Here is a 144179-nt window from a genome sequence, read left to right on the forward strand (position 1 = left end):
AATTACTTTTCCATATTTGTTACAGAACTATCTGATTATAAACAAAATAAATCAAATACTTGTGTCAACAAATGCTTTACACTCTCTCTGAACAAATTTATGTGACATTTAACCACACAGTTTTAAAGAATGAGAAGCCAAGTTATCCATTTGACTGCAATTCAAGGTTAACATCCAAATTATACTTTCAAAGAATGTGATAGCTAAACAAACTTAACATGAAAGTACCCGAGAATGGCAACAGACAGATTCCTACTGGACTAAGCAGAGGGAATGTTAAGTATTGGAAGAGGGAAAGCAAGGGAAGAATCCAGTGCTTTTAAGTACTACAGACTAATAAACCATAGGAAAGTCATTTGTGAGAGTTAGTGGAAGGACAAGGTGGCTTATCTTTCAAGTGTGCAGACTTACCTTTGGTGGTTTCCAGCCTTCTGATAGCAGAGATAGCCAAAGCCTATGTGTTGTTAGCTGTTATCAACAGAAATCATTGAGATGATTATTATCTATAGAAAGGGGAGGCAAAAAATGGACTAGATAATCTTTACACCTGTATAAATTATTTATGTGGAGACCTTTGAAATGTCACAGAATTTTTTTATCTCCCCCCACACAGCACTCAATCTGCATTATTTTTCCTTCCCCTTGGAAGTGACCTGGGTCCTCTGAAGGTTGCAGATCAAACTCTCTCAGCTAGTGTATTATGGCTTCTGCAGCCATTCCCAGAGTTTATGGCTTCTGGTCATTCTCATACGGGTTTGAAGTAAGGTCTCCTATTTGGGAGTATTTCTCCCCCAGAATACCTAAACATGGCATGACCAGAGATGCCACTCAATAACACACAGCTCTGGGCCCACCGCTGCTGCCTCTGCCACAGCATGCTAGACAAAAAGCCCCTTACCACGCTCTGTTATGTGATTTTCATAAACCAGGAAGTACAGGACTCCTGTAAATAAGACCAGGAGTCTTATTTTAAAGACTTTAAATAAGGGACTGAGCAAATGAAGGTGCTCCTTTTATCATGTGGTCCCTTGACATAAAACCACAAGTCCCACATTTCCAGGTTTGAGAAAACAGAGCATGATAAGGAATCAGATCAAGTATGTCTTACGTCTGCAATAGGCTGGAAGGAGGCAGCAGCAGATTTGTGGTGATTAACACCCCAAATCCACCACTCCCTTGCCCCCACCACATGCTATTAACACAAGCCACAACAGCCTGCTTCATAGCTGGGTCAGGCCCATGTATATTGTTTTAGCACTGGGATTGGAGCTTCAGAGCAAGTCCTGAAACAACTACCTTCCAGAACTTTTAGACTTCCAAGGGACATACCTTCTCCAACTATTCAAAGCTGCCTTCACTTTATGTAAATAGACTGCATGGATATTTCATTCCATGCTATTTTTTATGCACAGAGTTATCTGTCTTGAGTCCTTGATGATGTCTTGAGTCCTTGAGGCCCCAAAGGCGGATAGATGTGGCCATCTCTGCCCTAATATCAAGGAACAAGAGGAAGTGAAGAATCTCATTCTGCCATTGGAAACCTAGGAATGGAAAGGATGATGCGATCAGATAAGTGTGGTCAGTTGGAGAACAAGAAGTGCCCCAGGCAACCAGGAAGAAAAATGGTTGCAAACTATGTTTTGCTTTCAGGTTGCCAAGGTGTGCGCTGGCAAGTAGGATAGTAACATTTGAGGAAGATTAATACCTTTTGTTAATTCATTTGTAAGGCTGAGGGCCAGTAATAAGCAGTATGTAAATATTTTTAATAATAATGTAATATTCTCAGCAGTATATCAGGGAGATTTTTGTCTGAACAGTTCATTCCACTGCAGAATTTGCAGAGTCCATTTACTTCTGTGCAGAGGGAACCTCAATTCCCATTGCTTATAGCAACTTTTTAATAAAAGAAAGACTCTCTCCTTTCTGGTTTCAGATTCACAAAGGACCCGAACACAATTGTTCAACAAATCTTTCATGTGTTTTGAGGATTTTAGAACAAGAGGATTGCTTTCTTGCATTTTCCTTGAACTCCTGTCACACAGTTCCTCATAATTTAAGGCCCTGATTGCCAAGATTAAATTGGAACACTGTGTTTATATTCATATAGTGTGATGCTAAACAAAAAGCAAACTAGTAATGAGAGCACTTGGCTTCCAAACAGAAATAAAACAGGCCTGAGTCACTGCAGCATGCAGGAAACAGCTTTGAAAACTCAGCAACAGCACAGTTGCTTCAGTTTAACAAAATGCTCTTGGACAAGAGGAAAGTAGATATGCTACATATTTTTCTTGCAAGATGCCTGCTTTGCTAACCTTATTATAGTCAATACAGTGAGAGCTTCTTCTAGTTTGAAAGAGGTGACCTTCTTTTGTAGAAGTTGATACCTTTGGACCACCTTCTATTGGTGCCAGGGTACTGCACACTCAGAGACGGTTTACAGTCAGTAGAATTCAGGTGCTCAAATATCCCAGGACAACCCAGGGCTGTGGAGAGTGCATTCAGCTACCAGGATAAATTTGCTCCCCCAAATGGGTGATATGCCGATTTTGCCCTCCAGCAACTTGAAGAGGTCAGATAATTGATGTCTTCTAAGTCCAATTTGGAATAAGTAGCTGCAGGCTTACAGATTGGAATGTTGAGTGACTTAAGACGTGACACGTTTATGGGAGAGGGGGGAGGAGATACAACTCAAGAATCCAGTATCGCTATTCAACCCATTATTGGGCCATTGCAATAGACTGTGCTCCTGAACATTTAATGCTTGAAGTTGATTAGGAATGCTAAAATCTGTGGCCATGTACACTCCAAAAGTGATTGTGTGCTCCTGGGGGGCATAGTTGAGAAAGGGATCAATGCAGCTATTTGACTGAGAGCACCAGCAAAACATATTGAGATATGTGCACGAAATGGCAAGTGTCACTCACTTATGCCTCTGCTTTCCAAAGGTGTGGAGATGCAAAGGGTTAAGGTGAAACTGGCCCTCCTTTGTTGTCTTAATATATGGCAGATATTTGATATCCGGCCACTAGTATCAGCTGGTATTATTGAAAGGAACTTGGTTTCTCCAACAGACGCTCACCCAATAAAGGCTATCGCCTTACCCACTTTGTCCCTCTAAAAGCCAATACTGCTAGCAGCTATCAAATGTCCTTTCAAACATTTGGACAAACAGTGTGAGAGTCTTAAATGGAATGAAATATGTACATAGGCTCCTTAGAAAAACATACAGAAGCAGCTGAATAAAATGTGTTTTCAAGGCGTCTTTTGAGCAGCCCATATATTATGCTTGAGGAAAGGTTAAAACATTAAATACCACTTGGTGATGAATGGAAGCAACAGTAACAAAAGAGCAGGAACATGGCCCAGAATTTCAAATTTGAAACTGTAAAAGTATAACTGGTCTCTCTGATAAAACTTTACAGAAGACAATAATGTAGAAGAACAAATGGTAAAAACAAATGACTTGAAAGACAAATAATGTCTAGTTGAATACACTTGGGAGGAGAAAACATTAACAATTTATAGCGCAATCCCCAAACCATTAACTAGAAAGATGTCCCATTGGGGATATCTGATTGGGATTCCCTCTGCCTCTTTAAAACTCTGCTTACAACCTACATTTTTTCCTGTAAAGTCCTTCCTGGGCCAACATAGTGTCATCTTATTCTAACTGCAGCCACTTAGTCCCCTGCAACCATATTCACATTAACCAACTGCAAGAAGAACCAACCTCTCCCTTCAAACCTGGCCCATGCTGGGGGCACTCATGTAATTACTATAGTCTCTGAACAGGATGTTCTATCATATGTGATCCCCATAGTATGTATGCACACATGGATGTGCATGTGTGTATACACAGAGTTTTAGGCTCTGACTGGGGCCATGCCAGCCCACAAGACTAACCGGGGTGACTGTTCCACCAGCACAAATTGACCTTACAGTGAGACAAGAAAGATGAGGGAAGAGGAGATGGGATGCATGGTTTTAAATGACAAAGGCACAACTCGCTACTAGACAGTTTCTCACATGCCCCCTTGATAGGAATAGGAGCTATGAAAAAACACTACAGTGGCATAGCTACAGGGGGCGGTACAGTAAGTACTGCAGGTGCCACAACGCACTACGCACACAGCCCCTTCCACTCACTGTTGGAGGCATCCTGGGTGGTGACAGCAACACACAGAGGATACTGCCTGGTTCGGTGAGTGCTGTGCATGGCCATCACCACCCGGAATGGCTCCAATGGTGAGTGGGAGTGGCCGCTTACGCGGTGTGTTGCAGCACCTGCAGTACTTACCATGCTGACCCTGTGGCTACACCACTGCAACAAGTTCCCATATTTAAATGGGACTTACACAAAAAGCCAACTGGAGAATGGTACCAAGGTTAAGAACAAGCCTCAGAAACTGAGCATTTCAGAATTGTATTTATTTCATTCTAGTTAATATTCAGCCTTACCTCACTTCACTTTTTCAACAATTCTGTGAGCAAGTCCTTTGTGTCCATTGCTCCCTGATAGTGTTGCCAAATGATTGGAAAAAAATTGCACTGGTCTGCTCCTGTGCCAGCAATGGTTTGCTATGCAGGAATTTGCAGGCAAATTTTTTTCAAGGCATAGGGATAAGCATTATCACCTGTGCAGAGATAAGCGGCTGTTAAAAGGACAGAAGCAGGGAGTAGTAAAAAGTTGCCAACCCCAAGAATAAAAGTCTCTCTCTCTCTCTCTCTCTCTCTCTCTCTCTCTCTCTCTCTCTCTCTCTCTCTCATACACACACCTTTTCTAACCAACCGAATAATGTGCTCTTCCACTATAGAATTGCGCCCAGTCCATACCATAACTAAGCAGACCCTCTGAGTGAGATGACACTGTGGAAGAGTAAGTATCTGGGCCTACAATATGATACAACCACAGGTTCAGATGATTTGTGTGAAAAGTAAATACTGTAAATAAAGCATATGTGCCCCCTCTTTTGTTGTACCTTTCTTGTGTATATGTTTGAGAAGGAATGCAAGGCATATGAGCATATGCTCAGGTCACACATACTGCAGTATAAGAACATTCATGTTTCTGCACAGGTGGGTTAGTGAGATGTCTGTAAGAATCAGGTCTCAGAGATGACTAAAGTTAAAAGACAGCATACTGACTATAGGATTCTAAGCATATTTCTGTTCATTATTTAAAAGGGATAGTTATCTTACCCTAGACCAGTGTTACTCAAACTGTGAGTCGGGACCCACTAGGTGGGTAGCGAGCCAATTTCAGGTGGGTCGCCATTCATTTTAGCATTTTAGTTTTAATATATTAGACTTGGTGTGATGTGATGGTATGTGACTGCATTTGGGGAAATGTCACAAATTTCTACTTTTAACAGACTACTATGAAGATGCTTTAAACAATGATAGTAAGTGGAACTTACTCTTAAGTAAGTGTGGGAAGGATTACAGTCTACAATTGTTAAAAATTTTCCTGCTTGATGATGTCACTTCCAGTCATGACATCACTTCTGGTGGGTCCTGACAGATTCTCATTCTAAAAAGTGGATCCCGGTGCTAAAGGAGTGAGAACCACTGCACTAGACACAAAGTACATTTTTAAAAAGCACAAAATATGCAAGAGAGTTTTGGCAAAACTTTCCCTATTTCATTCAAAGTGCATTTTTCCTAGGGAAGGAGAGAATTATTTTGCTGGAATAAACCCCCCTTTTCTCAAAGGACCTTCCTGTGGCTGTATGACAATTTGAGTGGAAGTTAAAAAGAACCAAAAAATATCAGCCCAAATATTGAGCAACTATTCATGTTATACAAGGTTTAAACATCTGGAGCCACAAATTTCCTAGAATAGACAAGGCTGGGTAACAAATGCTAGAACAATGGTTTTCACTCAGCACTGATTTCATTCAGACTTCACTCAGCATACTCAAGCCTTTGGACACGTATCAAGTAGCTCTTGGAATCCACTAGTCTTAATGGTTCTCCGAATAAGTTTTGAAGGGCCAAATGACCACACAGGAAATCTAGGATTAGGGCTTCCCTCATGGGGAAGTGGCACGCTGGAAGGTGTTCAAACCTTTCTTCTCTTGCTTTGCCCTTTCTAGAAGCTGCTCTTGTCTTCACAGGGGGTAGAGGAGAGATAGCAGCTATGTGGGACACCAACAGTAAAAGAAAGAACAGTGGGAGATCCTAATCACAGATCTCCTGCATCACATCTGGCTTGACCAGTCTCCTCTGCTGTCTGTTAACTGAGTTTTGTTTGCTATGCACTTAGACGAGCAGTGTGCCCTCAATCAGCTCTAGCCCTCTAAAATCCCAGGGTAAAGTTTCCAGCTAGGTTTGAGCACCAGCTTACCCTTTAGAGCTTAAGTATAAAGAATTACATAGAAAACTTCGCTTTGAATAACTGCATATCTCTGTAGCAGTGGATTTTAAACTGTAATCTGGGGAGCCTTGGAATTCAGGCTATAGCTCAATGGCAGAACACACCCATTGTATGCAGAAGATTCCAGAATGGAATATTAATTAGGGCTGAGAATCCCCCCCCAACTGAAATCCTGAAGAGTTATTGCCAGTAATTGCAGACAATGCTGAGGTAGGTGGATCAGTGATCTTATTCAGTTAAAGGTAGCTTCATATGTTCACTTTATATGTTCTTCAGATAGTTATTGAGGGTTTGGTTTCTGGGTTACAAAATTATCAACAGCACCTTCAAAGAAGCTGGTCTGCGATTGCCATCTCTAGCACCATGCAGGTGCAGATGAGGGTTGGGAATGTTCTAGGTCAATGTTTCTAAACCAGTGGTACCTGTACCACCAGTGGTACCTGAGATAGTGTCCAGAGGTATTCATGGGACCCCCAAATCCCTACCACCTGGCAGCAAGACCAGCAACGCAATGCAACAAGCAGCAGTTCAGTGGACAGGGCTGCAGCATTTGCTTTCTGCGCACTCAAAAAAGCCTTCCCTGTCTGCCCTGAGCCTCTTACTGGTGTTTGCTGTGTTGCATTTGGCCTCCCAGTCTGGAAGTAACTGGCAATGACATCATCGTCAGTTACTTCCATTGGTACTTCAAATAGGTGGATGATGTGAAGTGTCACAGCAGGGGACAAATATTGAAAACTCTATTCTAGGTCACACTTTTGGTTATGTGGAGCAGAAGTGGCATCTATACAGGCCTGACCAGTGCCCTCTCTGAGCTAGATGCTCCAAAACAGTGGTTTTCAAGCTTTCTACCTTCAGAGAGAAAACTTCTTCACCTTGCCTGCCGCAGAACTACAAACAACTACAACAGAACTGTAACTCATTGGGGAGGATTTCTGGGATGCATTTTGAGGTTATACTAAGTTCACACAGGACACTGGCCAAGCTTGCTAGGTTTCAGACACCCTGTTTGAATTGAGACCACAGTCTAGAAAGGTCTTCAACCTTTTTCATGCCATGGTCTCCTAAAATAAATAAAGTATGAGACCAGAGACCCACTGCCAATCCCACCCCCCCCCCTTCCTGGTAGTCAATTCTTCCACCCCTGCCTCACCCACCTCATTTTCCCCTACCACTTGTGTCTTCACAACAACCATGTGAGACAGCAGCCTGAGCAGGGCTGGCCTTAGGAGTTGAGAAGGAAGACAGCAAGAAGAGGCTGTGCAGGATTATATCAAGAGCTCAGGTTTATAGTAAAAGAGAGCTTTTGATAAGGCAGAACCATTATTGGATTGGTTCCAAGCTCTCTTGCACAGGCTTTGAAAGGTTGCCATGATCCCCCAAATGAGGCTTTGTGACCCCGTTGGGGTTACAACCTACAGGTTGAAGAACACTGGCCTATAATATACCTAAGACACACCCTACACTGCAGCCTTGCAGGAGAAAGCAGTAGTAGTGATGGTCAAGCTGTTCTTCAGGAACAAGTCTGATGTCACTGACCTTCTCACAGCGGAACTACAATCTGTTTTTGCTAAAACTAAGTTTCATGTACATCTTTAAGAGCTGCACAGCAGGCTAAAATTAAAGCTAAACTTTTCTTCACACACAGATACATTGGTGGGAAATTCTGTTAAACATAGCATAGATGCACATCGGTTGATGGCTTACAAGTTTCAAATCATAGCCAGAAGGAAGCATCTGAAGTCCAGCCTCTGATGGTGGATCTTTAGTACCAATTCACACTACCATTTTTTCCCATTGTAAAGTTTACCAAAAGAAAAAAAGTTTTAATAAGCAGTTCTGAATGACAGAGCATTTCCACAAAGGCAGACATCCTCTCTCAAAGGCAGACTAGAAAGCTAGCTGGGTAAGTAGGCATAAAATTTAATTTAGAGACATTTAACAACAGTACAAGGTAGCAGGCTAGTTTACCTTATTGAGCTGTGCCTGACTGCAGTGAAGATAATACAAACTCATTTTTCTAAACTGCTTGGCAAGATAAAGGCATTTTAATAATTAGAAGCTAGAATAAATAGGAACAGAAATACTACCGATAGCATTCCAGCCAATAGAAGGCTATTTTGAAGACATGGGGTCCATTAACGTAATCAAAAGAATCAAATTGTAAAGCTGTTCCCGACTGTAAAATTTCAGGTTGCATGGGAGGGAGGCAGTCAATGTCTGAATACTTATTGTTTAAAAAAAAAAAAAAAGAAGTTCTCATTCATCCATTAAATTCACATTGATTGTGTTCCCCCATTCATTTGACAAAAGGAGAGTAGGAGGTTTACCACTGAGCAAGAGAGAATGGCAGGTTTTATTAAAACTTAAACATTTTAAGTGTAAGAAGAACATCAGCACACCTCCTGGTGGCTACCTGCAGACAGCTGCCATGCTTTGTCCTCATAATGCCCCAGAGCTATGTTGAGCATTGTGGGGAAAACATGGCAGCTGACTGAAGGCAGTCATTAGAAGACACTGCAGTGTTCCTTTTCACATTAAAAACTATGCAGAGAAAACAAAAGACGGCATACCACTCGCCCCCCTCAAAGGTAAACGCTCCAGCCCCTCCATCATGAAAAGGAGCGGGGCCTGAATGGATCAAATGGCCCAAGTGCCATTTGGCTCCTTTTAACCCTATAGGCATTCATTTTAGTAATTACTGAACAGTGGATCATTTATTGCTTTGAAAAATCCATAATGTCAAGACCCAAGAAAGAAAATGCTGGCACTGCAATTGCGTAAAAGGAGACCTCTTTTACCTATAGTGGATCTGCAAGCATGCCAAGAAATTCTGGTGGAAAGTAATACATCCACTGAATAAACTACTCTGTACACCACTACCATAAGACCCTAATATACACATAATATACACCAGCCTACTGAATGTTGTGAAATGCTTGCCACAAGAATATTGAGGTCTAGTTTTATATTTACTGACAGCACACATAATATTTACAAGATATTGGAAGTATAGTAAGGCTCCTCCTGGTACAATCCAGCTCCTCAGAAGTTGGGTAATGATTAAGGTTGCAGTCCTAAATATGCTTACCTGGGAATAAGTTCCACTGACCTCAATGGGGCTTGCTTCTGAGTAGACATGCCAAGGACTGAGCTGTAAATTCGTTAAATTGTCTGCTTTTTTTATAGTCAAATGAAAACTTAGAAATAACTTGTACTAGATGAAACCAGTTCTAAATTATTTCACTACTAAGAATGAAACTACAGGAGCTTGTAAGCATGCACTCTAGAAACATGCTTCCAATCAGAAACCACTCCTTTTTTCTTTAAAACAGCTGTGTTACATGTTATGTGATTTATTTATTACTCACCTGTTGTTAGAGCAAGAGTAACTCCATTTTGAATTGTCAGCCATGTTGAATTATGGATGGTTATGTAAGTGGGTTATGTAAGGTCATCTTACTGGTTGCCTAATTAAGCTGGTTAGAACTGGCTGAAATTGGCCTGAGATAAACACCTGGACTCAATGAAAGAATGCAGTAAACAGGCCATATAAGGAGAGAGGAGGGGAAGCCATTGAAGCTATAAAAGTCTAGGCATTTGAGGGGGGGGGGGGTTCCCTGGTGATTTTTGTACCTGTTGTTATTCAAGCTAATAAAGTTACTTCAGAACTTGCTGGCATTGATCTGGTTGACCTAGCAGTCGGAAAACAAACTCAAGACAGCCCCCTTGAAGTCTGTACAGGGTAGGCTTCATATAACAGCTGCAAGGGCTGGTAATCCTGGGTTTGCGGAGGTTCATTCTCCCCTGCTTGCTTTTTATAATTAAATAAAAAGAAATTGAATCAATTAGGCCCAATCTGGTTCTATTTTTGATTTGCAATGAAACAAACGCATACTCTTGGAGTCAACCTCAAAAAAAGTTCACAGATCACAAGCAGCAATTTTTGTGTGGAAAGAAAATATTCATGATTTACAAAAGTTTTGCATTGCTAAAATCTGTCCTCTTATTCTCTCACAGAGCAGGAAATTCAGTATCTTCTCCCAGGCAATAAACACATAGTCTGTTATACAGTGGCCAATAAGCTAATCACAGGAAATGCTGATGTGCCTTTTATTTCTGCTCATTTCAGCTCTTGCTCAACTTACTGCAAAATACCCTAGTGCCTGACCCTGCAAAACACCCTAGTGCCATATTACTAAACGTGTAACTATTTAAGCTATTTAGGACCCACTGTTTCAACTGCTAATGTGTCAATGTGAACTCACTGGGCTGAATTATCCAGGCACTCCCCAAGAAGGACACAAGATAGAGGCTTGGGATGATTGTAATTTATTGAATTAATAAAAATAACCTGCAGCAGGGAAAAATTAAGCTAGTAAAAACCCCAAGGCGTGCAGGCCACTGAGAGTTTGGGGGAAAACGGCACTAGCCGATTACCTCCTCCGAGACCCCATGGACGTGACATCCTGACTCCAGGCATTACCCCGTCAGAGACCGGGTTAGCCTATCCTAGCCAACCCCAAGGGGTCGAGGCAGCTGGTCAGCACTGACCCACACAGGTTAAGCCGTGAGCTGGACCTTGCTTAACCAGCCAGGAGGCTTGCCAGCCTGAACAAGTGTTGTCAGAGCGGTCCTGGCTCACCCCCTGACCTTGCTTACCTCAGCATACACGCCACCCCCATTACTGGCTATCCAGCCAGCATGCCACCTGCCACACGGGGTGGTTAGCCTAGTGCTTAACCCCCACTACCCCACAAAAGCCAAAAAGGCTCCGCAGACCCTGCTGCAAGTCAAAAGAAAAATATATCAGCCCCAGCCATGAACAAAAATACTCTATCACCTCTGAACAGCAACAGTGAGGAGAACTTAATACTGGGTGTCCCACCAAGCTGAGACACAACCCGCCTCAGATATGCATTAATCTTCCACAAGGAGATGTCAGCCGCAAGGGGGGCTGACAGCTCCACCAAACCCTCCAGGGAAGCATGTCCAATCAGACAATTACTATCCCTGGCAACCAATTCTGAATCAGGGTGAGATCCCTACAGACTTGCTGCCTCAAGGACAATGATGTCCTCTGGCACAAGTCATTCTCACCCAGATGCACTACAGTTACCTGAGAAGGCGGCTTGATGTCAATGATTCTCTCAGCAATGGGAGCAGCTGGCCCCAGAGAATAACCCTCTTGGTAGCCCACCACACCCTTGCTATGTCTTCAAAACTGAGCTGTGTGCTGAAGTTCAAGGCTGCTGCTCTCTTCTGAGGAACGACCAGCAGCGACCTGAAAAACAAAAAGGGGATTCAGAAACCCCACCTAAACTAACATAAGCCAACAAATGGGGTTTGGGCTAGAGGCCCAAACAGCCCCCACACAATTGCCTACAATATCAGGCTAACACAGGGTTTACTTTTCAAACTGGAGCGTTGCAAAGCCCCAGCCTGCAGACCCTGGCACCTGCCCTCTTAAGGGGCGGGGGCAGCCTGGAGGCAGGGAGGAGGCAGCGGCGTGATCCCCAGGATCACACCGCTCAGGGGGGCTGCAGGGGATTGGGTACACGTACCCAATCCCCTGCAGCCTCCCAGGGGTGCGGGGAGCCCGGCGCAACCTGCAGCAGGGCTCCCCAAAGCAGTGAAAGTGGATGCGGAGCAATCGCACTCCACTTCCGTTTTAGCGGAGGCAGGGCGCGATCGCTCCCCATCCACTTTCACTGCTGCGGGGAGCCCTGCTGCAGGTCGTGTACCCAAGCCCCTGCAGCCCCCCTGAGCAGCGCAATCCTGGGGATCACGCCGCTGCTTTCCCCCGCCCCTGCTGCCTCCCCCCTCCTGCCCACACAAGAACTTAGTGGCTCTCAAACTCTCCCAGAGAGTTTGAGAACCACTGGGCTAACAGAACAAGGACCAACCAGGTCTAAACAACACCTGGGACCAGGCCGCAGCCAGGGGCCCGAATTGGGACACACTTCACTGTGCACCCAAGCCAAGGGGGCAAGGTCAGAGCTGACACCCCCAAATTGGGATACCGACAATGGGCACCCAAACCAAAGGGACAAGGCCAGAACCCACACCCCAACTGGGACACCCACAATTGGCACACAAACCAAGGAGGCAAGGCCAGAGCTGACACCCCCAATGGGCACCCAAACTAATACTTACCAATGTAGTATTTGTAGGCAGCCGACTGCCACTGTCTGATCTTGTGAATCTCCTCTGCCAACAACCCAATGCAGCTGCAACTGAAGCTGCCCCAATCCTGAAAAAAATGCAGCCTATATGCCTCTGGGGGCAGCTACTGCCAAGCAAATATGGACCAATAAAGGCCACCTTCACTTGCAAATGTAGCCCCATATAGGGTGCTGAATGCCTGCAAGCTACTGCTGGGCAAACATTGCCCAATAAAGTCCTACTTCATTTGCAACGTAGCCCCATAAAGAGTACTAATGCTTGCAGGCTACTGCAAAGCAACCAAGGGCCAATAAAGCTGACCACTTGCAAATGTAGCCCCATATAGGGTGCTGAATGCCTGCAAGCTACTGCTGGGCAAACATTGCCCAATAAAGGCCTACTTCATTTGCAGTCTAGTTCCATAAAGAGTACTAATGCTTGCAGGCTACTGCAAAGCAACCAAGGGCCAATAAAGCTGACCACTTGCAAATGTAGCCCCATATATGGGGTGCATATACACACCTCCCCGCATATTGACATACACTAACGTGTGTGCTTTAAAAATCCACACCTTTGTTATCTAACTATGCATAGCAACCTAAAATAAAGCCTTAGTTACCTAGTATATATGCCTAAGTTTGCACTTTAATTCAACTAGTATAATTGTATATCAATAAATTCTTGGATTCAGAGCAAACAGTGGAAGGTTAACTTCTGTGTCTACAATATGAACGCTTGCGCTGCAAAAGGTGGGGAAGCAGAGGAGACCCAACACTTTGCACTGAGAGAAGGGACAGAACTAACACAACGAGTGGGAAGCTTCCCAGCACAAGAACCAGTCTGTGATCAGGGCCCTCCCCAGGCACTGGGAGAAAGACCCAGAGGCTCTGCTTGAAAGGGAGGGAATGGAGTCACCCAGGACTTAAAATGGCTGCCATTCCCCTGAAGGGAAAGCAGGAAAGGCTATGGCAAAGGGGCTGCCATGAAGAACAAAGGGGGTGGAGTCCTTTCTGGCCCCAGCAAGAGCCATGCCATGCCCCAACTGATTCAGCAGCCAATCGGTTGCCTCAATTTTCCCGCCTCTACCCTGAGCCCATCAGAGGAGGCCGGGCAAACGGCCCCGGGGTTTAAAGTGCCCCAGTGCAATTCTACCTTAATGTAACCCTACCAGCTTTGATGGAATCAGCTGCCTTGAGTTGTGATATATCAGAGGCTGCAGGTGTACAAAATTATGTATAATAACCCTGGTAAAGAACTACTCAAAATATGTACATTATTTTTAAAAAAGAAAAAAGAAAAACATTTGTTGGATCATGCAATATACCTATATGAATTACTGTAACTCGAGGACTAAAAGTAGAACAAGATTTGATGAATAATTGCAAAACAAAAATGTGCTGAGTTCCTCTGTTTAATTTCTGCCAGATGCAAAGAATGAAATTGTTTTCTGACAAAGACATTTTCTTTTGAGTTGCATGATAATGGGTTGAACTTGTATGAGCATTGGCAGGAATTCTTAAACAAAAAGCCATGCCTCACACTCTTAACTTTCAATTAAAGTTGAAACATCAGCCAACTTCAAAGAGTACATTTCTGCCAGCAATACACCGCATTTGCTCTACACCAAAATGCTGACATCTTAGCAAAGAAATGAAGACTGACTCATATTTGACTGCAGTTTGCTACCCCAGATACTATTGTTTCCTTTGCTCTCCAAACCTCATGAAATTCTTTACATCTCCCTTGCGAGAACTGCCAACATGTGTGCATTAGTTCTGTATTTGAGTGTAAATGATCTGTTATATTGTAAAATGTGATTTTTTGGGTTGAGCAGTGAGGTTGCAAAGACCAGAAATGATTGTGAGGAGCTCCAGAAGGATCTCTCCAGACTGGCAGAATGGGCAACAAAATGGCAGATGCGCTTCAATGTCAGTAAGTGTAAAGTCATGCACATTGGGGCAAGTGTAAAGTCACACATATTGGGGCAAAAAATCAAAACTTTTATAGGCTGATGGGTTCTGAGCTGTCTGTGACAGATCAGGAGAGAGATCTTGGGGTGGTGGTGGACAGGTCGATGAAAGTATCGACCCAATGTGCAGCGGCAGTGAAGAAGGCCAATTTTATGCTTGGGGTCATTAGGAAGGGTATTGAGAACAAAACGGCTAATATTATAATGCCATTGTACAAATCGATGGTAAGGCCACACCTGGAGTATTGTGTCCAGTTCTGGTCGCCACATCTCAAAAAAGACATAGTGGCAATGGAAAAGGTGCAAAAGAGAGCGACTAAGATGATTACAGGGCTGGGGCACCTTCCTTACAAGGAAAGGCTACCGCCTTTGGGCCTCTTCAGCCTAGAAAAGAGACGCGTGAGGGGGGACATGATTGAGACATACAAAATTATGCAGGGGATGGGCAGAGTGGATAGGGAGATGCTCTTTACACTCTCACATAACACCAGAACCAGGGGACATACACTAAAATTGAGCGTTGGGAGAATTAGAACAGACAAAAGAAAATATTTCTTTACTCAGCGTGTGGTTGGTCTGTGGAACTCTTTGCCACAGAATGTGGTGATGGTGACTGGCCTGGACGCCTTTAAAAGGGGATTGGACAAGTTTCTGGATGAAAAATCCATTACGGGGTACAAGCCATGATGTGTATGCGCAACCTCCTGATTTTAGAAATGGTTATGTCAGAATGCCAGATGCAAGGGAGGGCACCAGGATGAGGTCTCTTGTTATCTGGTGTGCTCCCTGGGGCATTTGGTGGGCCGCCGTGAGATACAGGAAGCTGGACTAGATGGGCCTATGGCCTGATCCAGCGGGGCTGTTCTTATGTTCTTATGTTCTTATGATTTCAAGAAAGTGTATGTGCACCAATGTATATCAGTCTTGTAAAAGCAACTCGCCGAATCTCCTGTGGTAAGAATTGCCTGCAGGTGACAAAGACTGAGCAACATTTCTAAACAGTAGCATAGCTAGCGGGGGCAAAATGGAAAGTACTGCAGGCTCCACAATGTGCCATGTAAGCAGCCTCTTCTGCTCACTGTCGGAGCCATTCTGGGCAGTGACAGCAACACAAAGGAAATGCCATTTGGTTCGGCATGTGCTTGCCTGCTGCCTTCGCTGCCCAAAATGACTCCAGTGGCAAGCAGAAGGGACTACTTACACGGTAACACTTTGCCCCTCCCTCTAGTTATGCTACTGTTTCTAAACTGCAAGAGTTGATTCCACAGCAGAGTTGCCAACTTTGCAAAAAATACTGGCCCCCAGATTGAGAGGGGACTGCAGAGCTTGGATGTGGATGGAGCCTGGCAGAATGCAGAATTTACTTTTTTTTTCCATTCTCAGTATAAAGTACCTGATACCTTCCATGACACAAGGTTGCTACACCCACTGCTGCCCACCCGTTTTCTCTTGCAGAGAAGAACAAGGAAGTCCCTCCTCTGCTGATTTCCTTCCTTGTCCTCTAAATTAGCTGCTCTTACACCTGAAATCAAGGAAGGGAAATCACTGAGGCACTGGCTTCCTTGTTCTGTCTAGCAAGATAAAACAAGGCTGTCATGATGGCAAGTGGCAAACAGCAGTGACTCTCTCTCATTATTCAAACTCAAAGCATGGGGTAAAGTGAGGGCCAGAAGCTGTTGGAGATGCTTGTAAGTAACAGAAAGGGTAGCCCCCAAGTGTTCTGGGATGCCTCATCAGGTGGCTAATGTGTGAACAGTGCCTTAGAACGGCTTAATTCCACCCACGCTATTTTGATGACCAATACCAGCTAGCTACTGGTATATGAAGACCTATTAAGGCAAATGAGGTAGTTAAACATTTCTCCAAGGAACTTGTTTCTTGTTTCATGAATCTACAACTAAGAGCTCACTGCTAGTTGTGATCTGGGTGACTGTGTGCATGAGATGCTCTCCTCTCCAAAGGCTTGAACCAGAGAAATTCCTAGTTATGATGAATAACCAAATGACTTTAAGCCCCACTGGGGAACTCTGGCAAATGCTGGGAAGCTGAGCCACAGAAAAATGTGCCCCATGACTGGATCAGGCTGCTTTTATGAGTCACCTGACCTAAACATGAATGTCTGCCAAGACTGGATTATTTTTTAAACAAAACAGGGAGAAATGTGGCTTTATTGTTTCTCAGGTTTTACAATGCTGAGCTGCCATTCTAGAAAAGGACAATATTCCTAACAAACATCTTCCAGGGGATTGCCAGTGGCTCATTCTGGGTGCTGAGATAATGTGGCAGAATAAGCAGGGCACCCAGACAGCAACATCTACAGAGTTTTGTAACTAATCCTAAAAAATCACTTATTTTATCAAGCACAGCAATGTGGTTGAAACCAGAACAGATTAATCAATAACACTGTGCTAAATTATGACAGTAAAAATTCCACTGCTATCAGGGATTGGCTTTGCTCTGGCCCAGCAGGTTATTAGAGGCAATGTATCACTTGTGTTAATGGGACACTGTGCTATAGCACACCCTGGGAGTTTTCCGGAGCTGTTTGAATTATGGGAAGATGGGTTTGTCTTCCAGGAAAGAGACACATCAAGGCATGAACTGTCTATTGACACTGACTCAGGAACTCCTAATGTTAAACAGAGGTCAGGAGCCTTCCAGAAAACCTTCAAGTAGGGGTGGAGAGCATTAGCTAAAAAAGAGAGATAAACCCCTTGCTACAAGGGGAATACATATAACATAGTAACACTAGTCCTGTGTTATTAGAGAGACCCCATGTCCTGATCCAAAACTCATGATTTTTGAACTATCAGTAATTAGTGATGTCACTGAAATTATAAATACTAGAAACTGGGGTAATTGCAGAGACTTTCAGTTTCTGGTTCTCCCTCAAAGCTGCTGTCTGGAAATCCAGAAAGTTACCAAATGTATCTCATGTGACAGCAATACTCACTCTAGATTTTCTTGAAATTCTTTTCACACCAAATCATCTCAATTTGTACACTTACAACATTTTCTGTTAAGTGTTTTGAACCGAACCACATAGGTGTCAGGGGAGAGAGGTGCTTGCTCCCCCTTAAATTATTTACTGAAAATTCCATTTTTTCCCCCTAACATACATCCATTAAGAAGGCAAATCTAATTCAGATCAAATGCCTGGCATTCCAGAGCTGAGGCTGCAGATAGAGTCTATGTAAACATGTGAAATGTAACCTTGGGGCCATGGCTTGAATCTTGTCTGATTTCTGCCCTACTGGATGGTTGTCAAATAGACCAATCAAGGCTGATCCTTTCAGGCTAGTTTCAAAATATATAATCCTTCATAATGTAGTAAACCAGCAATACAGTCATGGTCCAGATCCTCAGACCCTTGTTTAGTAGCATGTAATAGTATGCGGGCAGGGATGTCAGTAGCATAAGATGGAAGTTTATGCATAGGATTGTGCTGATAGAAACTGCAAATGATGGGCAGCCAACAAGAATTCAAACTATAAAAGAAATCTGGTATGAAAAGTGATATTGTAGGATTAGCGGCCAATATGGTTTGGCAAGGGCAGAACAAGAAATCATTCTGGGAGGAGGAGGAAGTTTATTCCTTGTTAACTACATGTCACTGAACACCAAGCAAGGACATTAGAACAGCAGCCATTTTACATCAGCATAGTGGTCAGATTACAGCAAGTACTCAAAGTTGTCAGTAGGTTCTTGGAAACTGCAGCTTTAAGCAAAACAATTTATAACGAAATCATTTTTACCATAGGCAGGCTCAATAACACTCTCTCAAGTGGTGGGCTCACTGAATGCTTTCCTATCATGCCACAAAGCATTGTTGCACTCCAGAATGCCTCGTGGAGGCTACCAACAAGGCATTCTGGGGCATATCAAGGACAAAGAAGTGGGTCATGGGCCTGGCACAACCCAGATGTGGCTTCCAGTTGTCCTACAATGTGCAGCCACAGAGGACACAAGGGTCAGAAGATTGAGAACTGCTGACCAACTTTAAAATGAAACAATGTTGAATGAAACAACTTTATGTGAGGACTTGCTATACATAGGGTTTAAGTAGAATTTTATCTCACACACACACACACACACACACACACACACACACACACACCAGCCTAGTGTTAGCAACATGTATCCAGTTTTCAGCAGCAAATATTGCACAAACCGTTTAAAGGTTTTTCATGTGGAAGAAAGGTACTCCAATTTAACATGTGGGTTTTTATAACGGCCAACGAGAGCTTGGGATTTATCTCCACCTTTTAAAATAATTATTTTAACTATAGAGACCACTCTCCCCTAATATATTTACATACCATCTAATGGCATCTCCTTGTTCAATGATCACGTTTCTATTTTGTTCTTTGGCCTATGACTTTAGAAGCACGTCTGTGGATGACACAGCGAAAAACTGTTGCTTAATAATGCTCAGATTAAGCAAGCAATTCATGTTTCTTGTTTGAACAAGATAAGGTTTTGTGTGCTCTACACAGAGAGAGGCACGGCTACAATAACATACTCCCTCCTTATGTATCTTGCACAAACAATACAGCCAAATATCTGTTTAACACCAACTTTTTCAGATACCAAGAGAACTATCTTGCTCAGTCCTTGCAAAATTCATTTACAAGTAGGGACTGATTCACGCAACCAAAACCCCCACCCTTTGTACATAGTAACCTAAAGAGAATGCCATGTGCATTACACTTGACAATGCAGCAAAGCGGAATCTGATTACTTCATTACAAGTACTGACTGGAAGACCTCCCAACATAATCTAGAGTTCCACTCAGTTTTTCAGACATTCAGCAGACAGCTGAGAGATTCGTCAGAATATTTCAGATGATTCCAAGTCTGGAGCAGACTTGGATGGGTCAGCATTTGTCATGATGAGTCCAGGAGCCTTCTCCCTGGCTCCTTGAGCCTAGAACAGGGTGCCCAAACCCCGGCCCTGGAGCCACTTGCGGCTCTTGAGAACTCCCAATCCGACCCACGGGGAGCCCCCAATCTCCAATGAGCCTCAGGCAGTGGAAGGAGCCTTCGTCCCACAGCTCATGTAAGAGATAGAACAGTTGGCCATTACGCTAAGAGCAGTTGGGTCGGGCCAGCACAGGCTCCAGCAAGTCTCCAGAGAAGGTGCAGCAAGTGTTAAAGTGATAAAATGCAGCCTGCAAAATATAAATGGCCCATATCCATTTCCAGAGTCCATTTGTGTTTGTTTCTGGTTATTATTGGTCTTTTTTTTTTTCCTCAACATAAACCTTCCTCTTTAAAATACAGAAGTGAATTTGTGGTTGTGGGTGGTTCACGGTACATGTAATATCAAGAGAGAAACTGCCTGACCACTCAATTCACATGTGTTGTAACATGCGGTAAGATCAGCTGACTGGAAAGGCATTCTGAGGAAAGTAAGATATGCCCTTTAGTAAACCATTTTGTGAACCCCACCTCTCCAGAGTGACTTTCTTTGAAGAAGCTTCTGACAGTAGCTAATGACTCTGAACTGATTATCAAGGAGGATGTGGCACTGCTGCAATGTTACCAAATTAACAATATGAATCCTCATCTCAGAAACTTAAATTTCAGGTTTTGATCAGAACTCTCACAGTGGGAGGAGAAACTCTCAATGTGAGTCTCTCCTCTTGCAACCTCCCTCTTTCTCTCACATCAGACGGGTAAACCACTTTACCACAGGAAAATGCTTGGGACCAGGATAGCTGCCATTCTGAGATTCCCACCACTCACTTCAACCCCAGTCATATCCACTGTGCTTCACCGCATCTAGTTTGAAGGCATCTGGTGTTCTCTGCTTTTCTTTCTTCCACTTGCTCGCTTGCAAGTGAACCTCATCTTTCTAGCTCCAGTCCACTTTTCCAGTTACGCTGCTAGAAGAGACAACCCATAACCCACCAAGACACATTAAAAAGGAAGAATCCCCTCTGCTTGCTTAGGTGCTGCTGTGTGGAATGGCAGAGAATATGACGCCAAAACTCTCCTTTGAACATGAATCCACCACAGACTGAGCAGTAGCCCTGCGGTGCCAGGAAACGCTTATTACTTGAGAAATTCTGAGCTAATGTTAGGAGAGAGAGAGAGAGAGAGAGAGAGAGAGAGAGAGACTGGCTCCACATCTCCGTTTACAGAAGCTCCACCGTCAAGCCCACATAAGCCTGATCATACCAGGTCAGCGCAGTGTTCTAGAACTGAGCTGAGTCCTGGATCAGGTTGGTCTTATTGTTCAATGACCTGGCTTACAGCAGCAGCTGGACGCAGGGTCCCTGACAGGAATGCCATTAGCCTGAAGACTGGAGGGAGGGCCAGAAAGAGGAATAGTCTATCAATGATTAACCCTCCTTTCCATGGAATGGCTGGCCCAAATGCCACCACCATATCTCCCCCAGCCTGTCACTCTTGCAATGACACTGCCAAGCTCTGGAGCCCTTCCTGTTTGAAAAGCACATCCCCCCCACCAGCAGGTACCAACACCACCACCCCACAATAAGCCCACCCTTAAGAAAAAAAAAAAAAAAACCAAAGGAACCACCCATGCTGCGAATCTGCTCCCCAGACACCTAGCAACCAGACCCACCCAGCGGACCAACACAAGCCTAGCAATCCCAACACAACCCCCATCACCCACTAGCTGCCAGAAAGGGAAGAGGAAAAGGACCCATATGTGCTTGCAAAAAAATGGGCCAAATCAAAGTGACTAAACCGATTCTCTTATTTCCATAACATTAAACAAAACCACAACTTTTGCTTCATGTCCTGTAATGATCCTACCATGTAACATTTGCTGCTGCAGTTACCGTCTTATCTTTCCAGAACAATAACTGTTTGAAATTACAGTTGGCAATTTTTAACTTGCCCAAGAGTGGTTGCTAGGGATCATGCACATTGGCACAGAGCGGTGCGCTTGTACAATGCCAGCCTAGGCAATAATGGGTAAGGCTCTCTTTAGAGAAGTGCGTGTGCTGATAGGGCAGAACGGGTACAGCAAGTTGCCAACTTGCCATGATGAACTGTACAAAAGCACCCTGGAAAATCCCTCCCTCCTGGACACTGCTGACTACTGAGCAATCCATGCTGCGTGTGCTATTTGTTTTGTGCTCTTCTGGGCAGAGGAGCTCGCACACAGAAAGGAAATACGTGCACAGTTCAAGTTCCAATATTTAATCAATGATACTTTCAAACCCTGTCTTGTTATGTTTTCATGTGCTTTTTAAACCATTTGAAACAATTAAAATATGATTATATGCTACATAGTTAGAAGTACATCATGTGTAGAAAGCAACAAAGCACATAATCAGACAGAGAAGGAGCCAAAGGCACATGTGCTTGAAAACGGTTATTTATTTTACTCAAAAGTAAGCCCATTGTGTGCAGTACGACTTGGGCTGTAATCCTCTCTTATAGGAAAGAAACACCTCTAGGCATAGCAAATACCAGCCAAATGTCCACAAAAAGCTCTAAATGGACCAGTGGCCTGCAGCAAAACAACTGACTGGTTAGTCAAACCACTCAAAGAAAGTCCTATGCATGTCTGCTTAGAAGTAAGTTCAAAGGAGGTTATTTCCAGATAGCATGTCTAGGATTACAGCTTAAGTCTTCCTCTGGCTTCTTTTTTGGCCCTTGCCACTCACTCAGAATTGCAAGGTCATAATACTGCAGTGACAGAAGGAGTTACAATTGGCAGTACTGCCCAGTCAGGGTCTGAACTACTCACCCATTTTTTTTTTCTTTTCAAAGTACCACTTTTCTGAGTACAATTTTTGAAGATATCATTGCCTCCAGGGATGGCTGCTGGGGGGCTGAGCACACATAATAATTCCAGCATAGGGTTGCCCGCCCTCCAGGCCTGTCCTTTACAGGCACTTCCTGTGGTGGAAACCCTCGGCCCCCAAAGGGCCTTGCAAGCCAAAGACAATCTGAAAATGCTTCCAGAGGACTTGCTTCCTGGAGGCCCTTGTGGATGCAACCCATGGGGCAAGCCGATTGACTGCAGAGATAGGGGAGAAGGGTGTGCCTGCACAAGTAGATGTGCAGCAGGTCCCGGTGAGCAAGCCAGGGCAGCCAGCTGCAGCTCCTCTTGCAACCTCCAAGAGAGGGAGGGGATGGAACTACCTGCCTGTTCGCACACCCACAAGCAACACCAACCCTCATACATGGGTGAGCAGAAAGGGAGGAAAGCTGCACAGGGGAAGACGAGGAACCCACATGGGTAGGGGGAGAGGAAAGAGCCACACAAGTGTAAGGGGAAGTGGGAACCATGCGTGTGCCTGAAAGAGGGCCACAGGCATCAAGCAGCCAGAATCCAGCACAACCTAGCACCTGGAAACACACACAGGGCTTTATATCTTGATCATGTCACTTTTACTCAGCAGCATTTGATTGCTATAAACTTGGCTGTAAATATTCCATTCAGTTTTTCAAAAAGGAGATGATGAAAAGCTGCCCTAAATTCCCTGTAATCTGTCATTAAGATGCTGGATTCACACTGAAGTAATTAGCATGCAGCAAGCCATTGCAATCCAGACCCAAATGTACTGTAATTAGGTCAGTGCCAGGGTTCGTAATATAATTATCCCGCACCCATCAATTTGTTGTTATTATGATATAAAATTTTTGAGGAAATTTTTTTTCCACACAGCAATGTTAAATATCATTATGATAAAGTGGAGTTTAAAGCTTGGATTAAATCAATCGGATGGTGTAATCTGTGTCGGTCCACACATATATTTCATTGATATGATTGATAACTATTAGCTCTAGTTAACCTCCACCTGCTCAGATGTAGAAGGAGCTTGGCAATTTGAATGTAGCCAGCAGGGAAACAGACACCTGAGTTTTGCAGCTGACTGGCAAGAAGCGGCTTAGGGACTGCTGTTTGCTTTAAGCAAAACTGATGCTCATTTAAAGACTGATGCTCGTCTGCTTCTCCACATGCAACCGCTTTACATTTGTAAATAGATATTACTAAAACACAGTTAAGTCTGTAGCATTCTCTCTTCATGAGACAGGTAAAATGATGTCTCAGGACCTTCCCTGAACACCAAGGAGTAGCAAAACATTACACCCACAACAATTGTTTTCTGGGCTGTAATTGGGAAGCAGAAAGGACTCTCTCAGGCAGTGTCCTCATAATAACAGTACAATCCTATGCTGTGAGTTATAGCAGTTCAAAATGACCACCGCTGAATCCTGTGGTGCCACAGAAGCCACCAGAGTCTCCTCAGGGTAAGGGAACATTAGTTCCCTTACGCCAAGTAAAACTCTGCTGGCGCCAACTGGTCACCTTGGAGCTGCACTCGCTATTTAGTGGGCGCAGAACTGAGGAGGCCCATGTTGGGTGGCGCAGCTCTGGAGGGAGCACTGGATTAAGGGGCAGCCTCTGCTGCCATCCTGCCCCCATGCCGGGCCTGATCTTCTCACTGGCCTGCCCTCTCTATGCCGTTCTGCTCCCTCCCCACCTTCCCCACACCCAAAAAGCCTCCCCACCACCCAGTGGGAACTCCCGGCATTCCTCGAACATGCTGCTGGTTGGCAACCTTCAGTCTCGAAAGACTATGGTATAAGCCTACACCACCCAGTATTCCCTGGCAGTCTCCCATCCAAGTACTAACCAGGCCTGACCCTGCTTAGCTTCCGAGATCAGACGAGATCAGGCATGCATTCCTCGGCATTCTGTCTAGCAATGAGGCCCAGAGCCAAGTGGTACTGGCTTCTCTGCTTATGGTGGGTGTCTCCTGCTGGCAGTAGAGTGCCTTACGGCACTTTTACGACACCCACTGCTGGTGGTGGGGCTGGAGCACCGGTGGTGCACCAGATAGGATTGGGCCCTAAGAATGTTGTATGTTGATAACTTCTCCTCAAGTTTCAATGAATGACAGTATGAAAAATCTTGGAATAACAGATGTTAGAAGTCACACCCTAATAAAAGGTTATTTGGGTTTAATTGGGATTCAAATTGCCCTTTTATAGATTACTGGGAGTTACTGTAGTTCAGTTTTATAACAAGAAAGTGCTAGCTTGGTTATATGTCCTTTTATTTCAGAAAGAAATAATGAGGTGCAGCTGACAAAGTTGGGATAATCCAATAGAGCAGCAGGGCTTAAAACAACAATGCATTGAGCTCACAAACATGTGATATCTTTTGAAATCTCTTCAGGGACTTGTCAGTGTGTAATGTGCTGTTGTGGAATCCAGGGTTATCAGAAAATAAAAAGCATCGCTCTTTTCACCTCATGCTGATGTACAGCAGCATAAAAGTCTTTCACCGCTGTCATATGCATGATGGTAAAAATTTGACTTGCATAATGAGTAAAAACACTATGGATCCTCTCCTAGGCACACTGACATTAAGACAGAAAAGCAAGATGAAGATAACAGAAAGAACTCGCCCACCGTGTTTTCTACCTTCAGGGAAATCTTTCCACCTCAATCTCTTAGGAACCTTTTGTGCACTTGCCTCTGTATGTTGCAACGAACTGACCTAGGGTGCACTCCCTTCACACAGGGTGCTGTCACACCCTTGGACTTCACAATCCCTTTGGATGAACTGAGAGTACATCCTAGGCATAACAAATTTTTCTTTGCAGCTATACATGTCAGGAGATCAATTGTGGTGAGCAAGCAACTTTTCAAAGAAACTTGCCTTACTCATTAAGGAAATCCTGACCAGCTTCAAGAACTGTAAAGGTTCATGGATTATAGCTTATAGACCACCAAGGTAGTTCAAAACCTTGTTCACTACACTGTAAGCAAGTACTCCCTTAAAGGACATTGTTCACTGTGGTATTTGCGTCTTAGATGACTGGTTGGCAACCTTCAGTCTCGAAAGACTATGGTATAAGCCTACAGCACCTGGTATTCCCAGGCGGTCTCCCATCCAAGTACTAACCAGGCCTGACCCTGCTTAGCTTCCAAGATCAGACAAGATCAGGAATGTGCAATTTAGATGACTGTGTCCTGGTCAAATGCATCCTGGTCATTGGTGCCCTTGGACATTCACATCTTTTGTGTTTTTTTATCCCAGTAATTTGCATCCCACTACAACTAGGCAACAAACAAACTATAACTGGACAAACAAGCCCCATGTTATATATCCTAAGCCTCTTATCCCAGCCCTAACCCTAACCCTGCCCGATAGTAGATAACAGCCACTTCCATCACCCTTGCAAACACCAGTGTACATGGCGCAATCCATCTGGCAAAGACTAGGCCATCCTGGACTACATTCTGATCAACTCCCGTTTCCTATTGTTGTTTAAAGAAGTACGTGCAATGAGGGGGTCTGACTGTGGATCCGATCACTACCTTGTTCATGCTAAAGTACAGCTGCGACTATAACGGGCAAAATGGGCAAGGCACCCACACCAGTCAAACTGAACTGGGTATGTCTGAGAAAACTGGAACTCAGAGAAGAATTCCAAATCACCCTATCCAGCAAACTCATCATACTCAAACCATCAGATGATGGCAATGCAGAAGAAAAGCAACTTTTCTTCCCATCTGCCACTGAACACAGGCATGGATTTCAGACAAGTGCCTGGATCTGGTGGACAAACAGAAACAAATCAAACACATCAACTTCAAACAATACCAGAAACTGAACAAAGAGAAGATGAAGGTGGAACGAGCGGGAAGCCTACTGGAATAGTCTTGCCACTGTCCTGGAAGAGGCATTATCCAGGCACGAGTACTGGACTCTGTTTCAGACCCTCAGCAGACTGAATGGTAAAACCAAATCAACCAAGGACAATATCAAGAAAGCAGATGGCACCTTTGTGAACTTCCCTGGTGAATGCCTACAGCAGTGGAAAGAACAACCATATAACCACACCCTGCCCCAGGGACCACCACCAGAACCACCACCCATCGACCCACCTGAGAATTCATTCCTCAACAGTGAGCCAATGATTGACTGCAGTGGGCAGACAAAATTCCCCTTCAGCAGCAGTGCAAAGACCCTGCTAGCAGGAAGGTGCTGGCCAGTGTGCGCGTACCAACTGATGCATGCAGGCAAGGGAGGCCCCACAGACAGCTTTTCCCTGCAGTTCCCTAAATACCTGGTACCAACACTGGCCATCAGGATGAAATCTGCCATAGTGCATTTGTATTGGGGCCTAAGTGAATCTTCAGTTAGATTTCACTTAGTAGTTGGTTACATTCAATCTGCTCTGTTGTACCTGTTAGCTTTGTGTAAGGTGTTTCTTACTCAACAGAACTCACGTTATGAACCCAGCTTTGCATGTCTGTGCCCTTGGGTTGTGTGTAACATTTCCAGCAAATATCTTACAATGACCTTAGGCAAACCACTATCTTGTGGCTTCATCTGCAATAAGGAGACAATAATATTGATCCACCTTACATCACTGTTATAACAGGATCACTGAAATAAGATATGTGATGGCTGTTGGACCTTCTACAGCACTATACGAATGCCAAGCATAATTTGAAAGAGCTAGAAATCAGCTTGACGAAACCTTAGACTGTTACAGTGTACACACTGATCCCAGCAACAACAAAAATATCACACAATAAAGGTGACAAGTACAGAGTAGGCTTGAGTCACAATACAGTGCACGTTCTGCAAGTCAGAATTGGAACAAATCTCTACATTTTTTGTGGAGTATAGATGTGATCTTAGACAGGACTGTCTCAGATCCAGGATTTTCATTTGGAGGCATCCATAAGCATTCATGTTACAAAGTCATGGCAGCTCTATTCAGCTTGTGATATATGGATGGCGGTATACGCTGTCAAAGGAGCAGAAGAAAGCAAGCAGTGATGTTCCCTGTATTTTCCCTGTGTCTAGGCAGTGTCTAGGCATATCAGTTTAGCACCTTTCAAACTGCTAACTTCATATGAAGTCTGCCTTCATATGAGCTACAAGAAGCTCTTGACTCACGATCAAGCTGCTGAAAACTCACAGAATAAGCCCAGGGTTTTGTAGGCCCAAACCTTTTTCTTTCATTCTTCGTTTAAGCTTTCTAAGCTTCGTCTTCCAGAGCCCTTTAATCTGATGGCACGAACAGTTCCTACTCAGTAATTTTCAGAGTATTATTCAGAGCAACTTAATGTTTCAGTTGTTTTGTTTTTTTAAAATTATGCCTCTATTCAGGAAAAAAGAACTTGTGTAATCGGACTTGTGAACAATGTTCCCTAGCAATGGAGGAGTTTCTGAGGTAGAAAATTCTAATTTCTAAATTCTAGGAAGAATTTAGCAATGGAGGAATTTCTGAGGTAGAAAATTCTAAATTCTAGGAAGAATTTTTAGTTCTCCTCTTTCATACTAGGATGTACTTGGGTCACAAAGGAGAAACATGATTTCTCCCACCCTCCATTCTTCACAGAATTCAGAACATGGCAAACTGGGGACTTTCCAGACAGTCATACTGTCTAGAAAACTGTGGTGTTTAGAGCAATCAAATGCTGTTGATCAGTGACCAACCCATCATGGGAAGAAAATATTTTTTACCAGCAGTCATGGCTCTAGTCATATTTTCTAGCTATAGCAATTCATTACTATAGCAATATAGCACCTCCAACTAACTCAGTTGCTTCAGGCCCAAAAGCCATCTTAGAGGTCCAAAGAGACATGAACCACATCTAGCTTTTGAAGCCATAATTAAAATAAAAAAATAAGGCACCCCCCCCAAAAAAAGAGTGAGACATAGTTTAGTACCCCCTTTGAGCTTCAGGTCTAGGCCCAATGGCCTTCCTAGACCCAATGGCCCACACCCTGTTCTGATTAACCCTGTGTGGCCCTTTCATGTGAGGAAGGTATCTTGGCTAGTGTCATGGGTGGTTATGTGCTGCAAGCACCATGAATCTCACCCCCAAACACCCTCATCAGTTTATCATGTTACCCCCCACACATACACACAGAGCACAAAATGTTTCCATTTCTGCATCTTAAAAAAATTGTTTGAAGGCTGTGTGCTCTTATCTATGTGCTGCTGTTTGGTGCACATATCTCTGTAAAATAATTTTTTTAAGGCTATCCCCAGCAGCAAGGCAGCCTTAGGCTTTGCCCCATTGTCTAGCAATCCAACATATATGAACATATACCTTCTGGTGGAAGAGGAATGCTTCTTCAGTAGCTAGTACAAGAGCCAAAACAAGAAATATCCATGCAAATGAGAAAGGCCCTTCCATCTGCAAAAGCCCTAGGATACTATTTATCTGTTAGCAAATGTGTTTTGCTAGGCTAAAAACAGACGTAGTCTTGTCATCTGTCTTGTTCGAAATGTTCATGTTCTCTGCAAACTCATGGCAAATTTCCCATTTTCTTCTCACACGTTTGATGTACATGGAAGTGAGGAGAGGAGAAGAGAACTTCTAAATAATGCTCATGGCAGAACACAAATTATGGCCATTTATACCACCAAAAATAATGGCTCCTCAATATGTACCAGCTCCAAATTTCTGAAAAGCAATCACTTGTACTTAATTACAATGTATGTGCCTTGTTGGGGTTAGTCATTGGTAGCTGCTAGGCCAAATTCAGCTCTCTGACAGATGCAATCAGGTCCCACAGTTGCCAGCTATGTTGGCATCCTTCAGTCTTGGAAGACTATGGTATCGCGCTCTGAATGGTGGTTCTGGAACAGAGTGTCCTCTCCAGTGCACGAAGCCTGGGTAAAGCAGATATGGAGGATAGACTGTTTCCCATGCAGCAAATCCCCCCTCTCCACGTCGCTGAAATGGTCCAATGGAAAGGCAGAGGCCAATACGGTTGGTTCCAGTGACATCGCAGGAGTTGCCAGAACGTGACTGTGTTCAGCCATGAACTGCCTCAGGGATTCCGGCTCCGGATTTTGCTTCGAGCCTGACTCCTGAAGCCTTTTCCATAACTGGATGTAGCCACAAGGCAGTGGAGGTTTGGGATCAGAGTTTTCCTTCTCTCAGATGAGCTGCCTTCCCAGGCTAACACGTCCCATCAAAAATGGGGTGTGTGTGTATATTTCTGGGGCTCGATGGATTGAGCCCGTCATGCTGTTACTCCAGTGACTACATTGGCTGCCCATTCCATTCTGAGCCCAATTTAAGGTGTGGGTGATGACTTTTAAAGTCCTATATGGCATAGGACTACAATACCTCAAGGATCACCTTCCACCATATAATCCTGCACCTCTCCTCCTATCATTAGATAGGGTTCTGCTTAGGATACTGCCGCCATCTGAAGCCAGGGGAATGACAGCAAGGTGCAGGGCCTTTTCTACTGTGGCTCTACATCTGCAGAACCAACAACCAGAAAAATCTGAGGACAGCCCCCTCTTTATGTGATTTCTGGCAGCATTGAAAACAACTTATTTATTTTGCTTGGCATTTGAGGAGGAAACTTTTAGTACCTATAGGCCTTCTCTTGCTGTTTCTTATTGCTGTTTTTACTACTCCTATGTAATTTTTAATTGTTTTTGTTTTGTTTAAATGTTTTTATGAATGGTATTTTATCTTTTAACTTTTATTGCCGTATACTGTTCTGAGCCTAAGAAAAGCGGTATAGAAAGCTTTTAAATAAATATATGACCAGAAGTCACAGCAATGGGATTTGCCAATAGACCCTTCTAAGCGGTAAGCGGAAGACCCTAAGCCCACCATCTCTTACTCACTTTGCAAAGTGACCCTCCATCAAAACTAGCTGTTGATCAGGGGTTCGGATTCTAAGCTCATTCTAAAGCATATGTTCAAACTCAAACAAGTGCAACTGTTTAAGGGAACGTTACAGCACTTCATACAGCACTTCTGTTTCATCTGTCTCACTGTAATGAAAACATGAATGGTTTGGGCGCCAGCAAACATCCTGTGACTCTAAAGGAATAGCCACAGGCTCATGACATTCTCCAGAAGATTGTTTAAGAGCTACCTTGTGGTTGATCAGTGAAATCCTCCCAGCAACAGCTTGAAATCAAACACTAACACATAGCAACAGATTTCCATTAGTTAACCCCCTTTGTATTTCTTTTGTTGCATATTTCCTTACAAGGTACGAAATCTTAATTGACTGTGTATTCAAAAAGTCACTGAAGGCTGGATGCTATACTAGATAAATCTGTGCTGTTATGCACTTCATACTATTGGTGCAAGTGTCAGAGTCAAACCAGATAATGTTTTAAACACGTAATCGTTTCTCATTGAATTATTTTGTTTTGTTTCAAAAGAGAATTTGGAGGGGGCAATCCAGATTGGGACTATGGCACAAGAGAATTGGGACTTTTCACCTAAACCAGTTTTCTTCCAAAAATCATCCCCTGAAATTTTCCCCAAAGGTATCATTTGCTGCAATGGCACCTTTGGGAGCAACCAGCAGCTTCAGGGGACAATTTTCATACAGAAGGCAGTGCGGGGGGGGGGGGGGGAGAGATCAGACCTACACACCCACATGCATGCACAAACTGCAGTACTAATTTTGGTCAGTTTCCAGGCAGCTATTTCTAAACAAGCAAGTATAGGAAAAATAATTGCATGTTTAAGGCGTCATCTGGTTTGCCATTTTGGCTTCTTTCAAACTACTTGGGTACGAATGATGAGTTTGTGAAGAAGACACTGCAATCTGACCTACTGAAAATATATTGGCTCAACCCTTTAAACATAAGGATCATTATTCTGGGTCAGTCCAAAAGATCCATCTAGCTCAACTTCTGAACTCTGACAGCCACATGTCTCCATGAAGTTTGTAAGCAAAGCTTGCGGTACATCCCAGCTAGTACTCAAAGGGATCACTTTGTAAATCTGTAGTTTTGTCTAATGAATAAATTGTGTCATGTGCAGTTTATTTGGTTAGTAATTTCAGTAAAACTTTGGCACCACAGACCTTTTCGGAATTAGGGTCCTTGTTGATGAATGGAGCCTTGCAGGAATGTAATGTGAAAGGCTATAGTATAGCTGGGCTACGAATTCACTGATCAGCTAGATTAATTCCTATTTGGTTCTTTCATTTTAAGAGCATAAGAACAGCCCCACTGGATCAGGCCATAGGCCCATCTAGTGCAGCTTCCTGTATCTCCCAGCGGCCCACCAAATGCCCCAGGGAAATCTTGAAAAAGTCTCCCTTATGTATGAACGAATGAGCATGATCAAGAAACAGAAGCCATTGTAATGATATGCAGGTAAAGGGGAGGGCTCAATTCCTAGTGGGTCCCATTAAGTTCTAGTAAATAGGCTATCATTGGTGCAACTGTTTAAGGAGAACTGAAATGTGTTTCCTAGAATGAAATCACCATGGACTTCTGTTGATCATGTTACCAAAGTGGGAGCTCATTTCCCAGTTCTGAATGGTGTTTCTTGTTTAGATTAGACCAGGATCCAGTGGCATCCTTTTTTCATCATTTTGGGCATGACTAAGATCAAGCAAGTCTTATAGGTGTACCAGACCTTAAAATTTTAACATGTGTCTGTTTCCGTCTTTAAGATTATTTAAACAAAAACTTATTTAAATTATGAACTCCCAGGACTTATTTGACTTTGACATATTTAAAGACAATGAGCTAGAATTGAATTATAGAAGTAACCATTCATTCAAAACTCATGTGCTTCTTTTGTTTTAAACAAATTTGTTCTAATTTTACATGTGTTGCCCTTGGGTATTCAAAGGTTGCATCAACCATCCTCACAAGACAGCTGGTTTGACCTATATATGAAGTACTTCATGCTCAGTTAGGTAGAGTAAGATATGTCTGGTGTATTTTAGGCCTAAAATTGTTCTTGGCTCCCACGGGGCCAAAAACAAGAACCTGGTAATGGCAGACAGCTCCTAGCCCTTGCCAGAAGATTTGGACTTTGTACATTTATTTCTGAGAGTGAGCCTCATGGTTTTTTCCATCATGAGCAGCTCTCAGCTTGAATTTTTGATCTCTATCTTTGAGCAATAAATAGACGTTTGGAGAAGTTCAAACCATGACATGCTTATTCAGCCTTTCCCTTGGTTGGTATGAGGTAGTCGTAAGACTGGCCATGTTTGTCAGCATAATAGGGAGTAGAATAGAAAACTGCCTTGAACGCCAGGTTTTGTTAGGCTTTGCCTAGGGAAAGGCAGTATAGAAATTCCCAACTGTTCCTCTCTCTCTCTCTCTCTCTCTCTCTCTCTTTTTCTCTCTCTGCTGGATGCATACCTCCTGTCTTGAAGAAGGTGATGGTTCAGCATTTAATAAATAAATCTTCTGACCCCCCACTAACCTCAATAACTATATAACGTCTCAAATTTACCATATCAGTGATTGGATAACACCAGATATTCCTGAATGAAATACAATGATTCTTTTCAGAGAGTGTGGCCCTGTTGATTTTCCTTGACCTCTTTGCAGCTGTCAATGCCATCAATCATGATATTCCTTTGGATTACTTTTTCTGGTGGAGGTGGAGGTCAGAAATTTTTGGTAGTTCCATTCCTTTTTGGAGGGTAGTTCCAGGCTCCAGAAGGTGGTGCTAGGAAACTGTTGTTTCTTCCCCTGGGAATTATCACAAGGGTTGTCACAAGATTCTCTTTCTCTCTCTCTCTCTCTCTCTCTCTCTCTATTGATTAACATTGACAGTTAATCTCTCCCAGTGATTTCATAAGTGAAGATATAGTATCAGATGTAGTCAGTATGCTGATGACACCCCACTCTATTGTTCTTTTTCATCATATCCAGATGACTGTCATTTCCCTTAAGAGTGTATGGAATGAATAATGGGCTCAATGAGGATGAATATATTGGGGCTCAATCCTGACTAGTCAGAGCTGATGACCATAGGACTTTCCGATAATCAGCTAGTTGAGGAATCATTGGTTTTGTATGGGATCACATTCTCCTCTAAGTAGCAAGTTCATAGGTTGGGCATAATGTTCAACCTCATATTGCTGTTAGATTCTCAGGTAGCAGATGTAGTTGGAAGTGGCTTTTATCAGCTACAGTCACTACAGGAAGACAGACCTGGTTACTATCAATCATGCCTTGGTAAGCTCTAGTTTGGGTATTAGAGTGCAATGCACTTTGTCTGGGATTTACTTTGAACACGGTCTAGAAACTTAAAAGGATGCAGTGTCCTTTTGCCTGCCTGTTAACAAGTATGAACTGGTGAGTACACATCACACCAGTTCTGAAACATCTGCAGTGGTTGATACTAGGTTGTTTCCAAGCCCTTCTAAAAAGAGTACAATTTTGATCCTCAAAGCACCACATGGCCTGAACTCTGCCTACCTCAAGAAATGTCTTCTCCCATGTGAGCCCTGGGAGGCTCTAAGGTCTGCTGATGAGGCTTTGTTCCAAGTATCTTCTGTGAGTTGAGATTACCTTCTAGTTAGCAGAGCCTTTTCATTTGCAGCTTCAGAGCTGTGGAATACACTCCTTGAAGAGGCCTGTTGATGTTCTTTCATGGTGTAGTTTCAGAGACAAGTGAAAATACTGTTATTTCACCAGGAGTTTGGGGTTTAACAGGAAGTGTACATGTGTCTATTTTATTGCTGAATTGTTGTATTAAATTCTCTCATTTTATTTATGTATTATATATTAAGTCTTAAAATTGTCTTACCATATGAAACCATCTGGAGGGCCCAATCCTATCCAACTTTCTGCCACCAACACAGTAGCGATACAGTCCTGAGGTAAGAGAACAAATGTTCCCTTACCTTGAGAAGGCCTCCATGACTGCTCCATGACCCACTGCAGGATGCAACTCTCACCCTGTTGTTATGGCTACGTCAGTGCTGGAAAGTGGAACAGGATTGGGCCCTGTGTTTCATTTCTGTTAAAAGGAGGTATAGAAATGTGGTAAATATATTGAGGTCATTTTAACATAGGGAAAATGATTAAAGGGACAGCAATATGCATGCAAATATATTTAAAAGCCTTCATCAAAATCTTATTTCACTATACACTATAATACCCATGTTTTAATCACTTTCCCATTTCTTGTGGCCTTCAATGTGTATTTGAACCTAAAGGATGCACCATAATGAGTAATTTGCCCCAAAGTTCATGTCACACTGTAATACATCTGAACAAAGAGGAAACCATCAAATGAGGCAGACTGTCAAGCAACTTCATTAATTTGTTTTACCAGCAAATCATGCACATTAAATCCTGAAGGAATTGGTTGTTGTAGAAAGTGACCTTATCTGAAGGTCAGCTGAAGCCAATCTCATTGAGGCTGGATCTCCTACTCCACAAAGATATGAAGTGCTATAGTCAGACAGAAAAAAATTGTGATATCCACCTGTTGCTATTCCCAGTGAAAGGTCCATAAACCACTGGCAGATTTGACCTGTGGAACCTCTGAGAACTGGACTGGAACCACATCTCAGTCATCACTGTGGAAAACCATAAGCATCGTTGGGCACAAGTAGTTTTACTGGTGCTTTTCTTGCAATCTCCCTCCCCATGTGATTAATCATTGCCTCCTGTTGCTATATAACTTCCCTTAGTGGCCATGCCTGCTGCTGTTTTGTTTCCTGGTCCTGCTAGTTTTCTTCTTTCAATTCATGACTCCTACCTATGTTTGTTACATCATGTTCTTATCCCATCCTTCCTTCAGGGAACTCAGACCGACATAAAAGGTTCTTTTCTGCCTTTGCCTATTTTATCCTCACAACACTACTGTGAGGTAGGTTAGGCTTAGAGTTAGGCAACTGAAAGCCACCTAGTGAGCTTCATGGATGAAAAGGGATTTGGGCCCAGGTCTCCCTGGTTACAGTCCAAAATTGACCACTACACTGGCTCTCACTCTTTACACTCTCTCTTTTGACACCTACCTTTTGGTAATGACTTCAGTTTGCTCTTTTAATTTTGCCTGACCCTTCAGTTAAACACCTCAGGCAGACCATGTTATTGAAAAAGACCCAACACTCTGGAGAGTGAGGTTCTTCTGCTTCCTCTCTAAGAGAAACCGTCCCTACAGGTGGTTTCTACAGACAACCAGTATACTTTTTCTGGTTTGCCCTCTGGCTACCATGGCCAATGACAAATCTTTTTCACTACATGCAACCCAGATGAATTCATCTTAATAAATTTGCAACCATTAACACTTTAAATGTTTTTAAATTATTTAACTTTTATTACTGTTGCACCATTTATACAATTACATATAATTTCAATGCATCCATTGTACATTTTGCGTTTTTCATTTGTTTGTTTGTTTGTTTTCCAATGAGTGGTGTATTGGTGTCTGTGACACAGAATGGAAGAGAAACTGGAACTGCAATGAACGCAGACTTTTTTTTTCATTTTCACTGACCAATAAACAGAACTACAGGTGCACCCAACCACGGACATGCATTAAACTTGTCATGAGAAATCTAGGTAGGCTAAGTAGGATGAGAATGCTTTTTTTTTTTTTTAATTTTTTTAAACTCCCAAAAATATTTGGAGAGGAAGAATTGGAGGATTGGCATTGAGAAAAAATGTGGACAGCTACGTGAGTTTTGTCTGAGAGTTGCCATTCATCCACTGCATAAAAAATACAAAATAATAAAGGCTGTAAATTAAAAAAAAAAAAAACCCCACAGGAAATACTGCTTTCATAAAGATCTGATTGGTGTGGCACTGGCCCAGAGGGCAGAATCAATTACATCAACGCTCCCAAACCGCCAATAGAGAAAAAAGAAGTAAGGAAAAGATCAAATTCATTGGTGGAGTGCATTTATAGCAGTTCAGGTACAAAAAAGAGGTACTGCACTTTCAGACGGCTAGGTTGTCTTCTTGTTTTAACTACTGATTGAAATACAGGACTTTCTTTGTAAAGTTGGCAGAAAGTATATTAGATATTTTCCCCCACAAAAATACTATTTGGATCCCCCCCCAGCCACCACCCTTCCCTCCCTCTCCCGCCCCCTCAACGTAATGGGACAATCTGCTCTTTTATTTCTTTCCTTTTTTATTTTTTCCTGGGCAATACATATTTGTTATTTCAGATCTGAAACAAGTTAGTAGAGCTGAAAAAGTAAATTAAAAAAAAAAAAGAGAGAGAGAGACACAGGTTATTTTTTTTTTAAGTGGTTAAATTTTTTTTGTTTTGTTTCCCAAGAGGCTGTCCAATTTAATCTTTCACTGCTATGGTTTGATCCGAATTAGCTGCCGGGGCTTCAGATGGTTTCGCTTCCTCTGGAGGGGCCGCTGGCTCTGAGGCCTTAGGAGTAGAACTAGGTGCTTCTGTTGTTGCCGGGGTCTCCTTGGAAGAAGGTGCAGCCTCGCTGCTGCTAGGTTTTGAGTCTGAAGCTGGAGCCACTTCACTTTTAGTTTCTTGGGCTGCAGGTACTGCAGGAGCCTCAGTCTTTTTGGCTTCCCCTTCCTCTTTGCCTTTGTCATCCACTTTACTAGTAGCTGTGGCTTCTGAAGGCTGGGAAGCTTTTGCATCGCCACTGGGCTCAGAGGGTTTCGGCGCTTCGCTGCTGGCTGGAGGAGCAGTGGCTGAACTTGGCTCCTCCGGCTTGGGCTGATCATTGATCTTCGGAGGCTCTGCCTTGGCGTCGGCCACAGCCTCGGCCTTCTCTGCTTCTGGCTTCTTGGGTTCTTCCTGGCTCGCGGCTTTATCTTTCTCTCCTTCTTTGTCTTCTGTCTTGTTGGCAGCCACCTGAGCATCTTTCTCCCCCTTCTCCTCCTTGCTGTTCTCCTTCACTTCTGCAGTCTCTGTTGCGGCCTGCTGATCGTTCTCTTTTGGAGCCTCTCCTTCCTCAGCAGCTGCCCCCTCAGCCTTCTTGTCCTTGTCTTTTGCCTTTTCATCATTCACATTGTAGCCCTTCTTCTTCTTGCTCAGCTTGCCTCCCATGGTGGAGCTCTGGAAAAAAGAGAGAGGAAAGGGTTAGAGAAAGGCAGTCATGATGCCATGCCACTTGGAAGACAAAAACTTAAATGAGCTTCTTCTTCATATACAATACACAGACCAGTGCTGGGATTTGCCACAGTGATCTTGCTACTGAAGACCAAAGGCACAGCTACATTACAGATGTGGTTTTATACCTCATTTAGCTGCCATGACTTTCCTTAAAGAAGTTAATAGTTTAACAAGATAATTCTCTATCAGAGTCAGAGCTATGTTTCTCAGGGCTCCTTCACTAGAAGACAGGATCTTTGAGCCAACTGAAGTCTATAAAGTACAGATATCCTCAAAAATACCATTATTTATTTGAGAGACAAACATTTATTTATTTATTTCAGCCCCATGCTGTTCAAATCATTACATCATAAGGAGGAAGCTTACATTTCCTTCTAGGTACCAACATGAACAGTAGAGAAATTATTTTTTTTTCTTGGCATAAATATATACAATTACATTTTAACAGAGAAGTGTGACCTGTACTTCCCCTTCTCCAGAAAATTAAACCAATCTTATCAATCTTCTTTTTAACTTGCCTCAAAATTCCTACCAAAATTTCACTTTAGGAAAAATTGGGTAGCACTTCAATGCTAGAATCAAAAAGGCCTTGGAGTAGGAAGGTTTGTAACCTCTTCATCTGGCACTGCTAATACATGTTAATGTTAGAATCACTTAGGCCGCAATCTTAACCAACTTTCCAACACTGACATAAGGGCAGTGCAACTCCAAGGTAAGGGAACAAACCTTTCCTTACTTTGAGGAGGCCTCCATGACTGCCCCCTACTGCAGGATGCAACACATGCCCCACTGGCACAGCTATGCCAGTGCTGGAATGGAAAGTTGATTAGGATTGCATCCATACAATACCAATTATATCCCATTGGGAATGTTATGAATGGTAGTATCTTGGTGTATGGATGAATTAGGAGACAAGACAAATGATAATCTAAAATATAGTCACTTTTCTAATGCATTGTAAGGGGGGCAGAGTGTCAGCCTCTGTAATAAAGTCTCTATGTAGTTCTCATATACTTTATATTCCATATACTTCCATATACATTCCATATACTTAAAGATAGATGCAACAGAGTATCCCTTATTTTTCAAAACATTAAAAAAAATTTCCAAATGAAACTATGGGCAACATTTTTACATTACCATGATTAACATTTGGTAGGAATGTTGGGGGGGGGGCAGAGACAACCAATTTGCAGACCAGATTCAGAGAATGGGCCACCAATGGATTATTGTTGTTTGAGATAATTTAAGTTACAGATGATCTTATGTCCAAGGAGCTGAACTTGCCAAATCCAAAAGCCAGTTCAGAGGTGGCTCAGACTACAGTCGTACGTACGCTTCTCAGGGAGTAAGGCTGTACGTGTGTCTAGTCACTGAGTGCATAAGATTGTGCTGTTGGTTTCCCTGAAGCTGAATGAACATCTACATTCCAAAAAAAATGGTAACCAGTTGAAAATAAGTATGTAGTTCTATAAGCACTCCACTTTCAGCTCTATGACTAATGCTTGATTTGTCTAATTTTCATCCGATTGCATGTATTTGGTTTGTAATCCCCACCCCAAAAAATAAATATTTTCTCAAGTTAAATAGCTTTCATTGTATTCACTGTATACAAATACGTCACAAGCAAAAACGTTTGAAGCTACTTTGCAATCTAGACTGATTCAAAGCCAGTTTGAAGAACCAGTTACTGAACCACATTTCAAAGTTAGTGTCTGAACTGGAGAGTTAGCTACTGATGAGCCTGCATTTCACCAATGAAATCAAAACCAGTCTAACCCAGCTTTTTTTTAATGGTTTGATTGTTTATTGCTACACCTTATCATTTGATAGGACATAGTGGAAGTCCCTTATTTATGACATCATATCCTTCATCTTGAATGTCTGATCTAGCAAGCCTACTTGTGCACTGGAGTGCAGGACTGATTCATGCTTCAGCCATCTTTCTCACAACTTCTGTAACATGAGAGGAGAGTACCTTGTGGGTACTGCATTGCAACACCTGCAATGAGGTTTATGGGGCTCAGGTGACTTCAGGAACCCACAGTGGGTACAAGGATGCATATCACTTTATAAAGCAATCAAGATTTTAACCAACTGCCTGATGCAGCGATCTTCAACCCATTTAACACAACACAATAGTTCATAGGTGCAACCCCACCTTGGTAAGGAGCACAGTCACTGAAGCTTAACAATATTAGAGCCACCCCCAGTTCTCACAACTCATGCATGTAGGTCACCATGCATTGCTCTGACAATTTTGTATAAAGAGAGCACAATTTTCATGCCTATCCAGTCACATTGCACTTCAGAGCAGTTTTGCAAATCAGCAGGAACAAAGATTTAAACAATAGTGAGAGCTATATTTGCTTCCAGATAGCCAATCCCCAATTAAGCCTCTATTTGTTTGCTGGCAAAGCTTGGATAACACAAGCATGCTTTTGTTTGATGTGCTCCTTTCACTTTTCAAGTTTTTGCTTTTTACATGGCCAACAAAACGCTGTCATTATGACTGGGGGTGGGGGAGAGAAAGGCCAAATGAGCTGCCAGAGAAGGGGCTCTGCTTCCATACAAGGTCCCTGTCATTGGTGGCTGGCAAGTTGCCTAGTGCTAGGCGAGCAGGTTCTGCCACCTCTACAATGGTGTCCCCAACAGCAGCACCTGACTGTGATCCATCGGAGTGAACAGCAACTATGCAATGATTTGGGGCAAAATAAACAGGCCACTTAGGGGCCCGAAAAGAGCAGATGCGGAATTTGCCCCTGTTCTAGTGACCACAGTGATTAGGGTTCAGGTCAAGTTTTGTCCCCCATCTGAACTGGGTCTCCCGGTTGCAAAGTAGATAGTTATATCTGCTATATGCTGTGATTGTAAAATGTATATTCTTTCAGCTTGTTCACATGGTTAGCAGCAATTGCCCATTGCCATTACTGATTCAATTCAAAGGCTGTCACTAAAACATGGGAGAAAAATCAGGGATGGCACTGGACACAGAGGCAGAGCCCAGTTCTGTCCTCCAGACTTTTTTTTTTTTTTTTTTGCCTCTCCCTCCACCTCCAGCTTATCCTTCTGCACCCCATTTTCCTCTTCCCCTCACCCAGATTGCTCAGTTCTCTCCCCACCCCACCTGTCTTGGCCTTCCCATCTCCCCACATGGGGCAGCCACATTGCCGCACACAGTGTAAGCTTAGGATTGGGCTGTTTCTTTTTAGATTTTCTTAACTCTGTGTAGAAGTCATGTGTGGGTTGGCCTGCCCTCTGAAGTTCACACTTGAGAAAGTTAAAAGACTTCTATGTGTGAGAAAAGGGAACAAATCTATTGTAGTTTCACAGTGAAAGGGCCTGCCTGTATATGAATATATCGAAGCATACTATTGTTCAGTCCCAATAGCAAATGTTCTCACGGTGCAGCAGCTCTGTAAGGTCTCAAGCAGAGGAATGCGATAGCAGCCATGTGACAGATCAAATATGTCAGCTGACTGGCCAATTGGCTGCCTATTATTTGACAGCAGTCAAATATTCCATGAAGTCAGAAACATTCTTGTGTATATGAAAATCTACCATCTAACAGCAATGGCTGGTGGGCTCTAAAGACTCAGAAGAATCTGTGTAAGGGTTTCCTACTGCCCTCTCTGCCACCACAGCAATATGAGGAACATGAACAGGCATAGCAGGGCCAACAATTGTTGCTGGGTTGAGACAAGGATTGGTATCAAGGCTGGAGCAATCCCCGCCCCCCACTTGTAACTGTGAAAGTCCCATTAATTGCAAATGACTTGCACCAGAGATGTTCCCAGTAGGTTGTGCCCAAAGGACTTTAGATGAAACTGATTAAAACATCTGGAGATGAAGACCATGGAAAACAACACAAGGCATGGCTAACTCTGAATGGGCTTGATTTCATTATGCCCAGAGCAAAATTGCATTCATAATGACACAGGAGTGAATAAAATGAATTTGTCAAACATTCTCCTATTTCTGTGGCTTCAAGGATTTCTTTGGAAAATTGTTTTGTTTTTTAAACACAGGACTCTAAATATAAGGAATATTCAACATGCTCCCAGAAGTAGTTAATGAAGAGAGAACTAACACAAGAGATTCCTTAAATGATACTATGATCCCACAGCTATTAATTATAAGCCATGCCCAGGCATTGGGGGGGGGGATTCACCCAAGTCCAGAAATCCAGGCGGAAAACTGAAAACTGCCTAGGGACTTAAGTGCTAGTCCACCCTGCCACAAAATGCAGATGAATTATAATATTTTATATTATGCACATTTACCTGCCCCACAGGCTTCCTGCACCCTCTGGAGAGCATTTGCAGCCTTGGTAAGTCTAAAATTAGCCCCATTGTCCCCAGTGCCAGCACAATTGCAGGAGCGCCGGAGCCATCCCCTTCCCTCCCCCACAAGGACTTACAGCGAACCAAACTCTCCTGGAGAATTTGGGAACTGCTGGTTTACATGCTAATATAACTTTTATATTTAATTGCTGTATTTTTAATTCAATTTTTCAGTTTCTATACATTTGTTTTGAACTACTGCATCGGACTCCAGGAGTTTGGAATGAAATGCACTAAAATGAGATATACAGTGGTGCCTCGCAAGACGAAATTAATTTGTTCCGCAAGTCGTTTCGTACTGCGAAAATTTCGTCTTGCGAAGCGCGGTTTCCCATAGGAATGCATTGAAATTTAATTAATGCGTTCCTATGGGCAAAAAAAGTCAGAACAAAGTCAAATTTGGTTTACAAAGTGTTTATTAAGTGCTCTTTAAAGGCATACATACTGTACAGAGGATTTCAAAAATTTCAAGTACAAAACTTCAACTTTTTAATTTTAAAAATTTGTCTTGCGAAGCATGGCCATAGAAAAATTCATCTTGCGAAGCACGGCATAGAAAAATTCGTCTTGCGAGTCACCAGAAAAAATCGCAAAACGCTTTCGTCTTGCGAGTTTTTCGGTGTGCAAGGCATTCGTCTTGTGAGGCACCACTGTAATAAGTTTCAAAGTAGGAATAAGTGCCAGGAGAAGAAAATGGTCCAATGAAGAAATGTAAAGTTCATTTTGTTGTTGTGCTGTATAGTGTTAGTGGGGCATGGCAATAGGATGTGGCTATGGGCCGTGTCATGACAAATGCCTGTATTTCAAAATTTACTACTATACCACTGATCGCAAGAATTACAAGTTCGAGAGTTCCTTAGTCCCTTAGGCACTGACCATACAGTCAATGTACAGTCAGTACAGTGTCTACTATCTTCCCAGTAGCCCAATCCTGCCATCCACAATGTGTAACAATATTACATCATTACCCTATGTTATTATCTGGTGCACTCTAGGAAAAAAATGGCAGCTGGTAAGAGCTAGCCCCTGGGAAGACAGTAGGACTTCAAGTGTTACTGCCAGCTATCTGCAAATTCTACATTATCTACATTTTCAACTGTAAAGGATCAATTATAAAAAAGGATCAAATCTGCTGCTACCACTACTGATAAGACACCCCCAACCCCTCCCACCAAATTTGCAAAACGTCCCTGGGTTCCCCCCCCAAATTAGCATATTTTTGTCCCACTCCTAACCCCCACCTAAGCACTGTCAAAATTTGACAGAAGTGTTGGGTTAAAATATGTTTGTCACAGAACCATTAGGTACAGTGTACAGTTAAGAGAAACCAAACTGGGTGGTGTTACATGCTCCAACAATCTTATTAGCCTGCAGCAGCTGTACCACTGAACATATGACAAACTAGTCAACCCTCCTTACTGACACAAGGCCCTGAGTGTAAAATGTAAAACTCTACCAATGTCCTTAAAAACATTGCAGAATTTCTTTCAAATGATCAAGCATGTTTCTTCAAGTGGCCCCACACACAGCCACACACACAGGATAACATAATAGTAATAAGGCAGAGAAAGACAGGTTGTGCCCTATACCTCGGTCATATAGAAGTGGGAAGATTGGCAGGAAAATGCATGTAGTTTGTCATTCAAAGTAAGAGAAGCTGCCACTACAAAATTCTTTCTCCCTCATGCCTGAAGAAACACAAGCTCTGCTTTTCTTCACAATTGTTCAGCCTTTAAGGAAAGGCAGTCTAAAATGGTTTTATTTTGTCATGGTTGGCAGTGTTATCCTAAAAGGGGGAAGGGGGATGAAAGTGTTGTTATGTGTTTTTATTCCAGATTAATATTTTAAACAATTTCAAAGCATTTTTAGTATATATGTGTTTAATGCTTGTGGCTGTCAGCAGACATAGCCACAGGAATAAAAGAGGCATAAAACACATCTCTCTCTCTCTCTCTCTCTCTCTCTCTCTCTCTCTCTCACACACACACACACACACACACACACCTTCCGAATTTAACTTATAGGAGCCATTTAAGATTTGCATGCTACATGTATGAACAACTACAATGAACCTAAGGCTGCCAAACACAAACAAATTAAACATAGAGAAGATAGCAACCTGAAACAATAGAACTGAACATAGCATTGAATTGCTATGGAAACAAACTGGTTTTAAAGTGCAGGGGAAAAGGCACACACACATACACCAACATAGCAAGGAGCCATTAAACATTTGCTTACTCATGAGTAAACACAGCCATGTAGCTCAGTTTCACTTGCTAGAGTTCAATACATTTATCAGCTTGGAAAGAGGGACTTCCTTTTCAAATGTTTTTGAGGCTGTGTTCATCAAATCAGGACAATTCTGGTGGTGTTGCATACCTACTCATGAGTAAATGCACACTGTGGCTCAGTTTCACTCTCCACAGGGCTCCATGCAGTTTCCATGGCAGCTTCTGAGCAGAAGACTCTACAACCAGTTAAAGCAACAGAGCTCTGAGAGAGTTTGGGGCTTAGAGTTTTACCATTTTAATTGCCCCTCCTACAAGACAAAGCTGAAGTCTTCTTGGCAATTCAGATGTAATATGTTGCAGTTCAAATAAATTTATATCATTTGGTTTCTGAAATTGCATTCCCAGGCTCAGTGTTTTTTGAGCTATGTCCCACGGAAGCCTAGGGTGCCTCAGAAGCTCATCAGGGGCTCTTCAGTGAGACAATCAGTAATGGTAGACAAGCTTGCAGGAAAAAGAGCTTGCCCACCACTCTCTGTCCCCACCTGCGATAGCCACAGTGGAATTCAAGGTGTATTCTAGGTAATCCTCAGTTTTGCAGAGGAAAGGTGAAGACAAACAGGCCCACGTAAACAGTTCATAAAACATGCCCCAGAATTCTTCATTATGTTCCAGAATTCCACGGCAGACACACAAGGGTTCCTCAGTAGACTAGTCAATATGGAAAAGAGTCATGGAAGGTAGAAGTTTGAAAATGTTTCTCTATGTTCGTGTCCTTCAGGGAATCAATACAATGGTGGCTGCAAAAAGTATAATAGGGCGTTTTGCTTGATCTTAGCCAAAAGGCCGAGAAACAAGTACAGAGTGGGAGATTCCAAGAGGGAAGAGGATTTAAGTCCGTTTTGTATATTCTTACAACTATGCAGATAGAAACAAGGTTGTATTTCACATTTTGTACTCTAATCCAGACAAGGTGGGCGGTTCACAGCACCCTGACACACTGTCTGTGAGCTGAGATTCCAATTCCGCAAGCTTCTGCACGGTCCAAGAGGTAGGGGGCGATTTATTTGTCTCATGGTGGGCTTTGAAAACGCAGGCCTTTAAGAAGACACTTCTTAAGCACTCCTAGGTATTTCCCATTTTTACTTTGACACTCTTAACTACTACAACACAGTGGCTCTCAGTGTACCCAGAACCATGGCTGTTGTATTCAGGCAAATTCCAAGCCCTTTCCCTAACCCAGCTTTCATTCAAAAGCAAAAACTCTTCCTTTCTGTTGTTCCCTGAAACCTAAACACTTAAAGGAATACAAATATCCCTGAGAGAGTCCAGCCCCAACAGGCCCTCTCATGTCTGCAGCCTGAATACATTGGGAACAAACCTTTAAAAACCAAATTATTCATGTATAATCCTCTATTCTGTCAGCAGGCGTGCTTAACAAATGCCTTTTCGTGTACCCTGAAGTTGTTTTTCTCAAACTGTAAACCAGTCAGTCATTTCTTGCAAACAAATAACCTCTAGCTGTCCCACTACTAGGGCTGGGACTAATTGTAATGCTTCTACCATGTCAGGAAAGCCCTGATGTCAATCTAATCTATGAGAAGATTTACTCAACAGTAATGAATTGGTAGTGGGCATGGTTCTCTGCCCACTCTTTTCTACCCACTGCAACCCTAGCAATGCTGGACTAGTAAATGACAGAGACTAGAGTCAAATTAAGTTGAAAGCAGGGGTTGGCAATCTTTCTGGCAAAGAGACTGGATGTTCAGCAATGACATCATCTTGTCATTGCCAAATTTCTAGGTTGCTGAGCTTCCAGAAGCTGCTGCACAGAGCTTGGCTTGGGAGGTGAGCCTCCCACCCAATTTGCCACATGCCAGACAGGGAATGGCCAAACTGCCTGCCCAGGCTCACAGATTCCTTGTGCCACTGCACAGGGACTCTGCGAGCCTCAGTAGGCAGCTATGCCATTTCCTGTCCAGCATGTGGCAACTTGGGTGGGAAGCTTTACCTTCTAAGCCAAGCTCCATTCGAGCCAGATGACCTTGGATGGTGGGCCAGATCCAGCCCATGGGTCAGAAGTTGCTGACCCCTGTTTTAAAGGAATAGGAGCAAGAGTGGTGTAGTGGTTAGAGCATTAGATTAAAAATGGAGTGGCTACCACAGACACTCGCCTACAAGTCAATCTCACAGATAAGACAAGGACAGGTTTTCAGCCAAAATGGAATGTCCCATGACCCTTTGATAAGTCGGGGTAAAATTTAGGAAGTGATGCTTTTGTGGAGGAACTGCAGCTTGCCCTGGAGCCTGATTAAAAGGGGGGAAAGAATCTGAGCCACGTCACTGTTTTTCAAGATGTTAACAAGATGCTTATGTAGTACTGTGTGCCATTCCCCCTCCTTAAATCAACCAAAATTGCCCATTGCATTGAACTGCTAAAAAAAAAAAAAGAAAGAAAAAAAGTTTGAAAATGCAGAAAAGCATTTGTAGTTTTAAAAACTATCCAAAACAAATGCAGCATCAATATAAAGCAACATAGATAGCTGACCACAGCACAACACCCTGCTTTAGTTGCTGTCAGACAACTTTTTACACTGTTTACTGTCACTTTAAAAGACACTCCTGGGTTTGGAGTTAAGGAGCCTGCTCAGAAGACCCTACAATGGAGCTCCATCAAATGTAAACAAAGCTGCCTGTTTGTAAGCTATCTGCAATCACTCAAAATGTTCCTCTGACACTTCACAGACCCTCTGCAGGCACTATTAAAGCTTCGCCGGTCTTCTCCTGGCTGCCTAGACATGCCTGAACAACCCTGACCCCTGAGTGACTCGCAGATAAGACAAGGTGTCAATCTACACTTGACTTATTGGTAGAAATTTCTTGCCTTATAAGTAAGTATCTACAGTAGGTTCAAATCTCGGCTTAGCCATGAAGCTCACTGGTTGGTTGTGGGCTATCTCCCAGTCTAATCTGTCTCACTGAGTTGTGAAGATATAAATGTCACGCATAAACAATAAAAACAATTTCTGGTCAGGTCAAATTTATCCTACCATGACTGACACTTATCTGCTTTAAACTATCCCAGTGGTAGCTTCTCACATTACAGAACTACAGTGGGAGGATAAGGGAGCACAATGCTTTCAAAAGACTATTTGAGATCCCACCATAATATTTCAATGCATTTCAATGTAAGTAAGTGTAAAGTCATGAGAGTGGGTGTCAATGGGCAATTTTTCACAATGGAGAGAGGCGGAAAGTGGAGTGCCCCAAGGATCTGTCCTGGGACCTGTACTTTTCAACCCATTCATAAATGACCTGGAGACAGGGTTGAGCAGCAAGGTGGCCAAGTTTGCAGTTGACACCAAACTTTTCCAAGTGGTGAAGACCAGAAGAGATTGTGAAGAGCTCCAGAAGGATCTCTCAAAATTGGGAGACTGGGCAGCAAAATGGTAGATGTGACTCAATGTAAGTGTAAAGTCATGCACATTGGGGCAAAGAATCAAAACTTTACATTTAGGCTAATGGGTTCTGAGCTGTCTGAAATAGATCAGGAGAGAGATCTTGGGGTCCTTGAGGACAGCTCGATGAAAGTGTCAACCCAATGTGCGGCGGCAGTGAAGAGGGCTAATTCTATGCTTGGGATCATTAGGAAAGGCACTGAGATTAAGAAAGCTAATATTGTAATGTCGTTGTACAAATCGATGGTAAGGTCACACCTGGAGTATTGTGTCCAGTTCTGGTCGCTGCATCTCAAAAAGGATATAGTGAAAATGGAAAAGGTGCAAAAGAGAGCGACGAAGATGATTACTGGGCTGGGGCACCTTCCCTGTGAGGAAAGGCTACGGCATTTGGGCCTCTTCAGCCTAGAAAAGAGGTGCCTGAGGGGGGACATGATTCAGACATACAAAATTATGCACGGGAAGGATAAAGTGAATAGAGAGATCTTCTTTTCCCTCTCACATAACACCAGAACCAGGGGACATCCGCTAAAATTGAGTGTTGGGAGGGTTAGAACAGACAAAAGAAAATATTTTTTACTTAGCATGTGGTTGGTCTGTGGAACTCCTTGCTGCAGGATGTGGTGACGGCATCTGGCCTGGATGCCTTTAAAAGGGGATTGGACAAGTGGATTGGAAGAAAAATCCATTATGGGTTGCAAGCCATGATGTGTATATGCAACCTCCTGATTTTAGAAATGGGCTATGTCAGATGCAAGGGAGCGCACCAGGATGCAGGTCTCTTGTTGTCTGGTGTGCTCCCTGGGGCATTTGGTGGGCCGCTATGAGATACAGGAAGCTGGACTAGATGGGCCTATGGCCTGATCCAGTGGGGCTGTTCTTATGTTCTTAATATTAAGATATTTCAGTCCAATGACAAAGAAAGAGCTTCAGTGTTCAGCGAACAATTTGTTGTTTACCATGCAAATTCTAGTTGCATAATAAAGTGAAGACTACCAGCTAAGGAGCACTGGATAAGAAGGGTTTGACAAACGGTAATTATGGTTAAATTGACTTACAATAAGAGACTATTGGGCAATAAGCATACCAAACTTCTCAAACAATGAAAACCATTCCTTAATTACTGGAACAGAATTAAGAAGTATGAAAGAGTTAGACAGGAAAGACGGAAAATGTTATAATAGTTTCTCTCTCTTTGGTTTTATTAAGTCAGTGGTTCCCAACCTTCATTGGGACACAACACCCTTAAGGAGGGTAGCATCCCAATCAGGGACCTGTAGTGTTGTTAGTACAGCACTTCTGAGTTTTGCTGCCACCAAAAACAGGTAAGTTTTTAAAACCCTTTTTTACTTACCTGTATTTGGTGATGGTGGTGGGAGACAGTAAAACCTTGAAAAACTCACTAACAGCACTACGAGTCCCCAATCAGGTCCCCAAAAAATGCCTGCCGGGGGGGTCATGACTCCTAAATTGGGTACCACCATATTAGATAAATGTTCATTTCTCTTTTGCATTGTCAGTATATTGTATATCACTCTTCTTATTAATCATCTCAACAAATTAATTTTTTTAAAGGACATAGAGTCTTTTGAGTCAACTTGTAAAAGTTGCCCAATGCTTAGGATTCATTCTGAGTGGGGTACCCACCACTACTGTGCAAGTACAGCAATATTATGGCACATTTCTTTCTATAGGCACTGAATGAGATCAGCACAAATATTTAGGATTTCAGTACTTGTGTCAGGAGCTGTTGATATAAATTGTCCTGGGATGAGTTTAGGATTGGGACTATGGCAATTACAGGGCAACAGTCATAGCCTGATGGTGAGGGAGGGCAGCATTATAGGCGAAGGGGGTGCGGTCATAGCACATTTTCTCCACATCTGGTAAAATATCCGAAGGAAAAAACTTGCCAACAGAAAAGAGGCCAGAGATCCTTGCTGGGTGCTCAAGAAGTAAAGCCAGTAAAGCCTACAAGAAGAGCTCTGGCTCTTGAGTTTTCTGACAAGCTATTATGATCAAACTGGTGGAAAGAAAGAGCATAAAAGAGGTTGCAGCCTGCAATTGGTGTTTAAGGGTCATTTGACAACTTTTACTCTGTAGTTTCAGCTTGTGACGAAGCACTTGGATAGGGCATGGAAGATGACTCCACTGGCTTTGTGATGCAGAGGGCCTGATTGCTTGACATCTGGCAGCCAAAAGCGACAGGGGACAATAGTTTAAGTTGCTGGCCACAGGATTATACGAAAATAATGAATTGGTGAGAATGACAGATGTACTATGTCAGTAAAACAGAAGTGGCATCTAAACTTGTTGTCCACACTTGTCTGACACTTGTCTGACACTGGGAAATTAAGAAATAATTTAACCCCTCTGGCAGTTCTCAGACTTCCTTTTCCTTGTTCGCTTTTCTCATAGTGGCTCTATCAGACCATGTTCTACACGCATTCCACGTTCTACTTCAGCCTTCTTGGGTTCTTTTTGCTCATTTCCTTTCCAAAATAACCATAGTCACTCCATTCCTTGCCCTGAAACTTCCTCAGTTCTCATACTCCTCAGCATCTTTCCTTCACCTGGAAAAGATGCTCTCTGCTCTTCAAAAAAGAGTGCAAACTTCAAGTGCAGTTGCCAACATTTAATAATCCTGCAACATTTGACCAAGGAAAGTATCTTTGGTGTCATCTTAACTGAACCAGAGATTCACGAAGTGGTACTGAGGAAACTGTTTCCATAGTGTTAGTGGCATAGCCCACCAAAGACCAGTCAAAATACTAATTGTAAATCCCCGTTCAGCATAGTGGAGGGCCACTATGCAAAGCTGTGGGAGGGGGCAAAGGGCCCAATCTCCATAATGCCTGACAGCCAGGTCCCATAGCAACAGGTGCTGCTCATCATTGATGCTACTTTCTGACCCCTTGAAGATAGACCATGGTACATCACAACAGTTGTATACAGAAGGTACTTAAAATCAGTTCCTAGCATGACCTGGTATGACTGGGACAGACCCTTATATGAAATCCTGAACAGTCACTTCCAGTCGATGTTAAGGGTACTGAGCTAGATGGGCCAAGGCTCTAACTTGGTATAAGGTCGCTTCATATGTTAACTTACATCTTTATGACATGTATAGCCCACCTTTCTTGCCTTTTGGTCGCTTACAATTGATAGAAACACATCACAAGCTGCCACACAAGCTCCTCTGGCAAGAGCAACCTCCCTACTGGAGGGTTCAGCGAGCAGCACCAAAGAAAATGTAGCTCAAACACATTGAGGAAGATCTGAGGAACCAGCAATTGACCATTGATGAGGTGAGAGATATCACCAACATGAATGACACAAGGATCCCAGCAGCGCCTATACTGGTTGAGAGGACAACCTGCTCCCTGAGCACCAGCTAAGGATTGAAGAAGATATCACAAAAACAAAACAATAATGTAACAGAACACACACACACACACACACACAAATCAGTTCAAACAACCGTACTCCCAAGAAAATCTACAGCAACATCCTCCAACCATAACAACCCATGATCAACCACCACTGTCCCTAAGAAGTGGAACAAAAAAGCCAAGTCTTTACACAGCATCTGAAGGAGGAGAAGGTAGGGGGGCAATTGCATCTCTGTCAGGAGAACATCCCACAGGCTTGGGATCACTACTGAGAATGCCCTGCTCTGTGTAGATGCCTGATATACCCCACAAACCAACAACATTCAGAGCAAGTCCTGAGAAGATGACTGAAACGTATGGGAAGGCATATATATGAGTGAAGATGGCCCTTACTGTATCCCAGTACCAAACCATTTCACATTTTAAAGGTCACAACCAGCACCTGGAATCAGGGGCAGAGCCAAGGGGGGAGACGGACCGTGGGTGCATGGGCTCCCCAAACTGTCACGCCAGCAGGGAAGGGCACCTGCTGGGATGCGAAGCAAAGACAAGCAAAAGAGGAACACCCACTGGGTGGGGTGTCTGACAAACTGAGTTTGTTTGTCTACCCATCCAGCAAACCTTGACCACAGAGGCCAGTTCAGCAAAAAGCCCTGGTCTACCCAGCTGCTAGATCTGGGCTCCAAGTTCAGGTGGGAGCCCAGGTCTACCTTCCCAGAAAACCTCAGCCATGGAGACCACAAGTTCTACTGGGAGTCCAGATGTACCTGGCAGGTAGAACTGGGATTCAAATCCAGGTGGGAGCCCAGATCTACCTGCGTAGCAAACCTCAGCCATGAAGCTCACACATTCAATCGGGAGCCTTAGTCTTTCAGGCACATACATAGATCTGGGCTCCAAGTTCAGGCAGGAGTCCAGGTGTACCTGTCCAGGAAACAGCCACAGAGGTTGTTAAGTTCAAGGGGAGCTCAGATCTACCCACCTGGTTGACCTGGGCTCTGGAGTTCACATAGCCCTCATGGCCCCTCCCAACATAAGCACTGGATCCGCCCCTGCCTGGAATTGAACCCAACAACTGGCAGCCAATGCAACTTCTGCAAAATTGGGGTGATATGAGCATAGTGAAAAGCCCCAGTTAAAAGTCGTGCTGTTGCATTTTGCACCAGTTGGTTTCCCAATACATTTCATAAGCAACACTACGTAAAGCACATTGCATAAGTTCAAACCTGGAGCTGACTAAAGCATAGACGACTGCCTCTGGATTCAGACCTCTTCAAAAAAAATACATCAGCTGTCAAATCAGCTGAAGCAGATAAAAGGTGATCCTCATCACTGAGGCCACCTGAGCTTGCAAGAGAAGTCCTGGAACAAGGCACACCCCCAGACCTCAAACTTTCCTCTTGAAGGGAAGTAAAACAGTCAAGAATAGGCTGAATGCCATCCCCCAAATCAGAAGCAATCCCAACAAGCTTCTGTTTGCTCTCCCCCAACCAGTCTCCTACTATGCTTCAGGGTCTCCACTGCCTACTCAGCAATGCCAGTGCTAGGTTGAGGCAGAGTCCTGCAGTAGCCACCTTCTGGTGTTCAGAGCATTAACACTGCCAGGGGGTTCAAGGATTGGCCTAGCCAAGTGTGGGCACTTGGAAGCCAACCTGGCTGACTTCTGACACTGCTTCTGCTCCTTAGGATCACATGAAAATGTGAGTTCCAATTGGGTGTTCTCAGCATACTCAGTGGTTTCATGTAGTTTTTAAATAGCATAGGAGACAAGATGAAATGTAGTGGAACCTCCCAGGCCAAAGGGTAGAGCAGAAGCCCCCTACAATCAACTTCTGGACACTCCCCTCAAAGAATGGATACAGCCACCCCATATGCACTGTTACCACTTCCATCCCTGTCAGGCAGTGAACAATGATACCATAGCAGATGGTATTGAAAGCCACTTAGTCTAGGGTCCAATCCTATCCAACTTTCCAGTGCTGACGCAGCTGTGCGATTGGGGCATGCCCTGCATCCTGTGGGGGGGGGGGGAGTCACAGATGCCTCTTAAAAGTAAGGGAATGTTACTTCCCTTACCTCAGGCTGCATCATTGCTGCACTGGTGCAAGAAATTTGGGTGGGATTGGGTCCTAAGTTATTACATCACCAAGAAGAAACCTGGCAGGCAGAGCTGAGATACATATACTGCACCACACTCATCTGCACAGATCCGGTGATGCCAGCCAGGTTTATCCATATCCTTATTGTGCTTCTGAGGCCTCAGGGCAAGATGGATTTCCTAAGGTTGGAGAAGCCACACAGTCAGAATACCAGATGTGCCTGAGCACCAATACACCAGAGCATATTGCCTAAGACTGCAAATCCCATATGCGCCAACACTGTACACTTCCAGTCCAATCCTATCCATACTTTCCTGGGAGTAAGCCCCCACTGACTCCAATGGGACTTAATTCTGAGTAGACATGCATAGGATTGGGCTGTTAGGCACCATAAGTACAACATAGACATGAACCCAGCCACATAGGTCAATGAACAGGTACACTTTGTATCTTTGTCTAGTGCCACATTTAAATCAGGCCTAAACATTCTAGTGGGACTGGTGTTAATGGGTAACTTTTGCTGTGCAGAATAGCCCTTACACATTGGTTCCCTGGTCCATCAGAGCCATTCACATCACGTGGAGGTGGCACAAGCCTTTCCCCGCTGCACAGAACAACTGGTAAGAGCCAGCCACTCTACGTGGAAGCTTCTCCTAAGCAGAAATGTGAACAAGAGTTTCTTTAAAAACTTCTCCCTCCAGTATGGATAGCAAGCTTTGGCAGAAACGCCCCCCCCCCACTATGCTCTGCAGCTTTCCAGTCCTGTGCCCAAGCCAGGTGCAAAAGTGGAAGTGAGCAGCTCCAGAGTGCCTAATGGAAGGGGTTGTGTCAAAGCTTCTGTTGCCATTCACACTGGGCACAGAGAGTTAAAGAGGCTTTTGATTATCATGTGAGACAGAAGCAGTGGGTGAAGCCAGTGCCACTAATTCTTGTTCAGCTGAAAATATGGCCCGTTTTTTAAGAAGGGGGGGTTGCTGACCAGGGTTTGTGAGAGGGGGCTTTAGAGCATGAGCTCAATCAGGATGGTGCTGCAATGACTGAAAACCCAAGAGCCCTACAGTGCAAGATTGCTATATCTCCCACAAAGGTGGCAGGTTGTGAGATCCATCTGAAAGTTATCTGAAACTACCTTTGTACCTTTTACTGTATGCTGCAGAGTCTCTTCACCCTCCCACACTTCTATTATACCAGTATTTCCCTTTGGCCTTAGTTCAGGAAACATTGATTAAGCAGCTTGGCTGACTTCAGCAGAGTTATAGATTTTTCTGCTGCTATTCTGTTCACCTTTTGTCACACCTCAGCAAAAGTATTGCTGCTGTTTCAGATATGTGTAGTATGCTGAGAGTATACTATAAGTACAAGCGTCCACTGCTTAACAGCTTGCTTAATGACAGACAACATATATGACAATGGTCCAATCACAATAAAGATGCTCTTAATAAGGCAATCGTGTCTACCATAGCCTGAAGCAGTCTGTTTACACAACAGAGAGTCTCTTAATGTAAAGAAGAGGCAATCTATCTCCAGTAGTCTGTGCAGCCAGCTAGTGTCTGGCAGAGAGTGTCTGTTTACACAACAAAGGCAATAGATTGGACCGAATGTTCACTTAATGACCTAATTGCATAATGATGGGGATCCAAAAACGTATCCCTGTTGTTAAGTGGCACACACCTGTATGCTCTCTCTCTCTCATAAAAATTACTCATCCCACAAAGCAAACAATAAAATCTGACACACCAGGTTGCCAGTCAAGAATGAGAGGTAGAGAAAGGAAAGGGTAATCAAGCCACACGGCTTAAAGGATGATGCTTGCTCTCTTTCCCTCTCACCCTATATTTGCCATTTCTATAATGCAACCCTCAACAGGCTTGGTCCTACATCAAACAACAGGGTCTGTGCAGGGTTGTAGGATACAAAGACTATTTCCCATCCCCCACCATCTCCCTGTCACAAAGACCAGCTCTATTCAGACATTATGGCCCCCATGGAGAATGAGTGTGTGGTGGGGGCAGCAGAGATGAACCCACTAGCCCTGGCCCCAAGATGTGCTCACTAACCATTCCTCACTTCCAGCCTCTGAATGTTTGGCATTTGTCTGCAGGGGATAACACCAGGCATGGGGTGGGATTGCCATGCATTGTGGAACCCTGGTCAAGGAGCATGCTGGTATGGGGCATGTCTGCTTGCTCTCCTTTGCCTCCCTCCACACCTTCAGACAGAATGCTTTACCAGTTCAACATACTGGGAATCTAATTTTATACTGACTTATGACAATTAGCCAGTTATGTTGTGCTTGCTTTGGTGTACAGTGTTTCACGTTCTTGTTTGTTTGTTTTTTTTTGCTTCGATTTTCCAAAATGGTAATTTGTCTTTGTGAAAGAAATGCAAAAGCACTGGGGAAAGAATCTAAACTGGTCGTGAACAGCAATACAGTGGGCTGTCCATATCTGCAGCAGTTCGGTTCTGGAACCTCGTGCAGAGAACAAAATCCATGAATGTTCACGTCTGCAGATGTCATGCTGACAAAATGGTAAGAATTTGTGCAAATTCTTACATTGCCTGAACTTGCTTAAATTGCCTAAAACATATGTAAATTGTCTAAACATGTATAAATTGCCTAAACTTGCATAAATGGGCAGGCATGAAGCAAACATTGTGAAATGGCTGGATGTGAAGAAAACAAGGCTACAGCAGGGTGCATGAATGTTTTTTTTAGTACATTTTCAATCTGCAATTGATTAAATCTGTGGATGTGGAGCCTATGATATAGTGCAGTGGTTCTCAAGCTTTTAGCACCGGGAAGTTACGTCATGACCGGAAGTGACATCGTCAAGCAAGAAAATTCACACACACACACACACACACACACACCACTTCTATCTTAAGAAAAAAAATTTTAGCAATCCTAGGCTGCACTCCTACCCACACGTACCTAGGAGTAAGTGCCACTTACTATCATTGTTAAAAGAGTAGTCTGTTAAAAGTACAGTTCTGTAACATTTCCCCAATGCAGTCACATGCCATGGTAGCATCAAGTTTAATATATTAAAAATAAAATAATGAAATAAATGGGGACCCACCTGAACTCAGTTCACGATCCTCCTAGTGAGTCCCAACCCACAGTTTCACTGATATTATAGCAGGTTCACTGTATGACATTCTTTTTAAGAAGGAACCTATGTATCCTAGTCATGTTTAAGATTGGTTCATACATGCATCCATATCATTTGATTACTCATCATCGTAAGTCATGACTCATAGCTGACCTGATTCTAACAGTTCCTTGTCCACGACCTTCATGGCTCCAGTCCAGCTCTCCCACCTTCAGCCATCCAACTAAATGTTAAACTAAAAATAAGCTACACCTAAGTAAAAATAAACTGCACTTTGTTACATGATCAATATTTTATTTCTGTTTATTTCAAAACACGCAGGAGTCACACATTTAAAACACATACTTAGTGCCAGCCAGAAGAGCATGGTCCAGACCAATAACGTGGTTAGTTTCTGTACTGATGGCAAGAGGCCACAGAACCACAGGCCAGGAAGGCCATACTTTGATTGAACCATGTAATCACCTCCCTTTCCGTAACCGATCTATGGCGTTCAACGATCCACATTGAACAAAGACTTTACTCCTGAAATTCAAATGGCATTTTCACAACTCCAAAATTCAGATGGAGCCTACTGACTCCAAATCCTTTCAGGACAGGTGATTTGGTTGCCTTATGGCCGCAAGCGCCACCCAAGTTTACAAAGCAAAGGAAAGCTTTTGCATTGCCAATCCCATTATTAAGCTCAATTAATCAAAAAGACATGCTGACCAACCAACTGGCCCCCAAACTTCTCACCACACCCTTACCCGGGTGGGAGAACAAAGACAGAACCCAACAGGGATTCTCAACCAGCAATAGAGGACCCTGTGAATTAGTCATCCCCACGTAGAATCTCACAGGATTTTATGAGGCAAAAATTTATAAAAGCCCTGAACACTAGAGTCTTGTGTTTTTCAACCTACTATCTGTTACCCCACCTAGCTGACTGTGAATTGTTAACCTGCTGGTACCGCATTAAGTCGCACCTCCATTCCAGCTGCCATCCAAGGACCATTGTGCCACCTGGCTAACACCCCATAACCCTTTTCCTTTCTGACTTCTTTCCTCCTGTCTCCCTGAGTGCAACCAAAACTGTTGCACCAGCATGGCCTGGTCAGCTAACTTTTATGGGCCACCTCTCTGCAAGTGCCCTTCCCTCTGGGAAAGCAGCATTGCTCGCTTGCCTTGCTTCTCTCTATGATTAAGGCTACTGCTGAATAGCCCTTTCTGTTTGTGAGATCCCTCTTTAACTCAGAAAAGCTTGTGTGGCAGGCTCTCCTACTGCCCTGGCCCCTGCAATGCAATACTCTCACAGAATAAGAAATAGTAACCTTGGCCCATTCTAAAATAAATTCTTTTGTTGCACCTTTCACCCTTGCCTCCATTTTCCTTTCCCTGCCAAATTATACATCTGTGCCATTGGCCTCTACACACGATCCTGGCACATGATTGACTATCACATGTGTGAGCATGTTACATTACATTTTAAAAAGCACTGCTGTTAGCAACAAAGGTAACATTTCCTGGTACCTTTGCCTCTTTCACTATTTCTCTTCCCAAATGCCCCATTTCTCACATGTAGACTGTAGCTTGGAGGGGCACCAACTTGCATTTTTGATCGTGTTACTCCATAATGCATCAAGTACATTGATAGTTCTATGTATTTAAACACCAATAGTAACATCATGCATAAACCAGGGGACTACCTATAAACCTCGTAATTAACAAAAGTTAGTATTTGGTTTCCTTGCAGTCTCAGTCTAACAAAATTATTCTTCTAGAAAAAGTAACTGATGTTTTTTGAACACCACAGGCAAATGTACAGAGAAAAAAGGGGGAAAAAAATAACCCAATGCAGCTAGCACTTCTAAGTGTTATTGTAATAAAATTCATTGTTAGTATAGTAATGTTGGCATCCACGCTTCAAGTTAATGTCATTCAGGAGGAATTTGAAATAAAAGGGCCTTTTTACTGAACCAGTATGACTGTGCTATGCAGAAAACTACAATAAGACATTTTAGAAAAAAAGCATGGACTTTTAACACAGAAAGTGTACAATTACAGGATGTCCCCAGTGATCTCCTAATATGATAAGGTTTTGTTTCCCATAACTGCCTGGAACATGTGTTGCGTTTTATGATCTAGATGCTGAATTTAATACAGCTTTGCACCAATCAATGAACACTGCCATTTATGTGGCTACATTTCCTAGTAAACTGGTGTTTTGTTTTTGGGGACGTTTGGATGGAAATATGAGAGAAGCACAGATACAGTTCTTCTGTATAGCTGCATGGGTGGTCATGAATATACAGTATATTCAGCATTTTACAGAGTAACATTAGCAAAAAAAAAAAAAAATACAGGTCCTTGCCCCAAAGAACTTATCATCTAAATTTAGGCAATGTGAGAAAGGGATGAAGACAGGAGGGTAGTGAAAGAGAGGCAGGGATAGCAAAGTACAAATATGAGCAAAATGCTATCACACATACTAGGGCTTGTTTTCAGCTGTAGATGAAATCAGTGGGACCTAAGAATGCTGAACGTCAGCCATTTCATGCCCAAATCTAGAAAACACTGTAGGCAAAATATCTGGTATACAAAATGTTCAGGGTTATGAAAGTTCTGGATTAACTGTGGTCATGCTGGGTGTGATGTGATCATTTTCAGTCATCAGATCCCCACAACATTTCTTAATGCCTTATTTGCATTTGGAGAGCTAGAACACAAAGCATTTTACACCTAGCAATGTCACACCCAAACTCATGTTCCATCTGAGCAAGTACCAAGGCCAAATTTTGTCTTAATGATTCAGATACAGAAGCCAAAGAAAAAGAAAAGAAAAGAAAAAGCCCCATGTAGATGCACTAAAAGCTTTTTCTCATTTTGCTTGCAATAGGCATTATGCTATTGGAACCAATATCTACACTGTGAAATAAATTAAAACTGTCTTTACTGCAGTAATGTGAAAAGGAGCCCTATGTATTTCACCCCCGGGGTGTACATTTTTAGTAGGGCTGTCACCCAGTTAAATAAATCTTAGTGACTTAATCAGGTATGTTTTCATCACTTAAATCTGCAATGTATTTGCATACAATTATGACAGTAATTTTTAAAGGGGGGAAAAGTATACTCTCTATGTTGCTAAATGGTACCTGTATATGGTACAATCTTAGCAGATACCATTTTAGAAGAGGGATTTCTTCCTGTGTGAGAGTGAAAGGGGGAGTGCTTACTCTCAGGCGATACCTGTCACCTGCTTATAACTTATAACATGTTGATTATAACTTAAAACTGTCTTAAAATGTGTTCTAGTCTAGGAGGTTCCTTGCACAGCACAGCCTATGCATGTTTACTCTAAGTAAATCCACTTTTGTTGCTCAGTGTGCCTTACTCCCAGGAAAGTATGCATAGGATTGCAGCCTATGTCAAACAGGTTTTAAATCTATTGATTGACCAGTTAATTGATTTAATTTTGAGAGAACCTTTTCTTTTTGTAGTTCCTGAAAACTTGCTAGTCCAACAAACATATTTTTGTGTTTTTCCTTCAGCTTTAAGAGTAACTGAATTTTTATTGACATGTAGAATTCAGACTATTTACACACTTTCCTTGGTTTCCATTGATGCACTTGAAACTTCTCCCACCCAATGAAGAAAACTCTGTTTTGTGTGAAACTCAACACTAGGAAAAATGGAAACATAAGTACTAACTGAGACCTATGCTTAGGAAATGGCAGGAATCATGTAGACAAAAATGAATGAGCACCATCAAACCAAAGTTATCAGTCCCTTTGAAATTCCACTGATCTCAATGGAAGAATTACACATGCATTTAAATCACCACTAAAATCAAAAGGACTTTAAAGGGGTTCATTTTGACTGGATCCTGCCCAATGCTTGGAAATGACACATCCATAAAAGTTGGTTTCCTTAAGACTTCGGGTCTAAACTTTCAGTGTAGATATCCAACTGTGATGCAAGAATGTTTATACCTCGACAAAGCAAACACTATTTAAAAGACGCTTGTTTACAGAGAATATTTGAATAGGAGTGGTTGAGCAAGAGGAAGCTCCAACTGGTTTAAAGCAACCCACTGCTAGCATATTGTTACACAAGGTAGGGGATCCAGTGATACGGTTCCACCATAAATAGTAGTTTCTACATTGCATCTACACAGGGCCATCTCTTTCCTGGTTTGATCGGTGCTGGTAAGGGTGTGCCGAGAAAAAGTTTACACTTTGAAATCCAGAAGTTTTGTTTCAGCTTCACATTCTGTGTTCCTAGATCCTTAGTAGTTCAAAGTAATGCTGCTGTAAACATGCCATGGAGGATTTAGCTTTGTTTGAAGTTGCATTCCCTTCACAGCTGCAAAACAGCAGCCTCCCTTCTGCTCTGATAATATCCAGCTTCAAGCTGCATTGGCGATATCTGCACATGTACTTACACATACCACATAAGAAAATATCAAAGCTTAAAGAGTTCTGACTGGTTTTTCCGCAATTCAAGGGTCTATTGCTCTCTCGGTTTGGTCAGGAAATAGGGTGTTTATTTCATTAGTTCCCTACGACCCAGCTTCCTCAAATGCCTGGACTGGTTTTTAACGTCACAGTTGTGCTCCAAGGTTGTTGGATATCACAGCTGTAAGAATGAAATTCCAGAATTCTTGCTATGGGCATAGCCCAATCCTAACCAGGTTTTCTCAGAAGTAAGCCCTGCTGATTTCAAAGGGACTGACATACATGAAGTCCAACAGCACAATTTTCTTTTGACTCGCACATCTCCTAAATGGAATGGAATTGCTTCTAAACCCCCTTGCACCAGTGCTGCATGAGTCTTTGCTAACAGAAGATGAATTCAGCCAGCATAGCAACGTTCTTGGACTACTAGCTACTGCTAGTGTGAGCCATAAGCTGGCAAGACTCCACCATGGCAAAGAGGCAATCTGAGAGGACTACGGAGTATGGCAGGGAACAACTGAAAGTTTACAGAGAACCCATACACACTCAAGGTTGGCCCTGCACATTGCCCTGCACATTGCAAGCACAAAGTTACATCTGCAAGAGGTGTCGGGGAGGGGCCATGGCTTGGTCACAGAGCATATGCTTTGCATACAAAAGGTTCCTGGTATCTCCAACTAAGGTAGGGAGCCTTGCCCTCTGTTCCTACACCCACAATCAGTATAGTAATAATATCACTCACTTTGCATCCAACTCACTTTGCAGCCAATCACAGCAAACCACTATAAGTACTGTATGGAAAACTCAGCTGGAGAGACAAACTACACACATCAAGACATGCGGAACGGAGCAAGATCACCCTGTACCATTCCTGCACTCTTTCCCCGCCCCCCCCGCCCCCACAATATCTAGAGGAGTAGGAGCACACAAATGGGAACTTGGTGCTGAGAACTGTAGTAATAAAGCAATTTGCAAAAATGAGGTTAAGGTACAAAGGGAGCATTCGGCACAAACATCAAATACCTCACAGCCTGGTAGAACCAAAAAAAAAAAAAAGCAGCTTAATAATGCCTTCTCTAAATCCTTTGCCTTAGAATCAAGCACCAACAACCACCAAAACAGTTTCACAATGTGCAGTGAGGAGGTATCCATTGTTAATACATCCCATTGCCAATATGCTCCCACCTAAACTGGTGTTCAGAGTAGCCACCTCTGTCGGTGAAAATGTCACCTGGCGACACTGCTGGCTAAACACTCATGACTCACTTGCGATATAAGCCAGAGACACAAAGAGTCAGTGAGACCAAGTTCCGATGCGGTTCCAAGCAGTGTATGTGCGATTGCTATGGATGTTCACATATTAAGCTGTACTGGGGTAAACACTGGTGTCTCTAGGGTTTGTGTCACCAATGTGAGATGCCAGTGCTTTACCCCCATGATGGACCCCCTCCCATGCAGTGGGAGGGGGCAATGCCCTGGGTAGTCGGTGTGGTGATGCACTATCGACCCACCCCTGCTGGTTTTTTGGCTATAACTTTTGATAAACTGGAGGAATTCTATTTGTTTCATTGCATTCTGCACGAATTTATGCATCAAATGATATATAACATGATGGTATTATTCAAAAATACCAAGATTTCAAAAATTATGGCCAGCAGTGGTATCACCCGCCCCCCCCACCAGTAGTGGTGAGCATCACCCAGTGTGATCAGCACCCCCCTTGCGACACCACTGGCAGTAAATCTCTGGACGCTGCTACAAACATTGTTAATTTTTACATGGGTATTCACAAATATTGGGCTCCTTCAATATCAGGTTCATCTTATCTTGTTATTTGACTATGTCTCAAATGCAAATGTAGCTAGTTAAGTTCATCAGCTCGGCATTTTGCCAAATTCTTGCTGGTCCCTTAAGCTTGAAAGAAAGTGTTTTTCTCCAATTGACTACGTTCAGCACAGTAGCACAGAGCGGACTAATAATAATTTCAAGATCACACTTTTCAACCTTCCCTTTTAGGACATGCACAAGGACAGTTCCACGATTCTGCACAAGGACAGAATCAACGAGGAATTCAAATCCATAATATCCTCCTTAAGCCCTACTACTGTTCAAGAAATCAAGACTCATAGCCTAGTCCTATGCTCTGTTGGCACTGTGTGGTACAGCGGCACCAAAATGGCCACTGCTGTATCCTACAGGGCCAGTGAAGCAGCCAGAGGTGTCATCGAGGTAAGGGAACCAATGTTCCCTTACTCTGTGTAGAGCCCTGGCAGCCCTGATAGGTCTGCTTGGAGCTGCACCAGCTATTAAGCTGGCACAGAAGCAAGGAGACCCATGCAGGGCTTGGAGGCAAGAGACGAGATAGGATTCAGCGGCAGCTTCTGCTGCCCTCCCCACCCACCTCTTGGGCCTAAGCCACACTCCAGCCTGCCCTCCCCCTGCTCAGTTTCACCCTCTCCCCACCTTCCCCCTCCCTGAAACACCTTCCTGTCACTCAGCACAAGCTTTACCACCTAGCACTTGCTGCCAGTCATCCCCTTGCTGTAGCAGAGGTGCAACATTGACTGGCACTGGCCTCTCCACCAGCCGCCCAAGGTGGTCATGTGCAACCACCATTGCCAGGGCAGTGCAGGTTACTGGCCTGCACCGGCATTCGATTAGGTTGTCACTTAGGCAAATGACAATAAGAATTGGGTTGTATCCAACAAACATTAGTCATGGCTAACCCATTGAAATAAATGAAAATTCAATTCGATTCGATTCCAACAAGTTAGGCATGACTAACTTGTCTCATTGTAGCTCAGTGTTGCTTCATCTGGACTAATTTTTCTTGGTTACAACCTATGCACATCAGTGGATACAAGAAGTGCCTTTTTTTTTCTTTCCTCTGGTAAATGATGTGTGTTATTTTCTGCCAATGGGTTTCTGATTCATAACATAACATAACATTCATAACCCCTGCTAATTGGGTAAGAGGCACTTTTTCAAGTGGGTGCTCCTTTTTTTAGCAGGGGGAGAGTAACTGGCCCACCTCACCCCAGCACTGTCTGTTCTAGTGGCTGTCTGCTGGTATTCCTTTGCATCTTTTTAGATTGTGAGCCCTTTTGGGACAGGGAGCCATTTAGTTATTTGATTTTTCTCTGTAAACCGCTTTGTGAACTTTTAGTTGAAAAGCGGTATATAAATACTGTTTATATATATATATATATATATATATATATATATATATATATATATATATATATTTGTTTCTCACCATTCTCTACAAAGCAAATGAAGGGTGGCTTACAGCAATCCTAACTGAACAGTACAACAGCATATTATTGTGTAACAGCATTGGTCAAAGGAGCATAAATCAAGCATTAGTGGCTAGGAACCCATCTTTCACATAAAGCAAGAGAGAGCATGTAAGGACAGGATAAGCAGGTCAAACTTAACCAAGCAATCCTGACTTGATGGGAAGCAAGTTGTCAGTAGACTATCTAGGACAAGGGCTGCCTTCTCCCATATAGGGCTCCCAACCAAGTGGAATAATGGGACTGCAGCCAATTAGGATGTTGGAAATAGAGTAAGAAGGGATGGTTGTATTTCTTCATGCATCTGGCTGAGGAGCCAATGTCTCTGTCACAAAAGGTAGGGGGCTGGTAACCCCTTCCTTCCTATATAACACCAGATTCTTAAAACAAAGTGGATTTTGCTAAACCTGGGGCTACAGAAGTATATTATCAAAACTCTGTCATATCATTGGCTGAACATAGTTCACAACAATGTTCCCAACACTGAGGGCCTAATCGCATATTCACCTAGTGCCGGTGCTGAATCCTAGTACCAGCGCTGGGTGCCATGAACGTGCTATAAAGCATGTTTATGGCACCTGGAATGTAGGGAGCACAGGTGCTGGACCGGTGCTAGTCAGGCACTAGGCCCAGTGCCGGCAGGAAGAGGACGCGCCACTGCCAGGGGTAAGTGAAACCGGGCGGCATTGCAGCCTCTGGGGAGGCAGGGTGAGGGCAGAATGAGGGTGGGGCAGTGGGGAGGAACTGGAGCAGGAGCAGGTGAAACTGGCAGAGCCCTGATCCACTGGATCCTGAACTCTGTGTTGGGCTGAAGGCCCGACACGGAGGCTCTTGGGTCTATGCCAGCAAAAGAGCTGGTGCAGACACAAGGAGACCCATTGCCAGGGCTTTTCTCGGGGGAAGGGAATGAAAGTCCCCTTCTCCTGAGGAAACTTGAGGAGACTCCTGGTGGCTTCCTGGTGACCACTGGATATAGCAGTAGCCACTTTGTTGTCACTGCTCCAGCAGGCACCAGGAAGCATAGGACTGGGCTGTAAATTCTCCAAATGTACCACCTAGAAATTCCATATAATTCTTCAGTTTCCGCTGGCTCTCCGTTGAATTATTCAAGTTTCAGTAACATTCTTTCTTCACTTGATTATTGTGTGTCAAACTGGTTGAAGACCAGGAAACAGAGAGTGGGTGTCAATGGGCAATTTTTCACAATGGAGAGAGGTGGAAAGTGGAGTGCCCCAAGGATCAGTCCTGGGACCTGTACTTTTCAACCTCTTCATAAATGACCTGGAGACAGGGTTGAGCAGCAAGGTGGCCAAGTTTGCAGATGACACCAAACTTTTCCAAGTGGTGAAGACCAGAAGAGATTGTGAAGAGCTCCAGAAGGATCTCTCAAAATTGGGAGACTGGGCAGCAAAATGGCAGATGCGACTCAATGAAAGTGTAAAGTCATGCACATTGGGGCAAAGAATCAAAACTTTACATTTAGGCTAATGGGTTCTGAGCTGTCTGAAACAGATCAGGAGAGAGATCTTGGGGTCCTTGAGGACAGCTCGATGAAAGTGTCAACCCAATGTGCGGCGGCAGTGAAGAGGGCTAATTCCATGCTTGGGATCATTAGAAAAGGCACTGAGATTAAGACAGCTAATATTGTAATGTCATTGTACAAATCGATGGTAAGGCCACACCTGGAGTATTGTGTCCAGTTCTGGTCACTGCATCTCAAAAAGGATATAGTGAAGATGGAAAAGGTGCAAAAGAGAGCGATGAAGGTGATTACTGTGCTGGGGCACCTTCCCTATGAGGAAAGGCTACAGCATTTGGGCCTCTTCAGTCTAGAAAAGAGGAGGCTGAGGGAGGACATGATTCAGACATACAAAATCATGCAGGGGATGGACAGAGTGGATAGAGAGATGTTCTTTTTCCTCTCACATAACACCAGAACCAGGGGACATCCACGAAAGTTGAGTGTTGGGAGAGTTAGGACAGACAGAAGAAAATATTTCTTTACCCAGCATGTAATTCATTTGTGGAACTCCTTGCACAGGACATAGTGATGGCATCTTGCCTGGATGCCTTTCAGAGAGGATTGGACAAATTTCTGGAGGAAAAGTTCATTACGGGTTACAAGTCATAGTAGGTATGTGTAAGCTCTTGGTTTTAGAGGCAAGTTGGCTCTGATTGCCAGATGCAGGGGAAGGCACCAGGATGCAGGTTATGTCTGTTGTCTTGTGTGCTCCCTCGGGCATTTGGTGGGCCACTGTGAGATACAGAAAGCTGATGGGCCCTTGGCCTGATGTTCTTAAGCCACAATGGGGCCACTTTATTGGGACTGAAAAGCAGCATAAAAATACGTTTATATTTATTTAACATACAGTATTTCTATGCCACCTTTCTCTATGAGAGGTATTTGCGTAGTACACAAAATTACATTAAATTAATAATCCTTTTATGGAGTGGACACTACAGATTTGCTTGCAATGGTAGAAGTTACTCTTGCATTGAACTGCTGGAATGCGGACTGACACTAGGGATATTTTACTGGGGAAGTGTTCACTGCAAGGCTATTCTGGCAAGAGAAATTCCATTGCCAGATAAGCCCTGATTAGGAAAGCGTTATTGTGCTTGTTAAGAGCACCCAGATAACAGTACAATGAGGGAATGGATCTCCAGAAACTAAGTAGAAAAAAGAAGCATTGGTTAAGGCTCATCTGCCAAGGTGAACCATACACATTGGCTACCTGCCTATTGTAGAGCTAGGCTTATCAACTGCCTCTAGCTGATGTTTATCTGATAGCTCACACAGTGTGAGATCTTATACCACATCATACAGATCAAAGCACCCCCAGGGTAGAACTGATGATAAAAAGAGTTCCGCATTCCTGAAATCAGAACAATCACAACCACAAATTACTCTTGGAGACTGATGAGCCACTTTGATGAAAGGGTTGGCTTGTTGCAATATTTTTCTTAGCCAAGGCCTGAGTAGAGTGGTCTGGCCATTCCTCAGTGACTCACCACAGAAAGGAGATAAAATTTCTCATGTGCTGGAGTGTAAGTCACAATGACTTATGAGTGCCCCAGCAGCAGACTAATAGCTGGATCCTCAAGTTGCATCTGAACCAATCCTCTTATCTTATTTCACTATAGTCCTACTCTCTCTCTCTCTCTCTCTCTCTCTCTCTCTCTCTGTCTCTCTCTCTCTCATATGCATGCATTCCTCTTTACAAGATTTACACACTGGGTTTTGGTTGCTATTTTTCTTTAAACCCAAAAATGATGGATTAGTATCATTGCACTGGTGCACCTTCTTATGGATTTTATGCAGCTTGCTGAAAATGAAAAGGGTGACAGGAGCTAGATTGCCATGTGAAAGGCTTTCACACAATGCTGTAGTCTGGGGTTTGGCTTCAACCATCAGGGTGTTCAGCTAAATGGGAGGACAAGTTTCAAATGGGGGGGGGGGGTCACACAACACTACCACCCTAAAATAATGTTGATATTGGAAGAGAAATAGGAAGGTGGGCATCAAGAGACATTACTAAACATCAATTACATTAAAAAAAATTGCATCTCTTGATTGAGGTGCATTATTTGGGGCACAATTACATTATAAACATCAGTTTTATTGCTGTTTAGCTATCACAGTTTCTGACAAGGAACCCTGGAAACTAGCTTGGCGAAGGTGCAGGGAATTCTCAGAATCTCCAGCTCTCCACACGGATCCCACGGATCCCTGGGGAGAGGGCATTACTATTAAATCAGCTAAATTCTGCAGTATAGCTATGCACTTTGCAACAGAAAACAAGTGAATGGAGCTGAAATAGTGAGAGGCCATGGAATGCAGAGCAGGCCTTACTTACTCCTCACATTAATAGCAGCAGACTGCAGGAGAAAATGCTAGTACTGTGCAGAATGACTGCCCAATCCTATCCTCCACCATTATGAAAATGTAGCCATGCTGATGCAGTGCATTTGCACCCAATCTTGTTGGTGGTGGAAGATCAGGAGGCCTTCCAGAGGTAAGTAAAAATATTTTCTACTTTACCTTTGTGTAGGCTTCTTGTGGCCTATGGCTCTCCTCAGACCCATGTCAGCCATATAGCTGGTGTATGTCTGAGCAGCAAAATGGGGTGGGGTGGATTGGAAAAGAGGGAACAGGATCCTGGCACACACTGGTGCCACTGAGATCCACTTTGACAGGATTGTACTCCCATCCTGAACAATAGGAAGTAAGTTCCATTTATGTTACTGGACCTATTCATAGATAGTAGGTGTGATTGTGTAATGGAGGGGTGTCAAAATAACTCCAAGTCTCTGTGGATAATTGAGCTGGGTTGCAGGTTATCCCATATAAGCCCTTCAGGAAGAGAAATTGCTTATTTTGAAGCAGTGCCATTTACAACAATTAGAGATTCTTTACAGTGTCTCAAAACCAGCTGAAACAGATTCAAAATCCATTCTCCCATGCAACATAAAATTAAGAAGACTGTATAAGCAGACATAGAGTAGTGGGGTTTTTTTCACCTCCTACTAAAACTAACAGCAAAATCAATGTTTCAAATGATAGGAGAATCTCAAAAATAATCATTTTTAAAATTCTGACCATCTTTACTAAATCATCCCATTTTTTTTTAACAACTTCCTAACACTCCCCTCAGCTCCCATGACATAATACATTCACACATCAATATACTGTATAGCACAGTCCCTATTTTAAATTTTGAGGAGATTTTGAGGTTTCCTTTCTATAAATATGTTTGCATGAGTGGCTAACATTTATATTTATCATTCTTCTGGCGCAATCCTAACCCCCTATGTCTGTGCTTTCCAGCACGGACATAAGGGTAATGCAGCTCTGAGGTAAGGGAATAAACATTCCCTTACTTTGAGGAGGCCTCCGTGAGTGACACCCAACTGCAGGATGTAGTACATGCCCCATTGGCAGCGCTATGCCAGTGCTGGAAAGCACTGACGTAAGGGGTTAGGATTGCGCCCCTCAAGTTTCAGCCCCTTCTTCCATGTCTCTAGGTGCTAAATTCCTAGGTGTGAGTGGATATACGTGCCCATGCATTGAAATACAGAGGCATGACGCTAACAGTGCAATTCAAGTCATCTCTGCTCAAAAGTAGAGCAGAGAAATATCAGGCATAATTCCAGGTAAGTGTGCATAGTGTTGCAGCCTAACAGCCCAATCCTATCCACACTTTCCTGGGAGTAAGCCCCATGGACTCAAATGGGACTCACTTCTAAGTAGACATGCATAGGATTGGGCTGTAAGAACCCCAGGATTACAGTTTAAGTCTTACTGAATACAGTGGGCTTATTTCTGAGTAAGACAAATAGCACTGTTTTCAAGCACCTCTATGCTAAAAGCAGTAAAAGTAACTTGACTTGATAACTTGTTGCAGGTCAATTATGTCATAGTTTTTCCACTGTATCATTCTCAAAAGAACAAAACACCCTCTTTTTAAATCACCACACCAGAGGCTGCTCCAGAAAGAATGAGTACAACGTGCACACGTGCGTGCACGCGCGCGCGCGCGCGCGCGCACACACACACACACACACAATGAATGCAGACGAATAATCAGCAATGTACAACTTGTAAGACAGAGATGTTCAGGTGGTGAATCTTAGCATAAGAAGAGAAGAGGGTGTTACAAGTACACAAACGTACCCTTATTTGCACTTGTGAAGTGTTAGACTAAATGTTAGACTTCTTCAATTTCCCTATAGCAGCAATTTTCAACCAGTGAGCTTTGGCACACTGGTGTGCCGTGAATGGTCTGCAGGTGTGCCATGAGAGTTTGGGGGGTGGTCATTTATTAGTATAGGGCCATTGGGGAATGTGAGCTTCCCACCAGCCACAAAGTATGTGCCTTGTCAATTGTAAAAAAAAAAAAATACTGATGGTGCACATTGACAATTTTAGTGCCTCGTCAATGTGCCTTGAAATGACAAAAGTTGAAAATTGCTACTCTATAACCTGCTTCCCTAACAGATAGACACAACTTTTCTTTCTACTTTTATGTGGCAGCAGTATCTTGAGCAAGCAAGAGTGATGGCCTCAAGATTTTATATATATTGTATAGATAAACTAACCATTTCATCACACATGTGTATACAATATAAGATCAGGATGAGTAAAGGGAGTAGAGTAGTGGTTCTCAGACTTTTAGCACCAGGACTGACTTTTTAGAATGAGAATCTGTCAGGACCCACTGGAAGTGATGTCATGACCAGAAGTGACATCATCAAGCAGGAGAATTTTTAACATTCCTACCCACACATTCCCAGAGTAAGTTCCATTTACTATCATTGTTAAAAGCATATACAGAGTAGCCTGTTAAAAGTACAGGTCTGTAACATTTCCCCAGTGCAGTCACATGCCATGGTAGCATCAAGTCTAATATATTAAAAATAAAATATTGAAATGAATGGGGACCCACCTGAAATAGGCTCACATCTAGTGGGGCCCAACCCACAGTTTGAGAAACAGTGGAATAGAGAAAAGTCACGTTTGATATTTTCAGACAATGGCTATGTCTGACTCCATGCTCCAAACACATTTCAAGAGTCTTCCCCCTTTGGATATCACAGGGAAAGTGCAAAAAGAGGGCAAGCAGTTTACTTCCTCATTGCAACACCCCCACTCCTCATTCCTGTTCTTACATTGTACAGGCTTTTGATTGCTAACTGTTTTCACATGTTGGTTAGGAATGTACAACACATGAAAACAGTTCCCCAGCCTATTTTAATAACAGCAGCAAAATTGCATGAAAAGAAGGGTTATATTGATCATCTGGTCCCTGCAGGGCTTCACATATAATGTGTTTTCTTATCAGCAATAATTAAATTGGCCTGGCTGCCCTTCTGAGGCATTTTTTGGCAATAGGATTCTCCACCCTGGCATAGCTACAGCATCTACAACAATGAAACAGCATCAATAAACAGAAGAAAGAAGGTCAGAGGTACTTCAGGATGTTTCCTGAGATGCCCTCTCCACTGCTCCTGCCCTCTCTATCTACCTACACAGTAGCTTCCCATATGCTTTTTCTCTTAATCCTCCCAGTTTTAACTCTGTATCTACTCTGGTGTTAGTTTGGTTCTTGCCAATTCACACTACAATCTCTTGCCCCTTTTTCCTGCTCTCTTCCTGTTGCTTTAATTTTCTCTCTTCCTGTTCCCTTAATGTCTCCTTTCATCCACCTTGCAACCTTCTAACTCCCTTCTTTGGTCCCTTCATTCCTTTTTATGCTTGACCTGCTCCTAGAAAGAGTTTCCACGTTGCCTCACTGCCTAGTACCAAAAGAAACCTGTAGAAAGACAATGTTGTTCTACCATGCTTCAGCTCTGACCTGATCTTGTTAAGCATCATTCTCATCAACCTGTTGATGCTAGAGTGATTCTTAAACCCAAAGTCTAGTCTGAGGGCAAACAATGTTCTTATGCTGCAAGTAGATCTCAGCCTGGTTAGTGCCTTTTCAGTGGGAGATGCTTGGGAACCCCATGTAAGCCTTTGTGAAAGAGAAACTAGTTATTAGGGCAATGCATCAAGAACCAGATAAGTCGAGTGGACATTGACCCACATTCTCTTTCAGTTCTTAATCCTAGATTATGAGAATCAGTTTGTTAGGTAGGAATGGACAGAGAGAACATTGTGTGTAGTGAAGTTCGCACCTGCTAATTCTCAGTAGCTATATTACTATACAATTGAACAGCAATCATATTTGTTGCAACTTTCAGCAATGAACTAACATAGGAGCCAAGAATATATGCTTTATGAAAGCTGGCTGTGGCTGAAGTAAACCATTTTCTTGAATAGAGGGGACTGAGAAACAAGAGTTCCACACAGTCTTGGCAGGCTTTCTAATATTCCTATTTCAGGCCAAATATCTTTGGTGCAAGCTGGGTATTTTCCATGAGTTGAGTCCCTATGTGTGTAGGAGACCCACAACACTCTCAGTTTTCTTTTGTATTTAAGTTTTCAGTTATGCATGTTTTTCAATTACTATATAGCTCCAAAAGCCAGGTTTTCATCTGAGTTGTGACTGAAACCATTGCCTTTCGCTTACACCCACAACAGAAAAGAACAAGTTCCTATTAAGACTAGGGAACCTAGCCAGAATTTCATGCTTGTATTGAAACCAGGTAATTTTTGTTGTTGTTCATCTGCCATCACGAGAAGATCAAATTCCCTGATTCTATTCTTCCTTTCCACATTTGTGCATGTTAGATTACAGTTCTTAGTTATCAGCTGGCATGAACATTTCAGGCATTGGGCATTGAATATCAAGCATATCAAACTGCTTACAAACACACCTGGGCTGCAGAAGAGAGCTTGGGATACCTGGGAAAATGTACATGTCAAAGATTTTTAGACAGGGTTAAATGATATAACTACTTCTACTTTGGTTGCATTACTAAATGGTGCAGAAGGACTGTGGGTGGCAGCAGCAAAACAGTCATGTGGATGGCATACTCATCCCCTTAGCAACTACGTAGCAGCACAGTGCTGCTGTCTGAACAAAGTCCTTCCTCTCTTCCTTACAATCAAAACCAGGTTTGCTTCTCAACTCATTCCTGGGGTGGGACCATAACTCAGTAGCACACCACATGCTTGGTATGCAGAAGGTACTTCCCAGGTAGAGCTGGGAAAGACCCAAGAGACTGTACTCTTCTGGAGGAGTACCAGCTGCAGGGGAACAAAAGTTGGAGAGATGTGCAGCTTTCCATCTCCTGCTTGTGGGCTTTCCTAGAAGCACTGTGGGAAACAGAATGTTGGACTAAATACACATTCCATCGGATCCAGTAGCACTACTGTTACGCAAGATGAATGGTGAATCCATATCTAAGTACCCCCCCCTTTTTTTTTTTTTGCTCGATCACAGCAGTTTCATTATTATACCAGTCTCATCAGTTAGGGGACAATCCCAAGTTGTTCCTATGCAAACCGTACTGAAATGTATGGGAACTGTGCAAGTGAAAAGGGAAAAGGCCTCTGCTCAGCAGGGACTCAGGTGACACACCTGTCACCCCCCATGGCATGTCACCCCCCATGGCATGTCACCTGGGGCAGTCTGCCCAGCCACCCACTCCATATGCTACTGGCAGTCTCCAGTCCCAGGTAATCCAAGTTCCAGTATAGGGAGAGCCTGCAGGCATCTTAGTATCCCAAATACTCAAGAGCAGCTCTGCATGTAGGAGATTGTTTCTAATTTCTCATATAACTTTCTTTAGGAGAAACAGGCTCAAAATATAAAATTCAGCTAGGCATGCAGGCAATCCAGGAGTAATCTCAGCTAAAGAAAGCAGTGCATTGATTTCTGAGCACATCTGTTTTATCATTATTGACAGCAATAAATACATTAATTCATCCCTTGTCCTTTTAAAGAGGTTGTCCTATTAAGTTTAATGGTCACATGATTACATCAATTCAATGGAACAGAACAAGTATCAGATTATGGACAATCAGGAACACATTTCCTGTAAAGGTACACATACATTTGTTCATTCTGCTACTGGGAATGGTGTAACTAACACAGTTATGCCTCAGGACAGAGCGTATCAAAGGTATGAAACGGAATCTGAGTATTGAGTCTCCACTAGAAATTCAATATTATGCCTCTTTTGGATGACTTTTAAAAACTCAGCTATTGAATTAAATACATAGCGAGTTAATTTATCAGATGCAGCTCAGTGGCTATAGAATTTAGCCCAGAAGACATTTCTATTTTCATGTCACTCAAACCTAATTTACTCTTCTTTTCTTTCTGCTCCATTTTCAAATGGTATTTAGCAGCAGTTCATGAATCACAGATGTGCAAAATGTGAATGTCAATGAAAGAGGGATTTGTTGTTTTCTGCCTTTCACTGGTTCTTAAGGCCATATGAACCTGGATATGCTGGATGAATTAATTTCACTGGCCCTAGATAATTTTTATCAGAACCACAAAAGGGGGGAGGGGGAGAAAAAAGAATCAATATACATATCAATATACATACATATAGAACAGATTGAGATGATTGATTTTAAAAGACATGTATCCCGCCTCTTTCCTGGAAATCCCAAGTGCTTAATTTTCAAAATACAAAAACCAAGATCAAAACAATAAGACATTAAACATTTCAAAAATTACAGCACAATCACGCCATCACAAAAATGATTATTTTTTCAATCACCTTATGGTGAGATTCATTATGGGGGCCCACTAAATATATGTTCCGATCAGCAGCTGCAGAAAAAGTGTTAAAAACTGGATATGCTGCGCTGTGTTGGAACGGTGGTCTGTGCAATTCAACATCTGAAGGATTCCCTTAGATCGATACTATGAAGTGATCGAGAACAAGTGGAAAGGGTAATGGGGGAAAAATACAGTTGTATCAGTGAATGTGATACTCATTCAGAGGGTGCTCAGAGAATGTGAATTGAGTAAATTAGCAATCAAGTCCCTTCAGTAATTATGTGTGTGTTTGCACCTTATTTGGCCTAAATGTACAGAAATCTTTAGCAATGTTGTAAGCCAGTTGCAGTGTACAAACTATTAAAAAAGAAATAAAACAGAGAGAAAATGAGTACTACACAACATGTCTATTTTTCATCGAAAAGTAATATATGTAGACTATTTGGGAGATAGGCTTATTATAGAAGCTCTGGTCCAATTATTGATACTATTTAGGGATATTTCACACATCTCACGTCTATATCTAAAATGTCAGATGTGAATAAGGTGAGGACTAATGTATATTTGCAAACACATGCATCATATCCTTGTTAAGGAAGCCAGGATTGGCTTTAGCTCCCTGTCAAGCATAGTTTCAATGACAAAAGTAGGTTTCCCACTGTGTAATGTTTGAAAAGTTGACACGGTGAGCACCCACGTGAATGATCGATGTGTGAATTCATTTTAAAACAGAACATTTGCATTCAGACTGGACCTAAAAGTGAGGATTCCTAAGAGCTGACTGCCATCAATTTGACAGGTAAAGAGAAGAGTCATGGACAGTTCCAATGTTACTACCTCTAGCTAGAAAGCAGTGGGAAGCAATACTGGCCTCAAATGTTGCACTTTGATCTCCTCTTCCAATTTTTTTTCTTTGCCGATGGGTGAAAAATAACAAGCAACACCCAGATAAAAACAGGATTTATCTGCACCCAGAATCTCCCAGAACCTACTATCTATTCTTGACTTGAAAAAATAAGATGGATAGCAGGTTTAAGAAGATTCCAGGTATGGACAAGTCCAGTATTCAGCATGGTGGTGTGTTACTTTCTATCCATGGTGAGGGCATCAGAGACAGAGAGAGAGAGAGTGTGTGTGTGCGTGTATAGGCCAAACATGGGTGATTTCACCCTCCCCCTTAACTGAGTTGAGAAGGAATCATACAATCAAGCCCAACAAAGCTCTTCAGATGCTTTTCAGATCCCCCCTGAGATGTACTTGGGTAAGTTTCAATTATGCTCTTTTCCCAACCTTCAGAAACTTATTCAGAGCATTTTTCCTACATGAGGCTTAAATCACATAATGCAAAAGATCTCATGTCAGTCTCACATTTGCATTACAAACTGCCTGAAGCAAGAGCCACAGAAAGTCCTATGGCAATACAGACAAAAAAATTCTTAAGGTGCCATCAGAGTCTGCTTTTGCTACAAGGGACTAACATGGCTGATTGCAGTGACATCTGTTTTAAGCTCATGTGTGAAACCAACCTTAATGTGTTCGTGCATTCATTCACTATATCAGTCCATTTCAAGTTGGTTGAATATTATTTCAACCCAAATAGTATTTTCTTGCTGTTGTTTTTTTTTTCTACTCCTAAGTATAGGAAACTCATGACATTTGCCCATCTAGCGCCATATTGCCTACTCTTATTAGCTGTGATTTTTTTTCTAGATCTCAAGCAAAGGACCCTTCGTCATTCTTTCTACCTGAGATCTTTTACACTGTAGATACTGTACAAAGGACTGAACACGGATCCTTATGCACATACTATTTGTGCTTTTCTGTTGAGGCTTGGTTCAGTTGTTTCCTTTTGGATATTTTTTTCTATTCACCAAAGCAACCAAAGCAGGATTCAGAATCTATCCTGAGAAGTTTAACAGAAGAGCTCCCACTTTCTTTCCTTTCATTCTGACTCAAAAGAGAGAGCAACATAAAGAAATAGGCCAATCCAGTTCCCACTCCCTCTTCGCATTCCTACTCATTTGAGCTAGGCCAACCCTGTGCCCCAATCTGTCATGACCAGAAACCAGAAGAATGCCATTCCAATCATAGTGCTTCCCTTCTCACTTCCTTATCTGATTTTTGTGGGCTCAGTTTAATGTGTTCACTGCCATTTCTGAGAGGAAAAAATAAATCTTGTATTGGCATGAGTACAGTCTTTCTATGGCATGACTTTCAGTCCATAGTGGTCTCACAAGATTAGAAGGTTCATGCAGTCCTGTTGTTTTTAATAAGACTTCTGTGGAAAGAGGATTAACTTTAAATTTAGAAACTAGGCATAGATTTGGGTTTGAAGGGTGAAGTTGTCAAAAGGCCTGAATCTTTGGCCTGATTGTGCTGACAGAGAAGTACAATTCCTGCACTGACTTCAATGAAACCACATTTAATAAGAACATAGCACTGAAGAGATTTTTCACACCATTATTATTATTATTATTATTAATCTTTTCTAATGCACTTTCTACTTAGGGCGCAATCCGAACTGCACCCTATGCCAGCCCAAGTCCCTTGGGCCAGCTTGGGAGTTTTGTAAATGTGCCGAAAAGCACGTTTGTGCCTCCTCGAGGGGAAGCTGGGCTGGCGCTCCAAGAAGCGTTGGCCTGCGGAGGCTGACATAAGCCTCCACACTGGCTTCCTCCCAGGTCCTTGCGTCGGCTTGAGCCAACACAAGGACGGAAGGTAGGCATGGGGGAGGTGGGGAGGAGGAGGGGGGAGGCATTCCTGGGCGGGGGGAGGGTGGGAGGTGGGCAGGCCCAGGGGTGAGCAGGCAGGGAGCTGGGGTTGGGATATGGCAGTTATGCTGGATCCCAACCCATGTTCCCAGGGAGAAGAGAGCGGCTTCAAGCCACTCCGCTCTTCTCGAATTTGCGCCAACTCCATAGGTGGCACAAGTCCAAGGAGACCCATTGGGGCCAGCAGCCCTTACCCAGGGGTAAGGGGAAAAGTTTCCCCTTGCCTCTGGCTTAGCCGCTTCTGGCCACAATCCTGCGCTGGATATAGTGCAAGTCTCTTGGCGTGGCTGTTCCAGTGCATGATAGGATTGTGCTCTTAGAATCCTTATTTCATTCATTATAATAGGCCTATGAAGTAAGTCTTTAATGTAGCCATTTTACAGATGCAGAGAAACAAGGGTATGACCAAAACCACCTAGTGATTTCGGGATACAGTAGCCACTTTTAACCCAGCTGAGCTCTTGTGCTGTTCATTGCAATGTGACATAGGCTGCAATCCTAACCATTCTTTCCTGAGAATAAGCCCCATTGCACAAAATAGGACATACTTCTGAGTAGAACTGGTTAGGATTGTGCCCATAGAGAACTTTAGGGGGGTCACACTAGAGCTGGCCCACCAATGATGCACAGTGAAGTGGCTGCTTGAAGTAGCAGGCTGGGCATGGCAGCAGACTAGGGTGTCATGTGTCCATCCACCTCTGCCTCCCACTTACCCTGCCCCATTGGGCTCACCCTTTCTCTTGGCACATCTACTGCAAGCAGCAGCTCACTTGCGTCTACCCTAGCTGGTAGCTCCTGCCTTAGACAACTCTCACACTCAGCCAAGACTGGGCAGGAGGCAGGACACTTATGTAGCCTGCTGTTTTGGCAGGCCCAACCCGACTGAGAATGAGCAAGCAGCCCAGCAACTGCTGCTGCTGCTGCTGCCTCCTCTGGGCTGAGCCAAGGACTCCCCCCCCCGCCCCGCCTCATTCAGTCTGAGTGAAAGAGAACGTAGGGCAGGCCCAGCAGCCACTTCCATCGCTTCTTCCTTCCCAGTGGCATAGCAAGGGGAGGGCAGGGGTGGCCCACCCAAGGTGCCAGGCTGGAAGGGGGTGCCGCAAAGTGTGAATACACACGCTCAGGAAGCAACTACAGTGCAGGTGCATTTGCAGTGGCAATTTTCTAATGGGATCCTTCTCTTCATGTACACCAAACATGAAGAGGAACAGGCCGCCTCCTCTGAGAGAACTTGCAGAGTGACAAACAGCTGTACAGCAGCCTGTGGAACAATCCCTAAACACGAGCAACCTCCTGCTGCTGGTAAGGAGCAGGGCCTCCAAGAGGAACTCTATCAGGGAGTACAAAGTTTCTTTGGGGTCCCTTCCCAGAGAAGGAGGGGTGAAACAGAGGGGGGGCAGTGGGGGGGCAGCACTTCTGCAGCAGCTGTGTCCCTGAGCTCCCATCCACTCCTTCATGGTCAGCGGATCCACAAGCCAAAGAGCTCCTGGAGCAGGCCAGCTTCCTCCCAGATGTGACACTGTTAAGAAATGGATGCATTCCTGGGCTTGGTGCACGTGTTTTCTGGCAGTAGTTGCCGCTATGTGCATCCCATGCAAGCAGTGAGTCTGGGTAAGATTGGAAAATGTCAGATCCCAGGAACTTTCTGGGCCCCCTCCTTTGGCTCCTGGGTCCCCTTTCTGACCCTGGGCCTGGGTGCAAATTACCCCCTTTACCCTCCTCTCCTAGGCTCTGGTAAGGAGGCAAGTATCACCTGCGTTCCATACATTCTGATGCCATTGTATTAACTTGTAGCCAAATATTAAGTGACACAGTGGTGTAGCGACAGCCTTTGAAGATGTCCACCTTCAAGGAATTTGGGGTGAAAAAAATAAGACTAATAGGTGCAAAATGGAAATTATTGGCAAAACAGGAAGCCCTGCACATTCTGAGCTAGAATAAACTTTGCACAGAGAGCCTTTTACAGGAGTAGGGTGAGAGAGGGGTAGTGGTGAGTGTGTGCACTATTATTAGGGCCTGCTTTTGAACTAAATCTTCTGGTGAAGAGGTTATTCCTGGCTTGAAATGAGTTTGGTTTCCTCTTTTGTGAAAAAAAATTCCATTTTGCACATGCAGTTGGTGGCACCAACTTGCTGGGCTACCTGGGCACCAAAACAACCTCAACCACCCCATCTCCACAACCTCAATACTACCAGGTGATTCCAGCTAGTCACCATGTCTGTTCATCATATTGTCTTCCAGTCCTCACAGCTGTTCTACATCACTTGCTTAAAATCCCTTCTCAGAACCTGTTTGGGCCTTTTTCATAAACTACTTCAGAAGAGGCTAAAGAGGCAGCAAAACTTTTGTTCTCACATGAATATTGCTTGTTTTCAATCTTATTCTTTGAGAATGGCAGCAGTCAGCAGAATCCATTTCTAATGCTCATAGGAAGAATTTGGGACTGCTCAGAAAGCACTACATAAATGCGAAGCATTAGCATTTGTAAGGTACTTTCTAAGGGCGAGGAAAATGCTTCTCATGTGTTATCTTCATGGAATCTTTACAACAACTCTTCCAGGTAAGTATAATTATCCCCTTATTGTAGCTAGGAAGCTGAGAGCAACTGGGGATGGCTTTCCCAAGGCCACTTAAGGCTGCACACTTTCCCATGCACACTTTCCTAAGAGTAAGCCCCATTGAAGACAAGTGACTTACTTCTGAATAGAGAAAGCATAGTATTGTGATCTAAGTGAGGCCAATGGAAAAGGCAAAATTTTCAGGATTGCTTCACTAAGGGGGGTGCTTTGCACTTACTTTTTACAACGTAGGGCTTCGTGATCAAGGCAATTTATGTTCCCCATCTGCATTACAAACTGATTTACACCGAACATGATTTAAGCCTCTTGTATGAAAATGCCTTCTGAGTTAGGAGACAAAATGAAAAAGCAAAACAAAACAGATTACTATTTGGTTTTTTTCCCTCAGAATAAAATATTATTGAAACTATAAAGCAGAATTTGTTTTTAAAAAAACAGTTCACCCCACCCCATTTGAACATTTTTTGTTCTCCCCTCAGACCATGCCCATAATGGGAGACATACTTATGAGAAAAATTGATCATTTTAGGTTTATTGGTTCAGCAAGACAGGATGTCAGTAAACTAAAATTAGGCATTTGGAGTTTCTGCTACACAAATTGAAGGTAACCAAAATGTATCATAAGAAAATGCTGCTGAACTACATGTCTTTAAAAAAAAAAAAAGGAGGAAATAAAAATGAAAGTGTTTTCATAAAAGGAAATGTCACAAACCACTGAACAGACTGCCCACACATGTGCGCTAAGGCCCAGAGAGGGCAGTGCTTCCTGGATCAGTCACCTAATATGTAATTTCAGTTAACTGGGATCACATAGTGAACGGACAACATCTAAAGATCCTCTACACCTGTACACAGAAGTGGCTATGTGCTGACATCACTGTGAATAAGCAGCCAATTCACAGTGAGAGTAATACTTCCTGAAAAGATGATTCAGCTTGGTGGGTCACAAGCTGGACAGGCATGTTCTACAAATTTGGAAGCTAGTAGTTTGCATTGCAACATTTTACTTCAATAACAAATGCACTGTTGTATCTTGAGCTTTAGCATCAATCATTTCTTCCCCCCATGGCAAAGGATCATTCAACACAAAGGTAAGTTAATATTAAAACACACATTGATTTGGGGAAAAAAATAAATATACACAACTCAAGGTCCTGGCACACAAATGTACTTGGCAACCGTAATAACAGTCTGAGAGCTGCTGAAACACTTAAAAACACGTACAAGGCAATGACACAAAACAGATCCCCACTGTTTGGAATTCTGGGTTGTTTTGCTACTGAACGTGCAGAATGGGTCAGTGAACCACAGGAACAAAGTGAGCCACCAAACAACATGAAGTCACCAGAAAGTGTGAACAATATAGCCTAGCAAAAAGAAGTCAGATTATCCAGTTGGAATATTTATTTATTTACTGGATCCAATTATACTGTACTCTGCTTTTCTACACAGACATGCACACAAAGTGGTTTATGTTCCAGTAAAGTGAAAATGCACTTAAATAAACTGACAGAGTAAATGCATATACACAGCAGAATAAAAACACATGCAAGTAGGTCCACTTGAAAAGATATGGAAACCTCCCACCAAACACAGTTTTCAATGCCCTTTGGAAAGAGAACAGTAAGGAGAGACGAGATGTACCCAGTATCATCAAAGGAAGCAATCTTAAATCACTGGACTGTGGCTAATCTGCACATCTGTAAAATACCTGACAGAAGCAAACCTTACAAGATTACTTATAAAAAAAAGGGGACTCCTTTCCCACAAGGATGTTCTTCAGTGGAAGACCCACTGAAGGGAATGGGAACTGAATAGGTCAGGTAAGGAGATCATAGTTAAGACTGAGCCTTGGGGAGCATTACACGTTTTTGACAGTGGTGCCAACATGACCCTTAAATATGATTAACACTGGCAGGGAAAATTTGTAAGGGAAGGAAGGGGGTGGAAAGATATAGCCTGCAAACTAGCAACCCAGTTCATATCCTGTAACACACTGCTTAATGATCAGGACACATTACTGGGAGATAGGTGACTGGGAGAAAAGAGCCTTCATGGCTGAACTTAGGATACTGTGTACAGAAGAACTTTTCTGGGAATCTGGAGGTAAGAACATTATCTGCCTTCACTCCTTTATATGGTTTTATCAGAATACATCATTACAGTACAGTTCAATCCTAGGCATGTCTACTCGGAAGTCTTACTTATTTAAATGGTAAGTGTACATAGAATTGCTGCCTTATAAATGTTGCAATCTGATCAAAGTGGCCCTGCAATGCTTTTTTATACAGAAAAATTAGCACCAAAAAATGTCTGTTGTCAATGTCTGCATTGCTTCAGAACTGGTTGACAGAAAAAGCCAAGCAACCCAAATGCATCCAAGAGTTTTACAGAGGAAAAAAAAATGTCTTTATGCCCCTCTAATTGGGTAGACACATCAGCCCTTGTTAGAGCACCTCATTGAATCATTTGTTGTTTACCGAGGCATGTGCTGGAAGATTTCACTGGCATATTTCCAAGGGTCACTGAGGAACATTTTCCCATTGAAATTAAAAATCCAGTTGTCTTTAAAAGGCTTTTTGATAAGCGCCATTTGCGTCTAACCCATATTGGAATGCATGTTCTGTTGAGGGCTGAGTATGGGGTGTTTTATTATTCCTTCTAGAAAGCTGCTAAAGAATGTTCTTCGCATCTTTTGCAAGGAATTTAGCTATTAGATTTATATACTGACTTTTGACAGAAATTTATTACTGTATCTTTTTTTAAAAAGTTTACCAGCTGTTTTATTAGCCCCTATGCCTGTGCTCTAAACCACAGTTTCATCCACAAACATTAGCAGGCAACAGTGCTCATTTCCATGCTAAGAAACACTTCAACTGAGGATTCCTACATATCAAATTGTTGTTAAAGGCACAGGAGCAGCCTAAACCATTTCTCTGATCAGCTGGCAACCCTACCCCTGCCAACTGAGCAAAGAAGAATGTTTTACAGTAGTGTTCCTCTTATATTTAGCTATACACACATCCCTTTTTTTTCTATCCTGTGAAACAGACAATAAAAACAGATCCTGACCGAAACCCTCTTGAAACTTTCCACTGACACAAGTAGGTTTTAAACCAGAGGGCAGATCCATCAAAGATATTTAATTATTATGAATATTTATATACCACTTTTCAACAACAACAGTTCACACAGCGGTTTAGAGAGAAAATCAAATGGCTCGTTGTCCCAAAAGTGCTCACAACCTAAAAAGATGCAGAAGGACACCAGCAAACAGCCACTAGAAAAGACACTGTGCTGGAATGAAAAGGGACAGTTTTGTCCCCCTGCTAAATTTAAGAGGAGCACCACTTGAAAAAGTGCCTCTTTGGCCAGTTAAGCAGGGTACTTGTGGATTTATATATTTATATACATTTATATAAATATATTTATATATTTCACAGGGGGTCTGCGAGACCCTGAGGAGTGGTCCGCAAGGTCTCAGGAAAAAAAGATGATCACCTTCTATCACTTCCAGTGCCTCACCGAGCTCTCCCCCATGGACCACTGAAATATCGGCTGTGTCTGTGGGCGGTCCTCTGCCCTCTTTGGTAGTCCATAGGGATTGCTTGCTCAGGAGATGCTTTTCCACAGACCATCAGAAAAGGTGGAGAACGGGCCACCTGCAACCGCAGCTGGCACTTCCAGTGTCTCACTGTTTGCTCCCTCATAGACTACCAAATTTAGTTGGATTTTTAATGTGGTGGGGGTGGGGTTGCATATGGTCCACAATGATTCCAATTTTTGCCTCAGGGCAGTGGGCTTTTCCTGCCCTATCTTTTGGCAAATCTCCAAAGCTTGATAGACCTTTTGTCTTGAATCAACTGCCTTCACCCAGAAGAAGTACTTCCTGAGTTTGCCATGTCAATTACTGGCAATTGCTGAGAGATGAGCCATAAGGCAACTAGTAAAAACATGGTCCAGAGGGGGGGAGAGTACCTCAGAGCCTGGGATCAGATTCTGTGCACATAAAAGCCAGGCCAATAGCCATAGAGTGTTTGTTTTTTTTTTAAGTAAAGGTCATCACCAGAATTTCTTGTAGTGAAGGTGTCTGAGAGTATGTAGCCTACACTTGTGTACTAAGGAGCCCATATCACTGAGCTCAACCTCAGCACTGCCACAGACCCTCTGTGTGCAAAGTGCATGTGATTCCAGGAAGGTCTGCAGAGCTGAGAAATTTCCAAAGACCGAAAGAATAAGGATGGAGCAGGTACATATATCTGTAACTGCTCTCATGCTCACTTCTGTGTGCAGCTACCAGACCTGTGTCCAGACCCAAATAGCTCAGACTATTGTGTCTGTTATCGCTATCTTGGAAAGCAAAGAGAAAGCTTTTACTGTCAACTCTGCCAAAAAATATACTAAGCTCTTTCTCTCCTCTTGCCCATCACCCACCCAGCTACCAGAGTTTTTGAAATTAAAGTTGGAAATCTTAGTGTTTAAGGGCGCAATCCAAACACGCCCTTGCGCCAGCTGAGGACTATTGCAAATGTACCATAAAGCACATTTGCATTGACTTGTGAGTTGAGGAGGCTGGCGCAAGGATGCAGGCCAGCCTCCCCATGCCGATGCAGACCCTGGGCCCAGTACGTTTGCACCAGCCTTTCCAGCAACATGGGGAGGGCAGGGAGAAGGTGTTTCGGGGTGGGTAGCTGGGGCCAGGATGCAGCTCTTATGCCCTGGACAGCCCAGAGCACCTCCAGGCTGCTCAGATTTGTGTCACCTTTTCAGGTGGCACAGACCTGAGTAGGCCCAATGGGGCTGCTGCAGTGCAACACAGGGTAAGGGGAAATTTCCCCTTGCCTCGGGCCAAGCCACAACCAGCCTGAAACTTGCGCTGGATACAACGCAGGCTCAATCACCTGTCTGTTCCAGCGCAAGTTAGGATTGCGCTACCCGTGGCTGTAGTTCCCAGACCCTTATTCTGGGGTTTCTCTTTGGTTTCAAGCAAGAACCAACAATATGATGCCACAACTTTAATGGATTCTTTGTGAGCCAATGCAGTGGTGTTCTGCTGGAAAGGTTAAATTAGCAACTAGCACATGAAGGCTTTTCTATCAGATTCCTATTCCCAGCACCCTGATAAAAACATTGCCGCATATATCCAAGTTGTGCCGAAGGACTGGTTTTTGAGGCAGGGATGTTTGAATGCAAGACTCAAAGATCCATTGCAGTGAAAGTACTGCAACTGTCACTTTTAATACAGTAACTGAGGGCAAGAATGTTTTTTTCTGTAGCTTCTCCATTCTGCATATGATTAAATGCTTTGATCTTGGTAAGATGCAGTAGGTGACTATTTCTCCAGGACTAAGCTAAGCATCTTAAATAAGTAAGCAGTTGATGAAAAGCCTGACTCAGAGTCTTTCACACCAGATGTTTATGCAACAATCACAGCTGTGTTCTGTACATTCCTCCCTTTGGTGTCATTCAGTGTGAACTATGAATTAGATGTGCAAAAGCCAGGGCAGTTCAAAAATGTAAGTACAGTACCGCTTTTTTCACTGCAACAAAGTTGAATAAAACTGTATAGAATATGCCAGTCTCTGCAACTGTCTGTGCACCAAGGATCAAAATGGACTTGCACCAACGCCAGTTTGAGTTGACCTGTTGTGGCTACTGGGGCTTACCCTGAGGCAAGGGGACAAGTGTTCCCTTACCATGAGGAGACCTCCAGCAGCCAAAATTCTCCTGAGGGATGCATCATAAGAATTCACACTGGATTGGGCTGAAAATGAGACAAAATAAGGTTTCAAAAAGGGGATGATTCACACATCTACAATAAAATTGCTACTTTTTACCTGAAAATGAAAACCAGGACTATTCAGCACTGATGTCAAGCAGAAGTTATTACCCAAAGCCCACAAGTGCCAGGAGCCTGCCTGCTTCAAATTATCCAGTGGATGAGGCCAGAAGCCTGTAAAAGCTTCCTACCCTAAGAGCGCATTGCAAATTACCAATACCTACAGACAGGAAGTTTAAATAAATATCACATCTTCTTTAGGGACAAAAGGAATACAGGATAAGCTAGTTGTGCGATACTGTATATCCACAGAAAGGATTTATCTAAAACTGAGGAACTTGAACAGCTCACCTATCTGGAAAATGGACTAGCCAGCGTTGTTTACATTGTCAAATGTCCTGCCTATTCAAATACCTCAAGAGCGCAGAAGAGCAATTTCCTTCTTGCACCATGGTGGTCAGCCTCAAAGCAATTGTGACCACTATTAAGTCTGACCAGCCATGTGTTCCAAATGTTTGCATATAGCATAGTTTTTGAATAACTCTGTTCCCCCACCATCTTTTTGCTTGAGTACATATCTTCTCTTAGGAATAAGTACGAGATGTGCTATATGTGCTCGTATGTGCTATTGTTTCCATTTGAAATCACATTTTAAAAATGTATACTGGGTTGAACAATCAGGTTCAAATGATATTTTCTTCCAGCTGCAGCTTCAGCAATAATCGGTGAAGTTTAAGAAACTATGTTTTAGAAAACAAAACTTAATGCAGTCATATATGGAATTGGTAATGTTGAGTTTGAGGAACCTTCCCATGCCATCGTTTGTGAGGTGAATATTAGTAGGGGAAAGTACTTTGTCATTGCACACTTTGCTAAAATGATACAGTCTTACTACAAACATTTTATTTTTCTTGGTAAGATCTGGTGAATTTTTTGCCACAGTTATCCACGACTGAAACTATGATGGGAGATGGACGCCTATAGAGGGTGCAGGCAGTTGCTAAGGAAGATATGAGCTTCCAGTCCACATTTTGTGTTTTAGAAAACAGGACCAACTTTCTCTCCCTCTGAACATCAATGAAGTACATGTGGTTGTCCAACCTACATTTTGTTGAGACTATTCTTTTCACATGGGCTTTTTTTTTTCCCCTCTGGCATGAGACTTTCTAATATACTGGTACATTCATATGATAGCAGTCCCTGCCCTTTCATCTTGAATCTGCTAATCCCAGAGAATGAAATCTGGAATATTATTTTACATCTGACAAAGCCCTCACTCAGGGACTCTGCTACATCTTCACTTGGCAAGGCGTTGTACAAAATAGGCCTCAGGTGGAAAAGAAATTATGTCAGAGAATGGAATTTCAATTTTTTTCAAGTCACAACATGATATAAACACATGGAAATAGTGTGGTAGGTCATCCCATGAAGTCTTTACCACATTAAAAAAAATCGCTCAAAATTCCTGAATATCCAAATTTTCAAAATTCAACATGCACCATCAGCATTTTAGAATTCATTTCCCAACATACTGAACCAGCCTAAGCAGGTGAAGTACTGGACACCTGTACACCAGGAATGGGCAGAAGGTAAATCACAGTTCAGTGGTGGACCACAGGCAATTTCCAATAGATAATCTAGTGCAGGGGTGCTCAACAGGTGGATCGCGATCTACTGGTAGATCGCGAGGCAAAATGAGTAGATCGCGGAGTGCCGACCCCCCCTTCAGGTGCCTCTGGGAGGAAATGCCAGGAGTAAGGCCCATTGTACTCAATGGGGCTTACTCCCAGGTAAGTGTGGCTAGGATTGCAGCCTCACAGCCTAATCCTAGGCATGTCTACTCAGGAGTAAGTCCTGTTATACTCAGTGGGGCTCAAGGTACACCAACATACATTGTACACATAAATGTTATATGTTATGATGGCGTGAACATTGTAAAAAAAAACTCTGGTAGATCTCCAGGCCTTGCTGGGTTTCAAAGTAGCTCTCCAGCCAAAAAAGTGTGAGCACCCCTGATCTAGTGCCTTCTTGATAGGATCCATGTAAAGAGTGTTGGACTAGCAGGATCATGGTCTGATCCAGCAAGGCATTTCTTGTCTTCTTAAGCAATGGGGTATAGGGCTGTAGCTCAGTAGTAGAGTACATGTTTTGTATGCAGAACGTCCAAAGTTCAATATCTGATTTTTTCACTTAGGGCAAGAAAAGGCTTGTCTCTGAAACTCTTGAAGGCCACTGCCAGTAAATTACAGACAGTACTGAGCTGGTGGACCAATTATTTGACTTAGGGCGCAATCCTAACCCCCTATGTCAGTGCTTTCCTGCACTGACATAAGGGCAATGCAGCTCTGAGGTCAGGGAACAAACATTCCCTTATTTTGAGGAGGGCTCTGTGAGTGACACCCAACTGCAGGATGCAGCACATGTTCCATTGGTACCGCTATGCCAGTGCTGGAAAGCAATGACATAAGGGGTTAGGATTGTGCCCTTAATGTAAAGCAGGTTCATATTTCCACATGCAAGAGGAGTTAATAAAGATTAGTTAAGTTTTAACCATTAAGGGCCCAATCCTATGCAGTTTTCCAGTGCTGGTGTAGCTGTGCCAGTGGGACGTGCACTGCATCCTGTGGTGGGGAGGCAGTCACAGAGGCCACTTCAAGGTATGGGACCGTTTGTTTCCCTACCTCAGGGCTACATTATGGCTACACCAGTGCTGGAAAGTTGGATAGGATTGGGCCCTAAGACTTCCTGAACAGGCACTCTGGCTTTCTAAATTTAAAATAGATTTGTGAGTGTACAAATTGGGATTCTACTAAAATAAAATGGGGGGAAAGCCTACACAAGGGCTTGCACAGGATAACTTTTCAATGGTTGTGTCCTTTGCTCTCTTTAGTATATTTTCAAAACTGGTAGGTTTGAAATCCCAGCATTTCAGGTTAAGTTTACATGTGCTTCAGAAATCACATCATTTATGTTAATGATGCTGAATTGCCTTCCTTCAGTACAAGTATTTAGTGGATACTGAAGTCAGTGCTCTTTACAATAGCCAACATTCCCAGATGCTGAACCAATTCCTTCTTTGGGGAGCAATCCAACTGAAGCCAATATGATTATATGGTTTCCCTTACCTGGGGGCAAGATTTACCCTCCTTCCTTTGGTTTGTTTATTTCCATCTCTCAGAAGCAGAAGGGGGAAACATTACCGTAAAATGGTTATTACATTGTCGCCCTATCCAGTACAGAGGATATATTCTAATTGAACATGATAAAAGCTCCAAGCAGTTCACGAGAATGTGGAATAGGTGTGCTGCAGCCAGAATGCATGCTATTAAGATCCGAGCCAGCTAAGCATTAAGAAAAGGACTTCAATGAATGCTCAGTCTTGCAAAGCCACTGCTTGGCAAAGAGAGCCTCCTGACTTAAATGTGATGGCTGTTTCTGCTAGGCTGGCAATTTGGGAAGTGTTTTGACAGCCACTGTAGCATGGTTAATTTGCAATTGTTCTGTGATTGGTTGAGTATACTACACAAATTGCCCAGGTGTTCTTCTGTAATAGAACATGCCTGTCTCTGCAAGTGTCTGTGCGCCAAGGAGGGTGGGTCTACCCATTAAGTGAATTGGCCACTTGCTCTGAAAAGAAGAGCTCTACTCTCAAGCTCAGAGCAAATATGCATTACACCCAAAGGAAACCACATCCATGAGTCACATCTCTGAGTGCAACCACACATTCATCTTAATCCAAGGATTTATCTATGGAAAAAGTCACACTAGCCCCCCCTCGGGTGCTGTCAATCATTCTTCTGCTGGCTTCCACTGCCTGCATATATCCTAGCAGCAGTTGCTTGTCTGAAACAGCAGGAGTTTCCCCTGAGAGTTTGCCCTTCAGAGGTAGTAAACTTCCTGATCCCACAAACCCTCCCTTGGAGAAAGTCCTGTCTCACCTGCTCTAAGGATTCAAAATTCATGCTTATCAGACCATGACATTTCAACCATATGTTCAAATCCCATATGGAAGAGTCCAAAGTCACAGATTAAGAAGTGGAAAAAGGTAATTTTGTGGGGGAGGGGGAAATTCACAGATATGGAATATGGATTGTGCATCCAAATGTGTGCTACATCTATGGGAAATGCTGATTTTCATGTCAGTTTTGTTCTGGGCCTCAGACTCCAGCAACTGCAGTATACATATTTCCTTTTTAATTTATTGACACCTCTGTAGCCTGCCTTTAAGCTCAATGTTCTACAAGGTTGATAACAAATTTTGTCTCAATACCTTGCAAATTTTTATCAGGTCTCTTTTTTCATATGTCTATATCCCCTTGTCCTTCAAGAGTTTAGGGCAGCATCAACAGAACTTGACCGCATGATCTAAGAGTAACCCAAAAGTACAGAAACAAACAAACAAACAAAAAGAGATGCAAGATAGTAAAAGACTGCAGCAGCTATTCTACACCAGTCCTTCATTTCGACTGTGTCAACAATGCTGGCCTTGCGAGCAGCCTGGTCTGCAGTTTGGACTACTGAGGACCAACATAGGAATCGGTACAGTCCCTGTATGACTTAGTTGTGCTGGTTGAGCATACATCAGTGCTTCTGAAGTGTGGACCAGGGACCATTGCCAGTCCCTGACCCATAGTATAGCCCCTGCTGCTTCTGGCATCCCAGGCAGGTTGAGAGTGTCCACAGGGAATGGAGCCGTGAAGTCTCCCAAGGTTTGCCATGGAGCTAATGGGGAGATGGGACCAAGGCAAACCTGGAGGACTGAAGCTGTGGATGAGGGAAGGACAGAGTGGAAGAGGAAAGAGCAGAGAGGAGGACAGTGGGGCAAAAGATGAAGGGGAAAAAAGATGGAAGCAGGAGGCTTAAGAACAGCAGAGACACATGAACAAGGAGCAGGAGAAGATAACTTACAGGAAGAGGAGATGGGAGCAAACAGATTCAGGATATGAGAGGATGCAAGAGGTGGAGGCAAGGGAAGTGAGAGGATCAGGAGCAGGGCAAGAAAGGATGTAGAGGGTTATGTTGACAAGGGACACTGAGCCAGGAAGCATACAGGGGAACTGAGTCAGGAGGGATAAGGGGATCCTATGAGGAGAAGAAGCAGAAGATTAGAATAAGACAAGGTTGGCTGCAAGGGGAAAGTTGACATGCTATGTGTCTCTGCAAGGTATGTATGGTGTCAGTCCCTGGCACACTGGGAAAAAAAGTTGCCAGTCCACTACTGGAAAATAGTTTGAGAAGCACTGGTATACTGTATATGTTTCTGAAGAAATCCTTCTTTTGAAAGGGGCCTAACAGTGGGATGAGTTGCTCAATTTAAGTCTTAAGTCTTCTCATTTCCTTAAGGGCGCAATCCTAACCCCTTATGTCAGTGCTTTCCAGCATTGACATAAGGGCAATGCAGCTCTGAGGTAAGGGAACATTCCCTTACTTTGAGGAGACCTCCATGAGTGACACCCAACTGCAGGATGCAGCACACGCCCCATTGGCACCGCTATGCCAGTGCTGGAAAGAAGTGACATAAGGGGTTAGGATTGCGCCCTAAGTCTTCTTAAGGCACCAGAGTAAATTTTACCATCTAGGGGTCCCACTCACTTCAGATGGAAACAACAGCAGCAAGCAAAGCTACACCAGAGAAGCTATATCCTCTTTTGATTTAAAAGGGGCTGGGCTACAACCAATACAGACTTCAGCATTCTTAAATCTCCATGGAAAAATTAAGCTCATGCTTAGCTCTCATTCAGTAAAATCAAGTGAACTTAAAAGTGCCTACCTTTGCCTGATTTGTGCTTTCCTTGCATTATTATAAATAATTCAGGGGTGTTCACAAATGTCTTGCACGGTCAGCAAAAATATGCTTTACTGAACTGTTTAAAGTGCCCTTCGTGTTGTTGGCATCCTTCAGTCTCGGAAGACTATGGTAACGCGCTCTGAATAGTGCTCTGGAACAGAGTGTCCTCTCCAGTGCGCGAAGCCTGGGTAAAGTAGGTATGGAGGATAGGCTGTTACCCATGCAGCAAATCCCCCCTCTCCACGTTGCTGAAATGGTCCAATGGAAAGGCAGAGGCCAATACGGTTGGTTCCAGCGGCGTCGCAGGAGTTGCCAGAACGTGACTGTGTTCAGCCATGAACTGCCTCAGGGACTCCGGCTCCAGATTTTGCCTCGAGGTTGACTCCTGAAGCCTTTTCCATAACTGGATGTAGCCACAAGGCAGTGGAGGTTTGGGATCAGAGTTTTCCTTCTCTCAGATGAGCTGCCTTCCCAGGCTAACGAGTCCCATCTACCCGGTGGCTGTTTAGTCGCCTCTTACGACAAGTACAGCCAAACCGAGGGCCTATTCTTATCCCCAGTCCCCAGGGGAAAAGTGCCCTAGCAGTAGAACTTTAATACTGCAATGTTCTAAGGCAGGGGTGTCCAAACATTTTGGCAGGAGGGCCACATCATCTCTCTGACACTGTGTTGGGGGCCGGGAAAAAATGAATTAATTTGCATTTAAAATTTGAATAAATTTACATAAATGAATTTTTTAGAGATTGAATTTATATGAATGAATGAATGCAGGTCTTGCAGTAGCTCAAGGCCTATAAAAGGCCTCGCACAAAGCAAGGCTGGCCTTTCCTTCACTGCTGCTGCTGCATAACAGACGTAGGAGAGCAAGTAGTGGAGGGAGCCCTTATCCCACAGCTCAGGAGAGAAGTCGAACAGCTGTCCTCGCGCTGAGAGCAGTTGCGTCGGGCCAGCATGGGCTCCAGCAAATCTCCGGAGGGCCAGAGGCTCATTGGAGACTGGGAGATCCCCAAGGGCCGGATTGGGAGCCCCCGAGGGCCACAAGTGGCCCCCGGGCCGGGGTTTGGGCACCCCTGTTCTAAGGGTAGAAACAAGTGCTAGTTGATTAGCAAAGTCATCTAGCAGAAAGATTTTAAACTGTGAATTAAATCCATGATCTTAAACTGCAAGACTGGAAAACAGAAGTTTCACAAGATATTTTCATGCTGTGAAAAATCAGCTACATTGCTATCCCGTTGCAAGGCAGACTCTGTAATGTGCACTCCATAAACAGAAGGCAAGATGATAACTGAACTGCAAAGTTCATTCTGGAGTCATGCAAAGAAAACATGACCACTGCTATCTTGCCACATGTTTACAGAATATAGACAGCATAGTATCAGCCCTGGGCCAACTCTTAATGTCCCAGCTAGGGACTTATTCCAATCAGAGGTAGTCCAAGACATGCTGGTGCCTGGGGCAAAAAACCTCTAATAGTAGTCTGTCCCTGCATGGTGGTACAAATACTGTATAATAATAACTCATTACTTGCTGCTCTTTAAAAGGTACCCCCAAATCTGTCACCTGAAGCAATCCACTTACTCTGCATAATGGCAGGATTGGCCTTAACTTCAGTGGAATCAGTAGGCTGGATATTCAGTCCTCAGCTTCTTCATGTCTGGGGTGGGGTTAGAGGAATTTATCCCCAAGCATGAAGTAAAACTTATGCATCTAGAAATCCTAGTTGTGTAGGGAAGCTGAAGAAAAAGATAATATTAAGGTGTATTTCTCTTATCTGATTTTGTAAAAATAGTCAGATAAAAACAAATGCCAAGCAGAGCAAAATATTAACCGTAAAAGCCTGAATCCATTCAGGGTATGTTGGAACAGATCCCAAAGGGGCAGATTTATTGGAGAGGCAGATCTGACCAAAGACATACGATAAATGTATTTCTCCCTGTATTGCCATTTATCACATAGATATCCCCTCTCATACATGGCATTTATTACATTTTGACACCACTATAAAGCCAAAACTAAAAAATATCTAAGATGCATTTCTCTATAGTATAGCACAGTGTAAAGTAGCTCTTAAGATGAGTGACATAGAAATAGTAAAGTAGAAGACGAACATATACACACTTAAACTGATTCCATGTTTCTTTGAAAGGAGAAACAACCTTGGCCAGATCATGCCCATTGAACAGAGAGAAACTTGGGAGCAAAAGCATTTTAGCAAATGGTAAGCACATTTAAGGATCGTTTCCACAGAGAGTTTAGCTTGTGCTTATCTCTTTCCCATTCACATCAAAGGAACTTGAACGTGCTTGACTGAATCAGGCACCAGTATGGACATGATCCAACCTAAATTAAGCACTTTTGAATCCCACTTCTTTTCAATTGGGTTACTAAGATAATGTAAGTGCATTTTGACTGCTTAAAACTGACTCCATAAATCTGATTATAGGAGAATGGAAATCAATGGAAATTGAAAGTGAGTAATTTTGACTGGATTGTGCCATATACCATAAACCACTAACCTTCCAGTCATTAGAAATAACTCTGATGAACACAAGATGTTTTGTTTAAAATGAAACTTTCTCAGTTCCTATTTCAGGAGCATTCTGATTCTTTGCACAAACCAATTTGACTGCTAAATTGGTTCAGGAGGAGAAAATTGAGAACATTGTTATCAATTGCGGGCAGATTATGCTTGTACAGTTTGCCTGATGTAAGAGACCCTCTCTGGGATCCACATCAGTATGCTCTGAAGGCCATTCCCCTCCTTAGGGAACTGACTGTGGGCCAAATCCTATCTAATTTTCCAGTGCTGGTACAGTTGTGCCAATGGGGTGTGTACTGCATCCTGTGGTGGGGAGACAATCACAGAGGCCTCCTCAAGGTATGGGAACATTTGTTCCCTTACCTAAGGTCGGCATTGCAGCTGCACCGGTGCTGGAAACTTAGATAGGATTGGGCCCTGTGATGGCTAAGCCCTTCCCCACATCGCTACAACTTTTCTTAGCTTATTAACTGTACAGACCTTTAGAATAAAATGGCTTAAACTCCAACTGGTCATTTTATCAATTTCTAGGCCTGGTCACTTCATCATTTTTGGATGAAACAAACCACATCCTGGGTTGCTGTGGCTACTTCACCTTACCTCCTCCCCCATTGTTTACTTCTCCCATTTTTCATTTTATCCCTGCTTCTCTGAATCAAGTATCTGCTTTCATGGACGCTCTGGCTCCTTTGGTTTTCCAATACTGGTTCTTTTCTTCCTATGTCCAACACGCCCAATACAAAGTGCAATATGTTCTGTTCCAGAACCACCTTTCAGAGCGCGATACCATAGTCTTTCGAGACTGAAGGTTGCCAATGCACATGTTCACAAGGACCTTTTAGTCTCTCTCAAGGGCAGATCTCCTGGATTTGGCCCTCTGCCTTATCCTTGATCAACAGTTTGTTGTTTCAGAAGAGAAGAGGAGTAATGGGAGCTTAAGGACAAACTGTCTTCCTTCCTTCCTTCCCTTTCCCCCAGCTGTCCTACTGCTAAGTTGCACTGCCAGAGGTGCAACTCATTCACCTATCTTTTGCCTCCATGATTGCAAATTAGGATACCAGATGGATGGCCCTCCTCAAAGTGCCAGATTGCTCTACCCCTTCAGTCAGGCACTTCCTGATCTTCTATATCTCATCCTCATGTCCAAAACAACAAACCTCTATCAGAAATATTAAAGGCCTGCTCCCCCTAGCTCTTGTGATTGGTTGCCAAGTTCCTGAAGAGATTCCCCCACAGAATAAGTCCAGATCTGATGGTGATAACTGACACAGGCACATGAAGATATTAATAATACTGCAGATATTGCCAGAATAAATTACATCATATTGTAAACTGAAATGATCAAATGCTTGCAAACAAAGATTTATGTTCTCTTTTACCACTGGCCTGATATTGCCTTTTTCTCTCCCCCCCCCCTTTTTTAAAAGAGGCATCCCTTTAAAGCAAACAAACATTATGTCTCTTTTAGTTACATGATCACCCAAACACATTTGGTTTGTTGGCTGATATATCAACTTCGTATGTAACCAACTACAGAGGAGCAAACTTAGAGCCCAGTCCAGGGCTCAGCATGCTGGCTCACCTCTGGGCAAGCGCTGGTGGTATTCCAGCACTGGTCAGCACCAGGATACCAGCAAGCAAGTGTCCAAAAGCCACCACTCAGCAGTTGCACCGAGCAGAAGAAAGGTAAGCGGTAAGAGGTAAGCAGGAGGTGTGGGGGGAGGCGGGCAGAGGACGGGAGAGGCATTACCGGGAGATGGGAGGTGGGGAGAGGGCAGAGGAGGGAGTGGGGAGGGACGGAGACAGGACCAGTGGAGCAATGCTCCACCGGATCCAGAGCCTCCATGTTGGGCTCACCACCTTACATGGAGGCTCTTGACTCACCACCGACCTTTTGGTTGGTGGTGAATCATGTAGCCCCATTGCAAGGTTACTCTCTTTACCCAGGGGAAGGGAACAAAAGTCCCCTTCTCCCAAGGAGCCACCAGCAGGCAGCTGAAGTGCACAGGACACAGCAGCAGCAGCCATTTTCAGCGCCACATCCACACACCCGAGGCAGCTCAGAATTGGGCTGCTATTCAGGGTTGTTTCACACATTACAGCAGTTTTCACATTATCACCTCAAAAGTGTTCGGCTAGGAATGAGGACACATTCACTTAGAGACATTTGTGTGACCCAGCATCTCCTGTGCCTAGTGTATGCATGATCTTTATCTTTATATTTACAGTGCCTGGCCCAGCAGTGAACATAATTATAGCCCCACATACTTAAGGTTACCTGATACAAAGTGCAAGAGAATGCCTATACCTTTACCAATGTATGGAAGATGGAATTTTACAAGCACAGCTCAACAAGGAAGGGTTTAAAATGCTGCACATGCCAAAATTCCCTCTTCTATAAAATGGTTAAAGGCACAAACACTTTGTCCCACTTTTTATCTGGCAACCCTAGACAAACTCACCCCTTAGGCACTATGCTATGTGGGAAACAGTTCTCAAATTCAGAATGTAAATGCAACAAGAGCCACAAGTCTTCACCTCTATGCAGGTAAAGATTCTGCAGTTTGATTCTGCTTCAGAATTATTTGGACCTAGTTCTCCCAGGAAGTTCTTATGGAGCCTACATCAGGCAGAAGGCATCAGCATCCCCAGTTCTGTCAGCCAAAAGCACCAGATGGCTTTGTGTGGCAATGACACCTGGATAGAATATTTTTAGAAAAGAAGCTGACAGGAAGGAGTGCTAACACTGTGCAGTCAAATTCAAGCACTTGAAGACAATTGCCGCCAGCCACAGAGAATGGCCTTCAATGCAACCGCCCTGAGATATGACTGAGAGGACAGTACGCCTTAATGGACTCTGTCAATACAGCGCATTGTTTTGGCCAAGTCCTAAGTCGCCACAAGAAGCCCTGCAGTTCAGTTGCCATCACTATCAATAACTTGTTAAGAAATCAGTTTGTCAGGGAGACTGACTCATCAGAAGTACATGACAGCTGAACTCCTAGTGACCTGGTAATTATTCAAATGCCTGTGAAAAGCTACAGTGCCTCACATTTTTTGGAGGCTCACTGGAGTCTTTATTCAAGGTTCTATGAATAGAATTACCAAAGTACATTCCAGTGAACCACAGCTCATCACTGTCCCTGCCAGACACCACTGAATGTCGCTTCTCAGATCATATTATGCTCCGAGTGGAAGAGCTTTGGAAGCAAGGCAAGACTTTTCTTAAAGTCCTTTAATCCACTGATGTTCAGCAGTTGAGTTGGAACCCACAAAGGGTCATGTCTTCCCCAAGACATGGATCATACTAGTGGTGGCACTACCACCATTTTCTCTCTCTTGGGTTTTTAAAAGGTGGAAGGGAGAAAGACTGACATGATACAATCTTCATGGTAAAGGAGACAACCCCCCAAAACAATGAGTTTGCGTTTGTAGGTCTGGCAAGTCCTGTGTCTGAAATGCTTGAAGCTTCCTGTGTTGATTGGCTGAACTTTCAAGAGTGTCATTCATCAGCCTGAGGGCCAATTCACACAGTCATTTTGGTTTATCAGAATGTGCTTTTGGGCTTGCTATGCTGGCATTCCTGACTTTGCCTGTAGCAAAGCAGCTATCTTGCCAGGTGGAAAAGATCAGATAGCTCACTGAGTGGTGATCTAAGCTTGTTATAATGGATGATCCAGAATGGACCTTGGATATGAGTTACCACACAAGCCTAGCAACTCTCATGCTGACGTGCCAGAATGACTGTGTGAAATGACCCAGAAAGACTAGTCAGCTATTCTCTAGTCACAACATCTGTCTCAGGTGAGCCAATTACACATTTTCTATGCAGAGGAAATATTTTAGGGCAGTGCAGAATTGTCTTTTACAGGAGAGGAGAATGGGAACAGGAAGAAAGGCCAACACCTTTCAGTCCTTTCAACACCTCAAAGAAAAGGAAACAAATGTTTGCATTAAAAAAAAATATCTATGAAGTTATTCAAACTATTGTGATGGTACTGCCCAGCGTAATCTATTTTCAAAATAGAAATATGGCAGCAGGTCCCAAACTCCTGCAAGGGAGTTGGCTTGGCACCACTGTAAGTCTTGGCAGGAGTGGAAGAAAAGCAGGAGGAGGCCCCAACAGCACTACAGCAATCCGCCTGGAGCAATGGATTTGCCTCCTTACCTGGGGGGTCATGCTGGTCTCCAGGAGGTAGATTTGCAGAGATTTGCAGCCCCCTCTGTAGACCTCCCCAATGCTCACACATGATCCAATCAGTGATCAGAGCACACTTCTGGTTTTCGTATGAAGGTTTTGAGGAGGAATTTAAAGTGAAGTGATGTCCTTAACCACTAATCCTTTAAGGCTGCGGTTTGAAACCCACAGTAAGTCTTCGCGGGGGCAGGGGGGAGGTAGCAGGGGCAGGGGGGAGGCAGCGACGCAATCCCCAGGATCACATCGCTCAGGGGGCTGCAGGGACTTGGATGCACTCACCAGTCCCTGCAGCAATCGTCCCTGTGTGCGGGGAGCCCTGCATGAGCCTCTGCTCTGCCTCTGCAAAAGCGGAAGCAGAGCGCAATCGCCCCACTCTTCCTTTCCCTATCCTGGGGAGCCCTGCAGGCGCTCGCGCAGGGCTCCCCGCACACAGGGACAGCTGCTGCAGGGACTGGTGAGTGCACCCCAGTCCCTGCAGCCCCATCAGAAGGGAAAGTGGAGTGATCCTGCTCTGCTTCTGGTTTTGCGCAGCGGGGCGTGATCACTCCGCTTTAGCTTTTCCTGACATGGGGAGCTGCACCGAAGGTTGCGCAGGGCTCTCCGCACCCCTGGGAGGCTGCAGGAGGCTTGGGCAAGTGTACCCAAGTCCCTGCAGCCCCCCTGAGTGGCGCGACCCTGCAGATTGCGCCGCTGTCTTCCCGCTGTCTCCTGGCTGCCCCCGCTCCTTAAGGGGGCAGAGCCAGAACCCACAGGCTGGGGCATCGCAACACCCCAGTTTGAATACCACTAAGGCTTAAAGGATATAAAAGGGAAGTATGTTTAGGTACAGGTGGGTTCACAAGAGAAGGCAATGAAGTAAGAATGAAAAAAGGCAACAGATGTAATCAACAATTGAACATGGCAGTGCTCAAAAATTAGGAATTAGGGGAGCTAAGTGAGATGGTTGGAGGTTTAAGACAGATCTATACTGCACCCATATACAGATACTAGTTTTATAGCACTAGAACCATCATGGTTCCTCTTAAGGAATCTTGGGTGTTGTACTTTTCAGAGAATTCTCAGAGATCCCCAATCCAGTGTTCTTCAAACTTGGGGTTGGGACCCCAAAGGGGTCACAAAGCCTCTCTTGTGTGGCCATGGTAACTTTCAGGAATGAAACAAGTTGAAGACCACTTGACTAGAGCACCACTGAATAAAGGGGGAGGCATCTAGTGTACTCCTTCAGGTACCAGGAGGTTGTGTTCCAGTCTTGTTCAGGATCTTAGCAATTGTGCTAAAATGGCTTTCACTAGTGACAGGATCATGGTAACTTTTTCTGCTCTCTCTAATAATAATATTTGGTTACAACCAACAGTGCTGAGAGGGCAGAACAGAGGCAGGCATGGGTGGATAGGGTCCCGGGATGGGGTCACAAGTCACAACTGATGGTGGGTCTCCAGCCTCATACTTTATTTTCTTATTGGGGTTGTGGCACAAAAAAGGTTGAAGATCACTGCCCTATCTCATCTCTGAAATCTACATGAAAGCCATTCTCTCTCTGCCCAACCTCCTCCATCCAGAGCCATTATCAAGCCTTCCTTGCTAGCTGGGATAGGCAGTAATTGGCAGGAGGTTGCAAATAGCTGGGGAGAGCCATTGTGCTGCCACTACTGCCAGTCTAGCACTGCACTGCACAGCTGCAACTGCACTTCTCTCACCTAATCTTCCAGCTTCCATGATTTTAAAAAAGACAAAGGGGTGCATAAAATGTTGATGTGGAGATGGGTGAAGAAGATTAGACTGGGGGCCTAGAGCATCTCTTGGGATCACTATTCCCTCTAAGCTGTGTGTCTATGCAGCTAAAATTAGAGCCCCTTGCAGTTTCTGTCCAGAGCTTGACAATGATCATGACAGCATCACCAAGCCTTTGGTAAGCCATCAAAAATGGGATCGCTGCTGTAACCAGGAAGAGAAAAGACTAAAAGTGGGGTGCCCTTCCACATGGTATCTCCTGTCTGAAGCAGTCCCTACTGCCTGGTTTCTCTCAATGTGATCCAAGAAACCACCTAGCACAGCCAATCCCACTTCCTTAGCACTTCCCCTTTGCAGTGTTTGCCCCAATTGCCAAAATGCAAGAGGCAAATGCTCTTAGTTTTGGACAGAAAGAAACAGGAAAATAATTTGTAAAAAAGCAACAAGAGTTTACTTTAAAAAAAAAAGAAAAGACAAAAACAAAAAGGGAAATGGGCAAGGATTGAATAGGTAAAAACAGGAATTTGGGATTAGAGGCAAAATGAAAAACAATGAAACCTCACACAACCCAGCCCTGCGTAGGCATCACTTATGTAGTTGCAGTTTCCCTGCAAAGGAGCAGTCAGCACAGTATAGTATAGTATCCTCTGCAAGTGCTGGAACAGAATATAGGTTTGTTCAAACTAGTCAGTTCACAAGGTTTGGAGGGATCAAACTTTTATCCTAATGACTGGTTAATTTGAAGGAGAGAAGCTAGCCCAGAGTCAGTTCCTTAAATCTCCCTTTGACCATAGTCATGTAGATGGTCTTGATGAATAGACAGACAAGAGCAAGGTGCTGGTAGTTTGTGCCTGAGGCATTACTTCATCTAGGGTAGGGCCAGACTCTCTGCCATATCTCATGCCCATTCCATGTTAAGGATCTGCAGGTCAAAAGAATCAGAATGGAGGAGCCATAAACCAGACTCTCCAAGTCAGCACCATGTCACACATTCACAGAGATTTTATTCTAGAAGTCCTCTTTGTTACTTGTTACCTGTCTGTTACATGCCCAGCTAATTGGGCATGTTCTGGGGGGGGGCCCCACTGGCATGATCACATGACAACTATATGGGCAACCCGTTCTAGCTCTCCCTGGCTATACCACTTCAGAATGCAGATGGAAATTCATGACAGAAAGCCCCGAAGCATGCACACGTAGGTGTGTACAAACACGCACACACACACACACACACACACACAGAGAGAGAGAGAGAGAGAGAGAGAGAGAGAAATCACAGACCCTGGAAATGAGTTCTGGCTTAGCTTTCTCTGTGACATGTTAGTTTTCAATGTGAAAGACGGGGAGGGGGGCTTTCCATTACGCAAACCCCACCTTACAGTCAGAACCCATATGAATTTCATTTTAAACATACTGGGCACAATCAAATGTAAATTAGAACTGTTTTGTCCCAATCATTTCAATGGGAGAGAGCATGCCATTATCTATCCTGCTGAACTCTATGCAATTCAAATGAGTCTGGATTGTGTCTAGTCATAATAATTAACTCTGAATATCTCTGCAATTTTACCAAGATGCAAATTCTGATAATATCATACATGCTGGAAAAGGTCTGTCCTTGTATCAATTGATAATCTGTCATGAAAATGCTTTGTTTTTCCAACCATAGCAAAATTGCAAGATGAAACAAATCATTACAGTAACATACTGTCCAAATAGGAAAAGTTTCTCTTCTTTGTGTGTTTATTTCATTCACTCTGAAACAAAAAAACCAACCAAACAAAACTCCAACAGATACAATTTGCAGCTACTCAAATCACTTTTGAAATAAGATGTGTAGATGCTATCAGTATCTGGAACACAAGAAAGTTGTGGCATGTCAGATCTTAAAATGCTGCAGGGGAGAGATTAATTTTACAAGTGCTTTCCATCTTCTGTAGGCATTTTTTTTCCCTCTATCGTACTATATCTTGAAAGCCTTTCTTAATGCATTAAGCCTCCATTACATTGCATATGGTTTCTATTTTCAAATCTCTGATGCTTTCAGGAATTTGTTCCTTGACTTCATTCATTGTTGCCTGGTTGCAATTCACATTGATTGACAAGAAAAAGGCCAACCAGTTCTTTCTCCCTCACTCCATTCCCCAAATTTCCTATTTCCCAACTCAGCTCAACAACTTAATCCAAAACATTCATCCTTTGGAAGGGATTGTTGCCTGAGAGGAAGACATCTTCTCTAGACTCTTCCTGTCTTTCAGTTTTTTCTTCACAAAATGGAGACAAAACCAGAGAGAAGAAAAGGAAAATGCTAGGTATATGGAATATTTCTATCAAAAACATTTGTATTCCTTTTATATCTGGGGAAATTTAATCCTCTAATAGAGTGTAATATATGGTAAGTTTTCTTGTATATGACATTTAAAGATCTGCATTAATGTATGATTTTTCACAGGAAAAATGATTGCGTTCGAGAGATGGTGAAACTTCATTATTTCCAGGTGCTCTGCAGCAAATTCCTTATGCACAAGCAAATCAGGCAACCATTTCACTCCACATTCATACCTGATGTGTGAGAAAGCTACCTAGGGTAACAGTTCAAGTTTTCCACCTCCATTCTGTAACATCAGGATTTATGACACAGGGTGTATAGCTACCCCTGCCCCTTGTGTCTTCTGCCAAGGGGAAGTTCTAAATCGAAAAGGAGTGGGGTAGGACATGTCTGAGGTTTTTTTTATTCAAGGGACCACAATGCAACAGAAATCTGTTTCAGGAAGGGGTTTACTGCAACAAGGACAAACCAGGAACAACCCAAAACAGGTACAGTCCAACATTAACCTTCACCCTCTTGTTATCCATACCCTTGTTGCATCCAAGCTTCAAGAGTAACATCTCATCTAGAACCAGAACCAGTGACATTACCAGGGGTCCACAGCCAGGGCAGGTAGTACTGCAGATCAAGAAATTCCGTATTATATTCCTGGTACGTTACACAAACCTTTCCATTTACAAACACTTGCTTGATTTGCATAAAATATCCTGACTGAGGGCCCAATCCTATCCAACTTTCCAGTGCCAATGCAACCACAATACAGCCTCAAGGTAAAGGAACAAACATTTCCTTACCTTGAGGAAACATCAGGGACTGACCGCCCACTGCAGGATGCAGCACACACCCTGTTGGCATGGCTGCATCAGCCCTGGAAAGTTGGATAGGATTGGGCCCTGAATTAAGAATACGTATATACAAGTATGTATATACACACAAGAATATATTTCAAGTATTTTCTCAAGAATGGGAGAGGTAAATAGCAAGAAAGATGGGTATGAAAAGACCAAAGAAGCAAGGAAGTAAGATATAGTATCTAGGGAATACAGACGCTCCACCCACAGCTCTATTTAGTTTCTGGGCTTTCATGTGACATCATCTGCATGCGATACCTTGGGAACCAGGTGGACTATAAATGTGACCTCTGATAAAGCGAAACCCTATGCTTTCACCAAGTAAAATTTTGCAAATCAATATAACAATGTTTCTCAAACTGTGGGTCGGGACCCACTAGGTAGGTCGCAAGCCAATTTCCGGTGGGTCCCCATTCATTTCAGTATTTTTTTTTAATATATTGGACGATGCCACCATGGTATGTGACTGCATTTGGAGAAAATATTACAAACCTGTACTTTTAACAAGCTACTATGTATATTTTTTTAATAATGATAGTAAATGGGACTTACTCCTGGGTAAGTGTGAGTAGGATAGCAACCTAGGATTGTTAAGAATTTTCCTGCTTGATGATGTCACGTCCGGTCATGACATCACTTCCAGTGGGCCCCTGACAGATTCTCATTCTAAAAGGTGGGTCCTGGTGCTAAATGTGTGAGAACCACTGCAATGTAAGATCTATGGAATTAAAGATTTATTGGAACAAGACAGACTAGAAGCACAATTTTAATTTAATTTACTGGGAAGTAAATTCCATTGATTTCAATTAGATTTATGGGCAAATAAGGATGGCCTAGCCACATGTGCTTGAAAGCAACCCCCCTCCCCAGATTCAGTGGGATTTAGTTCTGAGTAAATACAGGTGGGTCCTCTTTATCAGTGAATTCAGAACCTGAGGATTTGACCCACTGCAGGTTCTGAATCAGCAGCTGGATGACCCACTGAGGACTTCCTGGATGCGACCAGAACCTCATTTTGGTCATATGCAGGTTTTCAGAGGCCCCCAGAAGCTTCAGAAGGGCACTTCTGATTTTCCCAAAACAAGGAAGTGCCCTTCCAACACTTCCGGAGGGCTTTCTGAGACCCACAGAGCAGTGTTTCTCAAACTGGTGGTTTGCAACTCACCAGTTCATGTAATGCTTCCCCTGTCCATCAAAGGGGCAGGGGAACAGGAGAGGCAGGGAAGCGATCCCCACGATCGTGACCCTAAAGGAGGCAAAGGGGGTGCTTTCACTTACTTGTCACAGTGAGGGCTGCTGGAGGCTACAGGAGGTGCAAACAAGAAGTGCTTTGCCATCACTCCATTTTAAGATTCCAAGCCTCGAGGAGCCCTGCAGAGGGCTGCGCAGGGCTCCACACACCTCCAGCAGCCCGCAATGGGACTCAAGAGAAAGTACCCCCCTTCGCCCCCCTTAGGGATGCAATCCTGGGGAACAATTCCCTGCCCTTTCCCCTCCCCCACAAAGCTTTACTTACTGAGGAAATAAAGCTCCCTCAAAGTTTGAGAACCACTGCAGAAGCCGTGGATGGCCTCTACAGGCATATGAATCACTGTGGCCATGACCAGAAGAAGGTTCTGGTTGCATCCAGAGGCCCAACTGGACCACACCCATGGATTTAATTATCTGCAGATTTTGGTTCCTGCAGGAGGGAGGGGCATCCAGGAACCAATCCCTTATGGATAGGTCCAGCCTGTATGCATAGGATCAGACTAGATTACCTCAACCCAAGTTGAATATAGGGCCCAGTCCTATCCAACTTTCCAGCATATATGCAGCTGCAATGTAGACCCAAGTAAGAGAACAAATGTTCTCTTACTTTGAGGAGGCCTCTGTGACTCCCACCACCACCACCGAATGCAGCGCATGTCCTGTTAGCACAGCTGCATCAGTGCTGGAATGTTTGATAGGATTGGGCCTTTCCCTAAGTAAATTAGCACTGATTCCAGCACTTACAGCTTCAATGCAGCCCTGAGGTAAGAGAACAAATGTTCCCTTACCTTGAGGAAGCCTCCATGACTGCCTCACCACCATAGGATGCAGTGCATGCCCCATTGGCACAGCTGAATCAGTTCTGGACAATTGGATAGGATTGCGGCCTTACAGCCCAATCCATACAACAACAACAACAAACCTTTATTAGGCATATAGTTTTACAACTAATATCTCCAGGCAGTCATGTATGAAGGTATATGTTAAAAGAGAGATAAACGTAAGGGTTAAAACACAACAATTTACTTACAGAGTTGCTCCAAGTTGCTTAGGACCAGCAGCTTAGCCCGCTTCAAGTTGCTCAAATATAAAAATTTAGCAACTGGAAGGGTCACTAATTCAGATTCACCCACCAGCAAAAGTTGTAAAGAGGTGATCTCAGAGAGACCTTTTTTGATTCCTGACAATGAGGGGAGATAATGGTCTCTGAGCACTTGATTGAAAGCACAGTGCAGAACAATGAGTGGAAGAGAGTCTGCCTCTCTGAGGCCACAATTGCAAAATCGTTCTTCCTTCGGGGCATTTCTAAACCTACCAAGTAGGTCTTTAGAAGGCAACATGTTGCAATGGTACAGCCCAATCCATTCCATTTCTACTCAGAAGTAAATCCCATTAAAATTCTGGCTGCAATCCTATCCACACTTTCCTGGCAGTAAGCCCCATTGACTAAAATGGGTCTGACTTCTGCATAGATATGCATAGAATTGGGCTCTGTGTTAGTTATAAAAATTTTAACATAGCAGCTTTGGTCAGCTTGCACCCCAATTCTAACTGCATCAGGATTTAAGCCTTATTGAATGAGCTATACTTTTGGTTGACATGATTAGGGCATTAGTGCCAGTCATGTACTCAAAAGCGACAGTGTAAACGAGAAGTGATTATTTGAGAGGGAGTTTCCATTTCTATAATATGAACTTCAACAAATATTACGTAAAAAAAAGACTTGTTTTTTATAGAATATTTTTTCAAGTACAACATATTATACAAAACGTTTAATAACAGGTCACAATATTAGCCGCAATAGGGGACTGTAAGAAAGAAAGGCAAATACAGGAAATCTTTAGAACATACATTTTATTTGAGGCTTCCAGTTGTAGTGAGTAATGTTGTCATTTACATGGACTGGCAATAAAGACAGAAAGTACATAGTCTTGGCAGAAATTGGATAGGGTTTTTTTCTAACTTAATTTCAACATTCTTTAATAAGAGTTAAAAGATTTCTGATTGTTGAATCTCTTTTTAAACACATCATATTGAAAGGTGGAAGGAGAAAAAGGAAAGCAGGCAAGAGTATCGAAACTATTTCAAGCAAATTAAGTTCTGTGGAGTGTTATACCATTGAAACAATATTTTACCAGGATGCAATTAGGGGACATATTTTCAGTTAAATCCATTTCACAAAGCAGTGTTGTGTGATGTGCTTCCCCAACAGTTATTTCACTAACAAATTTCCTGAGTTACCTAATCTGCTGTTTTGACATATTAACATGTACTAAACTGAGTGAAGAAGTGGAGAGAGGGGGGCAGATAGTAATTTCATGTTAGCAGTTTTGACTTGGAATATAGCTTTCTGCAGCAGAAACTAAAATGCTCAGCAAGTAAAGACACTATTCTGTAGTAAAACCTGGGAGGCCCATCACTATCAGGCAAAGGGATAAGCAGCAGGCAGGCAGGCAGGCAGGCAGGCAGGCAGGCAATAATAATAATAATAATAATAATAATAATAATAACCATTTATGCTCCTATTCTCTTTCCAAAACTCCAGTTTCTATTTTCACCCCCTATATCCAGATCAGAGGTACTGCTCAGGGAAGGTGGGGTCATCTCCCCTTCATGTTTCAGACCAGACTATAGGAGATTCTTTCTCATAAGAGCAACACTTCCGGTAAGCTCATTAGTGCAACCAGTGACTACTGGGTCTGTGTCACAGAGATTCCAAAAGCACTAAAAAAAAAAAAAAACTGTTTGACCAGTGCTGCTACACTTCCTTTAATTGTTAGGTGGTATAAAATGTAGCCACAACAAATGCTCTTAAAACTCATGGCATTTTTACAATCTGAATGCTGAATATATCCAGCAGTAGGCTGTTAAGTGTGCTGATCTGGCCCTGCCCTTATGTATAAAATTCCCCTCCCCCATACTGAAACCCAGCAGCTTTCAGTTATACATTTTGTCATGAGTTTGTTATGTCCTGTGGTCAAGGAAATATGCTGTTAGCTGACTGATTCTGAGGCCTGTGGCCACAGGTTACCCAATCAGCATGGCAAGAGGCAGTAAGAGAGAATCAGTGTGGTATAGTGATAACCGTGTTGGAACTAGGGCGGAAGAGAGCCAAGTTCAAACTCAGTCATGAAACTCACTAGGTGCATTTGGGGCAGTCACAGTCTCTCACCCGAACCTACCTCTGAGGTTTGTTGTGCGGATAAAAAGAAGCGGGAAGGAATCACATATTCTTCCTTGAGGTAAAAATGGGATTAAAATGCTATAATTTAAAAAAAGCAGACTTTTTGGTTGTCTCCATTGTTTAGTATTTCTTTGAATTAGACCTAGATGTGATTTTCTTTCTACAACTACAATCATTCCTCTCTTTTGGCCAATCTTTGACTAGCTATTCACCCCAGGTGAATCTGAAAACTCAAGTTCATTGCTTTTATTCTAGCATTAATACACCTAGACAGACTAACTACCTTGGGTGAGTATGGTCATCTGTTATCAGCACCCCATGTGGCAAGGAGAAATGTGCCACACACAGTGTGTGCAGAGGTAATAAAACTAGCATCAATATCCACCCAAGAAGCACACAATTTTTATAGCTCTCAAGCAGTTATAGCTAAGCAAACATTATTTAGTCAGATTCTTCCCAGATGGTTGAACAAGAATTTGTTCACTCTCAGAATCAACTATGATACCAACATTTTAATGAGAACCAAACTGTGAACCCACACAAAGCCACTCCAGTGTGTCATCTGTATCACTGAACCAAGTGGCAAGGAGAATTTTATCCAGCTTCAGCTGTAGATGTATGTTCAAATGCTCCTCTGTATCTATATCCTGCATCTTGGCAAATCAGCTCTCATAACAACAGTGAAGAGAAGAGAAGCTGTGAACTAGACATCAAGAGCATATGAGAGATGGGGGGTGAAGCATGACAGATTTCAAGTATCTCACCTTTTCTCCAACACCCTATAGGACAGAATCTCTCTCTAGGTGGAGAAATTTGGCCTTTGACAGCAGCACCTTCTTGACAGTACCATCAAACCTGCAATTTAATTGCACTAGTAAGCTGAAGCTGCCTAATTTCCTTTTTTCATGGGCTTGGTCTAGCGAAGTCTGCTCATCTGGGTTTGCAGACAAGATGGCCAGGCTAGTCAACCCCAGCACTGAGTGGCTGAGTGCAGTGAAATGGTCGCCCCTCTTCTCAGTATGGTTGCCTGAAAGCCATTTTGCAAGATACAAGGGAGTGAAAATCTGGCAGTGCTTACACCCACCTTATTCAGTCTGTTACCCTTTTTTCCGCTCAATTTCAATAGCACATGAGCAGCACTGTTGCCTTCCACCACAGTGTTGTACTGGTTAGCACATGAACCACTCTAGAATGAAAGCTCAATATTAAAGAAAATTGCATTCACATAGGGTTGCAAATTGGATGCTGAGGCTCACGTCTCTCCTCTTCCCCCCCCCCCCAAGAATGTTTGGAGCTTTTAACAATGAGCTTAAAGAAGATGGCTCTGCTGGCAGATGGATTTGCTGCCATGCTGTCCTCCTGATCTGGGATGATTATGATCTCAGGACGCCTCCTGCCTGCCTTTGTTCTGCCCATGATTCTGATCTGAGCCTGACTAACCATGGACCGACTTGCCTTCTTCCACACCCTGCTCTCCTACGCATGCGCCAGGCGAAGACAAAGGAATAGGTAATTACAGGAGAGTTTCATTCATTTCCCCTGCAGTACTGCAAACGAGAGGGGCTTTCTCGCCCTACCTCCCCGATACGGCAGGCAGCCCGGGGCGTGCGTGTGCATGCATTTAGGGGTGCACATCGGTGACAGCCCCCAGGGAGCATCCCTAAAGAGAAATGGTGGCATCTTGGGGTCTACACTGCTCAGACCGCTATCTTGAGCGCACGTTTTCTGTGCAGTGACCAGCCTGTGGCTACCCAGCGGGGGTGGGGGGGATGGGTGGAGGCTGGAGAGAAAAACTGCAGGATGCATGATGAACAAGGAGCTACACTGGCTTGGGGGTGGGGGAAGAGCTGGAGAGATGAGAGCAGGGCCCCGATCCAGAAAGAAGCCTGGAAATAAGAAGCCACCAAGATCTCTGCAATACGTGGAACTACTCAGGCTGCGATCCTGTACACACTTTCCTGGGAGGAAGCCCACGGAACAAAACAGCACTTACTTCCGAGTAGACGTGCATGGGCTAGTGCTCTAAGAAAGGCTGCTTGAGAAGATGCTATGGGTCTTTGCTCCCCCCCCATCTTAGCCTTGTAGCAATTGCCCAGAAATTGCTCACTTCCCCCCTCCCCCTATTTGCATGAATCCTGGTTAGTGCTCTAAGAAAGGCTGCTTGAGAAGATGCTATGGGTTTTTGCTTCCCCCTCCCCACATCTCAGCCTTGTAGCCTTAGCCCAGGAATTGCTCATCCCCCACCCAATTCGCATGCACACTGGAACGGGTTACTGCTCTAAGAAAGCATCTTCACGAGCAGCCTATGGGTCTTTGCTGCCCCCCCCATCTCAGCCTTGCAGCAATTGCCCAGGAATTGCTCACCTCCCCCCACCCCCACCCAATTTACATGCATCTTGGTACGAGGGATTAAAATTGTTGCAGCGATGCCTGTCATTTTCTTTTCTTTCTACCCCCTCCCCTTAAAGCAGACTCGTGACTGCTAATAAAGCTGTAAGCTCTTTTCTTGACGATCGCCTAAGCAGACACAGCCACCCAGTGACATGCCAATGGGGCTCAATCTGGCAGGCGTCCATTGACGAGGACCGCATCCCTGTCCTTTCATTATAAGGGGGGGGGGGCTTTTAAAAAAAATGTTTTAACTGTTGCCCCAACACACATACAGCTCTTTGGGAGTTTTCTGCCAAGCGCTCCACAGGTCACAGTGGTGGAAACCAGCCTTCCAAGCCCCCGATGAGACATGTTTGGTCCATGATATCTCGCCAGACGCTCCGCTCTCCCTCTTCCCCTCCCCCCTCTGCGTGATCTGAACATGGATGTAGTTCTCCCCCCCTCCCCACTCCATGTGTCTTCTTCAGATCGTGGACAGTGTTTTTTTTTGGCAAAAGGTGCATGCACATTTTTTTCCTTCTTGCAGAAAGAGAGTGGGTGGGGTGATTTCAAACACAAACCCCCCCCCCAATATATAACAGTCCCCCATCCCGATTTCTCCGTGCCCGTTTCCCATCACAGAACCTCCCCCTTCCACTGTCTCCCGGAATAGAGTGCAACAGACCCATCTCTGGACGCCCATCAATGCATCCCCCCTTTTGTTCCCCAGAGAAAGCCCCCCACAGGCGATCGAGAGAGAGGGGGGTGCCCAGATCTGCTTCTCCCACCACCGGGGCTCCATTGTTGCCTCCATCTATCAGAAATCTTCATGCACACAAAATGTCTCTGAGAGATAACAATGTGGTGCTGGAGTGATGGGGGCAGAAACGCCCCAGGCTGGGGCAGAAGGAGCAGCTCTTACCTTCCTTCTGGGCTCCTCGGTCCCCCTTTGTGTGGGTGTCCGTGCGGTCTGGGGTCACAAAGGCAGAGTCCCGGCTAGCCCTGTGCCCGATGAGTCTCCGGAGATCTCCCTGGCTGGCTGGCTGGCTGGCTGGGAGTGGAGTGGAGCGAGTGGCTGGAGCGGGCTGATTGGAGCAATGCCGGCGCCGCCGCTCCTGCTACTGCTGCCTCTGCATTTCTCTCCCTCCCTCCCGCTTCTCTCTGTGACAGTCTGTGGGCAGTTCAAAAGCCACACGTGCACGCGCAAGCGCGCACTTCACGGGTCTGCTTTAATCATCGCTGCTGCCTCCCCCAGTCCAGCTCTGCTGCTTGCAAGAGATGCAACCCTAGGGGGCGCCTTGAGCCAAGCTTTTCAATATATAAGCTTTGCCCTCTCCAAGAGGAGTCCCGTTTTGCAAGGTGCCTAAACCTGCCTTGCATTGCAAGCTTCTGAACCCCACCTGAAGGGATCCCGGGGAAGGATCTCTCCTGCTGGATCTCTCCTGACCCAGGGGATCTTTCCACCCTCCAGAGGAAATTGGGCACTTGTTTTCATCTTTTGGCTTTCTTCCCTTTTTCAACCTGCTTTTTTGGGGGTGCGTACTTCTGGTTGCTATCCTGCACCATCTGAATTGGATATGGGGGAAGAGAGAGCAACAAAGAGTTCCACACCCTCCTGGCTTTTTTGGAGGAGCGAGAGGTCGCCACCAAGACAACCACAGTGGATCGGAAGGGGTTAAAGACCTCCACCACCCCGGGGAGCTCAACGCAGCAGGCAATGAGAAGACTCGCCCGTTGGCAGCCCGCTGGGACGCCTGCTTTCCAATTCTCCATCGCCATATGGGCAATTAAGAAAGGTGTTCAGGTCTCCTTGCACGGAGGGGGCATCTTGGAGCCGATGGGGAGAGGGAGAAAGCCAACAGCACATCCATCTGCCTCTTAGAAAGCAGGGAGACAACTCTTTTCTGCTCGTGGAATGGTGGTCAGGGCTGGTGGGATTCTTTGCCATGCTCGAGGTCATGCCCAGGCTGCCTTGGAGTTCAGCGACCCCTTATGGACCTTCCCCCCACCCCATGGAGTGTACTGGATGTACTAAAATCCAGTACAGATTCCAGATATTGTACAAGCTGAGGATCCCATGCCACCCCAGCAAATAATGTTGTGGCAGTGACTTTGTTTTCCTGATGAAGCATGAGGTGCATGTGTGAGAGTTTTGGTGGATGGGATTTAGCTTTATTTGTAGTTGTGTGGCGCCCTCTGCTCCTTAACAGGATGTATAGCAGCACATGCTTTTTTTACGAATTAAAAGAAGTTAACATTGTTTTAATTAATAAACAGGTTGCTGCAGCATAGGGGGTCGAGCTATGGAAATCATGATGCAGAAGTGTGCCACCAGATGAAAGGGAAGGAATAGGACAATGCAAACATCTTGTGTTAACTTTTGGTGAAGAAACTTTGTCCTGAGAATTCAGTCAACAGTGCTTATTCCAGAGGCCTGGGAATACTACAGCTCCTTAAACTGTGACCCTAGACACACAAGGGGTGGTTTCACACATGACAGCAAAAATGTTTGCAATTCCACCCTCCATAAACATGAATTTAAAATTGGGTGGAATATAAATGCAACTTTTAATATGCTCTTCTTCTGCTTAGGGTCCTGCATTAAACAACCTCCACACGCATGCAAACAAATAAGAGGCTCAAAGTTTGCTCAGCATGTTTACTTGGGAGTAAATCCCATTTTGTTCAACAGGACTTACCCTTTAATACACATTTAACATTGCAAACTCACAAGCTGCAAATGTTTACTCAGAAGTAAAGATGCACTGTGTTCATAGGTCTTACTCCCAGGTAAGTACAGCCTCAATAACACACATGAAACACATGCTAAGAAATTCTGCTTAAATCGGTAGGACTTCCTTTCAATGGACTCAGATGAAAGTGTGCCATGGTACAAACAGATTAAGTATAAAGAATATAATAACCCAGTTATACCAATAAATACATACCAAAATTGGTATCAAATACTTTCTTATGTAACACCCAGTTCCAAAGAAACACACACAATCAGCTCACTAAATTGAAATATCCTCACTCAAACTCTTCATTCTGATTAATCTGCCTCTTTAATTTAGAATCCGTCAAGTCACATCAGTCCCCAAAATTCACACATATTAAGCAACTGGCTCTGTGCGCCGCATGGAGATAGTAAGCCCAGGAGACATCGTGATCGGAATATGGATCTGCTCATTGCTATGGAAACCCGAGACAAAGCCTACATCAGGATTAAGAAATGCAAATTCTCTTGAATGTGGTTTCTGCTCTCCCTTTACAAACTCCTGTATCAGCCATGAAAGCCATAATATGTTTATGTAACACTCAATGGTCAGTATGAATTGATGAAATGTTATCTTCCGCTTTCAAATTATTGTAAATCAGTGTTTGATGTCATTTATTGGTTTGTACGTGTCACCACTGTACAATTCACTTCCTTGTAAAGTGTCTTCTGAAGCATCCTAATCACAAACAGTAAATACACTTAACCCTTTATGTATGATTTTTGAGAAGGTTTTTCTGTAGCCATAACTAATGATTTCTACTGAGGAAGCACTCCTTTTTCCTCCAAAAGCTCACTGCACTCAGTCAGTACATTTCCTCTGTGCCAACTGTATCAGTTGAAACATTTACCTCAAGTGCTCTGGGAAGTACAGTCAAAAAAAGACAATTAAAATTCCATTTTATAGGGCTACAAGTAATTACGTGCCTCTGTTGTGCTGGTTATAACTGATATTCTTTATAGTTTGTTTTAATTTTATATACTGCACCACCTTAGTTGGCCACTAGAGGGACAATATATAAAACTTGTAAAAAAAATTCAAAAAACAAAATGCTTACTGTTTTGCCAAATTCCTGTTCTAAACTTGGCCTAGAGAACTTATGCCCATTTCATGCTAATTTGCCCTGCCCAGCACAGCTAGCTCTAGCAGCATAGAAACCTACTGCTGAACTCCAGAACTAGTAGGAAAGTGACTAGTAGGTGGCTTGCCGTAGGGCTGCAGAGTCCCTCCTCCCAGTTCTCCAAGCAGCAGTTCTCCAAGGTACAACAGCAGCAGCACCTCGGCTCTCCACCACTCAGCAGTCCCCGTTTGGTTAGTCCATTAGCTAGAGTGTCAGTTTGTCACCAGTTCATGAGTCAGTCTGTTAGTTCTTTAGTCAACTAGCCAGAAAGTCAGTCCAATAAGCTAGCAAGTCTCCCTCCTCCATTCTCTTTCCAACTACAACCAACAAACTCCTCCTTCTCAGGTGCTGCTTATATCCTCTAATGACCTGGCTGCCTCTAGTGGCTGCAGCTGTGCAGCACACTCACTGCTAGTTAGAGTCCTGGGGTTAACCCTAGGTTCCCTGGCTGATCTTGAGCAAGAGGCCACTGCTAGCACCACACTATCTCCTCGAAAATCCTCTGCGATTCCAATACACCTACCAAGCAGTGGGAATGTGCAGTTTATCAGCAAGTGGTTTTAATGGGGGCCATATTTAATTTCAAGTGAGCAAGGGCTAAAAGGCCTGCCACCTCCAACCGCTGATATCACCACATGTGAGCCGAGAAGCAGGTAAAGGACTTGTGGCCCATAAGCTCCACAGCCTTGCAAGGATCACTTGGCACCTCTGTCACCAAGTTGAGCCCACCCATCAGCCAGCATCTGTAGCAGCTGGAGAGGGTAGTGGCAGCATAAAAGAGAGTGGAGAGGGTAAGAGTGGTGAAGACAGACCTTGAGCTGGGGAAAGGACAGGACACAAGGAGACACGTAGGATATTTGTCCATGACCAGGTGGGGCCTCTACCTGAAGAGTATGCCAGGAAACCCACACCTTATCTTGCAAAGGGCAAGAACAATGCAGTAATCTGTTGCTTGTGCTTGAGCTCTTCCCCAGACAGACTGCATTCTTGTATTAAAACTGCTCTGCAAATGCTTGATAGCCTTTATTGCCTGAGACCACATCTTTTGCCCACCCAGAAGACATGAATTGCCCCCATGGGACATAGGGGCATGCAGAACAGGGCTCTAAGCCTCACTCCCTCGCATGTGAATAGCAACAAAAGCTTGGGCAGAGATCTCCCCTTTAAAGAGCATCTTAGCTACTCACTTGCATTTATATGCATGTCAGCTTGTGTGAGTTCGTAAAGCTGATGTAGAAAAGATAATACTGGACAGAGCCTGTTGCTGTCCACACTGAGAAGAGAGGTACATAAGAGAGCATGAGGTCCAAGGCTAAACTGAAGGATAGATTCTACCCCCCAAACCTCCAGGTGGCTATCCTGACTGGTTGTACTTGGTTGGAGTATGCAACACCTGGGTTTGAATCACTGCTCAGCCATGAAAATCACTGGGTAATTTTGATTAGTCTCTCTCTCAGCTACTACACAGAGTTATTGTGAAGTGGGCTGGCCAATCTTTTTTAAATGATTTTATGCACAAGATAATATATACATAAATGTGATTATGAATTTACCAGTTACCACCCTCCAATGAGTATATCAACAGGAAAATATTGAATAAATGTGTCTATTTGCTTCCTGTGCTTTAAAATGTTTTGTCAGAAATGGCCTCCAGATAGTTTCAAATATGACCATACGCAACTGATACCTATAAGCCATTTGCTCAAAGACTAATTAGCGCAAAAGATCATCCATCCATCAGACACAGTCAGTGGGCTACATTCCTTCCAATTAAGTAATGTCTTTTTGCCATGGAGAGGGCACGCAGAGCCCACTTTTGTTGATACACTGTTAATCTCCAAATTATAGGCAAATTGTTTAAAAATTATATAGATACCTGTAAAAATCACTTTCCCTGAAAGTGGGTGCAAAGCAATTCCTGTAAAATGGAAGTGCTTTGCACCCGCTTTCAGGGAACATTCCAAGCCTCCGGGAGCGCTGTGCAGGGCTCCCCGCACCTCCTGCAGCCCTGCCTTCACAAGCACAAGTAAGTCACAAGCACACCCCCTCACCCTCCTCCACAGACATGATCCTGGGGATTGCTTCCCTGCCTCTCCCCTTCCCCCGCCCCTTACAGGGACAAGGGAACCTTTACATGAACTGGTGGGTCACAACCCACCAGTTTGTGGACCACTGTGCTAGAGAAAACCTCAAGGGGGCGCAGTCTGTTGATGATACGTCTCAACATAGCATCCTGGCTGCTTCTGCTTTCCGAGGGAAAAGCATGGAGAGATTTTATTTATTTATTTAATACAGAACCATTAATCACATGGTGCTTTACAGACACAGTCCAGCCAAGGATCTAGAAAAGCAGAGAATTCATAATAGCTTTCTGACACTTTCCATTATTTCTGCACACATAAAAGGAACAGACAGAAGGAAAACATCTAGTGATATAAAATGGGCAGTGATACAGGGTACTGAACATGCAACCACAAATACAGTGGGAAGTAGCGTTGCCACCTTCTTTGCTGTTCCTGGGCTTGTGCATTTAAGAGCTGGCCCCTGGCAAGCAGCAATTGCAAATATAGCAAGCAAAAGGAAAGAGAGAAAGCAGCTGAGCAGAGTCTCTTTAGTTTGGGATGTTGGTCTGCAGCTAAGGAACAAGAGCAGATAAGTTGGAAATCCAGATTGTCACAGGACCTAGTTGAAACGGGAACTTTGCTAAAGATAGGCAGGTCTGTGCAGCCAAGCCAAAAGGCACTGGAAACAGCATGCGTATACTATCACAAGAAGTGAGCACATGCCACAGCTACTGCCTCTTCCTTACACACTAAGCTGCCAGGATGGGCCAGGAAGGTGCAGCACAACAGAGCCCCCCCCCCCATCACCTGGAGTTCTGGTGTCCACACATGCGCACTCCCCATTATCTGGAGCTCTGGTGTCACCTCCTTCAACTGCACCATCCTGTTTGAACAAACAAGCTGGGAGGGCATTCTAAGAGGAACAAGAGGAAATACTTAGCCTACAACTTTAAAGTGCTCTATATACTCATTACAAAGATCGCCTAAAAGGAAACAAAAAGGAATTGTTCCCATCACCCAATGACCCCAAGCACAGGATTAGGACAGCTACCTATCCCCTGGACACCAGACATATCTTTCAGTTTCTCAAGACAGAGAAAAAGACACAGGTGTCTGCTCCTGTCCATTCCTTCTACTGTCCTATTGTATGTTTTCCTCCCTAATATCCCAGAGATTTGCTACCAGCTTAGGTAAGGCATGACAGGGTTGGCATCACAGTTCAGCCAGGTTTACCTTATGCCTCTCAGGACACTCACCCAACTGGGCTGAACCTGTGGACTTTCAGAACTGGTGACTGGAGGCAGAAGTAGTGCCCAGTGCACCATCGGGGGCAGCCAGTGAGGAATGGGGTTTTGCTACAGGGCCCTCTGGATCCTAGCACCGGTGCTGGCAAAGTGGGGTGGCCAACAGAATGGAAGAATGAATGGGTGGAAGCTGCTGCAGCTGCCTTTCTCCTGTTGAAATGAGGGATTTGTGTCCATCCAGGTTAAGACAGGGAATCCTACAAAGATGAGCCTATTCTCCCCACCACACAGCTTCCCTAAGTTAAATGGCACAGATCCATATCTAATTTGTAGTGCAGAGCAAGCAGTTTTCTCTTCTATTAGTGAACAAATGATTATTTAACATTGATGAATAGTATTTTGAAGAATCGTGTCCAAATTCAACTTTTTGCATATGGGGGGGACCATATGATCAGTGCCTACATCTTCTGTTCTGCCAGAGTGTAGCTGACAAAGCTGGAGCATCTTCTCTACCCTTTAGTTCCTGCAGGAAAAATTAACAAAACTACTTGTAAGATTGGCTTTATGGTCCAGTCCCGTTTCTAACAATTGCCATGCTTTCTCTGTTACAATACAATCTAGATATTGTAGAGCATGGGTGTCAAACATGAGGCCCACGGGCTGCATTTGGCCCCTGGAAGCAATTTATCTGGTCCCCATTATAATTGGGCTCTCCCTCTCTCAGCCTAACAGCATGATAATTGGGCTGTCTTATATCTTGAAAATATGAACAAGATTTGCATGTTTTCTCTTGTCATTTGCAGCTAATGAGTTTCTATGTAAGAATGAAGTGCTTCTTTCTGGCCATCATCTGCTTAATGATGTCACTTCTGGTCCTCAGTGGGCATCATGAATGCTAACTTTGGCCCTCTGCATGAAGTGGGTTTAACACCTCTGTTGTAGAGGATACATACAATGCCTGCCTCTATGAAGGTCTTGAGTGCTTTTATACCAAGACTACAAAGGATCAAATTTGACATAATGGGGGGAAAAAGAGAAAGGAAGCATTCTGAGGTTAATTAACAAACATCAGACAACTTTAAAGCAATTTAATCTAAGCTTATCCAAGAACTTTAACTACTGGGAAGTACAGTATTTAAGAATCAGTACTATCCAAGATCCATATCGGAGTTTTTCTTTAATGAATTACTGTGAACTATTATAACAGCCATCTTCAACCACTGTGCCATGGCACATTGGTGTGCCATGAATGGTCCTCGGCTGTGCCACAGGAATTTGGGAGAGGGTCATTTATTAGTAGGGCTATTGGTGATGTGAGCCCCCCATTGGCAGCACAGTGTGCCTTGTCAGTTGTCAAAAAACTGATAGTGTGCCTTGAACAATTTAGGGCTTTGCCAATATACTGTGAGATAAAAAGGTTGAAAATCACTATAGTATAATGACTACAACAAGGTAATTAATGTAATTACTTACATTGCTTGCCATTCCTTCTGCCTCATCTGTTTGTGTGGGAGTGTGCTTTTTCCACGTGGTATTTGACCTGAAAGTGGAAAAAGAGTGATAGGACATTACAGGACTTGTTTGTCATGTAATCTTATGCATACTCAGAAATAAGCCCCATTGAGTTTAATGAGACAGGCAGTCCAATCCTGAGCGGCCCAACAGTTAGGGATGCAGCAGCACTGAAACAGCTGCTGCAGCATCATATGGCCACTGGGCAGCTGTCAGCAGCTCCTTGGGGGAAGGGGACTTTCATAAGGGAGGAAGCCCTGCAATGGGGCTACTCAACTCTGTGCCAGCTATGGAGCTGACAGAGCTCTGCTCCACCAGTCCCACTCCCTCCCTCCCGCCGCCTCACCTTCCCCCCATCCCCCACTCCAGAGCACCTCCACCCACCCCAACTTACCAGTCTGCCACCTGACACTTGCCTGGAGCTCCAGGCATTGGTCACCCATCCTCCACCTGAGCCAGCACCCATGTTGGCCCAGTGGAAAGGTGTCACAGGTGTGCTTTATGGCACATTTGTGACGCTCAGCAGACACTGATTGTTCTGGATCAGGCCCTTATTCCAGGTAAGCAAGCTTCACATTGCAGCCCTCATGTATTGATGGGAACAGGCCCTACAATAAGGAAGAATGGTAGAAAAAGAACAACTATCATTCACTTCTTCATGCAAATCTCATGGGAGTCTTCCCTTGGGAGTAGCTTATGAGAAGATATTGCCCACAAACATTTTGCTTTCCCCCATCCTGGCTCAATTTCTCTTCTACAAGAGAGAACCATTTCATTTGCTTTTTAAAAACGGCTATTCTGTCTTTTTGTTCAAGTTTTGTCAAGTCCACTCACAAACAACGGGCAACTCCAGCGGTTCCCAAAGGGCTGCTGCTGGATCCTAAGGGCACCAGACTAGCACCAGAAGTCTCCTTGGAGGAAGGGAATGTTTGCTCCCTTTCCCCAGGTAACACTGCCACACACCTATGGCCCTCCTTTGAGCAGGCAAAGAATCAAGGAGGCCAATGTCAGGCTGCTCAGCCCAGGGTGGTTGGCAACCTTCCGTCTCAAAAGACAATAGTATAAGCCTACAGCATGTGATATTCCCAGGTGGTCTCCCATCCAAGTACTAACCAGGCCTGACCCTGCTTAGCTTCCAAGATCAGACGAGATCAGGCTGTAGAGGCAGAGCCTGCTGTGAAGGTGGGGTTTGCTGCCATCTTGTGGCTGTGGGATTTTTTTTTATTACCTCCCAAAGCTTAATACACTCAACAGGGAAGACAGCTAATTGCCTGTCTCAGTAACTCACTCAAGCCTAACACACACACAGTGAGACAGAGAGCCCATTGCTTGTTTCAACATCCCAACCTAGCAGCCCCCACATTCATCTATACACCTTCAAGGCACACGCAAAACAGATACAACTCCATCCCCACTGAACCCCACCAATGCTGAGCATGCAGGTGAGAAGACACTGCCAACTTGCTTATTTAAGTTATTTGAGCAAATATCACCATTGAATACACATACAGGCTAATTCAAAGTAGAAGAAAAGTTTATTCATTATGGTAAAGCAAACCTCCTACAGGGAAACATCACTCCCATTGCCAAAAAGCAAGAGAGCTCTTCTAGGTGTTTTCAAGGAGTCGGCATACAAAGTACAAAGGAAACAGCTCTATCTGTTCCACTTTGAAGATTAAAACTAATCATCCAATTACCAGTGCTGGCAGATATCCATTTGAGCAGAGTGCTTCTCAGCAGTTGCCAAGTTGGTTGAAGAATCCTAAGGATTCTTCACAGGGTATAGATTCAAAGTCCTGGATCTGTCCTGAAAGTCCAAACTGACCTCTTTTTATAGCAAAACCTCCTTGATCCATAAGGGATCTAAACCAATCAGTTATACCTAATTCTGCTGAGTCAGCTAACACTGACGTTAACCAATCCAGTTTCATGTCACATACAAAGTGGCATCTGCTAGTTTTATATCATCACACCTGTGTGTCCTTTCTGCTTTCTACAGTTCTTATCTACCCACTCTTAAGGTCTCTACAGAGCCTGGCCGAATCTTTTACTCAGCATTTAAAGGCATATTAACCCCATACATGGAGGTGTTTATTATTTTCAGCAGATAACAGCACTCATTTCTCAATACTGCCATAGTCACATTATAAATTAAAGCCCAATTAAGTAACCACCTCTGTGACAGCTGCCTCCATCTCTACCCCCCTTTCTGGGCCCAATTCTCCCTTACCCCCACCCAGTTCTGCCCTCCTCCCCACCCTCCCCTACTCCAAAGCGCCTCGCTGCTGGGTGGCAGTGGAACATACCACTGGCTGCTCCTGCAGCATTGTCATCCAGCACTGGGCCTATCACTGACTGGCACGGGCCCAGCGCTGGTGTCCCTCCTCACTGGGTGCAGCAGGTGTGCCTTATGGAACGTTTGCCTTATGGACATCCAGAGCTGGCAGCATGGGCTTACCGCTGGCTCTGGGCCCTAAGATTCCCAAGTTCCAGTGAAGGAATTCCACAGCTTACCCCCCCCCCCAAGTTTTGATTGATCTTGGGACCATAGAAGAAAGGGTAATAATGAACAGGGAAATTGAGGACCCAATCCTATCCAACTTTCCAGCACTGGTGCAGCTGCAATGCAGCTCCAAGGTAAGGAAACAAACGTTCCCATACCTTGAGGACGTCTCTGAGACTGCCTTCCCATCACAAGAAGAAGTACATACCTCATTGGCACAGCAGCACCGGCACTGGAAAAAAGGGTAGGATTGGGCCCTGAGTTAAAAGCAATGGCAGAAGGCACATAGTGGAGAGGTGGTGTGCCATCTTTATGCAGTTGAGGAGCCTTGCCAAGATGGTGATGGAGTATCTCTTGTTAAAGAAAGATGAGGGCAGCTTGATAGGTGAGGTTATTCTGTAAAGAAACTTCCTGTTAAAAATCAGCCCCGTAGAAATGAACTGGAAATCAAATTACCCCTTTAACCCTTCTGACAACCTGTAGTAGTGCTTCTGTTATGCACCATTCCAAGTCTCAAACACCCCTTCTCAAATGAACAAGCTGGACTAATATACCCGTATATAATAGTTGGACTAAATCTGCAATCCTAACCACACTTTCCTGAGAGTAAACCCCATTGAACAAAATAGGACTTACATTTGAGTAGACCTGGTTAGGATTGTGCCCAAATATACTAATATGCCCTAGACCAGGGCTTTTCAAACTGGGGCGTCACGATGCCCCAGCCTGCAGGCCCTGGCCCCTGCCCCCTTAAGGGGCGGGGGCAGCCTGGAGGCAGGGAGGAAGCAGCGGCACAATCCCCAAGATTGCGCCGCTCAGGGGGGCTGCAGGAGCTTGAGTACAGGTACCCAAGCCCCTGCAGCCTCCCGGGGGTGCGGGGGCTCCCCGCAGCAGTGAAAGTACATGCGGAGCGATCGCGCCCCGCCTCCGCTTTATGGAGGCAGGGCACAATCGCTCCGCATCTACTTGCAATGCTGCGGGGAGCCCTGCTACAGGTCGCGCTGGGCTCCCCGCACCCCTGGGAGGCTGCAGGGGCTTGGGTATGTGTACCCAAGCCCCTGCAGCCCCCCTGAGCGGTGCGATCCTGGGGATCGAGTCACTGCCTTCCCACACCCCTGCTGCCTCCCCTTTCCCACCCATGCCAGAACTTAGTGGCTCTCAAACTCTCCCAGAGAGTTTGAGAACCACTGCCCTAGACCAGGGGTGCTCAAACTTTCAACTTTAGGGATGCTAGACCTTTAACAAGTGTATAGAAGAGAGAATTTCAGCAGGTGCAGCTTGTCATCTGTGGGATGACAAGTTGCACCTGCTGAAATTCTCTCTTCTATACACTTATTAAAGGTCCAGCATCCCTAAAGTTGAAAGTTTGAGCACCCCTGCCCTAGACTATCCAGTTACCTTACACTCTACCTGACTTTTTCAAAATGGTCCACTCTGGTCGAAAAAGTCAGGTAGTTGTTGCAGAGTGGACCATTTTGAAAAAGTGTGTGTGTGTGTGTGTGTGTGTGTGTGTGTGTGTGTGTGTGTGTGTGTGTGTGTGTTAATTTTTATTTTTTGGCCTGTCCCTGACTGGAAATTTCCAATCTTCTGCCTTCTATTGGTACACATCTAAGAAACCTGATGTAATGCCAGGCTGGTTGGAAGGGGAGTCAGGATATGGTGATGGCCTGCTCTGCCAGTCCTGCCCCCCTCTTGGGCCTGATCTTCCCTCATTCTGCCCTCCCCTCCACAAAAATGTCCCCTCCCTGCCTCAGAGCCACCCTCTCGCTACTTTGACCCCAACCCCCACACTGCCCCAAACAATCCTGTATCAGCTGATGCTGCTACTGGATGTGACACCAACAGACTGATGCATGTCTTTGTGCCAGTGCTGCTGGGTTCTGAATAACTGTTTGCGACACTCAAAGCTGCTGCAAGGAGGCTTGCTCCACCACAACAGGCAGTTAGGACTGGGCTATGAGTTGGGGGTCCCCTTGAAGGTGCCACCTCTAATGCACTTGTTCAAACAGGTCATTAACGGTCTCCTGTGGCATAGCTCAGGGCGGGGTGGGGGACAATTGTCCCAGATGCCAAGCTTGGGGGCGTGTCAGGAGGTTCCTTTCTGAGGCTCTGGAGGCCAGGCACAGCCTCCCCAAGCCCCAGAAGGCCTTACGAGGCCAGACGGCTATACTGGATAAGATGGTGGGATGCCTCATCAGAGATAGAATCTCAAAACACATAGACGAACAGGCCTTGCTGAGGGAGAATCAGCATGGCTTCTGTAAGGGTAAGTCTTGCTTCACGAACCTTATAGAATTCTTTGAAAAGATCAACAGGCATGTGGATGCAGGAGAACCCATAGACATTATATATCTGGACTTTCAGAAGGCATTTGACACGGTCTCTCACCAAAGGCTACTGAAAAAACTCCACAGTCAGGGAATTAGAGGACAGGTCCTCTCGTGGATTGAGAACTGGTTGAAGACCAGGAAGCAGAGAGTGAGTGTCAATGGGCAATTTTCACAATGGAGAGAGGTGAAAAGCGGTGTGCCCCAAGGATCTGTCCTGGGACCGCTGCTCTTCAACCTCTTCATAAATGACCTGGAGACAGGGTTGAGCAGTGAGGTGACAAAGTTTGGAGACGACACCAAACTTTTCCGAGTGGTGAAGACCAGAAGTGATTGTGAGGAGCTCCAGAAGGATCTCTCCAAACTGGCAGAATGGGCAGCAAAATGGCAGATGCGCTTCAATGTCAGTAAGCATAAGGTCATGCACATTGGGGCAAAAAATCAAAACTTTAGATATAGGCTGATGGGTTCTGAGCTGTCTGTGACAGATCAGGAGAGAGATCTTGGGGTGGTGGTGGACAGATCGATGAAAGTGTCGAACCAGTGTGCGGTGGCAGTGAAGAAGGCCAATTCTATGCTTGGGATCATTAGAAAAGGTATTGAGAACAAAACTGCTAATATTATACTGCCGATAATCGATGGTAAGGCCACACCTGGAGTATTGTGTCCAGTTCTGGTCGCCGCATCTCAAAAAAGACATAGTGGAAATGGAAAAGGTGCAAAAGAGAGCGACTAAGATGACTACGGGGCTGGGGCACCTTCCTTATGAGGAAAGGCTACGGCGTTTGGGCCTCTTCAGTCTAGAAAAGAGATGCCTGAGGGGGGACATGATTGAGACATACAAAATTATGCACAGGACGGATAAAGTGGATAGAGAGATGCTCTTTACACTCTCACATAACACCAGAACCAGGGGACATCCACTAAAATTGAGGGTTGGGAGAGTTAGAACAGACAAAAGAAAATATTTCTTTACTCAGCATGTGGTTGGTCTGTGGAACTCCTTGCCACAGGATGTGGTGATGTCATCTGGCCTGGATGCCTTGAAAAGTGGATTGGACAAGTTTCTGGAGGAAAAATCCATTACGGGTTACAAGCCATGATGCGTATGTGCAACCTCCTGATTTTAGAAATGGGCTATGTCAGAATGCCAGATGCAGGGGAGGGCACCAGGATGCAGGTCTCTTGTTATCTGGTGTGCTCCCTGGGGTATTTGATGGGCCGCTGTGAGATACAGGAAGCTGGACTAGATGGGCCTATGGCCTGATCCAGTGGGGCTGTTCTTATGTTCTTATGGCGGCCTTAGAAATGCACTACTGGTTTTCGCTAAAACAGGAAGAGCATTTTTAAGGCCTCCAGCAGGACTTCTAAGGTCCGGGAAGGCCATGTGCTACCTTCCTGACCCTCAGAAGGCCTCCCAGATGCTTTAGAAATGCACTTCTGGTTTTTGCTAAAACTGGAAGTGCTTCTGACGGAGTTTTGCTCTGGATGCCAGATGGCATAGCTATGCCATTGTCTGCCACCATTCACATTTGTAATGGTTGTACCTTTTTCCCCCTTTGTCCCGGTGGTGCCCTTTCGGGAAAGGTGTGCTCAACCTTTCAAGTTCACCTACTACCTTGGAAAAGAGTGTGGCAACTCTTTCCACCATCCCCTATCCATACAGGGAACATTGTGGAATCTCATACCCATGTAGAAAAGACTAAAGAATACTCACAATAGTTATAGGAGGAGGATAACAGTTACTGAAACTCACCATTATTCCCAATGTGGAGAGAGATAAACCCTGCTGAAACACTTTTTTTAGCCTCTTCAAATTATCTAATTATCCAAAGTTATCTAGATATTATCTAATTGATTAAACATTTATAAAATAAAGCCACCGGAGAAAATTCTGAATGCTTACTTTGCATAGTGTTTACTGATTAAATGTTTCTTCTGACAGAATCTTTACCTGAGAAAAATAAGGAAGGAAGGAGGGATCAATTTAAGATGGGTCCTCTTTATCCACGGGTTTGTGACCCACAAATTTGACTCACCCACCGAAGGTCCTGAACCTGAGGACCCATGGAATCTCCTAGACACAACTGGTACCTTGTTTCAGTTGTGTCTAGGAGCCTTTCTGAGGCCCATCGAGCTGCGAGCCTTCCTCCCCCCCAAGAGGTGTTGAAAGGGCACTTTCAGTTTTTGCCAAAAAACAAAGTGCCCTTTAAACACCTCCACAGGCCTTTCTGAGGCCCAGGGAGGCTGCACGCAGCCTCCTTGAGTCTCAGAACACCCTGTGGATGTGATCAGAGCACAGCTCCAGTTGAGTTCGGATGTCTAGGTGTCCTGATCTCCGGATTTCATTATCCACTCATTTTTGGCATCTTCAGGGGTTCTGGAAATGGAACCCCCCCCCCCAGACGCTGAGGCGCAACCTATATTCCCACCCCAGCATAACCTTTAGGACTTCCATTTCCTTTAGGACTACCATGCCATAGAGTTCTCTCTCTATTCCTCCTATTTCTGTGATCTCCTTCACAGATCTCTCATCTTTCTTTTGCAACCATTAATCAGACCCATACTTGGACCCAATACATTCTGACCCATTCTTCCTTCAATATCAAACTTCTACTCTTAAAAAAAAAAAAAAAACCACATCAATTTCCTCTCCTCACAAGCCATTCCCACCACACACAAATATCACCAGAAATGTTTTCCATTAATTTGTTTAAAGAATTACCCAGCCTATCTCATTGGGTCTGTTATTTGTAACCTCCAACCTGATGTCTCTTCATGCTGGCAGCTTCTCCCTCTGTGCCTGGTTTTGCAAGCACCCCAGGAGGCATCTCAGAACTCAGTCCTAACTCAGGGACTCCTGGTGCTGAACTGAACCTTGAGGTCTCTGAAGCATCCTTTATATTTCTTCGTCCCCATGGAGACCAGAACTCAGACACTATTATGACATAAGAGGCAGGCAGTGTCCTCCAGGAGAGACTATTGTGCTGGGGTGAAAAGGTCATCATGACTGTTGAAGACAATATGGGGGGGGAGCAAAAGGGCTTTTCTTGGTCAGAAAGCAAAAAACGTGAAGAAATTGAGCTTAAAACACTTTTTCTTTGAAGCAGTGATGAATGAATTTTGATAGGTAGTTGAAAGATACAAATTATATCTATCTAAACAATTACATATCAGCTCTAATTCTCGATTATAGCTTACACTATATAGCTGAGCCCACTATGGAAGCACTCATGTCCAAAACCTTCCTTGGCTAAGATTATTTGAATGTTGTGGTCCTTACTATAAGGGCCTCTCTGTTCAGATTTTGCTTTTCTCTCCCCCTCCACCAAGTATGGTCATCCTGCATCCCTCAATATTGTCTCAATCAACTTCCAAGGTCACTTTTCTGCTTCTACAGTGCAGTATAGTCTGTGCTAATAGGCCCACTATCTCACAAGGTCAGGGTTATGAAGTTGTCAAATCATTGGACTACTGACTTCAGTATTGCTGACATGGAGTGGCAGTAGCCCTCCAGAGTTTCAGACAGGAGTTGTCATCTTACTCGGAGATGCCAGAGGTTGAAACTGCAACCTTCTGCATGCAAAGCAGGAACCTTACCACAGAGCTGTGGACTCTTCCTTACAGCCACCCTATCTTTCTGGACAGGACTTGTCTGGGATATGAACTTTGGAGTGACAATTGTGTTTGTGACTGAACCATTCTTTGAACCAGGTCAGTGTTTGGAGCACCCTGGATTGGTCACAGTGCATGGCAGGATTTACACTGGGCAGAAAGTGGACAGCAGCCTGCAGCCATCCACAGAGAAAGAACTTGAGCATTAACCTCTGCATTATGTTAAATCCATTCTGCTTACATCTTCTGTCCCATTTTTTAGTAGTAGGACTAGTAGTAGTAGTAACTTTGTTGTCATTGTGCTACAGTACAATGAAATTTATGCACCTTTGAGATTCAAGCATAAATATATACTACAATTCCAACAATCACACTCTACACACTCACCCACACATTCTATACAACATGCATCATAATATAAAAACAGTATAACAGACCATAATGCCCAGGAGCATGGTAACAGCTATATCGCCTTATTCAACGTAATTATGGCTGTGGGATAAAAGCTGTTCAGGAGTCGTGTGGTGCTGCTCTAATAGTTCTGTATCATCTACCCGAAGGCAACAGTTCAAAGAACTTATGAGCCGGATGGAAGGGGTCTCTCAGAATACTATGTGACTTCTGCAGACAGCGAGATGTATCAATGTCCTCCAAAGCTGGTAGATGAAGGCTGATGATGTACTGCACGATCTTAATAATTCTCGGCAGAGCTTTTTTGTCCCCTGCAGAGCAATTTCCGTACCACACCAAGATATCATAGGTCAGGACACTCTCAACAGTGCAACGATAGTAAGACACAAGCAGCTGCTGTGACAAATTTAACCTCCCACGCTTCCTCAGAAAATATAACCGCTTTTGTGCCTTTTTATCAACATGCTGGTGTTAATAGTCCATGAGAGGTCCTCTGTAATGTAAATACCTAGGAATTTGAAACTAGCAACTCTCTCCACCTCCTCACCATCTATGTATAATGGTGTGTGTACATCCCTTTTTTTCTGGAAGTCAGTTATAAGTTCTTTAGTTTTGTTTTTTTATGTTAAGTGAGAGATTATTTTCTTTGCACCCCAATAACAACTCCTGTACCTCCTTCCTATAAGCAGACTCATCATTCCCACTAACAAGCCCCACCACTGTAGTATGGTCTGCAAATTTTATAATTTCATTGGTGTTATGTGATGGGGTACAATCATGTGTATACAGGGAATAGAGGAAGGGGCTCAGCACACAGCCTTGGGGAGCTCCAAGAATTCTTGGCACACTACTACCACCATGTCCAGATAAATGTAGTAGAAGCTTCACTGACTTCTAGGCTCGGCTGGGAATCAGGAATTTTTGAGTGGAGACTGAACTTGGAGAGATCTATTGGGTTTTCTGCCTTCCCGGTTTAACAGTCATTTCCTTCCCCAGGAAATCTTTAATGCTGAGCCAGTTTTACTGTTCCTGAGGCTATTTTTTTTTCTTCCAACCACTGTAGCTGTGGCAAGAATGCAATGAAGTAGGAGCCCAAAGCACAGCATTTTCATTTTTGTTTGTTTGTTTGTTTGTTTGTTGGGAACACTTCTCTCCACTTCATACTCAGTTTTTACAATCTGAATAAATGTGAAGTGTCAAGCCAAAAAAAAAAAAAAAGCTATGAGAGGTGAATTTATGCTCCTCCTCTTCTTCCAAATCCGCGTAGGATCCCTATGAAACCTTGGAAAAGGAACGTATTCCTTTCTTCTTCCTTTACCCATTTACAGATTTTCTGAAAAGTCACTGATCTTTTCAGCCTTTTTCTTTCTGAGTAGCTTTGCACTGAGTTGTCATAACCTGTCCACAAGGTGGAGCACTGAGACCATTAAAACATCAGTTGTGTAGCAGACTATGCCTCTAAAGCAGTGGTTCCCAACCTTGAGGAGACCATGGGCCACTGAGGCAAAAATTGGAATTGTCATGGACCACATGCAACCCCCCACCCCCACATTTGCATTTAAATTTGTAAAAAAAATGCATTAAAATTTGTAATATAGGTGGCCCTCATTAACCATTCCTGGAACCCCCATGGATCATAAGGAAAACCTTCACCTCCCCACCCCAAACCTGTCTGGCTGAGCTCCAGATAGTCCAGAGGCACTTCTGAAGCCTGCAGAGGCTGTGGGCATCCGTCTGTGGCCTCTGCATGCTTTAGAAGAGCCTCTGGAGATGGAAAGAGCACAGTTCCCCTCACTTCTGGAAGTTTCAGGTTGACCTGCACCACAGGTTTGGGTATCACAGACAAAGAAATCTGCAGGTACCAAACCCACAGATAACACGGGCTGCCTGTAATTAGAAAAGAATATTAGAGTCCTGATGGGTCTCGGGTGGGTTCTGAACGTTCCTCGTGGGACCCGGTCAATCTGGTGGGTCTTGGATGGGCCCTGAGCATTTCTGGCGGGTCATATCACACCTGGTGGGTCTGCGGTGGGCTGTGAGCATTTCTGGTGGGTCCTGACCCACCATGTGGGTCTGGGATGGGCCATGAGCATTTCTAGTTGCTCTGGGCAAACCTGGTGGGTCTCAGTAAGCCCCTGGGCATATCTGGTGGGTTCGAACCCACTTAGTGCATCTAGGGCGGGCCCTGGGCATTTCTGGTCGATCCTGGCCCACCTGGTGGTTATCGGGCAGGCCCTGGGCATTTCTGGTGGGTCTTGGGTGGGCACGAAGCATTTCTGGTTGGTCCTAGCCCCTCTAATGGGTCTTGGACAGGCCCTGGGCATATCTGGTGGGTCCTGGAGCACCTGCTGGGTCACAGGTGGGCCCAGAGCATTTCTGGTGTGTCCTGTCCCACCTGGTGGATCGGGGGCAGGTCCTGACCATTTCCGATGGATCCTGGGCCCTCTGGTGGGTCTCGGGCGGGCCCTGAGCATTTCTGGTGGGTCCTGACATTGTGGTAGGGCAATGGGCATTTCTGGTGGGTCATGACCCACCTTGTAGGACTTGGGCAGGCCCTGAGCATTTCAGGTGGGTTCTGGCCCCCCTGATGGAGGGTCATTTCAAGTGGATGCTGGCATACCTGGTGAATCTCAGGCGGGCCCTGAGCATTTCTGGTGGGTCCCGGCCCACCTGGTGGGTCTTGGGCTGGCCCTGAGCATTTGAGGTGCATCCTGGCCCCCCTGATGGGTCTTGAACGGGCTCTGGGCAATTCTGTTGGATCCTGACCCACCTGGAGGGTCTTGGAAGGGGCCCTGGTCATTTCTGGTGTGTCCCAGCACACCTGGTGGATCTGGGACAGGCCCTGAGCATTTCTGGTGGGTTCTGGCCACCCCATTGAGTCTCAGGCAGGCCCTGGGCAACTATGGTGGGTCCCGACCCACCTGGAGGGTCTTGGACAGGCCCTAGTCATTTCTGGTGGATCCTGGCATACCTGGTGGATCTGGGACAGGCCCTGAGCATTTCTAATGGGTCCTGGCCACCCTGGTGAGTCTCGGGCGGGCCCTGGGCATTTCTAGGGGGTCCTGGCCCCTGTGGTGGGTCTTGCATGGGCCCTGGGCATTTCCGTTGGGATCTGGGCCCCCTGGTGTGCCTCAGGGGGTCCTAAGCATTTCTGGGTGGTCCCTGCACACATGGTGGGTCTTGGGGGGGATGTTTCAGGTGGGTTTCATGTGGGTCCCATCACACCTTGTATGTTCTTGGGCAGGCCCTGAACATTTCTGGTGGCTCCAGATGGGTCGTGAGCATTTCTAGTGGATACGGACCCACCTGGTGGGTCTTGGGCCCGCCCTAAGCATTTCTGGCGGCCACTCACAGCAGCACACAACCACTCCAAGAGTGGCTGCGAGAGGGGACAGGCTCACATCACTGTGCTCTTGGGTGGCTCTCTGTGGGGAGCAGCAATCAACCATGTGACGTGCCTGTCAGAAGAACCTGCACCCCCTCTCACAGCCACTTGATTGCTGCCCTCACAGAGTGGCACCCTGAAACACAAAACCCCCCACCCCCCTCAGCTATGCTACTGTATGGAGAAGAAGCACATCACTTCTGTTTCCTTTCTCCCTATGCTATGATGAGCATCTGAAGTCACTTCAAGTCATTCCCATCTTAGATCTCCCTGATTAATACTTTTCCCAGATTACTAATGATGACACTATCCTATTAAGCAAAAATAAAGGCTTCTGAAGATCAAGGAGCCTATCTGAGTCATTTGCATGGTCACTACCATAATATTGCTGTTGTCTGAAGCACGCCATGGAATACTCCAGTTTCTGTGGGTGCGTGCATTTGCAGGGAGTGGTGTGGCAGCTGAGAGGTCAACTCCTGGAACAGAAATGGCTGCAGAGTGACACATGAGAGCAAATTCTTATCCAGATGGCTCTTTTAAATGGGGAGTCATCACTTAATTCCTGTGCCTTGCTTTGAAATCTTACCCCATTTTGCCTGAGAGATTTGATTTCATCTGATATTTTTAGGGGCAAAGTTTTGCGATTGGGTCTAGAGAAAGTACTTGAAATGGATGACATGCGTATGACCAGCTGTCTGTTCCCCAGAAAATAGGAAGCATGTAATAGCTGTGCTTCATGCCCATGTAAGGCCAACAGTGGACATGCAACTAATCAAGGATCTCACAGAGAGGCCAAAAGCAAATGATATAAATCAAGGCCATTTTCAGCATTATATAAACAAATGTGCATGCAGCTACATTCTTGCTTTGTGTCAGGCATCTCTCGGGCCTGGAATTGTTGTCAGCCAGGATGTGGCAGGAGGGGCCTTGATGTCCAGGCCCGGTGTGGAATGTAAACAAATGTATCTGCAGCACTGTGTATGTTTATATGTAATCAGTTGCACCCGTGTTAGGTGGGAGCCATGTGACTCTGGGATGTGCGTGCAAGTAGGCAATGGGGGAGTGGTGCAATGCACCACTGGGCATCCAATCAGAGAGGATCACAAGACTGTCTTGTGACTATGAGGTTGCCCTACTCTGATTGGCTGGCCCCGGTATATAAGGGGGCGAAAGCAGACACCAAGGGTGGGTTGCCGTGGTGGAGTTTCTATGTGTAGTGCTGCTGGTTTGTTCTGTGACTCAGACTGCTTATCGTGACTGTGCCTTGCTGTATCCCTGACTTCTGGACCGGTTGACTGACTACTCTTCTGCCTGCTCCTTTACCACTACACACTTCTGCATCCAACAAGCCTGTGTCTGTGTCTTTGGCTCTGTTTCGGACTGGTTGCTTCCTGTGCTACCTCCCTATACTCCCAAGCCACTCTGCTACTGGGAAGGCAAGGGTCATCCTCCCCTACCAACCTGACACTTCGGCTTGCTAACACATGCATCCTTAGAAAGGGAAAACCTAATGGCCAGGCAGGCTGCAGATTCATTAACATTTGAGCTAGTAAGAAGAAAGCATATTGCATAAATGAACAAAGTGGCAACTTGAGCTATTGCAGTTGCTTGGTGATCCAGAGTGCGCCACTGGATATGCATTATAAAACAGATGCTCTCTTGCCTGGTGACTGGATAACCCTTATAGATAATAACATAGGACCTCAGTTCTCAAACTTTTCAGTTTCCAGAGCCCTTTAAACTCCTAAAAAGAGACTCAAGGAGCCCCGCCAGTGCATGTGCAGAGTCACGGGGTGCCTGCACAATGTGCCAGCACAGAGTGCAAGCACATGTGTGTAGTGGTGCAGTGCACAGGACAAGTGGCAGCTGCTTATGGTGTGCTTGTGGAGCCCCTGAAAGGGTCTCAAGGAGCCCCAGTTCTCCTAGGAGCACACTTTGAAAAACCCTGGCCTAGGCAAAGACTAATTGGAAGCAATTGGTCCAATTGGTTCAAAGTTGGCCCTGCTCCAGGGATACCTGGGATTTGTTCTGGGGGCTAAAAGCCCATTCCTCAGGCTTTTCTAAGCTTTTCTCATTTATTAATTCCTTCTCCAGATAAGGAATGGGAAGAAACAAAGCACCTGAAATTATTCCTGGCCCTAGAATCAGAAGCTGCAATTTTTCAGGTTACAGCAGGAACTTAGGGCACAATCCTAACCAACTTTCCAGCACTGGCATAGCTGTGCCGGTAGGGCATGTGCTGCATTCTGCAGCTGGGGGGCAGTCAAGGAGGCCTCCTCAAGGTATGGCAATGTTTGTTCCCTTACCTTGAAGATGCATTACCCTTATGTCAGTGCTGGAAATTGAGTTAGGATTGCACCCTTAGCCCTTATACATCGTCTGTGTCATGATCCTGCTTACTTGTTGATTTGAATTTGCTAGGTATCGCGAAAAAATTACAGACTTCAATTTCTGATGACAATACAGCATTATTATTAAGGTGAATGTATTAATGCTGCTGCACCTCCGAGAAAGGGGCATTGCTGCTGTTTTTTGCGCATACGTGCCTGTGTCTGCGTTCTGCTTGTTTGAACAGAGTCCTTTTTACAGAGGCAGACAGATGATAATGCGGAGATGCGAGGACAGTAGCACACATCAGGCTTCCTCTAACAACTCAACTCTTTGTTGCGTACAGCTCCCTGGAAAGATCCAGAGCAGAAAATCTGAGGAAACAACTTCCGCTTAGTTGAGGACTGTCTTTGATTACCTCTCTATCTCCATCTAGGCCTGTTCAGGCTGTTGAGGAGATTATACACATGCCTCCTCTGTAGGTGCTGTGGCAAAAGTGAAACCTCTGTGGCAAAAGTGAGTTTCCTCTAGTTCTTCCCATGGCCTCTCTCATTTGAAAACCTCTGGGCTTGCCTCTATAAGAAGCAATACAAAACTGATGATTATTTGGGTCTTGGGCATTAGGGTCAATCAGGTCAGGTAGTGGCTCATGCCATCAGAGGACTCGCTTGATCAGGCCAGCCCCTGAACCCTTGATACCTGTGGTAACGGTAGAGACCCATCTGTCTTCACAGGGTGGGCAAGAGGCACCATGGAGGGCCCAGTGCAGGGCTTTGCCCCAAGACCTCAGCAACCTGACACAAGCACTGCTTGAAACCCAAAAACCAGGGACTCTGATACACAAACCCATAGGTATGCTATCTGATAGATATTGCTCATTTGTTAATTAGGATAATCTTGATTATATAATTATGTGAACAGTGGAATCTTATGCGCATTTCCCTGGAAGACAGTCCTACTGAATACAGCGATTTACTTCTGAGTAAATATGTTTTGGACCGCACTGCAAGACCACACTTGTATGCACTTATGTGAACTCAGTCAGCCTTGCTTGCAGTATAAGGATATTTTATTTTTAAATAATGAAATGAATTACTCAAATGGGTCTGAAAGGAAACTCCAGCTACTGTAGCTCTCAGTTCCCCCTTCTGATCTCTGAAACAAAGGGAATAACCTCTTGGAATTTGGATGCAACGCCACCCACAGGACTCTGTCCAGTCACCAGAAACCATCTACCTATCTTCTTGTTCTTGAAAGGAAGTGTGGTTCTTAACACTATTTCCTTCCTCCCTCTCTTTTCTCCAGACCATTGCAGGAGAGGGATGTGCTCTGCCAGGGCTCCATGACCATCCTCACCGGACTTCCACACAAAGGGGACAGCTCTAAGGTTCCCTGTTCTAAAGTAGTAGGGTCTCTGATCACAATCAGAAGACGCATGCATACAGCTGTGAACTGTAAGTAAAGTATTCCTCATGAAACCTTAGCCAAGCCTCCCTCCTGTGTATATTTTGTTGATAGCAACTAGCCTGGGTGGTGAGATATTTTTACCATAGGAAAGGGGTGCTTTCCCCCCTCATCTTCCAACATCACCTTCACACTGTATTTCCAGTCAGTACTTTCAGTTCAGTTTTATAGTCATAACAAAGAGCAGAACACCACAATGGGGATACATAATTAAAACACATTCAGTGCATATCAAATTCACAAACATTGGTAGCCTTCATTTCAACAGCCTGCCCAGTACCTTTGTCAAACTGTACTCCTCTTGAGGTCTTCCCGTGTGCAACCTCCCCATGACTCGGAACACCTTTAGAAGCAACCAGAAGTTGCCTGTGTGAACCTGAAGTGACTTCTGGAAATGTCTGGGAGACCATGACCGCAGGTCATTTCCAGTTCAGACTGGTGATTTCCAGCTGTGTCCAGAGGTGTTCCTGAGGCACAGAGAGGTCGCACATGACCTCCTTGCACCTCAGAAGACCTCCAGGATATGACTAGAAGTCATTTCTGGTTCACACCTGCAACTTCTGGTCTCACCTGGGAGGCTTCTGAGGAGGCCATGCATGACCTCTAGAGAGAGATGCAGCACCCAGGTAAGTTATTGCAGCACCGCACCAGACCACCCCCATTGATTTACTTATCCACTTTCACTATCTACAGGGGGGTCCTGGAATGGATCTCCCACAAACACTGAGGGCCTACTGTAAATACTATGGAAGCTTACAAACCTGTCAATAGATAACGTATTTGGGCTGGATATTCACATACCGTGTGCCACTTAGGGAGGCCAAGATTAATTCTTGCCCTGCCTATCCCTTTTTCAAACTATGGGCGCAATCCTAACCAACCTTCCAGCACTGGCATAGCTGTGCCAGTGGGGCATGTGTTGCATCCTGCAGTTGGGGGGTAGACACGGAGGCCTCCTCAAGGTAAGGCAATGCTTGTTCCCTTACCTCGGAGCTGCATTGCCCTTATGTCAGTGCTGGAAAGTGGGTTAGGATTGCGCACTATGTTGACTATATGTCTGGCTATTTCACCACTTCTACACAGTGAGTGATTGTCATAAACAATTACAACAGGCATATTATATGTAGGTATGCATGCCAAAGGCATAATTTCCTCTTTTTCTGTTTGATCAGCGTTGATAGTATAACTACAATTATTACGAGGTATAAGAATGAAACCACGAGTGCTGTTCAAATACATTGCCTTTTGCAATTTATTTGTGAATCAGATCTTTAAACCAGACCTTTAAACTGTTCTGAGACGCATGACTCTTCCATCACAATCTCTTGTCTGAAATTTGAAGTGGTGTTCAGGGTTGACAAGCAAGATGAAAATACTGAGTCCTATATGAGATGGAGGTCTTCTTTGTCCCTAACAAATAGGGTGTAATACAATTACAAGACTTGTTGGCATTTGTTGTACTTCTGGTGAGGAAGGAGGCTAAAAAGTATACTAACAGGAAATTCCATTCTCAAGATAAGCAGCTGTTCAGTTCAAACATTTCAGCTGATCATGCAACCAAGAAGGACCTTTAGTACAGCCCCCAGTTTCATGAATAGTCAGCATTTCTCAGGCACCCAAAGGAAATGCTTCAAGAACAATTCTTCAAAACACATTTAAGATTTCATTGGTTTGTGAAAGAACAAGATGTCCACCACAGGTTTGATATGGTCAGGAGAATTTTACCACATAATACTCAGAAAAAAAAAAGATCTTCAAGCAGTCTATAAAAGGTCATTTGTAAAATGCAGTTTATTTTTGTTAAGACTTCAAAAATCCTGAGGTAAAATCATTCCAGTATATTCTTAAACAAAATCCCCATTGATTAGAATAAAGCCTCTGCTGACAAGTTACTAATGTATTTGTTTTTATGGTCCACCCTTTCCCAAAGGCTTGGACCTGATTGCAAAATGCTTTTTAAAAAATAGCAAAATATTAATATTTCATTAGGTATCATTAAAGGTATGGTTCCAAGCATGCCCACTTGAACTGAAGTGGAACTTACTTCAGAATGAAGGCAGTTAGAATCGGGCCGCAAAGTCCCACACCCTCTGCTGATTAAACAGAGGTGCCATTTTAGATTTCAGTTTGGAAAGCAAGAGATTCTAAAGGAGGACTACACCCCATCAGTTAGAGCCCCATCTTGTATGGCAACACACAAAAGTGCTGGTCATAGTGTTCACCAGGGTGACTTTATTTAATGTTATTTATGAAAGGCATTTCTTTCTGCCTTTCCTTTTCCAATCTGAGGTGCCCAAGGTGACTGACATGGTATTTAGTTTAAAGCAACTGATTAAAAATATGATTTCCCATGCTTAAATGGATGAGAGTCTTTTGGTTCACCAGCTGCTTACCTCCTATCCCAGTGCCCTGTGCAAACTGGAAAAGTGTCCAGTATTTCTTCACCAAGCACTTCTCCCTTTAATAACATATTCTGAGATATTAACTAGGCCTATTTCAGCCGTTACACTTGTAGCACAGTAGCTGCCAAAAACCATATGGTGCCAATTCCACAGCGGAGGCTATTTTGTCTTGTGGCTTCCCCAAACAGCTCTGCTAATTTCAACTGTATCAGTGAAACTTTTCCTGAGGGTTAAATTGGTGTGGTTGAATTGGTGTGACGTGTTTCACAGAACATCTAGTTCTGTGACACAAAGAGCTGGAACAGTAGCTCTGCAGCTCTGATTTTTAGCAGCCACCATACTGACAATGGGGTTTGGTTTGCTATATAGTACATGCTAAATTCAGTAGCATTTATGTGGTTTGCATGTTCTCTCAACAAGTTATGGATGACATGTAACTTTTGCCACATGATTTCCAGAACACACATTGTGTCATCGTAGAACAGCCTTGCAAGTCTTGGTAGATCTCCATAGCCAAGCATATGCTCTGAAATACAGAGCTTCTTCTGATCAATGGAACAGTGTGTAGATGGTCAAAATGTGCATTGCAGTTTTCGCAGTAGAAGTGTATCAGGCGTACCTAAATGCCACAGCAGAAGCGTATCAATGAGCACCACACAGGCTTAAAACACAAAAATAGGACTATTGGAGAGGCTTGTATTTTCTATTTGCAACTTAGAGAAACATTAGAGTCTCAAATTCCTTCTAGTGGAAATAGTCTATAAGGAACCTGGTATTCATGTGCACTTAGTTTAGGAATGCTATAGGATTAGTAAACCATGCTTTCAGCAGGAAGTAAACCATGAAGAGTGATTATTTAAAACTGAGAAATCTTTAAAATTTGAATGATGAAGAATGCAGTTGAATTTTACAGGCAGTTCCTTAAACTCTTCTTGTTAAAATATTGCAAGACAAGCTCTGGATTTCACATTGCTGTTTGTGCTTACAGTGATGGCTAACAGAGTTCTAAACATTGCTGTTTGTGCTTACAGTGATGGCTAACAGTTCTATACATTTATTCCCAGACAAAATGTTAAAAACTAACTTTTGTTTTAAGAGCACTTTGCAGAAGACAGATGAACCTGAAGAAATGAATGCAGATGGAATATAATCATTTTCTGACAATGTCCATTACCTTCTACCAAAAGCAAATATTGTACTCTTGCGTTCACATACTGCTATTGAGTGCCATTCCACTACTCAGAAAAATTGTACACAGGATTGTGTACAATTGTACAGCAGGATTCATTTCTCAGACACAATATATCAATCTACGGCAGTGCCTTTATGCCACTGTACGTCACTTCAGTGCTCAGACAATGTACTCTGAATTGATCATTATGCCTGCTTTGGAGTAAGGGCAGAAGGAGATGCAAAAGTCAGCAGCAGACCTTTCTCTTCAGATGTGGCTTACTGCTCAACAGCTACAATGCAGAGGGTGGGGCAATGTCAAATGGAAAACCAGCAAGCAGGAGAGCTGCTGAACCATTTCTCTGCCTGCTGCTCTTTTTACTGCAACCTCCCCCCCCCCACTGGTATTCCAGCTGGGTGTCCTTCCAATCTCAGACCCTAGGTAAGAGAACAGTAGGGGGGGGGGGAGGAGGACTGGCTGCAGCAGAAGAAAAGGAGAAGGTGAAATAATGAGTTCAGTAATCATCACCTACCATGTTTTTGACTGATATTCCTATCCCAGCTCATCTGATATTACTGCTGTTTGGTATCATCTTATTTGGAGACAGAGAGAGAAGGCTGGCCAAAGTCACATCTAGTTCTGCCTTAAATTGCTTGAGAATGGCATCAACTCCATCCAGCTGTAAGAGATTAAACTGAAGATCAATCCCACATGAACCTGCCTATGAAGGTCCATTTTTGCAGGTCCCTCTGCCTTCATGGGAAAAAGAAGCAATGAGTCATGAATAGGATCCTCCTCCATTGTGTCACCTCAGTTCTGGAATCCGCTTCCCAGAGAGGCTCACCACGCATCAACTCTGCTGTCTTTCCCACACCAAATACAGTTGTGCCTCAGCATCCACGGGGGTTCTGACATACTGAAGGAGCAATAAACTTACTGCCATGTGGCTATTTGGGAATGTTTTTCAAACAAAGGCTATTGTAAGAAGATGCTGTAGTAGTTATTAGGATGCTGAATCAGCACAAAAGTGTTTGGGGAGGATTGGAAGTGCCCCAAAACAAGAAAAAAATAGGGCATTTATCAAACCCACCTTTCCACCATAGGATGGTGTCTAAGGGCCAAATCCTAACCACCTTTCCGGCACTGATATAGCTGTGCCAATGGGACATGTGCTGCATCCTGCAGTTGAGTGGCACTCATGGAGGCCTCCTCGAGGTAAGGGAATGTTTGTTCCCTGACCTCAGAGCTGCATTGCCCTTATGTCAGTGCTGGAAAGTGTGTTAGGATTGTACCCTGAGGCACCCTGCAGGAAAAACAGGTAAAACATGATATTTTATATGAACAAAAGTAAATTTTTTAAAAAAGTAAAATACCTTTTGTGCATGGGTTTAATTCTGCTGGATGTTCCTCCTGCTGTTACTGTTTTACAGTGTTTTTGTGTAATTGATAGTTGTATTTTAGCATTTTTAGGAATATCTTATGTTAACCATTCTGGCTTGGGAAGCAGACACCTGCAGATCACCACATAAACCCTGACATTCTCTGTATCAAGGGAAGCTGCCACTTCTTCATTTTTTAGTTAATACATGGAATGGTTACTACAACATCTTGTTCTCAAAATCATGGTAACTTTGCTAGGCACCAATAACTACTTTATGGCATCATCATGGTCCAGTTTTCAGTGACCTACTGCTCTATTTATGGTTGCCTGCAGGCCATTTCCTCAGACTTTGATTCTGTAGACAGTTCACTGGATTAATTAGTTCATTAGAACCAAGTTTTATCTCTTTATTTTTCCAATTTGCATCCTAACAATGATACCCACTTGGGAGTATACATGGACATTGCAAAGACTCTAAGGCTGCAATCCTAACCATGCTTTCCTGAGAGTAAGCCCCATTGAACAAAACAGGACTTACTTCTGAGTAGACCTGGTTAGGATTGTGCCCTAAAGCTGTAAAATGCATTGAAATGCATGTTTGTGGAAAAATATGCAATAAAGTTAACACCCACCAGGTTTCCATAGACGGAGTAGAGTATTTAAACAGAAATGTAAAGCTCATCTTATCCCAAAAGTTTTGGTCAGGTAACAATGATATTAGCTTGACAAAAAATTCATGAAATATGGCAAAATCTGTGCTTTTAGGACAGTGGTATTCAAACTGGGGCTTCATGACGCCGCAGCCTGTGGGTCCTGGCCTCTGCCCCCTTAAGGGGCGGGGGCAGCCAGGAGACAGGGGAAAGATCACACTGCTCAGGGGGGCTGCAGGGGCTTGAGTGCACTTGCCCAAGCCTCCTGCAGCCTCCCGGGGGTGCAGGGAGCCCTGTGCAACCTTCGGCAGGGCTCCCCAGGTCAGGAAAAGGGAAAGTGGAACGATCGTGCCCCGCTCCGCAAAACCGGAAGCGGAGCACGATCACTCTGCTTTCCCTTCAGACGGGGCTGCAAGGACTGGGATGCACTCACCAGCCCCTGCAACAGCCGTCCCTGTGTGCAGGGAGCCCTACGCGAGCACCTGCAGGGCTCCCCAGGTCAGGGAAAGGGAGAGTGGGGCGATCGCGGTCCGCTTCCGTTTTTGCAGAGGCAGAGCAGATTGCTCCACTCTCCCTTTCCCTGACCTGGGGCGCCCTGCAAGTGCTCACGTAGGGCTCCCCGCACACAGGTACAGCTGCTGCAGGGACTGGTGAGTGCATCCCAGGCCCTGCAGCCCCCTGAGCGCTGCTGCACTGCCTTCCCCCTGCCTCCCCCCCCCCAGGAGACTCCTGGAGAGTTTGAAAACAGCAGTTTTAGGACTACGTGACTGACAGAAAGAACTTTGTGATTATCTTAGATACATGAAGGTTTGAGGTTGCCAGGGGGTCCTGGGCTTATAAAAAGCTAGGTGGAAGATGTAAAAGATGTGAGGGCAAAGAGTAGCTTTAACAAAGTAAAAGTATCTTATGAAGAGTTGTTGGCACTCAGGAAGCTGGCAGTAAGACAAGCACCCTCAAGTCTTATGAGACTTGCCCTGACCTCAAGGGATGCTTTAGCTGAGCAAGGCCGTGTTCCATTGGATAAGCCACAACAAACAGGCAGCTGTTAAAATAGTGCAGTGGATGTGGCCAGCTTGGTTTTACCTTTCTGTTTGACACTCAGGGTAGTAGTTTAAGTAGTTAAAGGTTCTTGGAAAGAATAGGAGGAAGGAACAAAATACTGAGGCCTAGGAGGAGACTGTAGCCAATACCTCCTCCCTTTACATCTAACCAAGACCTGAGAGGATTAGAAACCTTTCCCTTTCAGATTTCAAATGGTTAAGAGGCACAACTGCAGTGCTGCTGTTCCTAGAACAATTCCACATACCATCTAGAAGAGGTTAAAAGTATTACTGAAGGAGACAGACATACCAACAATTCCCTACATGCAACATTCCAATGACTGGGTTCACTGGCCATCATATTGGGCAAATGTCTGTGATATTCCATTTGCAGTCCTATGAGCTATATAATCCCAAACCAGTGGATTACCATTCAGAGGGTTGCCAAGAAGCAAATGATGCCTCTAAGCCCTCTCCCAACAAAGCAGCCTGTGTATTTTATCACAAGATAAACTTAGGAAAAACTGTGGGTCTCCCATGTGAAGGAGGCCTGTTAATCAGGTCTTTGTAATTCAAAATTCTGATATCCTTCCAGGGCCTTAGCTGAGGTTAGTGCAAAATTCTGGCTCTATGCAGATATTGTGCTTATCCCCAGCGGGCACAACCACAGGTTCCTGTCACACATAACCAACTCCAGTGCCTTTTCTTTATGTGTTGGAACTATTGCCCTCACCTTTGTGATGCAAATATAGGTCAGGTTCTTATACTTCCTACCACATCACATGCAGTGCTAGCCTCTTTGCTGATATGAAGAGCGCACCTATCAAACAAAGCTCCAGAACAGAATTGTTTTAGGCTAGGAGTCCACTCCAGCAATACAAGAGGATGTAGGAATCAGAGCTGACAGGTAGCCAAGGATTCCCCCTTTAAGTATCAGTTTGGTAGACTCAGCAGCACAACCTCTCCTGTTTGTTTTCCCACCAGTCCTCGTTTTTCCTTTCCTGTTATATGGCACACCTGGACTCTGCATTTCAACAAACAGGGAAGATGAATGTATGAGAAGACAAGGAGGGGAAAGGAGAATCTGTGACAGCTGAGTAGCTCAGTCCTGCAGCAGATGTACAGTACCAGCAAAAGGGAAACCTCCAGATTGCAACCTGGCAACCTTCCTAGGAGCTGTTGCTATAGGGCATTTACTGTCTGCATATATTTAAAAATAAATCCCCAAAGAGCAGATCCCCTTTTCAGCATAACCAAACACCTCTCCAGCCTACTACCTTGAAATTGCTTTTCATCCATGTTCAAATTGAAACAATATCTAGGGTGGTGCTAATTGCCTGAATGAGCGGCCAGTGACACAGATAGCTGCCCAGAAAATATATGTCTACATTATGATAGTTTGAACCAGAGTCAGCACTGTTGAAGCTAATTGCTTCTGGATTTTGGACTGATCAAATGGCTGTCTGGATTAGGCAGGCATCACTATCAGAATCACAGTCAAGAGAACACAATCAATAATGTCTGAAAAGCTGGGATGAACCAGACAGTGAAATTAAGTCAGCCTTCCCCCAATAGCTCTAATCCCCATCTCTAAATCTCTGTCTCATTTACTGATTATATTTAGTGGGTTTGGGGTTTGCCCTGCTGACAGCATGTTTTTCTTTTATCATTCCATCTTCCTGCATCCTGTTTCCCATGCACATTTGAAAATGGTAGCTACAAGTATGGAGATAAGCTGTGGCCGTTGCACTGTCTCCTAAGAGGCATTTGGTTGGATATCCATCTCCAAGAGCTGCCCTTTAAACTTCTAACAAGACTTTCAAGACCATATCTACTTGAGAGGACTCTGCTTTTCTGCTCAGACAGACAGTACCTGAAATATATATTTAATTTAAAAAAAATCCACTGGTCTAAACACAGAAAAAACATCACACCTTTTAAAAGGCTTACTCCACACCCAAACCACCACACACTAAGGGTGCAATCCTAACCCCTTATATCAGTGCTTTCCAGCACTGGCATAGCGGTGCCAATGGGACATGTGCTGCATCCTGCAGTTGGGTGTCACTCACGGAAGCCTTCTCAAAGTATGGGAATGTTTGTTCCCTTACCTCAGAGCTGCATTGCCCTTATGTCCGTGCTGGAAAGCACTAACATAAGGGGTTAAGATTGCACCCTAAATCTTCCTAAGGATCCCTGGTCTTCCTAGTGGCTGTTTGACATATGTCTAGTTTCGTTCTTTTTAAGATGGAACTCTAATGTAATGTAGACTACAGTGCTTTCCAATGAAAACAGTTCACCCATTCAGATGCACACATCATCAAGTGTGCCACAATGGAGTGAGAATGTCCACGTTTGGGGGAATCAACTCATAGAGCTGAGAGGCACTGAAAGGCTATTTAGTGTTTAGCTCAGTGGCGAAACCATTTGGCCCCCAACTCCTACCAAAGGATGGCATGCCACTGGCAAGCAGGAGCAGGTGGCCTGCAGAAAGATATTTGTAAGACTGACAGCTGAAAGGGAAGCCAAACTGCATGGGCAGGTATTTGGATAAGGTGGCTGTCAAGTAGTTTGAGTAAAAGGTTATTGAAATAGCTTTGTGCAGTTTCCACATTTCTTAGGACAGAATTTCTCATTTGAAAACGGGGATTAAGTTCAAAGAGCCGCTTTGCCAGCTCATGGAACAAGCCAAACATGCTGTGCTATTTGTTCTCTGATCCCACTAAGAGAATAATAAGCATGAGAGATTCAATTAAATGAACACTCACAGCCATAACGTGAGATCCTCTGTGCTTTCTAATAAACGTTCAGGATTAGCCATTGCTAGTTGTACTTGCATTACATGCTTGCCTAGCTGCCAGACAGCTCCAGTTCAAGATATCAGAGTTCACTGATCGGCTAAATACAGGGTCAGTAAGCTGATCATCAGTCCAAGGGTGAATCTGTTCTAGGGATGACCCATACTAAAGATAAATGGAGACCAGGGTCATGTATCCAGTGGGATCTCCCCAGATTTCAGGGAAGACAGGAAGCAAAAAGTGAAAAACAAGACAAAATAGGGCAAGCTAGGCACATGGCAGGAGTGTGATTAACTGGGAATACTCTGGTTGCTCAAACCAAAGGACTGGCCAAGACTATTTCTTAAGGAAATTGTAATGTGCCAACCCCACCCACTCATGAGATAACACAGGAGCTACCTCCTAGGGATGATACTTGATGCTCCAGTGGGCTGAATCTGTGAAAGAGCCCCCCAGCTGGTGGCCACAGAGATGCCAAGTTTGCACGTCTTGGGCAAATCTTAGCCAAATTGACTGGCAGGAATGGGGTGTAACAGATCTGGCATTTCCCAGCCATGCAAGTATGATTACAGAGGAGGCGAAAACAGCATATGAGGTGCCAGTGAGCAGCACCACTGATTTCTTCTTCCTCCCATGACAACTGATAACAGCTGCTGGCCCCTATGTGGTGGGTTGGCAGCTGTAAGAGAGGGATGTGAGGGCTGCGTTCCCACCTCTTTCTCAAGCCCCAACTGGTGATGGATTTGC

General features: G+C 44.1%; 1 protein-coding gene across 1 annotated transcript; it reads right to left on the reverse strand.

The window, feature by feature from the left end:
- Window positions 1–36338: 36338 nt before the first annotated feature.
- On the reverse strand, window positions 36339–110376 carry BASP1 (brain abundant membrane attached signal protein 1). Its single transcript, XM_066625865.1, has 2 exons — window positions 110164–110376; window positions 36339–37265 (listed from the first exon to the last, which is right to left on the reverse strand). Exon 2 carries the CDS (start codon window positions 37254–37256, stop codon window positions 36528–36530), a length of 729 nt encoding a protein of 242 aa, XP_066481962.1. The 5' UTR covers window positions 37257–37265; window positions 110164–110376; the 3' UTR covers window positions 36339–36527.
- Window positions 110377–144179: the final 33803 nt, after the last annotated feature.

Source organism: Tiliqua scincoides, chromosome 4 (assembly GCF_035046505.1).
Source record: "Tiliqua scincoides isolate rTilSci1 chromosome 4, rTilSci1.hap2, whole genome shotgun sequence".
Taxonomy (NCBI): domain Eukaryota; kingdom Metazoa; phylum Chordata; class Lepidosauria; order Squamata; family Scincidae; genus Tiliqua; species Tiliqua scincoides.

Bases quoted from the DNA above. Each gene is read 5' to 3' on its own strand.
- BASP1 (XM_066625865.1), bottom strand. From the start codon at position 37,256: ATGGGAGGCAAGCTGAGCAAGAAGAAGAAGGGCTACAATGTGAATGAT.